The sequence below is a fragment of the Falco biarmicus genome, chromosome 7, assembly GCF_023638135.1.
Source record: "Falco biarmicus isolate bFalBia1 chromosome 7, bFalBia1.pri, whole genome shotgun sequence".
Taxonomy (NCBI): Eukaryota; Metazoa; Chordata; class Aves; order Falconiformes; family Falconidae; genus Falco; species Falco biarmicus.
Window position 1 is genome coordinate 40,584,876 of NC_079294.1, and position 123,443 is coordinate 40,708,318.

A 123,443-nucleotide genomic window follows, 5' to 3' on the forward strand; every position below is an offset into this window, starting at 1 on the left:
GTTGAGGATGCAGTAATTATACTGAATTGGGATTTTTTTTAAATTGGAGATTAGGTATCTTGTTTGCAAAAGCAAGAAAAAATAAAGCACCCTCTTGGCAGTCTTTGTGGTGTTCTCCTGCCTTCTAAACCTTCACAGTTTTTCTAAAAACGATAGATGTTATTTCAAGCTTAGTTAGGAGGTTAAAAAAATACAATTACAGTTACAGAATCAAACACTGTTAAAAAGAACAGGGCTGTAAGAGAATTTAAGATTCTCCCCCCACCTCCTGCAGTGGATACAAAGAACTGTCAGATTTCTGGCAGACTTTAGTATTTTTGTGTTAGCACGTATCTATCTGGAAGCTGGAAAAAAGGTGAAACATTTGCATGCAAGGACGTAAGGTAAGACAAGGTTCATTTCCCTACTTGTTCTAGTTTTACTTTCTTTCCATAAAGTATACCTGCTCTGTATATACTAATGAGTTTTTATTTTCTCTCTAATGTGTTATTTTAGCAATACCCAGTTAAATCTCCACTTGTTTCTGGGTCCTCTGTCAGATGGCTTGTGTCTGAGAAGCCTTCTCTCGCTTAATCAGTTTGAACTGATCAGGCAGGAGAAGCAAAGCAAAGGTGTCAGAACAGGAAGAACAAGCCATTATTTCAACAGAGATTAAACACATTTACAGTAGTAATTATCAGTGAAAGGAAAGCATAACAAGGACAAGTAAAAGTGTTTTTCGTGAAGTGTAATGTATCTGGCCTTCATGAGGAGCAACGAAGACCCTGAAGGACAGCAGTGAAAGAGAAAAGGTGATAAAATCACTTCTTCGCTGTTTGCTGTATTTTGCACAGGTTCCAATTGAATCTAATTTTTTTTTTAAAGGTGCAGTTATTGGAATAATCCAGGCAGACATTTTTAAAATGGATACGTATTCTCATTTTACATGTAGGGAGGCACATGGTAATGGCTACCAAAATGACCCAGGATAGCTTTGAGGGGGTGCTGGAGAGAAGAATCTGGATCTTGGGATTGTCAACTCCTGTGTCTCGATCTGACTATCCACTCTTGGGAGCACCTTCTCTCTCCAGCTAGGTTTGTCAACCAGATGGAATTTCATATTGGAAAAAAAAAAAAAAAAAGATTTCTTATTAAATGTTCATCTTTTCCCCATTAAAAATATTCTTGGATAGCTGAGGCAGCCAAATGGGTTTTTTGGGCAGCAGTTACTGGAATTCTTTTACAGCACTAAGTCCAAGAAATGCTGTTGTTTTCTTTTTAAGAAAAGAGCACGTTTGGTTTGATCGCTTGAAACAAATCTGGCAGATGAGCTAGAAGACAGATTTACAAGCTGAAACAAAAGATGAATGTGTTAACAGAAGTATGTGGAGCTGTTTACTTCCCTGTGTCCTTCTGTTCTGCAGACACTGCGCTAAAATCTTGGTTGTTTTTCCTTCTCCTTGGGAGAAGGAAATAATAATAAATAATTAATAAATTAATTAATATAACGAATAATTAATAATAATGAATAAAATCCTTGGGATTTTATTATTTGCTGCCATGTGCAGGACAAAGGCTACCTCTGGAGAGGTAAGGAACATTAAATAAAGCAGTGGAACCAAGGGGGATGTTGCCAGAGACTGGCTCACTGTAATTCCAGGGCTTAGGAAAAACACATTTTATAATTAGCTCACACTATTTATCAAGCTATTGCCCTCAAATTTTGAGAAAAATCTGTCATTCTACCATGTTATCGTCTACCAAACAGGATGATTTTTTTGAAGAAGTCTCTGCGAAAGTAGAAAAATATTTACCTTTATTAGTTACCACTAAGTAGCTGGTATTTATTGTGGGGTTTTTGTTTCTTTTGGAAATCTTGAGTTCACAAAATTCCACAAGCATTTATTAGTTTCATCTGTTGCTTTGAAGGAATATGTAAATTCAGTTTTTTGTGTTACAGTGTTACTGGTCTGAATATGTGCTGGTTTAATGCAGTTGAGTGGTGGATTTTGTGACTCCTCACAGCCCAGTGACAAATACTCGCTGCAGTGTCATTTAAATACTGAAAAGATAAGGCAATCCTAATTGTGAAAGCAGACTTTTTCATACTTTCTAAGAACAGGACTTTCCTGGCTTCCTCTTTGTTTTGGATTATCTCAACGCTATGTTGCTGTTGCTGCTTATTCCCCTTTTCAGAGAAATCCTACTTTCTGTTTTAGAGCAGGGCTGTGCTGGTTGGTTCTCCTTCAGGTCTGCGATTACCTGCTATTCATGTTAGTACCTTTAAGCTGCTGCTTGTCCTATACCAATAGTTTTCAAAGCTTAAAGAGTGTCTCTTTGGTTTATGATGCTTGGCTTTAATTCACCAGTACAGCTCATTCAAAAAAAAAAAAAAAAAAAAACAAAAAAAAAACCAAAAAACACACACAACCATTGCAATGCTTACTTTGTCTGTTTCATTGCCTGCCAGCAGAGAACATCGGCTCTAGAGCTCCCTCCCAGCTGTGAAAACCTGCAGGTTGTTTATCAGTGGTGTGTTTGCTTAACTGGCTCTGAGCCTTGCTGGTGGGGACTGGGTAGGTGCTCCTGGCGACGGCTCTCCCTGCTCTTCAGGGTAACCCAACACTGTTTCCATTACAGCCCTGTCAGCGTCTTCAGCTCTTTCTAAACTATTCCTTTTATAATCCTCATCTGGGTACAGCTTGACCCAATTTGCCAGGATCCTGCCAGCTATGCCAGTTATGTAAGGAGGGGTAAGAGGTGGGATTTGTAGGAAATACTTTGCATTATATTGCACAAGAGTTGTTTGGGTGTTTTTTTTAACAAGCCACTTGTCTATTGCCATGCACAGCATAAAGCTGTATCTCTTGATGTCCATTCATTTCGTGAAAATGGCTTGCCTTAATAATGGGTAAGGTTTAGATGTATTTTAAAAGAGGAAGAAAAAAAAATTGATTCCTTCTGCGTACACCCCGCTGCAAATGACTACCGTCTGCCACCCCAGCAGCGTCTCCACAGGCTGCTGCTGCTTCTCCTCCAGTCCCCGATGGCCCGCGTCGGGTCGGCTCTCCCGCAATCGTTCTTTCCTGCGCTCCGTAGCCTTTTTTCCTTCTCGTTTCGGTTTCGGGCCCTGTGGCGGCGCAGGCTCCACCCGGGCACCTCCCGCCCCTCGGCCCTGCGCGCCCCTCGGCAGGCAGCACTTGGGGCCGCCGGCGGGTATTCCCCTCCCCCCCCGAACTGCAGGGCCCTCGCCCCCCGCCACGGCCCGGGGCGCCCACGGCGGCTCGCGGGGTGCCCACGCCTGCGGGGCGAGTCACGGGGGGTGCCCGCCGCCCGCACGGCCCCAGCCGCCCCTCAGCCTCCGCGGCCCCGGCCCGGGCGGCGCTTCCAGGGGGAAGGGCGGAGCGCGGCGGCCGCCCGGGACGCGCTGCAGAACCCGCCGCCACCGCGCTGCTACGGGGGGCGGCGGCGGGGAGGGGGAAGGGGGCAGCGGGCGGTGCCCGCCCTCAGCGGCCGTTCCAGGCCGGGCCGCCGGAGGGGCCGGGACACCCCGCCGCGTCCGGCAGAGCCGGTGGGCCCCGGGGTCAGGAGGCGGCGGGGCTGGAGTCCCACAGCTCCTCTCCTCAGGCCTTGCCGCCCTCCCCGGGGGTCCGTGTCTCCCGCGGGCCACCGAGGCGCTCTCCCCCGCAGGCCCGGGCAGGCGGCGCCGCAGGAGGCTGGAGCGGGCCCGGTGCGGGGGCTCGGCCGCCCCTGCCCTCAGCCGGGCTGGCACAGCGCTCCGGGCTGGCACAGCGCTCCGGGCTGGGCCCGGCGGCCGCAGCGCACGGAGATGCGCTGTACTGGGCACCGCGAGGGGAGAGGGTCCCGGCGCCATCTCCCAGGAACGGCAGGATCTGTAACACACAGAAATAGCCACCAACTGGATTTCTGCTTGGATTCTTTGAAATGTAGGCAAGCTCCCCTTCACGTCACATAAACAAATGGTGATGTGTCAAGTATATTGCCTCAAATATTTACACAGCAAGCCCAGCTCTCACAGCAGGCCTCTCACTTTCCCTCAGATTAAGGAAAGCAAGTTCCAGAATAAAAAAATTTTACCAGCCACAGTCCATTCAAGCACTGTGTAAAGTGTAGGCATTTTTTTAAAGAGTGATTTAGGGTCTTTCATATGTCTTGCAGCTACATCTGTTTCTGTGCATGAGAAATCCTGGGAAAACAGATGACCATCATTTTACAGGCCTCAACTACTACAGCTTGAATGTTGAATGCTCCCTGTTGTGTTTACAGAAAGAACCTAACACCAAAACACTAAGGAGCATGAAGTTAAGATAAAACACGTTAAAAAAAATATTTAGCAGAACTGTAACTTCAATTAGAGTTCTCTTAATGCTGTCTTTTTGAAAATCAAGGTGCAAGCAGGATGCAAGTTCAGCTGTCACAAGCTCTAATTGCTTTTACAGCTTTTCCAAGTTTGGGCCAGACTTGTTCAAGAAATTTTGGAGCTGAGCTTAATGGACTTTCCAAGATTTGAACTCAAGTCCTCAAATGCTGTGTGCTGACTCCCTAACCTAGCCAACAGAAAATGCTGAAGCAAGAGCTGTTGCTTAAACTCCAGTTCTCAGAGCTAGATATTTTTAAAATACAGAGGAATGCCCCCTTGCACTGAAGCCACAGCCACCATCTATCTCTGAGCATTAGGTATTTAATCCACACCTTCTTAAAGATGGAGGGCAAGGAAAGGACGCAATTGCAAACAGAGAACTCAGTAGCTGAAGTTCTTGGTGGGAGGTTATAGAAATTAGGACTTCGCTCCTCTATTATAATCTTCCAGATGATTGATCTGATCATTCTGCCAGTACACTGATGTACGAGGCATTCTGCAACAAGACTCTCATTTGACCCTTCCTGTTGGAATTGCTGTGTGGGCCAAGTAGTAATTGCATGCTTTTCCAGCCTTTTGGTTCAGACACCCATTTCAGAAGGAAGGATCTGTGTTCCTTCCTCTGCTGCAACAAACATCACCTCCAAATGAGCGTCTGTTTACTAGCTCAGTTTCACCAAGCCAGTTTTTGGCAGGCCGCACCTCCTGTCGCTTTCTCTCCCCTCCTGCCTCCACTCTGGCTCACTTTTGCCACAGCTTTCTTGGTACTCCTCCCTCAACAGCACTCAAGTTTTTCACCCTTTGCTTCTCCTTCCATCAGAATTGGTTCCGTTCCTGCACCTAATATGCCTCAAAGTGATTCACCTACTCTCCACACACCTTACCTTAAATGTTGTTGCCTTTCAGTTAGGATCTAGAGACTAAGCTGTATTCTCATTTTTATTCCAATTTTGGCTGTGCATTTCACTATGTTTCAAGCAAACTTGAAGCTATTCAAGAGGAGGGATGGAGAACATTCCAGATTAAGCTATGTCATAGAGGTTTGAATACTCCGCTGGGAGAGAAAACACTCAGCCTGGCCTGCCTTTGTAGACATTCCTAGCCTTTACATCCATCCAGGCACTGCAGAGATACAGATTCTTGCATTTACAGTTAATATTTTTGAGGACTGGGTGCTGGGAGACCTTGCTCCAAGGAAGGAAAGACCAGCTCCAACACTTTGACAATACAAGCAAGAAAACAAGCATGAGGAGGCACTGAAACACTTTGTCTTGTGAACCATTCTCAACCCACGAGTCCTGTCAACAAAGTCTTACGGAGTACAATTTTCTAGGTAACATCAGGACGTGCTAACTCATCAAGGAAACAAAGGGAAGTCAAAGCTCAGCAAAGCAAGTTAACCTTTTAAGAAAGTTTTCACTGTTGCTTTCTGCATGACCTGGACGCTTTAGTTAAACAGATGCATTTTACTCGCAAGCTAAAATGTATTTTTATCATCTTTCTTCAATCACTCACCTGGATTGAAGGATGTGGAAAGATCGCAACATTTTTTGAGTGAAATGGAGCTAGGACTAAACCAGTTATCCAAAAGAGCAAGCTGGTGACTCCATCCTTACCTGCATCTTTGTGCCGTAACATTGCGACTTATTTTCTACTCTAGCTTTGAAATAGTCATAATCAACAGGCACATCCATTAAGCAAACAACAGTCACTATAAGCACACTGCTCCTGTGGAAGTCAAGTTTTTGTCTGGCCAGCTTCATATCAGGGTAGCAGCTATCAACCCAATGCTCATACCTCCATGACACTTTTCACCCCATCTACCTGTTTAGTCAGCATGGGGAGAGGCAGGGGGATGTGCCATCTAATTAGATGTTAAGAATATATGTGTCCCCTGGATAATAGTGGGTTAAGGCAGCTTTAAAACTGCAGTGAAAGGCAACTGGTGCACCTGAAAGTGAGTAATTTATTAACTAAGTCCCTCTAACACTTGCTTAACCTTTTGTACAGTAGATCTGTCTTAACATTTAAACATCTTCCTACCCCCAAATCCCCAAACACTGAAACATGGGGGAAAACTGTAACTTTTTTTTTTTTTTAACCCCCTTCACTTTAGCCCAAAGGAGCTTTACCCAGAAGACATGAACATTTTCTAATCCTGTCACTTAAACTCTTCGGTCACTTTTCTGAGTACCTGTTCTCTTTGCACACTAAGACACAAGGGAAAATGGGATCATTTCAATCATGCATTACTTTCAAACATTTAACAAAAAGACTGCTTTAAAGAAAGCCTTAAGTCTTCACTACGGATATATTATTTCTAATTGGCCATAATGTCTGTGGCCTAATTACAGCAATCTGGACATTATTGGTCCGGTTATTCCTTTGAAAAAACCAGGACATTGGAGACTTATTACCTTATTTGGGCTCTTTTTTAGCCTTTACTATTTTAGCTCGCTCTTAACCATCTCCAAGGTAACAAGGCATGGGCTATGTAGGAAAGGGCTGTGATATGGCTAGCACAAAGCACATGTAAATGACACTGTAGGAACACACTTGTTTCTTCCACCTTTGAAAGGCATACAAACAGATTTCTGTGGAGAGCTGGGGCAACTTTAAACAGCAGCAAAGACATTAGTATCCAGTGCAAGTGGGAGGTGTACAGTACTGCGGTCAGGGCCTAGAAATCCACAGCCTGGATAGCAGAGAGTTTGAGTAGCAGAGAAAGAAAACAAAAAAGCAAGGCAGGAAATCATTCTTTCAAACTGCTCCTGGAAATAAAAGCTACAGAGAAGGAAACAACAACAAAAAAACCCATGTGTACAGGCTTCCTGCCATTTCTGTTCCTTATTGTTGCCTTTCTACTCAACAGCAGACCTGGCAGCTGACATGAAACAGCTTTGTTTCAGTCTTCACGGCTTGAAATCTAAAAATCAATACGGTAATCCTGATGTTCAGTTCTTTTTGTTACTGTATTTTATTAGTTTGAACTAAAGGAAAGTGTGCCTATTAGCTATCATTCCGCTGTACTAACAAGCTGGCTGCAGGATTTCAGCTACCAAGATCCTTTCAAAGGACTGGTGTTTTTTCTAAACCACAACATCAGAGCAGGTAGTTTCCATGCACTTCTCTCTGTACTCCATCAGCAGCAAAAAAGATATTTTTTTGTGCATACTGTATACTTTCTGTTGGCATTCACACAACTAAAGAAGAAAACTGCCAGCCAGCTTAGTGCTCAGAGTGCACCGTGCTGGCATCATGCAAGGAAGCTGGGTTTGGAGAACCCCGAGGGAGACAAGGCGTGCATAGCAGTTGCCTTGAGCACAAGTGCTGCTAATGACACACTCACATCCTTTGTAAATGACCTGGTGAGGCACAAGGCAAACACAACCTAGGGATAAACTGGCAGCACATCCCTGCCTACCTGCACTCATTAGTTACAGCAGTTGCCTGCCATTTATAACTACCCTTGGCTTGATGCTCTAATCATCGCCATCCAGCATTCTAGGAGTCAGAGTGATCATGAGGCTCTGTGAAGGCAGCTCAACACAAGTTCTTCCCAAATTAAAAGAAATAATATATTCACAAATCCCCAGCTGCTGAAACGAAGTCACTAATTCTGTTAACTCTCAGCAACTTAAAGCAGCAATGAATGCACAAAACTCTGTAGTAGCTAAGGACTGAGACCACAGCAAACAAAACACTGCTCTCAAGCGCTGTCCTAAAAATGCAGCTTTGGAAAGAACATACGTACAAGTATACAGTTCCCATTTATTTCACTTGAATTAAATAAAAAAACAGTGTATTTCCCATATTACACTTTTTTCATCTGAACCAACCCTAGCAGACAGGAAGTATAACACTCCCACCACCCCTGAAATTTAAACATACCGGTCTGTGGGCCCTGGAAAAGTTTGTATCAATACTACTCCACTGCAGAGTGAAAAGGACCTCAGAAACAGACTCCATTGCCAGTCCACCATGATTAACTTCTTGTTTAACCCTTCATGGTTTCCACTGTCTGAACGGCATCTAGAACTTTCTTCAGAGTTGCTGGACATACATCCTGACAGTAAGAAAATCCAAATTGTGTTCTTGCCCAACGAACACTGGCACTGCTTGTAAAGTCTGAACAGAGTGCTCTTGTCTAACGAGGTTGGCTAAGCAGTCCTGCTTTAGCTGCCAGAGCTTCATTCTGCTGAATATGGTACTCCTGAAATCTCATGGAGATCCTTTGTGTCATTTTTAAATACTTCTGTAGGCAGTGGTCTGCGCAGGTCATCTAGAGGAAGAGGGAAACAAGGCTTTAAACAGTAATTAAAACACTTCCCCAGACAGGACCCAAAATATACTCATATACAAGGGTAACTTATTAGGTGACTACATCTCACATTCTGTGTTAAGCCTCAGGATGAGGGCCTAAATGTGCACAGCCTCTCTATGCAGCGGAAATCGTGACGTTTAGGTTTTGTGGGAGTCTGAATCTTCAAATGTTTGCTCTCATGTGAAAGTCTTCATGGAAAGCATTTCAGGTCCAGAAGATATTACCATTTCATTCTTGGGGTACTCTTGTTAAATTAAAGTATATAAAGCATTTTATTTTGCAATAAATACTAGATCTATTGAATTAGTATCCTTTTTTTAATTCTGTTTACAAACACATACTATTTTTGACAACCAAATATGGTCTACTCTGTGCTAGCTCAGTTTAACCTTTTTTTGACCTTCTTTCTATTAGCTCTTATCAGTCTGCTTGTACCTGCTTGCTTAACCTTCACAAAAGCAACCAGAGCACCCTCTGAAGTTCTATCAGTCAGCTGGACAAAGAAATAAATACCAGGGCCTACTCCACCATCATATTATTTTTTTAAACTTAGAGGGTGTTTTTTTTCCTTTCTTTAAGAGTAGAGAAAGAGTTACGAGATTATTTCTGAGCAACAGTTCTACCAACAAGATATTGTCTATCATGGTTCTAAATCTTGCTATCACTGTAAAAGTTAAAAAATTTAGATGGAAAGATGACTGCTCTGCATGATTACTAGAAAACCAGAAATTGCTTTGATTTTGCTCAGTATAAAGGGATGTAAAAAGCAGAAGGGCTGAAAGTGAACAAGACAAAAAAACCCACGGCAGCTATGCACACTACCCACCCTTCTCTCTCCTCAACCTGGCATCAGCTACAGCAAAACCTGTTAAGCAGGAGTTAAGTCTCACTAGGAAACAAATTCTGGAACTACCCCAAGCTACTGCTCCCAGAAAGCTTGATATTTGTGATCTAGTTCCCAGGGAAGTCTAGACTTGCAGTAGGGAAAGAGGTCAGAAGCTGTTTCTTCAAATGCAGAATCTTAAAGGAAGTTCATGGAGGTATTAATCTTAGTTATTTAACAAGAAACTACAACTTTAAAGAGGAACATAAAAATTTCCATACCAGATCAGACCAGTGGTCCATCTAGACCAGTGTCCCGTTTCCAGCATGGGCCAGAACCAGATACTCTGGAAGAAACCCCGTAACGGATAATTACGGACAAAACTTCCCGTAAGAAAGTTTCTTCCTAGCCTTCATCGTTAACAGACGGCTCCTGTACTACCAGACATGGCCCCTTTGCAGGTCACAGATGCAAAAAACAGCAGATCAGAATCTAAGAATATTCTTCGGGTCTAAATAATCTTCAGTTCCTTTCCAATGAGCATTCTTCAGTTTTGAATCCCAGGTCTTTAATAAAAGACTACACAAACCATTACTTTTACAGAAATTCTAGTAACACTTTGGGAGGCAGAAGAAAGAAGTATAATCCTCTACTAATATAGTAGAGGATTATACTAATAATCAAGTATCATTCCAGAAAGGTAAAGAGATTGTGCTGCTAACATTTCTGTCAATTCTGTTAACTGGCACTCCTTGTATTGTTCAAGCAATTCAAAATGAGTTGGTAAAAGACAGTAACAAGACCTTACCCAGAATCATTCTGACCTCCTGTCATCAATAAAAATTCCACTAAAGCAGATGCAGAGAAGATCAGGGAAACAAGGAATCTGTCTTGGGAAGCTAAGAGAGCTTTGTTTAGCACAGCAGAACAGAAGCTGAAAGGAGACATGATTTTTTTGCCTGTGCTGAGGAGTTAAACTCCAAGGAGGCAGATAATGCTCAAAACCAATGGTTAGAACTTCAGGTTTTTTCCCCCTGCCAGCAGAGTCAAGCAAAGGTTATTAGACTCTTAACCAACAAAATTACAAGATTCTGAAACAGCCTCTCAACAGGAGAGGAGAGGCAAAACCTATGCAACTAATCTTACCAATAGCTTAATCTTTTTTTGCAGATAACTACGTGATGGAGCTCCCTGCAATGCTGAGAAGTGGATTTAACAGCCAGAGCTTTGGAGGCCGGTGTTTCCATGACTCACTACAATGCAGAGAACGTGGGTAGGTAAACAACTATTTCAGTAGGGTTCTGCCTTCAAAGAATGAGATGCAGACTGTAGGTGGGCAACTTTCATGTCCATAGAGATACCATCCATCAGAAGCCCATAGTTTGTCTGTAGCTGATGATGTAATACATCAGACAACACATCGTTGGTTAGTTGGCTGGTCAGTCTCCTTTTGTAAACAGACTGTTAGGATGCAAAGAAGTATTTGTCATCAGCTTTGGATGTATTTGGAGAAGCAGAACTACAGACAAGCTATTTCTTCCACTAACTGCTTCCTGTCTCACTTGGAAGCTACACGCCAGATACCTATACTCCACTAAAGACTGCTGCCTAGCTTGTTAGCTAGTTGAAAGATCAAAACGTAAGTTACTTCTGAAATTTGAATGCTACACAGCAATTTTACCAAAGAAAGGGTCATTAAAAGCATTTACCTACCTCCTCTGGTTTAACCTCTCTGCTAGTGAAATCCTTTATGCAATCCAGGAAGCAGTTTTCTGTAAGTTTATTATATGTTCCAAGAAACTCCTTGAACTATTAAATAAAAATTGGACAATGAGTATTAAAAAAGATTCTACATTAATTTTTCTTACACACAGCTGCATGGGACATCTGGTGACACTGTCATTTAAAGGACAAGTCACTAGAAAAATTTACTATCAGTCAGAAGATTTCAACACCAAATGCTGCTAGTACTTGAATCAAATGTTTAAATTTTGGTTGCTACAGAAGTAGTCTTAACTCAGGTGATAACTTAATTTTTTTTGTCCACCATGCCCTACACCTTTTACTCTATGTGACCAAGTAACAGAAGACCTTCAAAGCCACCACTCATGAATACAGCATCTTACCTGCTTGATCTGATCAGATTCTGATATTTGTCCAGCCATATTCTACCACTGGTGATTGAGTCACCTATTCTGAAGATAAAAGTTGAGTTTCACACAAAAAGCATACATATGAACTGCAACATTTTACAACAGAATGTAATTGTATACATCCTTGAAACGTGTTTAAATGCAGCTTTACTAGCAAACTTTCAAGCCATCCACTTCAAGGAAAATTATCTATTTGAAATGTATTAAGTCAAAAGAACATCTAAGATCAGTTCCATGAAACCTTCCCAGATCCACCTGTTAAATGCTGGCCGTTTAACACTTTTTAAGCATTTCAAACCATTAAAGTGACTTTTTTTAAAAAAAGAAAAAAAGTGTTTTAGAAATGCTTTCAAACTCACACAGTAGAACTAGGGCAGGAGTGGGGGGTGAAGCAAGCAATAACAATTTCTAGCCTTACAGTTTCAGTGCCTTTAGATATCATCTGCAAAAACAGTAAGGAAAAAAAGCAAGTGTAAAATGGTAGACACTCTGAATAGATGCAGCATAAGCCAGCATGCAGATGCCTTGTTTCTACATAGCTGCATTCTCATCAAACACTTAAACTAGAGCAAATGTTCTGGTCATTGAATATAGTGAATTAAATGCAAGAAAAGATAGAAGAATGAGAATGGCCTTAAAGGAAGCAAAACAGACAAAGAAAAAGGGAAGAATGAACAGCCATGAATCCAAGAATTTAAGCAGGCATCCTCAAGGAAGAGTCACATTCCTAATCCAACGGTAAACAAGTTAACGCTTGAAAGTATCCCTGCAGGTTTCCTACAAGACTACTGAAAGCTACTCTTTCCCCTTAATTTATGTATTACGTAAGACCTATCACAGACAATAATGCAAGCTAGTATTACACGTTGACAAGAACAAGATCCTTCAGTTTAATTCACATCAACTTATGGAAGAAAAACCAGCACTGAAGTGTAATTACTTTGTGAAAAAAGTTCATTTAGCGCTTTAGCAAGGGCTACTTCAAACTCATCTTGTATTACACTTTGCCAAATTTTGAAGACGACATTCATGTTTTAGAAGGCTTAAACTATTCCAGTCTTCTGGCAGGGGGAAGGGAGAGGGCAAGCAAGCCTTCTGAACAAGAACAAAAAGACATTAATAATTATTTCTACAACAGAACGAAAGCTAAGCAACTAAAAATAGCACTGTGCAGCTCTCACAAGCATGCACTCTCCCTACACTTCCTTCCCAGCTGCAAAGCTATTGTAACATCTGCCTCTTAACATTACACTTTATCACTGCACAGCAAGCCAATTCAGGGTTTGGAGGTGAAAAGCATGTACGACTCATGGATTTAAGACGCATACACCCCCCACCCCCTGACCAACAATTCCTCATGGGCAGACAGGTCACACAGGTTACTCTTACGGAGAACCTACAGAATATGGTTGCTCAGAAGAAATAAGGTGTTACTCAGGTTAATATAAACCTCTAGCTTGTTTTAAGAGAAGTGGACATGACTGTCTCCTGGGACAACAACTAGTGAAAATGAATGCCAACTCCACTCTCTCATTTCTCAGCCTGTCAGAAGAAAAATCAAACTGACTTTATAAATTGTCACTAAGTAGATTATTAACCAACGTTAGAAACTGCAGAGGACAGGAAAGGCTTTTGTCCTCTTCCCAAGCACAGAAAGCTAAAAGCTTCAACTGTCAGTGCCATTTTCTCACGCTCAGTATTTCTTCATTATGTCTTTATAACAAACCTGACCTTTTGTTCTTCTGCAACTAGTTTGGCAGCTTAAAATTACAGATTTACTGAACTGCAGTTCTACAAAGCTTTTACACTTGCATTTGGGAAATAGCTCTGATTTAAATCAGCATAATGGCACTATCTGATTTTAAGTGTCTGAAGCACTTGTCCCTCTACAGGTATTTTACACTTGCCACATAGCAGGCAGTGAAATTATATGGCTCTACTGCACCTGTTCAGCAGCTATAAATTACAGGCAGTTGCCTTAAAATCTAAAATGCACTACCTGAGCGTTCCCTGAAATGGGGATATCTGGTTTATTCCTAAAGTCTTTTAAGTGCTCCAGCCATACAGGCCAAGTTGCAGAAGGCAAAGGCAGGGACTGGGAGAATGAAGAACTGCCTGCTGTAGGAGAAAACCAGGTTCAAGAACATCTAAGTAACCTGGAGGTGCACAAGTCCATAGGACCTGATGAGATGCATTCACAGGTCACGAGGGAACTGGGGTGTGAAGTGGCGAAGCACAATCCATTATATTTGAAAAGTTGTGGCAGTCTGGTGAAGTTCCCACTGACTGGAAAAGGGGAAACGTAACCTCCCTTTTTAAAAAGGGAAATAAAGAAGACCTGGGGAACTATAGGCTGCTCAGTCCCACCTCAGTGCCCAGCAAGATCATGGAGCAGATCCTCCTGAAAACCGTACTAAGGCACGTGGAAAAAAATAGGTGATTGGTGACAACCAACATGGCTTCACTAAGGATAAACTGTGCTTGACAAATTTGGTGGCCTTCTACAATGGGGTTACAGCGTTGGTGGACGAGGGAAGAGGAACTGATGTCATATACCTGACCTGTACAGAGCATCTGACGCTGTCCCACATGTCATCCTTGTCTCTAAACTGGAGACATGGATTTGATAGATGGACCACCCAGTGGATAAGGAATTGGCTGGATGGTCACACTCAAAGAGCTGCACTCAATGTCTCAACGTCCAAGTGGAAACTAGTGACAAATATTCCTCGGAGGTCAGTATGGGGACTGGCACTGTTTAATGTCCTCGTCAACCACATGGATGCTGGGATCAAGTGCACCCTCAGCAAGTTTGCCAGCGACATGAAGCCAAGTGATGCAGTCAACATGCTGGAAGGCAGAGATGCAATCCAGAGGGACCTCAACAGCCCTGAGAGGTGGGCCCATGTGAGCCTTATGAAGTTCAACAAGGCCAAGTGCAAGGTCCTGCACATGGCTTGGGGCAATCCCAAGCACAGATACAGGCTGGGCAGAGAATGGATTGAGAGCAGCCCGAAGGAGGAGGACTTGGGGGTGCTGGTTGATGAGGAGCTCAGCATGGCCCAGCAATGTGTGCTTGCAGCCCAGAAAGCCAATCAAATCTAGAGCTGCAGCAGAGCAGCGTGGCCAGCAGGTCGAGGGATGGGATGCTCCCCCTCTACTCCACTCTGGTGAAGCACCTCTCCTGTGAAGACTGGATGAGAGAGTTGGGGCTGTTCAGCCTAGAGAAGAGAAGGCTCCAGAGGGACCTTATAGCAGCCTTCGAGTACCTAAAGGGGCTGACAAGAAAGCTGAGGGACTTTTTACAAGGGCAGGTAGTTATAGGACAAGGGGGAATGACTTTCAATTGAAAGAGGGTAGATTTAGATTAGATATTAGGAAGAAATTCTGAGGCACTGGAAGAGGTTGCCCAGAACAGCTGTGGCTGCCCCATCCCTGGAAGTGCTCAAGACCAGGTTGGACAGGGCTTGGAGGAACCTGGGCTAGTGGAAGGTGTCCCTGCTCATGGCAGAGGGGTTGGAACTAGGTGGTCTTTAAGGTCGTTTCCAACCCAAACCATTCTCTGATTCTGTGAAATACCTAATTTCAAGTTTTCTTGTTTGTCCCCTTTCCCTTCAGCCTGTGAAACAAGAAAAAAAAAACCAAACGGGGGATGGAGAAGCCCATTATGGGGCTGGGCACCTTGACTAACACAGCACAGATGTTACACTGCTGCTCGAACAACTCCACCATGCTTCAGGTTTAAGCCTATGGAGCCTGGATTTGTTTCCTCTGGGGTAAATGTAATTTGAAAATTCAGTATTGCACTTTTAAACATGTCACACTGAAGGAAGCAAGTATCTCTGAATAAACCTCTGCAACAAGGGTCACACGGTCTGGACATGCTGATTCACCAGGAAAGTAGCAACAGCTGGGAAATCTCCCTTCCTGAAGGGGCCTGGAGCTCTTCCAAATACATTTTGATGTTCTAAAGAGAATTCTTTTAAGATAAGCCTCTCTGAGCAAAATTAGCAGTTAAGGATAACTTAAGGTTTTAGATTTCTCATGGTTAGGCATAATGGATTTGCCATCCTCTTTCCAAAGATAATAAAGACTTACTCAAACCAATTCTCTGTGCAAGGTCCATTCCAGATCCCAGCCCTGTTTTAGAATGTGGAAAACACTTCTAATATTTGCTTCTGCTGCAGCTGCCACTCCCATTGCCACAGAAACATGAAATCACTACAGAATGACAGCTTTTTTTAAAAGGTGAAGCTACTTTATTAAATAAAAACAGTGATTAAGGTTAAGGGTTCCTAGCTAACCTGTGTCAATCACCTGCTTCCATGGCAGGAGGAAGAGGAGCCAGAATTAGGATGTCAGAACTCTTCTAAAACTTATCTGTGGGAATACAGCCTCCCCAGCTGGACCTCTGGACCTTCAGAGGCAGAGGGCTTGTGAATTCAACTCCTAAGCGCTAATAACTGGAATGGAGCTTTTGATTATTATAAATATATTGCCGGGTGGCTGAAAAACCTCCATCCACTGAACAGCCTGGAGCTATTACAGGTGAAGCATGCACTATAAAATGCAGTGAAGGTGGTTTTTTTCCACTGATGTAATCAACATCAGTGTCTATTACCTAACCTTGAGTCAACAGTATCCTTTCCCATGGAAACTAAACAAACCCTGTATTTTGGGTTTTTTTCAACATTTTTGTAAGGAGCTACATTTTACCGGGGGAGAAGGGCTAAGGAGAGACACCGTAAATCCTACACGCTTGTTATCCTGATTAACAAGTCTGAATTAGGTGTAGGTATGACTTATTCTATACATAGATGGCCATGATTCTTTTTAAGCCTTCCCTTCCAATTGTACACACAGAACACCACTCAAGTGTTTCTGCATGTGCATAAAAAGGAAAAGATAAACAAAAATATCAAGTCAAAGAAATGTGTCCAGATATTGTTGGAAATTACTAGGCTAGAACTTGACTGACGTCACATTTTAAAAACCTCACTGATTTAAAGGGCTCTTTTACTGAATCTAATCAAACTATGAACACCTATGAAACAAGCAGGCTGCTAAACTAATCACGTAAAATTCAGGGCAAGAGGCAATTTAACACTGAACGCCTGGTGCCACGTGCCTGAGTGGCCAACACTCTCATTCGGCACCAGCCCAGCAAGGTGGTAGCAGCAGCCCTGTCCTGCCGAGAAGGCAGAACCTGGGCTCTCCCTGCTCCTGGAGCTGCTTTCCTTTGGGCTGCTGCTTGCAACGCAGTTACAGAAAGGTTTCCTTCTTCCTCTGCACACTATGGTCAGCCTTCAGAGGCACATGGTGAGATACGAAAGGGGCTGGTCTGAAGGTGGCTGGATTGGAAGGCGTACCAGGTGCACAGGTTATTATAATGCATGATCTCATAGCTGTGAGCTAGACCCTGCTCTGAAAGAAAAAAAAAAAAAAAAAAGAAAGAAAAAAAAGGGCTCAATGGTAAAAGGCCTCCTAAGGCCAAAGATGAATTAACAATGTCTGAAATCAGACAGCCCAAGGGCCTCACTGTGCAGACTGAACACATGCAAGGGCATCTACCTTGGGAGAAAACATATTTTTCCAGAAGTGTGCTCCTATTTAAGTTAGGTTAGGCCTGGCTGATACTTTTGACCCAATAAAATCAACCCCTGTGCTGGAGTGGTTTGAGATAAAGGAATTTCACAGTAGTTCGGTTTTTGTTTCTTTTTTACCTACACCCTCCGCTCCTTACTTACAAGGGCACCTTGAGTTCCTTTGCCCAGGGAGAGCCGAGCCCAACCTCGGCCCGCAGACCCGGCGCCCGCCAGGCCGCTGGCGGTACCCGAGCGCGCCCCCTCCCCCCATCCGGGCCGAGGGAAAGGCCCCGGCACCAGGATGGCTCCCGGGAAGGGACGGACTCTCCGGCACCCGCGGCACCTTTATCGCCCTCCGGCCCTGCCTCCCCGCCGAGCGCGGCACAGCTCCGGCCCCACTAACAGCGCCCCCCGCCGCAGGGCCCGCCTGCCGTGAGGCGGCCCGGCCCGGCCCGGAGCGGCCCCGCAGCGGCGCTGCCGCCACCCGCGCGCGTACTCACCCGCACCGCCACGAGCCCGGACCGCGCAGGAGGGGCGGGGCGGCCCGCTACCACCCTACGGGCCCCGCCGATTCGCCACAGCGGCGAATCAGCGAGCGCGGACTCACCGACAGCTGGGCGCGCCGAGCCGCGGCGCAGCGCTGTTATCCGCCCCCCTCGCTGCACTACCGGCAGCGGGCGGGGCCCGGGCGCGGGTTTCCTTCGGGCACTATTGAGGAGCGGACTGTGCGCGGGCGTGAGGCGGCGCAGGCTGGCGCCGTTGCTCTGGCAGCGGGCGCTTCCGGTGCGGGCGGCGGGGAGCGGGCCGGGCCGCGGCGGTGTTCTCTGTCCGTGTGGCGTGCCCGGGACGCGGGGGGGGAAGCTATTCCCCGGAGCCTTCTGGCTGCTGTCTCTGCGCGGGGGCGGGCGGCGGGGCGGCTGAGGCTGCCGCTGCCGCCGTAGCGCCCGTCCCGCAGGGATTGCCGCTTTGTCAGGGGAGCGGTTTTGGCCTCCCTTCCAGAGCTGCGTGATGAGATCCTCATGGAAGCGGAAAGCCATTCCAGCTTCAGCCAGGACTCCCTGGCCAGCCTCACGGCGGGCGACGTACTCATTCACTCCACAGGCGTCCACAGGGAGAAGCCCATCGACGCTGTGACGGGAGCTGGTGGCCGTATGAAAAAAGTGACGATCGCTGTCAAGAAGCTGCGTGAGGTGGTTTCTCCCTGCCAGGCCGCCGGTGCCGCTCCGGCTGCAGGTGGGGCAGCCTGCGCTTCCCCGGGACGGGCGGCAGGCGGGGCTCCGTGCCCGGCAGCCCCCCGCAGCGCCCCCCGCAGCGCCCCCCGCAGCGCCCCCCGCAGCGCCCCCCGCAGCGCCCCCCGCAGCGCCCCCCGCAGCGCCCCCCGCAGCGCCCCCCGCAGCGCCCCCCGCAGCGCCCCGCCAGGTGGGTGACTTACCGTGCGCTGAGGTAACACCCCCGCGCCATGTTCCGAGTCACCTGGTAGCTTTATAATTAAGGCGTTCGGGTGTTCTGGTTCTGCAAATACGAGCACTCTCAAAAAGTTGTGTTTGTTTCCCCAAACCGTGTGTGCCGCGGGAAGAGGGCGTTGGGCAGGGTGAGCTGGTCAGCCGGAGCTCCCTTCGCAGGACAGCCCTGATTCCAGATTCTAACTCCTTAATTATTAGGCAGCTCTCCCCTTTATCAGAGGAGTCGTGACTCACCGTGGCGTTTCGCAAATGTCCTGCGCAGGAAGGTTTTAATGAAAAACCATGTGCCTACAGGGACCTAAATGAGAAAGTTAAGAAGGAAATGCCTTTCCAGTCTGTCAGGTTTTAATGCAGTTTGTAACTTACCATTTTAGACGCCGTATGTATCTCTTCAATTTCATGCCCGAAGTACAGTCAGCAAGCAAATCTGTGCCTAACAATATTGTTCCTGCCAACAGACAGCCCTGAGTAGTCCCAGTATTTGGGCTGTCTTTGTGTTTTCATAAAATTTTGTGAATTATTTTGTGGTTTTGTACTGGAAGACAGATCAGAAGTCTTTTAAACACTTCTCTTTAGCTGCTTCTTTCAAGATGTTTTCTGGAGAGTTTGAGCTGGTAGATGTTCAAGCTATAGCTGTACAAGCTTGCCTTTTTAAAGAAGTGGTTTTTTGATGCTTGGAAGGTAAAAAACGTTAAATGTTGGAAGTAGGCTTTCTAAGAAAGTCGTTCAGTTCTAGTCTTTTTTTTTTTAATTTGCAGAGTTTTTTCAGCTTTTATGGAGCAATACGATTTTCAGAGCTGGTCAGTTAGCTATTAAAAAAAATTAGGAAAAACCCCAAGTTTTCCTGCTTTCTACCATAAATTTAAATTTTACTTGTTAAGATTATGTTTCTTCCCTTGTGGTTTTGGAAAACAAACAAACCAGCCCTACCCCTCCTAAACCCGACCTGCTTGACACAAAAAGCATATACTGGTCAACTGCCAGTACCAATGAAGCTCACCCAGAAGAGTAAACAAAATGGAAAAAAAATAAATTGCATGCTTATATGGAACTTTTCTTTTAAACTATTTGTTGTAGTATTAAGGACATAATTTTATGTCTTTTTGTAATAGAATGGGACTGTAGCAATGTACCATGTACTTTTCAAATTCAAAACTGACACAATCTCAGTTACTTACCTATTCAGATATAATACTCATTTTGTTTCTTTAAAATACATATCAATTACAGTCTTTGGCATTTAGGAATTGTAGTCTTTTTGGGGTCAAGGTTCAAACAGCTTCCAAAGGTGTTCTTTTTACAGTGTTAGGAAGACAGTTTAGTCTGACATAACTAAAGTGTGTACTGTCCTCAGTATTATGTGTTATCATATAGTTACAGTTGTCTCTCTAGACAAGTACTTTCTATGTTTTATCATCTTTAGACTTGAATTTGAGCTAGACATTGTCGATTTTTTTAATGCTCTGTTTTTCAGAGACTTTTTCATGTATTATAAAACAAGTCTATAATCCAGGCTCACAGAATTAATTAATATTTGTAAGCTTCGGCTTGATGATGTGGTCATGTGTGTTATGAAAGTCATTACATTTAGATATTCAAAGATACAGGCAGAGGAAATGTTGACATTTGGGTTAGTCAAAGTATACTGAAAATGCATAACAAATCGTTATGACCACAGTAAAACTCTTTTTATTTTAGTAGTCCCGAGTACTGAAGGACATCCAGAACATCTGCTTTCAGTAGAAAATTCTACAGAGCCCATGGTTTTATCACCGATGGTAAGGAAAGTTACTGTTGCTTCCTGCAATCCTTAACTAAGAGAACAGGATTTTTTCTCAAAAAGTTGTAGCTTCTGTAAAAGCATAGCAAATATTTGTTTGGCTCAGCTTCTGCACAGTTACTGTGCAGCTCCTTTCTTCTCTGTTGCCACTAATGTGATATTAATGCTGAAGTTTTTAGAGGGGCTTTGTTTTTACTGTACTGCTACATGTTGCATAATTAATACCAAGGCTTGTTTTCAAATTTTAGTGTAATTCTTCCTTTGAAAAGGCGATTACAGATGGCACAATATTTGTTAAAAACCCTAAAACTTTTTGTAGCTTTTTCTCTTCATAAATAATGAAATGGAAATTAGTTTACATGGAACTCTTTAATACTTAAAAGGCTTATTTCCTTTTGATTTGTTTGTTATGCCTTACATAAAGTGGAATCTTGTCTCTAGGGCATCCATATAGGGTAAGAATGCAGGAGGATAAAATTAACCTGTACTGTGGAAGGATTGCAGCAGTGTCTCTGAATGGCTCAAAGTAGGGCTAGTGAGCTGAACAAAAATTTCAAAAGTATGGTGGTTAAGTAAGAGGGTTTTGTTTTCCTGACTTGCCTTTATGACTTAATTCTGTGTGTAGGGGTAATCCTGAATTGTTTGAGATTAGCACCTTGTATAAACTTAGACGTATGTAGTTTCACTACTACTTCTTTGGCCAGAAATGAGAATACACTTAATCAGCACTTACAATATATACTTTTAATTTGAATTTTGTTTCTAGGGTTTATTTTCCTAAAATGTCATGTGAGTTCTTGACTACAAAGTCCAGATTATTCTGCGGTAGAGATCTTAACATGTTTTGTTCCAAGACCTTGTGTTCGCATGTGGAGATGCTCACATTTGTATGTTCAGCAGTTTCATTCACTTCTAAAATTTTGGCCACTGATACCAGGGGCTTTGACATATGCTTTTCTGCTTTTCTTGTGAAGGATTATCCTAGAGAAGCTGCAGTACAAGAAGATCCTTCACTGCTACTGGAAGAGAGCAGAAGACCTAAAGGTGAGATGCATCAATGTACTGCTACAGCCTCTTTTGTGTAAGAAAACTGATTAGTTAGAGGAAAAGAGAGCTTTAATTTTATCTTAGATATTTTTCTTCAATATAGAAATTTTGAGTGAAAATATTCAAACGTTTCTTTGATAACATTTGATTGCCATTTACATTCTTAAATTCTGCAAATTTTACTTCGTTCTTGCTGGCATTACACTAGCTTAGGTAGCTCTTGTGATTGAGAGGGACTTCTACCAGTGCACCAGAATATTGAGATTCCTTTTGCTATTCAAACTAGTCGTGTCTCTGAATACAGAATTTGGGGGTGGGACCATGTTTGGATGCATTTTCCTGTTGTGAGTAATTGTACTACAAATATGTATTTTTCTGCAAGTAACCTACACCATAAAAAGTATATTTTTAATCCTTAAGAATCAAAGAAATCACATTGTCAATGCCTTTTCCTTTAACTTCTGAATCTGCCAGTCAGTTTGAGTCAGGTTTGGGGAAGTGAAGATTTTTTACAGAAAATACACATCTGCAAATTTATTGGGTATCTGTGGCTATGTAGAGGAAAGAAACACTAATCAATACCCCCATTTAAGGCCAAAAATCAATAATTCAGTTTCCTTTTTTTATGCTTACAGAGGCAGCAGCTAGCTGGCTTATCAGCATGTGTGTACTAGCTGTGTGTAATCAGCAGTAGACAAAAACTGAACCTGCTGCATCTTGGTTTGTTACTTCTGCCCAGCAAACAGTGGATGAAGGAAAGCCTGCAATCCTTTTAGCATAATTTAAAGCTATTTAGAAAATTTGTTGCAATTTATGATTACTGCAGGGAAATTATTTATATCAGAGTTGGGGTTTTTTAATTAAATTTTTTTCAAGTTAGAATTTGCAGGGTTTTGTTGAATGGGTTGTCTGGGCTCAAATCACCATTTATATGGTATTTCCCCCTCCCCATTTTATGAAGATAAGGTATTGTTTTCACATCATACCAAAAAGATTTTATTGATACCAACATTTAATAGTATATAAAATTGTGTTAAATCAAGCCTACTCTTAGTGTCCTCATGATTTAAGTCTGCTGCTTAGTGACAGGAGACAATTTATTATCTCAATAGATAATGTGGTTTGTGCAGGGAACAGATTCCACACAGCAAAATTGTATGTGTTGGAATAATGCTTTGTGTCTACATCTAAAATATACGTTTTGTGTCCGTTTTTTAAAAGTATGCTTTTATCTCCTTCCCCACAGATGATGTTCTTATTTCTCAGTATGCTACTGGCCAGAAAGAGGCACTGATGGCAGTATTAAAGCAAAAGTAAGTATGTATTGTTGTTAGTGTCTCAGCTGTTCTGTTTCTGTACAGATATACTACTATACTACTACTTCAATTTCTACCAAAATGCATAGTAAGGAAAAAGTATTCTTTATTGTTCTCTGTATTCTTTTTCTGTCTATGAAGGTGTTTTTATTTTATCACTCAGAGCTCACTGGAGTATCTTACTTTTTGTATATTTTAGGTAATGCCTTCAGACCTTTTTAATTTATGATTTCATGATAGAAGAGTCAGGCAAGATCTTCTCTGATAGAAAATTCATTTCATGCCAAAACCGTGTCCTTTTCTGTCTTTAAAAATATTATACATACTGTTCATCCATAGGCTGGAAATCTTGAAGATTGGAAATTTAGTTGGACTTTGCTACTAGTACACTGAACTTTGCAAAATACAACCTGTAAACATATTCTTTGTTGCGGTTGCAGTCAGCACAGGGATATGCCTTTTATATTAGAATATGTAACATAATTCTGAGAAATTTCTTCTGTCATGCTAAAAGATGAGAATAAAATTGTTTCTTAGGTTTCAAGCTATCCTTCAAGCTTCAGGAGAAAAGCTTATATAAGTAGTGATATCAATGCTATATGTGGGAAATCATTTGCTTGGAAGGGATATAGAGAAAACAATGCTATTTACAGGCACTTGTTTATTTTTATAGAACTCAAAATACTCCTGTACTTAAGGAGGTGAAGGTACAGTTCTTAGGAAATGCCTTTACAGAAAAAAAGGAAAGTGTTCATCATGACACCACATCAGCGCACAGAGAAGCTAATTCTGCAACCACCATCGCAGCAGCAACTGCTGCTGCAATTGCTACTACAGCTCCACTTCTTAAAGTAAGTGGCTTGTTGTAATACTAGTTATTTGTCCACTTAAAGTAGTAGATGTTCTAAGCAAGCCTGAAATTATCAGTACTGGAGTAAGAAACCAAATGTAGCTGCTTACTGTTTTCTGTGTGTTAGTAATCTTTGACTGACTGACTGACTGACCAATATATGAGAGAGAACTAATTTGGATTTGGCTAAATGGGCAAATGGACAAAGACCATTTGATTTATCTTTTAGAATAATTTCATATTAATGCTAAACCAGCAAACGTTAGGGTTAACTAGGATTTTATTTGTGTCTTCTGGGAAGGAAATCTTTCCATGATGATGGGAAGGAGGTTTTCTTTTCTTCATGCTTGCACCTCTTTTGCAGTAAGGTTTTTTCCCTTCCTTGTTTTTTGGGTGGGTTTGTTTTTCCCTTTCTTGCAGGTTCAAAATGATTTGGAAGCAAAAGTTAACTCGGTTTCAGCATTACTTCATAAACTACAGGAGACAGACAGACAACTGCAGTGTGTTGCTGAACAGCAAATAAATATGAAGACTCCAGATGAGAAGCACCACTGTCACGAAAGAGTCAGTGAGCTTGAAAAGCAAATGAATGCATTCATGGTGCAACGGATTCAGCATTTGGAAAAGTTACAGGAGCAACAAATGAATTTTCAGGTATCTGAGTAACAATGCAGAAGCTTTATAATTTCTTTTGTATTTCAATTTAATTTGGATTATGTCTTAGTATTAGAAAGAAAGATCCAGTGGCCAGTACAGAGCTTAGAGCTTTTTGTGAAAAGTTCTGGTTCTCATTATGTCCCATGTATCTGCTCTACTCCGCCCCATTTTCGTGTCTGTGAAAGTAAATGCAAAAATTGTGAAATGTTCTCATTCCCACTGAGAAATTGTTTAGACCTTTGTTAATTGAGGAAACTTTCATTTTAAAAGTAGCCAGTCATATTAAAAATCTAAGAACATTTATAGTTTCTTCTGAGAGTCCTGCATGCTTTTTGAAAGGCAGAACAGTGTCCAAGCATGTCTGTATTACAAGGTTGTTGTAGGCTACTTTTATCTCAAATATCATGTCCAAATCTGTTTAATATGATTATATGGCAAGTATTCATGCTTAGAGTTTTTCTTGGGGAAGCTAATGCATATATCAGAAATACTTTGTAATTTTGTCTCTTAGTCTCATCTCATCAGCTCTGCAGTCAACATGGGTGGCTTCCAGCAAATTCACGTACCTTCTTCCAGTCTCATGACAAAACAATTTGAGAAGCCAGAACAGCAATTGCTTACTAATGAAGTATCTTCGTGTCAGAGGGGTTTACTTCCTAGCAGTGGTGCACCAGCCCAAGGTGAAGACAAATCCTTAATACCTTACTTTCAGTACTAGTTTTGCATTAATTTTATATCCATTAATACTGGATTGTACATCCCATCAGTAATAAGTGGTAAACATTTCTTCTGTGTAATTGGTTTTTTTGCCTAATATGCTATGTAACATATACCACATATTCTGAAAATGTTCCAGTTTAATTTAAAGTGAAAGGTTTGTATTTACTAAGGGCTTAGTCTGCACCAGGAGAGGCCTAGAGTTAACCTAAAATAATCTTAACGAAAAATAAGATGTATGGAAGCTTGTGATGAACTAGTTCGTAATACGGCTGGAAGGGGTGTGTGTTTATCGCTTCATCCTACTTGCAAGTATGACATTTTCTTCCTGTTTACTTTTTAAACTAGTTCTGTAATGTTTTGCATTTCTGTGAAAAATTCATAATGTGGCCATGTTTTTTTTCTAGATTTCTTTTCCTATGGAGAAAATTGTTAACATTTAAATAACTTTACTTTTTTTTTTCCCTGAAGCGTATTCAAGCCAATTTCAATGTCATGGTGTTCATCCACAAAAAACTCTAGAGACACCGGTTCCTCGGAGGTCTGCTCCAGAACCTGTATCAAAATATGTGAAAATCTCAAAGAAAGAAAACTCTGTAACAGAAAAAAATATTTCCAAATCCCCAAGTGAAGGTATGGTGAGTAAGACACTCCTGTTCTCCACTGGCATGAATAGTATGGCTTGGGGTTTCCTTTGTGTGGTCTTCACTTACTTTGAGCTGTTCAGTTGCTTGCACTTAAATACGTATATTCTGAGTATTTGAAAGTACCTTTGAGAAGGGTTAGTTTTGTGAACAATCCACTTAATCTTAATTAACTAAAGACTTAGTGACTGCACTGATCTAACCTATAGTCTCTCAACGTGATTGCTCACTGAAATGTTTTCTTAGCTGAAAAAATGAAATGAGTGTTCATTGTCAGGTGTAGGGAAGGTTATTTAGAATAATGTAAAACTTGGGAGCTACTCAATAACTTTTTCATTATCATTGATGGAAAAAAAAAATTTCAATTCAAAAACATGGATCCACAGGGTCTCTGAGCTATTGTAATGAAAACAGCATTTGTAAAGCAAATGTAAAGTAATTTTCTTTTACTGCTTTTGATCACTTTAGTGACATGAAACTCAGTTTTAAACATTTCATCAAAAAATAAAGCATCTGGTTTTGGTTGGTTGCATTTAGAATTGTTTGAGGATCTAGGACTGAGGAAGAACGTTTGAAAGATCCAGCCATTGTACTCTAACGTCGGGGAAAAAATGCCTGTTTGTGTCTCTATCCAATCCTTCTCAGACTGTGCCTTCTACCCCTCTTCTACAAAGCTGTCATGTAGTCCTATTGTTCTGTGGGTCCAGGAATAAATGAAATGAGACAAAGGAAGAAGAAATCTGTGGCATTATGCACAGAATATTTCACTGTGACTCAGTTAATTGCCATCAGTTTCATTCATTTTTTTTCCTCACTTTGCTAATGTAAAACAATTGTAGTAAAGGTAGATTAGTGTAAGTGGTTTTATGTGACTTGCCTTATTTGAAATAAATCTGTATTTTAAAATTTAAAATTATTTTTACTGTCCTTGGTAAAGGAAAAGAAATTATTACATCTGTTAAACAAACTTAACTTTCTTTCTTCTGCCTTAGGTGAAGGGAGACTTCTTGAGCATATTCAGAATTCTCAAGAAATGCCAACAAGGCAAATTGAGTATTCCAAGAAGGCAGCATTAAACAGTAATCAAATGAGCTGGCATTTCGAGAGAGACAGGTAAATAAACATAACAGTCCAAAACTGGGGAAGACTTTTTTGTTTGTTTTAATTGGGAAAGGTGTATTAGGTATTGATGGTGTAACGGAGTCACTGGTATGGTCCCTGAGTCTGGCAAAGCTGTACTTGGAAGTAAAACACTGCAGCACTGGTACTTCTATGCTACTTTTGCATTTCTGTTGTACTGAAGGTAAATGAAGGCTTGTAGCTAAAGGTCGTTTGTAACACCCTTCTTGGAAGTCAATGGGTGTCACTTGGAGTGCTTTTCTGTCTTCTGAGTATATTTCTTCTATTGTAGCAGCTTGGAGAGTAGTGCCAGGAAGCCAGCTATACAGGCAGTATTAAAGTGGAATTGCCATTCAAGTTGCCTGCTTATGGGAGCTGTATGAGAACACTTTGTTGGGAACAAGCAGCATCTGCCTAACAATTTGTAAGCATTGGAGTGGGTGAGGGAATGTTCTTAGCCATCCAGTCTGAAACATATTTTCTTCAGGCAATAATTTGACGGCATAATTTCACTAATATAATGAGAAACAGCTACACATACATTGTCTTATTTATGAAAGTATAGACAAAAATGTTAATTGCTTCAAATGGAGAGGTATCCAGTTTGAGTGTTGCTCTATTAGATTTGAGTTTTAGATGTGGTTTCACTGTTGAAAAAAGAAGGATAAAGCTCAAGGCATTAAGTGGTAAGCAGAGAAAACCCAATAACCTGTCTGTAACCTCAGGTGAAAGAGAAAATTCCATTTTATATAAAGGTTTGGTATTCTTGTACTTTAAATTCATGCTTAGTTGCACAGTTGGCTACTTTTTTGGGTGACATAAGGAGCCATGAGACTTTTAATCAGGAGTGTTTCTCCCGTCAGGCATACTGCTTTATGTACAGATTCGTCCCCTGCTTTTGAAAACTCCTTTCAAAATTGCAGTTCAATTGAGAAAACAGTAAAAAAAGCGGGTGATTTACTTCAAGATCTTGACCGGTTGAGAAAAGAAATACAAGACATGCTACAGGTAAAGTCCCTGTTATCAGAATAACCAAGAGTTTGAATAATGGGAGTAAAAAACGTGGAGAAAAACTTAGAGGTCTGGTATCAGTAAAAGTGTTGCCCTTGCTTCTACCTCTGTAAAAAGACTGACATTTGTTTACAATTGCTTGAAATATTGCATCCTTTGTATGTGAAAGGGCTTTGAACCTGAATATGTCTCAATGAGTATGCAACAGACTAGGCTCTTGAAACCATTCAACCAAACATAAAACAGGTTAAAAAAGAAAAAAAAGTGGTTTATTTATTTGATTGGTTTTGGATATTTTCAGCGCATTTTCTGCTTGCTGTCTTGCTGTGATACTAGAACTGCAGAACTGATGTAACATTCCCATTTGGCAAAGAACAATGTTCTATTTATCTGCAGTCAACTGTAGGGATGACTTAAGTACTTAAGCTACTTCCTTTCTCATTTTGCAGTTTCTTTTTGTAGAGAGTACTGTTTCCAAAGAATTGCCTGGCATACATCTTTGTAGTGTTTCTTATGCTAGTGATTTTGTACCTTTTAGTGCTAGAATGGTTCTGTGCTGGCAACATGTAGCTTGTCTCTGGCTTTTGGCAGCTGAGGCTTTTATCTGTTCGTTAATCTGGTTCCATGTAGAAGCAAGGTATATATGTGATCATTTAGCCTGTCTACTGTGGTCCCCTCTGTTCTTGTAAAAGCACGTGGTGGAAAAGAAGAAAGCCTTGAAAATTCACAGATATGTGAATTGGCTTAGAACGTAAAAGCTTTGATTCTGTTGGTTCACTTCTTGGATTGAAGGTTTCAGCTGAATATTTCCCTAAAAATATTTTTGTATTACATGGCAGTTATTTGCTGCTGTACCTTTAGAAAACATGCTGTCTTATAGTACAGCTGGTGCATTGTTTCATAGCTTTTTTTAACATACTAGCGGACTGCACGTTTAACTGTTCTTAATAAAGAGAACAGGTGCCACGTGCCCCATTTATGTTGGAGATACTTGCTTACTACTATTGCTAAAAGCTTAATTGAGTAATGTGCTTTAGTATAGGCAGCAACAGGACGAGATGGGAGGTGGAATGGCAGATGAGAAAAACACAGTTGACATAAATAGTTTCAGATCTCTTCTTCCTTACGAAAAAGGTCAATAGGAAGACAGAGGTGATGACTTCAGCAAATGTGGAGTTGAATCAATTAGATATGTAGCTATTGACCTGTCATCATTGAGAGATTTGTAGAGTGAGAAAATAAGTGCTTGGGATAAATCACCACTAGCTTTGTCATATAAAAAAATTAAAGGTGTGAATTAGCTGAGACAGGGTGTGATGGAACAGAAGGTGGTGCTCTAATCGAAGTGTGCAGTAAGATTTAGTAGTTCACAAGGAATTTGTTGTGCCCATTTAAATTTATCAAATATCTCCTCTAGATTTTACCTTGATATCTGTCTTTAGGTAAGTTTCAATAGCTGCTCTCCTGTATTTTTAGGAAGCAAATTCATGGATATCAGGCATGGATGATCTTATTCAGGTATACCTTGAATTTTTATGCCTTAGGTTTTTTTTTTAAATACTGTAATACTGAAAACAGTTTTGAATGTGCTTGCAGTGAGATAACACCACAGTAGCTATTGAATACCTGTCTGAAAAGGTTGCTATTATGTACAGATTATATTACCCAAGATTTAGCTTGTTCTTTGATGTGTCTTATTCAGTCTTAGTGAGAGGGAATAATACAAATGTCAGGCAGAAAACTGCTGTCTCAAATGGGCATAGTGAGGACTGCAAATATAATTACCATTTCATGATCTAACTGGCAAGTCTACATCATTTTACAATTGCACATGTATCTGTATTTCTTACATTCACCTGTCCTGTTGAGCTAGTATTTGTCAAAATTTTAATTATAAAATGAAAACCTATATAAAATTGGTAAATAATTTGGTATGTTGTCCTTTTCTCACCAGGAAAAACCAAGATCATGGGATCAGTGTGTTGATTTCCATTTTGTTATGCCCATTATGCTTTGGTAGTATGCCTGTCAGAACATAACCTTCTTTTAATTTGGATTTGATAAAAGTAACCTTAAAGCCCAAACTGATTTGTGATCTGTGAGACTTTTTTTTTTTCTGTTCATTCAGTTGATGCTTTCAGAGTCTACTCAAGTTTGGGTATTTTGGTTTTGTTTTGAGGGTTTTTTTTTCTTTATATACATTTGTCGGGGGGGGTGGGGTGGGGTGGGTGGTTGTGTGGTTGCTGTCGTCCCCATCTGTCCCGTGTCATCCCCCCGCCACCTTCTGGAAAATGAAGCACTCTACCAGGGGACTTCTGGGTTTCCTCAGTGATGTGAGAATGAATGTGAGAACTATAGTGTATGGATCCTTGTTTCCTGTGTACTTGTGTCCCTTCCTTTTGTATTGAGCAGTTAATATATGCTCGGCCTTTATCTCTGTAAAAGGACTCTGCAAAGTAAAAGTCTAATAGTTGCTTCATTGTTTCTTTTGAAAAGTGAAAATCAGCAAAAGGGTGACAGGTTCATGGTGCTGTTGAGGGGTTTATTTTGTTGTTTTTAAAACTTACATCTTTTGCTTGGTGTTTCTTGGGGTAGATTGATGCCAAATTTAGTTCATGTTATTTAGAGGGCTTTGCTTTTTATTAGGCTTTTAATTATACTTAACTACTGTTATATGGAGAGATTTACATTTACATAATGTATCTAATTGACATCTTCTCACATGCTTATTAGCTTCATTGGCATTGCTTCTCGTACGTTATATCATTTCACATTTTAGAGCTTTCTTTCCATTTGCTTGGCTTTTAAGTATATTTGCAACATATTGAATGTTCTTGAGTAATTGAAGTTGAGGATAGTACACATGAACAGTATTTCATATGATGGGCATTGATGTGACAATAGATATTAGGAGTTCTGATCAGTGTGTCAAAAATTGAAATTACAATCTCTGATTAAAAACTAGAAGTTCTCTTTCCATTCTAGTCAAAAAAGCCTACTGTTGCATCTGATCTTCCTGGACATCATCTGCTCAATAAACCATCCATCCTTCAAAATGTTAAAGTGCCGAAATCTATACTGAGGGATGCTGAAAGGATTTTGAGAGGAGTTCAAAACCATAAAAAAATTCTTGAAGAAAATTTGGAAGCTGTTACTCGTGCAAAAGATGGAGATGCCATGTATACTGTTATTAATGCCTTGACTACAGACAGGTTAGACCCTATAATTTAATAATTTGTGTGACTGCTTATCGTATATGCTCACCTTTTATCACCTCTCTTTCAATTTTTTTAATTCCATGCATTGAAGAGCTAGTGCACTTCCCTGCCAAAAATAATTACTTACTCTTCTTAGCAATCATTAGATGATTTTCTTGGACTTCAAATGTTTTTTTGACCCTCCTGATGTGAATTGAATTTTTTGACAAGTACCTCTTGCTTCTCGGTAAATCTGAATTCTGAGACTATCATCTGCACAAACTGCTCTGCTTTCATGACAAGGGGTCATTTAGCTTTTTGTAGACAAACTTGCATGAATAGGAACTTTAAAGAGTAATTTCATCATTCAGAACAGAAGAGGCTTCATAAGCCCCTCAATGTTATAGAATTAGTCATCCTACAGTAGATCTTTGGCTTTTGAACTTCCGCTTTGTTAGTTGTGTAAAGGATTCCTGCTTGAATCATAATGAAAACTTTCCTATTAAAATACAACTTCATCTTGTGTTTTCCTGAGGAAGGTAACTATTTTCTTCATGTTTATATTTCAGGCATGTTGTCTGCTATCATTATCTTTTAGATCTTGTCATCTGCTTTTTGTCTTGTGACTTAGGATATTTTTATTGCCTTTTTTTCCCCAGTTTTTGATCCAAACGGGAACTAACACATGACTGTGACTTATTCATAGATGTTTGTAATAATGTTAGTATGTACTAGTGCAGGGTGGGATTTACAGGTGGTATTGTATAAGAACAGATTTAGGTTTAGGGGTACTAAGATCGGCTATGCTTAGTGCCTTTTGGAGACTGTACAGGTACATAATCTTACTGTCCGTGTTCTGGATTTCTCTTTTTGTAGTGTTTATAGGTCACTACTTCCCCAGGAACAAATCTGTGCAATTTAAGAAGCACTGACCTAAAATAATTCTTTCTTCTATTTCAGAGATGTATTGGAGGAGATTCGTATCAGAAAGACTGTGGATGAGTGGATTAAGGCAATCAGCGTAGAAATCCAGGTATGGGTGGAAAAAATGAGCTCAGGTTTTTGTGTTATGTTTTTCCACCTTACGTAGTTCTCTCATGTCGATAGTTAAACACGATTCACTCATAACTTGAAAACATGAGGAAACTGCTTATTATTATTAGCATGTAGTATGTTGTAATAAAATATTTACCTCTTTTAAAACTTCAGTTGCTTAATGAAAATCACTGGTCACAGTTGCTGGCTAACATGAAAAACAGGCCATTTCTCAGAACTTCAAAGTTATCCACAGACTCTTCTAATAGCCTTGAAGATAAAAATTTCCTTTTATTATGTTTATGTTTTATCCTTAGGCTGAAATGGCAAGAAATGATCCGGAACAAGTGAAATATGATCAAAAGGTCCCATGGATCAAGAGAGCCCAAAACGTCAAGGCTATGAAGACCAATAAAGAAATTAAAGGAAAAACGCAAAAAATCCAAGGATGCTCAACAAAGAAGCCTTTATCTGCAGCTAAGCCATTGCAGAAGCAAGCAGAAGATAACACAAGCAAACAGAGGTTTAAAACTTCCTTTTCTTCTGAAAGTTTGCACAGGAAAGGAAAAAGGGCAGATGTGAGTTGCCAAGTAATTGGTTTCTTTTTTAGTAATGACTGCTATGCTTTAGATAGCAGTATTCACGTGAAAAATTGTTTGTATGTACAACTAATAATGAAAGTGAAATGATTTGTCCTTGTTTTCATGTGCTGTAGAAGCCTAAGTGAAGTGTGTATAACAGTGTAAAATTTATTGTTGTCTTACGAATTTGTCTAACTCAGTACCTGCTATTTTATTCAGCTGTTGGTGAGCTTCTTGTATGTCTTCTGTATGCATAAATTCTCTTGTGTGCTTGCAATTTACACTGCTGCAGAACTTCTTACTTTTTTTCCTCTAGACTTTACAACACTACTGATGTGTTCAAAATTTTGTACATCAATTGTAAACTTTTTTTTTTCTGTGTGTCAGGGACCTGTGAATGAAAGTGCAGTGGTACAGAGTGAAGACTATCTGTGTCAAGTTTATGGGAAACCAGTTTACCAGGGCCATCGTAGCACACTTAAAAAAGCACCGTATCTGAGATTCAACTCTCCTTCTCCCAAATCTAAACTTCAAAGACCCAAGGTGATAGAGCGTGTTAGAGGTAAGTAATTCTTTGATGTGAACAAGGTGTTCCTTCCCAGTTTTTCTATCAGGAATTCTTTGTATAAATGAAACTATTTAATCGTAGTTTATCTGCTCTTCTATTTAAAGCTTAAGCAACTGCAGTAGACTTCCTAGAGAGGTGGTTGATGCCTCATGCTTGCTAGTGTTTTAAGAGGCATTTGGAAAATGCCTTTAATACCATGCTTTAACTTCTTTGGTTAGCCCTGAACTGGTTAGGCAGTTGGACTAGATGATAATTCTGGGTCCCTTCCAACTGAAATATTCTGTTCTATTCTAAGAGATACTCATCACAAAACTAAACAATATCAGTAGGTTTTCGGATTTGGTTAGTGTGTATCTTACGTATTTTAGATTGTCAAATTAATACTTCCTTCTAAATTTAATAATCATATTAATATTTATTTATTGTTGCCCAGGCTGAATTGCTAGAAGTAATGACATAAGCACATGAAAGCTGAGTGTGTGGAAATACTAACTCAGCTTTTGATAAAGGTTACTGAGAGATGTAGTCTTCATGTCAGGTTTATCCAGGCATGTCATTTAAATGATTGATACATTCAGAGTTAAGAAATCTGTGGAGATTTGAAAAATTAAGGAAGCCTGATACTTCATTTCCTACTTCTAATACATTAATTGAAATATGAAAATTTAAATTTATGGGTGTGAAGGTGACATTTATTAACTTGAAAATATTGAAAGATGTTAATCAGAAGCATTGGTTAAGTTCATTAAAGGCAGGTAACTTGTTAGTCAATTCAGAGTTAAAAGCAGAGTATAACTATTTTGTACTAGCTTGTCAAGGTTATTGAATTGATTGATAAAAGTTATTGGTTGATTAATAATGAATTCCATTCATTAGTTTTGTAGGCAAAGTGTTAAAAGCACAAGATTTTAATTTTCAAACCTATTAAAAATGTGTAAAAACAATAAAAAAATTAAACAGTACAATATCTGACATAGGTAAATGTAGATAAACTTTCGTCTGAGTTAGAAAGTAATGTTTTAATTGCATCTGCTTTATTCCCTAGTTATTTTTTCAAAACTTAACTGATTCTTAATACAGAAACTAAGATTAATCTTGAACTGATATGTCAGAAAAACTAGTGTGTATCATCTCACTCTGCAGAAAAAGTGAGCTAATTACATGATAAAAGATGATGGAGAGAAAGAGTGTGTTGTGTGTAAGAAGCAGTTAAAGTGATAGTGGGCATAATCGTGTTAATAGGATGAACATCAATGGTAACATATTAGTTGGCTTCCCTCTATGCTTCTTGCACTTGCGCTGCAGTCTTAACTGTCATGTTTAAAAAATGTCAGACTTTTTATTATAACCATCAAAATACCGTGTTCTGTATGAAATACAAGAGATTAACATGAGAAGGTAGTAACTTGATGAGACTGTGTTTTTAGGCAGTTAAAATGTATGGTATAAAACATATATATGTCTTTGAAGACAAACACTGCTGGATTTAGTGGTTGGTTTTGTTGGGGTTTTTTTTTACGTTATGTTGTACATCCACAGTGGCAAATCCTCAAAATAGTACAAGAATCTATTATTAAGCTTAGCGTAGTCTTCATGCTGTTTCCTGACACTTTTCTTACCTGTGCTCTGGAGCCCAGTTGTGATCCAGGAAGAAGTTTTATTGGTAGAAAGTATTTGTAATTCTCATAACCCTCCTGGAAAATGTGGGTCATAGTCTTGGCAAAAATCTGGCAAAAAAGTCTTTCAAAACTTTTTTTTTAAAAAAGGTGAGAAAATTATCTGAAACTGCTAGTCTTGTTGCTTGTATATTTCATTCGACCTCTTGAAACACTTCATTTTTTTGTAAAAAACCACTGGTATATTCATTTGAAGGACCAGCATGATGTATCATTCTTTTTGACTACTGGCTGTGCTTCACACCTGTAATTTAGTTTATTTGTTCAGATCTTTTTTAATAAAATGTGTGCTAGTAAACACTTAGTGTAGCAATAACAGTGATACAGTAACTGCTAAGATTTGGAATGAGAACAGACACTTCTTTAAAAATAGTTAATCAGCAGTTCTCCTTTTGCTGAGTCCTAAATGACATTTTTCTTCTATATTTGTTGGGCTCTTGTCCTTTATAGACGGTCACAACCTTTCCAGGGAGGCCGATTTCATTATTCCAGAAACAATACCATGTAAAGAGGCAGAAAAAGTACCCCCTTCCCTCTCAATCTACTTATAATAAATAGGTCATTTGATCGTTTGATACTACCAGTTTTCTACCAATAATGTGTTTAATTCAGTAGTGTCAGTGAAATGCAGTTGTAATAAGCTGCTTTTGTGCTTTAGGTTGTTTTCTGTTGGGGGCAAATAGAAATTAAAAACTGTGTACTGGATCTATGCTGCTTTCAATCTTCCAGGACTCCTGCATGTGACAAGTAGAGTTTAAAAGCTATTTGCTTGAAAACAGAATGGACTCTGGATAGCCTTTACCCAAAGTGATTCTCTTCCAAGTCCTTAAGTCATGCTACAGCATTACAACAACATGTGTGTTTTGCAATAATAAAGCCACTGTAAAATTTGTTTCTCTATTTCACATCACACTGCAGTTACGGGAAATTACAGTTTTGTTTCTATCATGACAGTAAATAAAATAAGACATCCCCTTGTATTCTTACCTAAGGAAAGGAAGGAAGAATACAGAATTTTTTGCATGTCACTTGAAAGAGTAGCACTCCAATGATGAAGGTCCTATTTCTGATTTTTCTTATTTTAATGGCTTTAGACTGAGGTCAGCCTTTGTTCGATACTGGCATTACTTGTCTTTGACTCTTACAAGACAGTTGGTCAAGCTGCTTATTTTTGTGTTTTCCTGCATCTTGCCAATAAAATGGAAAAGTAATACTTCTGTGTTTCACATAGGTCTCATGAAGACAAAACAGTTAAGTGCTTTTGAGAGCTGCTATTCTGGAAGATGCTGTTATGTCAGGAAAGTAGTAATAATAAAATTAGAAACAGATCTGTAAAGAAAATGAAACAAAGTTGAATGAACACTTTAAAGCACCAGGTTCTTAAAAAAAAAAGAAAGAAATCTTGCTCACATTAGGCATGGTTCATTCTTTCCTTCAGAGATCTGCACCCACAGATTCCCTTCCTGGCCTTGATGTACCAGGTGATAAAGGCTTAAAAATTATTGGAAGTCATTGGCCTTGGGTTTGGTTGGCTGGAAAATCCAGACTTATTAAATTACTCTATTTTGGTAGAGCAGTTCACTGAGCTTGTTTTAAATTAGTGTTAGAATAAGGATGTTTATTTAAGACTGAAATGGCCATCTGGAGAGTCTCTTTTCAGTCATTTTATAACTCTCAACCATTTTCTTTGCAAATAAACTTTAGCGACTTATGCTTGGTTTCTTGTGGGAAGTTAGGGGAAAAAGCTAACTAACAGTTTTATGAGTAAGAGAGCATTTCTAAAAGAAGTTGGAGTTGTTTTCTTGCATAATTTGAACTGATAAATACATGTAAAACACTATGGTTTTGAAGCTAAGTTTAATTAAAAGTCTAGTTTCTGCCCAGTGCAAATAAACTTTTCAGGGGGAAATGAAAAGTTGAAAGCAATTAAAATGAGGTTCTGTGAGTATACAGCACTTAATCATTCTTACTGTGAGAACCTTGTTTTTACAAGTCCGTGGTATTACAGACTTCTTGCCAATTTCTGCTTTTGCTCAAAAGTTCAAGGCCAGGGGGACTATTAGATCATGTAGTATGACCTCTTCTAAATCAGAAGCCACTGAACTGTATCTATTTGTGTTACCGAGTCTAGTAATCTGTCTTTGACTAAAGAATAATCTTTCTGGCTAACCTGTGCTTTGCAGAAAGGCACATGCTCATCATTTGAAGACATCAGAAGTTCTGCCCTTAATTATTTCTTCTTATGGCTAGATACCTTATGGTTCACAAGTAAATGGGACGCTTCAAAATCAATACCTGATTTATAGTTTTTCGCATCAGTTTACAGCTACTTCAGTTTCCAGGTGTTTTTCCTTAAAAAATTAAAAAGACCTTTTAATGTCCAATCTATTTTAATATTAACAGAGATGCAGAACTAGTACTGCATGCGGTATTACCATATATGGAAGTCTTCTCCTGCTCCAACCTGCTGGCATCCTGTTGAGACATCTGAGGATTACGTTTGTCCCGTTGACCACAGCATTGTGTTGTGATTTATCATTGCATTGCTTATCCAACATGACCTTAAAGCCTTTTTCAGAGACACTTCTTCCTGACCTGTATTTTCTCGTTGAAGAGTTATGGCTTGCCATTCTTGTTTCTAGGCTTATTACCTGGAGTTTGTGTGCACAAAAATACCACTTCTTGAGGGAATTCCCTTACCCATTTGTCTGCATTTGTTAAAAGTCACGTTGTCAAACTTTATTCCCTACATTTTATACTCATTGACTTTTTTCATCAATTAATTAGGAAGCTATTAGATGTGAACAGAACTAAAAAGGGCATGTTGCCGTGTGTTAACTGGCCATTAATACAGGAAAGGTGATGATTAGAAACAACAGAGGAGTAAGAGGACATTTTTCTTGGCTGTAGTGAAGATACAGAGTTTGTTACCAATGTGGTTCTTTCCGGGTTCATTTTCCTAATGCCTACAAAACAGCAGTAGAAGCACTTCCATTTGATTCATGATTGTTGACTCCTTTGGGGGGGATGTTTCAGGCAGTTTTTATCCATTTAGATTAAGGATAATGATTTCCTTAGTAGTATCCACTGTTTGCAAAGCATATAGATTGAATAAGACCTTGCATGACTGTATGGTGAGAAATGCAGCAGTACATGTTCTCCCCTGCTACATGCATAGACATTGTTGCATACAAATTGCTTCTGGGTGCCTGTTTAACAATACATTTTCAAAACTGGGCCAAAAAATCAGTGCTTCCTTGATGTTGCAAGTCAAGACTTATGGGTATTAGTTATGGCTTTATTTTTGAGTAGCACTAAGTTGTTAAACCAGGAATTTGTCGATTATTACCTGTTCTTTTGAGTACCTGTCAATCTTGTCACTGGAGACAAATGTTTATAAAATTAAGGCAGTTATTCAGATGAAAACAAATGAAAGTTTGGCTATATTCTGTATCCTGTCTACTTTTTATGCTGAACCTTTATGCTCTTTTAATGCTGTATTTCAAACCTAAATCTGGGTTTCTTCTTAGCTGCTAAATCACGTGTTTCATTCCAACCTACTACCGTCCTTGTGTCCTTTTTTTCACATTTCTGTGCCTTTATTTGCTAGATTCAGATGCTGAAAAATTGTAATTTTAACTTCTTTCCTGTCAACACTGAGACTTCTAACCTGGCACTTTTAGATTCTACCCTTCTTGTCTCCCTCCCTTGTTCTCTCCATCTCACAGAAAAAATATATAGTTGTTTCAGTAGAAGGGCTTAAATTAGAGCGTGTGATTTTGCTGGGTTTGTACATGTGTTGATGACATGCAGTTTATATCTGCTCTTGTTTCAGGTGCAAAGGTAAAGTCAGCAAAGACACAGACTTGCTCTTGCACACAGAAGGTGGTAATCAGCCCTAGGAAACAGCGTTCTTTATACGCGCTTGCCCAAGAACATCAGTATCTTTTTAGTCCAAGTCGAGATGTGCCTGCTGTCTGCAGTCCACTTGAAGGTCACCTAATTCCTATGGCTATTCCACTAGGTAGGTGCAAATAACCTGTAGAAGGATGTGTGAAGGTTAGTTACTGCTACGTCATGTAAACACAATGTAAATCTTCTTAAGTCAGTTATTTGCCCTGGCCCATGATACTTGCAGCTGCCCTTCTTGTGAGAAATCTACGTGGGGGAACAGTGTAAAACGTTCTGGTTCTCCTCATTCTTTGTGCTGGATGTTTGGTGACACCCTGACAGAGCATTTGCTTAGCTGTACACACCTTCTTTGGTACACTTCACAGTTCTAGGGTTATTGTTCCGATTTTAGGTTTGGTATCCATGTAAGCAGGAACTGATTCACTGGTCCTTGCATTCAACATTTACAATGACTTTAGCCCAAGTTTCAGTAAGATTGTGCCAAACACACTAAATTCATTGTCGTATCTTCTGTATTTTTGGACCTTCAATAGAACCTTTATACAGCCTTTGTTTTGGGAACGGTTAGTATTATATTGGCATGTAAAGAAGATAACTATTAAAAAAAAAAAGGTGTCTCAAAAATTTGTGGGATGCTGTACTTGGTGTAATAGTATTTTGAATGAGATGAAGAAAATGTGAGGGGGGGTGAAGCATGGTATGTCATTTTTGAAATGCAAGTACAATGTAGTTATTCTCGTTTTCAGCAGTAGGTGTCACCGCAGTCAAGCAGAGTGAATAATTTTAAAAAAACAGCAGTGTTCAGTTTTTGCTGGGAAAGCCTTAAAATTACCTGGTGAAGCACTATGCTTTAGCTAGTTGTTAATAGGGGACTTTTTAATTAGTCTGTAGTTGCATGCAAGATCTCAGTCTGTCTCATGTGAAACACGGACACAGAGAATTTAATTTTAATTAGTTTATTAATTTACTGACTTTGGAGATTTATATAAATATTTAATTATGTTTAAACTGTCCTTAGGTCAAACCCAAATCAGTGACATCTCGCTGCAGCCTGCTGGAGTAGTTACAGGTAAACCGCACCCTGTTACAGTTACAACCTCTCTTCCTCAAGTGCCACCAAAACCACCGATTGAGATAAAAAAACCAAACATAGCTGTAATAGAGATGAGATCAGAGAAGAGGGATCCACCTCAACTGTCTGTGCAGGTACATGCTAAGAGTGATGATTATTTGTTTCTTTATTTTAATAAATGCTAACTAAAAGCAGTCTCATCCATCAGTAACTTACTTTGATCAGTAGGGGGTTTTCAGTAAGCATTAGAAACACATGGAACAGAGGGACCAAGATGTTGTCGTGCCATGCTAATATTTTTATTCATATTTTAACAATTATTATTTGACCAAAATAGAAAAATTTGTCTTCTGTGAGTCACCTATGCAGGGTGTTTGTAAACTAGTTCTATAGCATGAATTCTTTTTTTATTATTATTTTTAAATGAGATTTTTGAGCCAGAACAAATTTGGAATAAAAGAAGTGTTATGGTAAATGTCAGTTTTCTTGGATGACTGCTTTGGCCTTTAAGATTTCTGTTTCAAGCATGATGGTCAGCCCAAGGATTTCACTCCTGATTAATCAACCATTGCAGTCCTTACTTAGTGGTTTAGTTTTTATAATTTTTTACATGAGACTGTTGTCAAGGAAGTTAATGTTTCTTACGTGTTCATTTTTTTGGATTCAAATTGTTGAGAATATACACTCCTACACACACCTTTCAGGTACAAATGATTCATGGAATTCAAAGTTAAATACAGGTAAAGTAGTATGTGGTTTCTTCCCTTGCTATATTGCAGTATTCCGTCCACCAACATTTTGCTGTTATTTCACCCTGTTCTTGAAATGTTTAAGGTGATTTCCCTGTGCTCCCCTTCTGAAGAATTAAGGAAGCATTTAAATGTTTGTTCTTAATAAAAACACAACATGTTTTGATGCTGTAACAGACATGCCTTTATTACAGACTACACTGTAATACAGTTATGCCTTTATTTTACTATACCATATGTATGACAACATGAAACCAATAACCAGCCTACACAGTGACTTGTAGGCCAACGTAGTGTAAATGAATTGCCAGTCAAACACACATCTGCTATGTAGATATTTGTAGGTATATTCACCTTTTGTCGCATGCAAGGCAAAGGAATCAGGGAATTAGAGAACAGGAGAAACCAGGTACTGCAAGAAAACAGGTGAGTGTTTCTGGGATTAGCTTTTGTACTTTACAGTATTTTGTTTTTCAGAACCAAGCTGTTGTCAGATATAGGTATGAGAAAAGGAGGTCACTGGAGTTAGTGGCTCAGTAGCAGGTGGAAGAGAGACTCTAAAAAGTTCAATGACAGTAGCCAAACTAATACATAGATGTTCAGATTGGTGCTTTTTTTCCATCCTAGGTGTTACCAAATATAGATATTGACAGTATTTCAAGTGACAGCGTGACTGTAAACCATGTTCTTCCAGACTCTGAACCTGCACTTCTTCCTGTTGATGCTGTAATACAGGTATTGATTGATCTAAATGTCTGGGAATTCAATGTTCTTAAAACATGCTAAATTATTACAAAGTAATTTCATTGTCTTGTTTTAGTCAGAGAAATTAGACGGTTCCAGGAAAAATTGAGAAATTATTCTGAAGAATCTATAATGTGAGGTATTTATTTAAGAGAATGAAAAATTGCAGCAAGGCGCTGTTCTTGCAAGATTAAATAATCACCATAGCAAAACTCTTAAGAAAAAACATAATTCCTCTGTTTTGTTAAGAGTTATAATCCCTTATTGGCCCATTTCTGTCTTATTTATACTGGCTTCAGTGTTCTGGCATGAAGACTGAGGGTGTTCTTCATCCCTCCATCTGCTCCTTGGCTGTACTTGAGTGGTTAGTGGCATGTGTGCATAGGGTGTTCAGTGGTAACCTGGTGTGTGTGGAGCTGGCTGGTTTACTCTGCTTGCTTTCCATATAACTTTTTCAGAAGTGTTTTTAATCTCATCTAAGCAGTAATAAAGCTTTTTGTGCAATGGAAAGGTTAACTGTTGCACACTGAATTATAAGGTTACAAACTAGGGCACGCATTTACAGGATGGCGTATTGTTTCTCCCAGTGGACTTCTGTCTTCTGCATTGCAGACAGTGGACAGTGTGAAGGCACGGTGATGCTCTGATGATTTGTGTATAGTTACTTTACCTTCTGTTTTCCCTGAGTGTTAGCTGCTATTGTGACTTAGGTCCATCAAGGTCTTGTGTGAAGGTATTCACTGAATAAGACAGAAACTGGACTAAAATAGTGATTATTATTTAAAATTTATAATATTAAAAAACACTGTAGAAATGGCACATAAGTAAATTGCTTAAGATGGGTTGTGTGCAATGGTTTAAAATTTTTTGTCTTATTTTTTTTATAGTAAGAGTTACAGGTATTGCCCTAGAACTTTTGATGTTGAGATACTCCATGACATTTGGCAACAGCAAGTTTTAGTTGTTATCAGCATATAAGAAAAAGTTCTAACAATCATAGAATCATGGAATGGTTTGGGTTGAAAGGGACCTTAAAAACCATCTAGTTCCAACCCCCTGCCACGGGCAGGGACACCTCCCACCAGCCCAGGTTGCTCCCAGCCCCATCCAGCCTGGCCCTGAGCGCTCCCAGGGATGGGGCATCCACAGCTGCTCTGGGCAGCCTGTGCCAGCGCCTCGCCACCCCTGCTGGGTGGGCCCAGGTTGGTTTTGGTCTGATAAACGCGTGCATCCCCAGAGGTCGGCGCTCATCGGCATGTATTAACTCATGTATTAATCTCTCTTTACGCTATGCAAAGAAATTCCTCCTAAATTTTAAGGTGTGTAAAGCATTTTTTCTGGGTTCAGGCTATTGACAGTGAGTGGTGATTTAATTGCATTCTTGTTATGAAGTTTTTCTGCTAATACATTTTTTTCTCCCCTATACGAAATACCTATCAATTCCAACCTGTCTTTATAAGACTCCAGAAGATATACATAGTGAGGAGGAAGACAGAAAGCTTCCAGGAGTTGATTTCATTGATGTTACTGATGTCATGCAGGTAATTATATTGCAAAGGTGTCCTTTCAAATATTTTTGTATTTGTTTTATATTATTCTGTCATAATGAAAACACGATGTAGAAAATAAGTTTGCTTTACTAGCAACTTTAAAAATACACATTGCAAACAATACTGAAGTGTTTACAATGCTATAAACAGTATTAGAAATTATTGTATGTTGGTAAGTAAAGGACCTTTGAAGAATTACATTCAAAAACTAAAATTACCTTTTATTTGGATGTGTTAGAATCCACTAGAAATAAAAGTAGTCCTCTAAAATCAGCGGGGATTATAGTACTTACATTTCACAATTTCAGACTCTAAATGTAATGCATGTAAAAGATGCTCTTACAGATTTTAAGTAAGGTGACCTATATTTTAAAATATGAAAGTATTTTCTGAGGGTTCCCTTTTAGAAAACTTCCATGTAGAGCAATTTGCATATGCTTTTGAGGTCCTAAAATGATTTAGCATACTAACTCAGTCAAACATTATGTAACTTCGAAAAAAACCAAGACAAGCAGCGTATGTGAGTATCTGTGTACTACTCATCTCATGGATCTCATTAAAAGATTCCAAATTTTTGTTTTGCTGGATGCCTCATTAGTGCTGTGCATGTTTAACAACATTGGTTTTTTCTGGATTATGATAACATGGGTTTCCTTGAGATACTATTTTATGGTTTAATTCTCTTAGGTAGCAAGTCCTTTTTTTTTAGTTAGCTGACCTCTTGTCATTCACAGTGGAGGCAGAGAAACTCTCAGGCTTGGTGAACCAGCCTCTATTTCACTTCTCCAGATTAAGAGCAGAAGCAGAAACTCAATGGTAGCAGGTAAAGGCTGCCTCTGCAGGAAGCGCGGTCCTGCCACCCAGCTGTTGTGGAGTATCTCGCCTCTGTGGGAGATGGCAGCTTCCACCTCCTGCTGCATTTAGGACTCAGTAAATACCAGGAGCTTGGAATTGCTGTTGCTAGCTAGTATTTCTCTTGAAGTACTTTTTCCTCAAGTTTCTTCCCAGTGAGCTACACTTGCTGTGTGCATATCAAAATCTATCAAAAAATGTATTCTTTTTACCTGTTCTGTGTGCTTTTCATCCCAGGATTAGAGTGTACATCAAATACTAACTATAGCTTACAGGCTAGTATGGTAGATTTATTTTTAAATTGAATTATCATTTAACATTGTCAGTTAGTTACAAGTCTTAAAGTCTTAAAAAAAAATCTTAAAAAAAAAAAAAGTCTTAAAAAAAAATTTGACATTTACCTGTCAAAAGTGGGGAAATGCTTTGTTCATTTTTAGTTCCAAAATTACCTAAGTTGTTGGAGCGGAGGGGTTAAATCTATTTGGACAACTTTCTTCTGCTTGCACAAAAAGGGCTTTATTTTATAAAAATAAATAGGAAAGCTATTTAAGAAACTAGTTTATGAGCTAACCCCAAAAAAATTCTGCAACGTTAAATTTTTATATGTGAATAATAGTTATTAATTTTTTCTTTTTCCTTTTTTGTCCTGGATTGCTTTTATCTTTTATTTTTGGCAATGGGATATATTTTAACCACAATACCAAAAAACGTTCCAAGTGAAACATATGTTTGGCCTATGACCACACAGACAGTGTTCTTAAAAATGTGCAAGGCAAACACAATGTGGAAGCATAAAATCAACCTCTGGAGTGGCAGGGATATTTAAGACATTAAAAGAAAGCAAAATTATTGTTATAAAAGAAGCTTCAGATTCATGAAAAACGTGCATAAAATGGTATACAGGAAAATAGCTTACTGTTGTCTTTTCCCCACACTCCTTTTATTATGAAAACTTAATTCTGTTAAATACTTATCCTCTTCAGTTTTATGTGAAATACCCCCCTTTTTTTTTTTCTTCTGTTTTTTTTTTTTTTTCTTCCCTGGTAGATATTGCAAAAAGGCCTCAGGACCCCGTCCCAGGCATTTCCTTTTCCTAGGATTTGTTTCGCCTTTTCTGCTGGAAAATACTTATTTAAGAGATACTTAGGAGTTGAAAGGTTAGCACTGGTAATGCAATAATCGCAAGGCTGCTGCAGCTGCCTGCTCCCAGGCAGAGCGTATGTTGCCAAAACGTACACACCAGCACGCGTATGCCAATACACATATACACGTGTATACATGAGTGGCTGCACAGATCAGCACTCAAACAACACTCAACATGCTGATCCTGTTCCCCTCTCCGGCCGTTCAGGGTGGAGGTTTGGGATACACATGTGCTTGTGTGTGTTCATATATACGTGTGTGTATACGTGTATGTACACAGACCTAAACAGAGGCAGTGTGGATCCCTCTAGTATCCAGGCATTAGCCAGTCGCTGGCCCTGGGTCCTTGCCCTCCCCAGCTCTGGCACCTGGATCTGCAGCGCCTTGAAACCCCTTTTTGCTCGGGAAATGGCATTTAATGAGGAGACAGGGCAGACTGCGCTGGCAAGGCCAGGCAAGTGTGCTGACCAGCCACCTGTTTACATGCAGCCAGCCACTTTTGTCCCCTTATCCCTCTATTTTCCCACACCTGTACCTCTCCAAAACACCTTGGTCTTTCCCTTTCCACACCTCTGGTTCCCTCCCATAAATGGCACAGAAAGTGTTGTACCATCCCAAAACACTCTTCCGTGCATCCCACAAGTCATCATGCGATCACCTCGTCCAAATGCACCTGCCCAACTTTAAAAAAAGGTGCTATGGAGAGTTTTCCATGGGCTCATCCTGTTGGTTTTCACTCCTGGACATGGGAGCTGAGCCCTCACCTGTGATATCCCTGGGAGTAGCCATGTTGGAGTGCTCAGTTGTCCTATTAGAATCACAGAATTGTTTGGGTTGGAAGGGACCTTAAAGATCATCCAGTTCCAGCCCAACTGCCATGGGCAGGGACACCTTCCACTAGCCCAGGTCACTCAAAACCCCATCCAACCTGGTTGTTCTCCCACCTGTTGTCATTCCTCTGTGCTTCGTTGTGTGGGTGGAGACAAACCTTTTCTCACATAATCTAACTAATTTGTTTTAACAGTTTTGAGGACTAATGCAACATGCCCCAACTTGTAAAACTCAAACCCTGCCATGGGAAGAGGTGATGTGCCTTGTTCTCTTATTGCAACCATGTGTCTAGTGTTTAAAGGCCCAGAGCTCCATCTTCCAAAATAGTTGAATTGGGTGCCTTTATTTCACAATAAGAAAATCCACATGTATAAAGCACAAATAACTGTTACAGCTTTGACTTACACTTTTATTTTTGATCAATGGTCACACCTACAATCAGGTAGGTTTAGGCTTTCTGCACAGAAGAGGTTTTGTAAGGCCAGCCCTTGCATGGACCCTGCCTTATTCCAGAGTGAGAAATTAGCTTAGCTATCATGAGCCCAGAACAAACTCTCAGGTTTGTTGAGTCTACTCTCCAAGTCTTATGAGCAGCCACATCCTGTAGTTTCTTTAGCAAACTTACTAGGATTTAAGATAGAGGCAGTTTTTGCTTTTTCTGAACATGCCCTAATTGCAAGGTGGGCACTTGCTTCTCAGAATTTTTGCTTCCATTTTGAATACGACTGCAAAACATATAACCTGCAGGATCAAAGTAAATGTATTTTCCTTAACCCTGCTTCCCATAGATGCCCTTGGGGACAGTGATTTTTTTACAGGTGTAATTCTTCAGACAAAAGATCACAGGTGGCACCTGCAATGCAGCCCTGAACCTTGCTTGTGGAAATTTCTTTAGAAATCTTTCGAGAAGAAATCCATGGATAAGTTTTGGATGGCTTTAATAAAAGACTATGCATATACATGTTTGGTAATGGAACAAAATTAATCTATACCACCTATTAATTTTTTTTTTTTTTTAAATTATCTGAATGTAATTTGGGAAATAGAATTTGGGCTTGATACTTAACGATAAAGTACAGTGATTAATATTCCAATCATACCTGAAAGACTTTCTAATTTATGTTGTATTTTGATTGGGAGTCATGATAGGTATTTTCAATGGTCTCAAGGGAGGCAAAATGCAGAACTGAGTGCAGATTACTCAGGATTGGTCTACAAGGTGATATGTATCAAAGTTCAACCTGTATAATTAAATACTGACTAATATATTATTTTTTCATTTCAGCAGCGATATCACCTCAAAATGAATATAATTTTATTTTGGACTTGTGCAGTATTCATGTAAAATTTTGTTACACGTAGTTTAGAAATGCAGGAGAACGGCAAAAGTTTGTCAGAAGTTACTAAGTATGTGTAAGATCTATTGTATGTACTTGATTTATTTAATCCAGATGTTTGTATTTTGCATACTTTCAGAAGTATTAAATAGGCAACATAAAAGAAAATTTATGGAGTAATGCAGTCAGCAGAAAATGCATAATGAAACACTGGTCAAAGACATCTTTACATTTGCTGTCAGAATGAATTATGGTTGTGCATATATATATCCCAACAGAATGAGCTGCTTATCAGCTTGCAGGGCATTCAGTGCCGTTCTGAGTTTAACTTTACGGTCTTATTTCTGTGCCTAGAATGGTTTAGAGATCTTTGTTTGTCACCCAAATATACATACTCTGGTTTTGCCACTTTTTAAGTTGCCAAATGTACAGCATTTCTTTGAAGAATTATTATTACTTAAAGATCCACAAAGATCCAACTCCCCAGTAGCTATTTGTTGTAATACCCATCATGGCCCTATCTGACTTCTCAGTTTTAAAGTATATTAAGGTAGGAAAGAAGTATTAATACTAATACTGGGTTGGGGAAGGAGACAGGAAAATGTTGCTATCTTTTTTTTTCTTCCGTTTTTTTTTCTGTTTTCAGTGATTTGTTGTTTTATTGGTAGAAAATATATAGCGCTTTTGTTTTATGGGTTGAAATTAAATTTATGTAAGGGAAAAGTCTTCCTTTTTTCCTATTCCCCTTTCACTCTGTTGGGAGATTAATTTTAGTAAATACAGATTTACAATGAGCCCTTTTATGCAACATCACATACTTCTCACTTGTAATTTAGGGCTCAGCTCTTCATCTTTATTGGGCATGGTAGATTTTATTCTTAGAGAATCATATTACTATTAGAGACATTTGTTTTTAATATTGTGAGTGAAGGATGCAGGTTCTTAACCATCATGAGACATTTCTAAAGCGTTATATTACGATATGATGGGTTAGTGACTGCTTTTTGGGATTTAATGCCATGTATGTGCTCGGGTGGGAAAAGGAGGGTGGTGTGTTTGGGAACAGTCAAACATTATAACACATATGTGTTATGGAGTAACTTCTGTAACTTTTTAGAAGTAGGACATTAAGGTTAAATTCAAAGTGTCTGTGAGGGTCTTGTGAATTGATTACCCAGAAATAAGTTTCAACTTTCAGCAGCTGAAGTTAATGAAAGTGCAAACATACGTGTAACGTATGTGTAAATTATTAATATCTAGTCTTCAGGCAGCTTTATTCGAGTTTTGACTAACTACATGCTCATTAACTTTTGGGAATGTATCTTTTCAGACAGGAGACTTTAAAGTAAAAGTTCAGTTTCTAAAAGAAACCCCAAAACCAAACAAAACCAAAAAAACCTAACAGGTAACTATAGAAAGTTTCCTAAACCTTTTTGTTTAAAGGAGGAGCATTTCTGGAGTATATATTAAAGAAACTTGACTTATGTCGTAAGTAAATTTTTCAAGTATTAGCATTACCATTGGCTCCCTGCCCTGTGCAGCACAGGCAGGAAATATGAGCCAAATCATGTTTTACTTAGCAGTTCCTATAGCTTTATACCTCTCTATATTTATGATTTGTTAAGCTTAGAATTGTATCAATTAACTACAACATACTGAGAAGGCAGAGTGTGGTTTGTGTGCTGTGACACATCTACAGATGTTTCTTAAAGAAAAAAATCTGATAGTTACCTCAATGACATTGCCTTCCAGAAACACACCATAACTTAATTTACTACTTACTTATTAGGAGCAGGAAGAGGAGAAGGATGAAATTCCAGAATTTTTTGAGCCTCTTCTGGAGCTTAATGGACAGTTTAAAGTTTCCTCGCCAAAATACAATGGTCCTTTGTTTCCTCCAGTGGCTCCTGCTCCTCAGCAGTCTTCTGATGTTTTGGATGAACTCATTCAAAGGAGAGAAACTATAGAAAACAGATTGATAAATTGGTGAGTTGCACCATAATGAAGCGGTGAGAGAATATATACGGAAGGAGGAATGACTCCATAAGAATACCTTCCCTTCTTTTTCCTTTGAGCTGCCTTACATTTTATGTCAAGAATGCTCTTTTGTATACTTTTAAATGTCTTGGTGTTTGCTGATAGTTAAATGGGGTTTATTCCGCTAGGGTGGAACAAGAAATAATGGCAAAAGTTATCAGTGGGATGTACCCAGGTGAGAAAGAAACAGTGCCCAGTGCTAGCACCTCAGAGAGTGAAGGCAGTGAGGCTGTAACTTCTGACATTGGTAAGTAGGAATTATAGTTCTCAGCAGATGGATTAGCTCAATTTTTGGGTAATTTTAACAAGCTGTGTAGGTAGCTGTTGCCTGAGCCTAAGAGTGGAAAATGCTGAACCAATGAAACTATAAAATGCAAAAATCGCATACTTAAATCTATGTTGAGGCAGAGTGTTATGTGGCCATGAAATAAATTATCTAAAGGGAGAAAACACATAAAACACACCACTGTACAAATCAACTTCTGTTATTTGCCATCTAAATCAGCTTTGGCATTTTGCTAAGCCTGTAGTGTTTGTTTGCCTTTATTTTGTTAATAGATACGTAAAAAATTACCTCTCTTATAAATGTGTGATAAAGGGAGACAAATGCATTTCTCCTGTGATGTCACCATCCTTCATTGCTGCCTTATTTTATGATCCTGAACTGCTTCTCTACTATTGTTTTTTTATCTATAAAATAATTAAAAAAACACTTTTTGCAAAGGAATGTTTAAAAGTTTCTGGAGAGTAAAATGAGTGGCTGCAATACAGTGCATGCATTTGAAGAAGTGAGACCTGGATGTGTGCTTTGTTTCTTCATTTTCAGTTGAAGTTGCAGGTGGTAGAGGATTTCAACTCTTTATCAATGCTGGCGTGCCTGTGGACTCAGAAATGATAAGTCATTTTGTAAATGAAGCTCTCAGTGAAATAATTGCGGCCGTGCTGGGTAACAAGCAGACTCAGAAGGCAGCTCCTGCTACAAACGTTCTTCCAAGTACAATGATTATGATGGTAAGAACTCCTTTTATTTCAGCTTTCCTACTGAAGTTCTAAGGGATAATATCTTTGTAGCATGGTGGTTCAACTATGTGCAAAACAAAAGATGATGGAAAAAACCCCGATGAACCGAATGTGCATAATTTGCATTTTTTGATTATTCCTTATTATACCCCAGCAAGCAACAGGTTTAAACCTATTTGACTTAAAAAAAAAATAAAAAGAAGAAAAAATTAATTCCTTTGTACTGCATGCAACATGCTATATTTATTTATTTACTTTAAGACTGAGCATGGAACTGATTTCTAAAGGGAAAGACTTGTTACGTAATTCCATGTTGTGAAAAGATAGGGGTTTTTTCAACCAAAAATAGCTATGCTACTTTCTTGTGAAGAAATAAAATTAGTTTCTTCAGATAATACTGCTGTCAGCTTCTATTTCTTCTTATTTTTGGTCTTATGAGCTTGCAACCAGTCTTTAATATCTCTAAAAATTAGTATTAATTCTAAGTTTTTAGTTCAGTAGTCTTCAGTAAATGCATAAATGATTAGTAGAGCTTCCTGTAATGCATGATAATTTTCTCTGTTCCCTTTGATAATCAAATGACAGCTGCTCTTGTTTCAATAACGACATGGCTGTGCTACAATCTGGTGTTGTATAATGTCTTTGGGATGAATGTGGAGATTGCTGCACTTTTAGAAATCTAACTATTCAAAGCTTTGTTGAAAGTGAGATCAGTTATTCTATTCTGCTACAGCGCATATAGACAGAAATAGCACTTAGTGTGCCTTCTGGAAGTGAGCAACAGATTATTGGTTAGAAGTAGTCATTTCACTTTGGTAGGCTTAAATGCAGCATCCTGCATCTAAAGAGCTCTTCCCCACTCCAGTACAGATTAAAGAGGGTATGATGTCAAAGAGGAGTCTTTGTACCTTGTTCTTCTGATAATTAGAAACCTCTTCTAATAAGCATTATACATTTACTAACGGCCCTCTTAAGCCTTGTTGTTTCAGCTTAAACTGAAATGTCTTTAGGCTGAAATAATTGTTTTCTCCTTACTATATATATTGATTTGCAAACTTCAGGAGATTAGTTTTGACCTTTTTGGCCTTTGTTTGATTAGGCTAAATAAAGCAATCATCTGTATGTGTACTTTTTTTTTAATTCTTGCTGATGGGCAGCACTTTTATGTTTTCCAGTTTAGACTGATCTTGACCATGGGTAACACTAATATGCTAACAGACATTTATTTTTAGTAATATAGTATGCAAGATGGGGTTTCTGCAGTGCCTTGCGCTACAGTAGCGATACTCTCCTGCCTTTATTGGAATTTCAGGTAGCTAATTATGGTTTTTTTAGTGTCTTTCCACATTTGTGGATAATTGTTATCCTGCGGATAACTTGTACATTCATAAGGTTTTTTTCTTCTCCTTTTTTCATTTCTGCTCAGCTTATAGCAGAAGTTTTTCAATATGTAGTTTATGTGTTCTTGATCTGCCCCTTCTTGCTGTGAGGTTTCCTGTCTAGAGGTTCAGCTGCCCGGTTACCAGGTTTTTTGGTGTTCACCATGTCACACAGGTGTGTGTGAACTTCCCAATGTGTTAGTATGTTCCACTTCCCATAAGAGGTTTTTATAAAATCATCAGTCTGAGGATTTATTCTTTAGAAAGTAGCCTGGAAGCCTCCCTTTAGTCCCATTATCTTGTTTTCTTTAAGAAGTGTCAGCAAACAGGGCTGGAGAAAACTTGGAAAGGTCTGTCATATTCCTCCGTAGCAGGCTAAAAGACAGCTATCGTACTTGCTTATCAGATTTATATCCATAGCTGTCATTTTGTAGGGAACACCACAACTATGTGTTTATTTTAGTGCTTTACTGTCTTGGCTATTGCTTCATTTGTAATCTTCTCTTTAGCCGATTCTCTTACCATAAAATTATCATACTAGCTCAATTTTATCTATGCCATGAAGTATTTTATTGCTTAGTATTGTAATAAATGCTTTATTAAAATTCATGTAATCATATAATTCATATTTAGACTGGCCATTAGGAAGCACTTCTTTACTGAGAGGGTGGTCAAACACTGAACAGGCTTCCTAGAGAGGTGGTTGATGCCCCAAGCCTGTCGGTGGTTGAGGCATTTGGACAATGCCCTTAACATGCTTCAACTCTTGGTCAGCCCTGAACTGGTCAAGCAGTTGGACTACATGATCATTGTAGGCCCCTTCCAACTGAAATAGTCTATTCTATACATAATTATTTATGCATAGTTTACTGGGTTTTAGTTTATTTTGTCCAAGCATAACATTTAGCGTTCTGCAACTTTACGTTTAGATGGAGGAGTTAGACCTGTGAAGCACCAATCTAAGCTGTTCCTATTCTGTGATAACCTGCCCTTCTCTCTCTTCCTCAGCTGTCTCTGGGGATACTTGGAAGACAGGAATTTTGCATTGAGGTAATAACTATGGTTACAATTTTTTTCCCCCTCAGGAGTCTGTTGTCCCTACTCCGTTGCCAACACCCCAGGCCACACCACCACAAACACCACCTTCAGAAAAAGAATTGCCTCCAGTCAAAACTCCAGAGTCTTCTCTATCTCTTACAGGAATGAGTGAGGATATTCATGAACATGAAAAAATTAAAGAAACAGGTAGTGAAAATAATAATTGAAGTTTAGAAATAGCAAATATGCTTTAATCTGCTAGCTTTAATTTTCTTCTTCAAAGACACTTTATCTCTCAGGGTAAATATTCTTGAGGCTATAATTCAAGTGGGAGCTCATGTATTACAAAAATTATGGGCTAATTCATATAAAAAGCAAACATATTTTATTTGGTAACAGTTCTATTTTCAAACTTTTTTTATACTCTCTGTGATTTCCACCCCTCCCAGCCCCTCCACACTTTTTCACATCAGAAAAATAGGTCTTCTGCTCCTTCCTGTGTTTCAAATGTAATTAAGTCAAATTTATGCTCTCCAAGTAAAGCACTCAGTTTTTAAAATGCAGAACGATCTCTTTTATTAAAGGAAGTAAGCAAGTGAGGTTTTATTCTAGCTCCTTCAAAAGCCAACACTGTATTTAAAAGAAACTAGGCTTTATCTAGTCTTGTCCCTGTAACTATCAAAAGGTATCACAAAAAGTACAAGTGCTTAGTAGAACTGACTAGCTCTCTGTCCAAGATTTACTGCCTGCTTTCCTTTCTGATCTGAAATTTGACTTCACATATGCAGGAGTTGAGATTCCAGCTGCCACTAGTCAGATTGGCACCCCTGTGGTTACCCCTGTCAATACACCTCCTAGAACAATCACACCAAGCCCTTCTGCCTCAGAATGGGTCTCCGGAGCCGCAAAAATGGAAAGTCCAAAGCCTCCAAACCCATGGGATGATGCAGAACTTCCTCTGGAAGAAGAGAAACCCAGCCCTTTAATTGAAGAACCATTCTGTCCCAAGGCTGTGTGAGTTGAACAGGCTGCACAGTTTTCTCATATTTTAATTTTTTATTATTTGAATTTATTTAAAATTAAATTTTAAAATTAAATATTAAAATTAAATTTTAAAACATTCTTTCTACATATACCCTCTTTCAGTAGAAAGAAATGCTTAACGTATATGTCAGGAGACACTGAGGTAATCCAGGATTCCTTTTTTGAATTGCTCAACTTAATATTTTGGGGGAAAAATGTGAAATCGGGAGCTTTCTCAGGATTTTTTTAGTCCTTATTTATCGTCCTGCTGAATGTTATACTCGGTAAACTTGTGTTTTTACACCTGCCAGTAATAAATGTAGTGATGATGAAATATTGTATTATTAGAATTTTATTTTTCTATTACCTCAGTGAGAATACACATGGTAATTTTTTGTTACAACAGAAATGGATTAATAATGTTATTTAACCATGTTGATTCTCAGGCTATTCTGTAAAACACTGTGCTTTCATTTGAAAAAAATACTTGTAAATTAATTTCTTTTCAATATGGATTTAAGTCTTTATACTGTGCAAGGCATTTTGGTGTATTCATAATGCATATCCTTATTTTATAGTGAGATGTCAGTGGCTAATGATGAGGAACCAGAAGACTTGATTTTACCTTCTCAGCAGTCATCAGTGAGGCCCTTTGAATTGCTTCCCTGCAAGCCACAGGCTCCATCACCTGTGCCTACTATTAGTTCGGGGCAGTCCACACAGGAAAGCAGCCTTACTCTCACAGAAACAGAAACTGCAGACAGACATATCTCAGAAGGAGAGGTACTCTTCAGCTGTGGACAGATACTGGCTGCAGGAGGTAACTAACTAGGCACATTTGTGGAAATCAGAATTTGGATTAATTCTTTATCAACTTCTCTTCCAGTCTACTGAATTTACGTTTGATACATTTTCTGATAAAACTGCAAGCATTAATGTGGTCCTTAACATGGTTTTGGATTAAAGAGACCTCATTGCTCTTGTCTCTGTACAAAATGCTTCTGCTTATTAATGAAAAAAGATTAAATCAGCTCTTCTGTCATAAGACCAACTTGGAAAATAATTGGGACTGTCTTGCAGAAGTACCATGTGGTTCTAAGTACTAAGTTTTCATTGAAAGCAAAGCGTAAGAGTGATTTTTCTTGGAAGCTGAAAATATGTCTTTATAATACATGTCTGGCAGTAGGAATTTCCAACTTTACTAAAGCACTGTGTTGCAATTATTAAAGAATGTGGCCTTGGCTTTCTTTCATGTAACTTGCATGGGTTTTAGTATTTGTAACTTAAAATATTTTCCAGCTTTAGCAGAAAGAAGACTATCTCTTCGAAACCTCACTGAGAGCTTAACCAGTACTTTACAAGATGCCAATGAAATGGTAAGGAAATGGAGTTAGTGTCGTGTTCTGCCTTGAGCATCTTGATAAATTGGATGTGCTTTAAGCATTTTCACTTACAAACTTTTTAAATTTATGCTTTTAAACTGTACACTTACAAAGAATGTTAGAATTTCAGAGCTCCAAAGAAAAAACCCACATTATACAAGCTAATATATATTTTAAAAAAACTGTTAATATATTAAATAAAAAGATATTAAATTAAAAAACTCAAATTATTTATATACTTCTGTAGGTGAGAGCTAATACACATTTTCATTTCTTCATTGCTTTTAATTTTAAGACATCTTAAACAGAACATTGTTGTTCTCTGAGCTGTTTCAGCTTTAAGCCATCTTTTAATTGGTTGGTTGCTTAAATTATTAAAGTAGGGTAGCTGAGGCTGGAGTTAGTTGAAGCTGCTTAAAACTTCAGTATAGTTTCTTATCTGACATCTGCTTTACTCCTTTGTCCTGGAAGCTCCTCAAGTCAAGGTATACTCTGTTCCCTTTCTCTTTTAACACTCCCTCAAATGCCTGGACATTCCCTCTCTGACTTTGTATAATGCCTCTTGGTAGGACATAGCTGTTGTATAAATGATAGTATCAGGTAGACTAATACTACGCTTAAAACAAACTGTTTACTTTATGAAAGAATAAAAAAAATGATAGTGAAATTGTAATAGTATTGGTTGGAAGGGAACTCCAGAAGGATTTCTAAAAACTTTGTGGACTGCCTCCACAATGCTCTGTGGCTTTTCTGTCATCCACATAGTTGAAGTCTGCCATGAGGATGAAGACCTGCAGTCATCAGATCCCTGTTAATGTTTCATAGAAAGCCTTCTCTTGCTTCCTGTTGGTCAGGTGTTCTGGAGCAGGCCCTGTGCACATCCCTAGTGTTCCTTTCGCCTCTGATCCTGACTCAGACCATCAGTAGGCACGTGGAGGTCTGTGAATTCAAGGAATGATTTGACCTGGGACTGAAAATTGGCTGAGCTACTGGACTTAAAGGGTTGCCATCAGTGTCAGAAGTCCAGCTGGAGGCCAGTCACTAGTGGTGTATGCCAGGCGTCAATAGTAGCATCAGTGCTGTTTAACATGTTCAGTAGTGACTTAGATGGTGGAACACACTGTGTCATCAGCAAGTTTTTGGATGATACAAAACTGTTTGATACACCAGGGGGGTTTGCCACCATTCAGAGGAACCTCACCAGGCTAGTGAAATGGGATCATAGGAATCTCATTAAGTTCAAGAAGGAGAAATGCCATGTCCTGCACCTGAGGAGGAGCAACATCATGCACCAGTACATGCTGGGGCCTGACCGACTGGAAAGCAGCTTTGCAGGAAAGAACTTGGGGATCTTGGTGGACAAGTTGAACATGGGCTGGCAGTGTGCCCTTGTGGCAAAGAAGGCCACTGTCATCCTTTGCTATACTGGGAAGAGCATTGCCAGCATGTCAAGGGAGGTGGTCCTTCCTCTTTACTCTGTACTGGTGAGACAGCATTGAGAGTATTGTGTCCAGTTATGGGCTTTCCAGTACAAGAAAGATAAGCGTTTACTGGATTGAGTCCAGCAAAGGACTACAAAAATGATTAAAGGACTGGGTCATCTCTCATACTGAGAGAGCCTGGATTGTTTCATCTGGAGAAGAGAAAGCCCTGGGGGAATCTTAGAAAAGTGTATGAATACCTGGTGTATGGAAGTAAGTAAGGAAGTCTGAGCCAGACTCTTCTAAGTGAAAGACAGGAGGCAGTGGACACAGACTGAAATTCAGGAAATTCCTTTTAAACATAAGTAATGTTTTTACTATGGAGGTAGCCAAACACTGGAAGAGGTGCTGCCTTGAGCAGTCAGGTTGACTAGACAATCTCCAGAGGTCCCTTCCAACCTCAATAATGCAAAGTTTGAATGTCCTGGAGCAGGAGCCCACTTTTCTTCTCACTGCCTATGCTTCCTAAACATTTCTACCCATACATGGCCATGCTTGACCTGTGCATACTTTCCCATCTAATATCCATAATTTGATTCATGTCATTGTTGTGAGACTCTGCCCTGAACTTGCCGATCTTTCTGTCTGTTGTCCAGACTTTGCCATGGGAGTGTATAGGCATCTGAGGAGAATGCCTTCCCTCGTGATCAAGGTTGTAGAAGTTCCTTTTGTGGGCTTCTTTTTAGATGCCTCCTGTCTGCCACAGTTCCTCTCTTAAACTCTGGGCTTAAGACTCTGTTATCAGGTGAACCTAAATTAAAGTTTTCTTCATCAGGTTAGAAAGCTTAATTGCCAAGATGGTCTTCCTTGTCTTTATCAGCTGAATCGTAACTCCTTCCACTGGTCCTCCATCCTCAAACAAGGCTCTGTGGATGAAGAAGCTAAATCCTTGCTTGTGAGAGCAGCTCTGCAGCCAGATTGTTGCTAGCAGTCAGTGTGAGGATTTAACTGTTTCCCTGAACTCTGGAGGCCTGAAGGACTGTGTTCTTCTTTAAGCGTTGCAGTCTTACGTATCAAATGAAGACTGTGAATGTCTGTAGATATAAGGAGAAAGCAGTGTCATCGGTTTGCTTATTTTTAAATGCCTAGATCTTCATGACACAAGTTCTTGCTGTGGAAACTGTAAGAACTTACTATAAAAGAAAAAAGCTGAATTGTCAACTAAAGCAAGAATGATTCAAGTTCCTACAAAAATTGGGTTTGGATCATGTATCATGTGAAATTTGTTTCTTTGTTTTAGGATTATGATCCTCCCAGTGAAGGACAAGTGGTGAGAACACTGGATAAAGGCTATCACAGGGACCCTGTTGAGACTCTTTTAGCCAAATTAAATCAAGCACCTGTTGCTGCACAAGAAGGAATGTACTGTTTGGAGGTAACTCACAGTGCTTTTTCTTCCAATACAGTAAGTTTAAAGTGATACTTTCCTACTGAGAGGTAGATGAAATATTTCAAGCTTATCCTTTCTATTGGCTACAGAACAGGTTCATACACTTCATTCCCTGCTGGAAGTGATCCCACTTCTGTTGGCTATGTTCTCTTGTAAAAATTCTTAAGAACACTGTTGTTACAAACGTTAGGTGTACATAGTATCACATGTACCTAGTTTTCAAGGCATGTGTGTGGCCATTCCAGTAGATTTGTCCTGTCATTTTGATTACCAGGGAAGTTTTCTGTCACTTCAGCAATACAGGTGGTATGTTTAACAGTACAAGTTCAGTGCACTTAATAGCCATGTGAGTATTTTAGGGAAGTATGAAGAATAACTCAGCAAATGTTTACATGCACTTTTGCACATGCTGTCGGTACTGATCTTGGAACAAAACATCAAAATACTCATATCTAGTTGGCAGAAAAAAACAGACTAACAGAAAAATCTGTATCACAAAGGACAAAAGTCATCTTGTACACATCTAAGTATTTTCTATGTGGAAAACAGCAGTTTGGATTGGGCATCTGTTCTAACTGCCACAGCTGGAGGAACATTTAAAGGAAATGAACTCTGAATACTGCAATATGGTTCATGAACACCTTTATATACGACAGATCTTGCTTTTTGTGATTTTTATTGCTGCAAATGCAGTTTCTTCTTTCTGTCTTGGTCAGTTTAGTCTAAATAATTACTAACTTCACTCACCTCCTTAACTGTTCCTTTGTCTGTCTTTATTTGGCTTAATGAGCATTGGTGGATGGACTTAGTGAAAAGCTTTCTATAGTGTAGGCTCTGAGTCTGACTAATTGTAGTGACATTTTCTCATCAGCACTGCCAATTACAAATGCATCTCTAATTTGCTTTTTCCCTTTCCCATAGTCATGGACTGCTCAGTCTGTCCATACAAGACACTAATAAACTCCCCCTAGATTCTGGCAAGGCATGTGCAAGCATACCTTCTCATTTTTAAGAGAAAGAATATTCTGCTACATAGTAGTACTCTTTCCTTAGAATGATACTGTGCACATGTGTATGTCTGTTCAACCTGTTTTCCTGCATAGAAGCATACTATTTTTCATCTGCAACTCTGAAAGTCAGATTTCAGAGAGCCATCATCCCTATTTTAAGTGCCATCCAAACCTACTTAAAAAATAGAACTTTTTATCTGACATGCATTGACAGATGGTCAATAGCTTTTAGGTGCTTCCAGTGTTACAAGGTCAGGCAGTCAACAATGGCCAAATCTGTAACATTAAAGACTTCATGTGCTATAAATGTAACTTAGATTCTGATCATGTTGGGATACCACTAAGAAAATAAGTGATGCTGTTTGGCTGTAAGTGATTCTTTTCTGTCCAGTACTGATGAATGTAGATCTTATTTTCAAACCCCATTAGATGATACCTCCTCAATTTCAGTTTTCTTTTTTCAATGCTAATAGTATAGACTTAGGTTTATGAATGTTTTAACAGTTAATGTAATCAGATAACATTGCCTAGTTTTGGAAGAAATACATTGGTGGTTTTGGTATACCTGCTGTTCTGATGTTGCTGTTCTATGTAGGATTCTGATGGTAGTGTTGGGGAGCTCAGTGAAGGTCAAAGACCAAGGCTGACCAGAGCAGCAGAGAGAATCCTAATGGGACATTCAGTTTATATGAACCATCCAACTGCTCAGACTTCTGAGAACAGATCACGCTGGGGTTGCCCATCGCCAGGGCAGCTTGCCCAAATTGAAGGTACAATTAGACTGTTATTTCTTCTCTATGATATTTATGTGGATTCTGAGGATTTTCTATAACAGAATCTGAAATAATTTCAGAGGTTATGTTCAAAATCCAAAATTAAAAATTTAAAGGCAGTTGCTGCAATGAAATTGTTAGTGTTCCTGTTCTGAGAACTGGATGTAATTCAAGCCTCGTTTTCACTCCTCTTTGTAATATTCTACAGTTTTTTAAAAAATCATGGCAAGTACCCACTTGCCTATACAAATGCTGACTTGTTAAGTATCCTTTTAAGTCAAATGCAGTTCTCAAACACAGTTTAACCATTCTTGAGGTCGGTTTCCATAAGAGAGGTATTAACACCAGCAGTTCAAGCTATTTCTTTTTGTCCTCTTACACAGGCACTCCCCCTTACTGTTTTATCACTCCATCAAGGTGATACTGCAGTGTCTCATAATCAGTAATATATTTTAGTTTCATATATTCCTGTAGCAATATAGGAATCCTTTTTTTCTGAGATGGGTAGCTGAGGCCCACACATAATGGCTTGTACAAAGTAGTGCAGAGATAATTTGATGTGGTATTTAATTTATTTATTTCCAGTTGAAACTACAGCTGTAACCTATGGCCCATCCTTCCTCTCCCTTATTTTTTATCCCAGTTTCTCTATTATTATCTGAAAATGTACTTCTATACTTAAATTGCTGCAAGCATGTAGAAACTCTTCATTTGTTGACTGTGGTTTTAAATATGATTTAAACTAAACTGAAGTAATTATTACGCTGTTACAACACAAATGTGATTGCACTGATTCATCAAAAGTTGTGTAAAGTGATCAAACAGCTGGTTTTCCATCCTCTTAATGTTCACATTTATGAATTGACAAGAGAAGCGTATCTCATGTTCATCAACCCTTGACCAGTAGGAAGTGGATTGAAATTGAAAGTGTTCAACATGTGGCAAAAACAATTTCAGAGCAATAAGAGTATTTGCTTATTTTTGAACTGATTTACATTTGAACTGGTAACATGGAGAGTAAGCTTTTTAAGCTAGTTGTTACCTAATGTTTTGGACCAGCTACACCACCATCAGCCTTGAAAATAAATTCTAGTACATTATGTGTTATCAGACTTTTACTTAAAAGTAGTTTGTTGAATGTTGTTTGGAGATCGGTTACATTAGGCTTCCTGGCATAAGCCATTTCTCCAAGTCACTTGTTAACACTGCGTTGTTAAAGGACAGTCAGCGTTAAGAGCACCGTGATGTAGAGTGAATTAGTGATCTAGATCAATCTGCAGTGTCTTAACAGTGCTCAGAAGGATACAGGGAGTTAGGAGGTGCATGTTAATGGGAGAACCTGGCTACTAGGGATATTTCCTTCTTATCCAGACTGTCGGTAGCTGTATGTGGCATGACATGTTTGTATCTCCTCTATATCTATTTTTAAAATGTATTTAATTTAATTTAGGATGCCTTTTGTCTATCCTGTAAATACCTAACACTTCTGAAAAGCAACTCCTGCATGTGATGATAATCTAAAATCAGTGTGTTTCTCCAGGAAATTTTTATGCTTATCTCTAAATCTTATAGTAGTGTTTCTGTTGTAGTATATTTTTGAGAGGCAGCAAGTGCTCTGGACTAACTACCATAGGGTGCTTTTATATAATCTGTAATAATCCCAGATTGAGTTCTGTTGGTTTCTTATGATTTTTAACTTATGTTCCCTCCCTCCCCATCTCTGAACACACAGCACAGTATTCATTGACATTGCTAAGGAAACAACATGGTATAAAATATGGGATCTACTTTCAAGGCAAGAGTGTTTTCATATCAGGGAAGAACAGAAAATATTGTTTCCAAGTCCTTTTAATAGTGAAGTCAACACTGAATAGGAAACAATCTGTTCTTGGGGGGTGGGGGACTGGGGTGGAGAGGGGAAGGAATGATCTGTGATTGTTTCCACTTCTCTTCCAAATCTTTTTTATCTGTCCACTAGTACATGAGGTTGCATGTCCTTCAGTCTATTGCAAGTCAGAACTAAGAGCTGTTTCCTGATAGCTACCACAGTTACAATGCAGGTCCATCATTTTATCTGATCATTATTTTTAGGAGTAAAGTTAAATAATTGATACAGCAATGCCTGTCAAAGTTCACCTTTTTCAGGGTGTATATCTCTGTACATAAAACCTTGCAGAGGATGCTCAGTTTCTCTGTCAGAATGAGTCACTCACAGATATATACTTGTAAGAATTCTGGGGATTGTGTGTCTATGTGTATCTTCAGCTTTGTGACCAGTTTTTATTTGTGTTATGGAAACATGATGTCTGTTTGTAGGATGGAGCAGGTGTTGCTTAGGTAGGTATAGAACAGCATCTTGATGATCCGTCTTTCATTTATAAATCCTTGTTTTCAGTGCTTAAAGTCATGGATATAAAAACCAATATGCAAATGAAATGTGTAGTCTTAAAGTGAACAATAATTACAGTTAATTAAGCAATGATTATAGTTAATTAAGCTTAAAATTCATTCCTTGTCTCTGTATGATAGCAGAAGGCTAAAGTTAGTTCATGAGCTGTCAGTACATTTTTGATAAAGATGCTTTACACACTTGCAGGCTGCAAAAGCATGATAAATGCTGGATTATATAGCAAATTATCCCTTTAAAAAAGGCTATGTGCAGGTTTCTTTTCGTTCACACAACAGTGAAACATTTTCATGAAGAAGCCTTTCCAATCTCTTTCCAATATGTGTGATAAAGCTCATTAAGCATATAATGGTATGATGAACTATATACAGCTTTGAAGCTATCATAAATGCTTGCCATGTTAGAAATCTGCAGATGATAAAACTGATTTATTTTTTTCAATTTCCACAGATATGTATTTCTTACTGCTTTCTTCCCCACAAGAATACTTCAAGGGATATACAGTGAGCTGTGTAAGGGAGAAATAATTCTCTTTAACATTGCATGTCCCATTGTTGAATCTTGAAAGGCTCCACATCCTGCCGCATCAGTTGACTGGGAGATTATTGCTCCAGCACATCAAGGAGTTTTTTTCTCTTTATTTTTCTCTCTCAGCAGGAATTTTTGGAGATGCAGTTATAAGTTGTGGTCCAATGGTTATGGCTGAACTGGAATCGCAGCCAGTTTTAAATCCTGTTCTGCAAGCAGCCCGACCAAGCTGCAGAGTGACATCTCTCTCGGAGGATCTGTCCCAGGTAAACTCAAAGGATCTTTTCTGTGACTATTCAGAAAGCACAAACTGAAACCTAGGAAAATAAATTTTCCTGTTTCACTGTGGTGACTGACATCACAGAACTGGTGACACATTCAGTTGCAAAACTGAAGTCAAAGGTAGATGGGTGTAATAAAAATGAATGTGTTTGCTGTGACCGAATCTTACGATATGCTTTCTGTTAGGCTCAGACCTTCCTTTTTACCTTTTCTGCACTTCCTCAGAGCTTCACTGGTCTCATAGGATCTAATACTTACTCTACATAGTCAGTTCAGATGGGGCATTCCAATGTTTTAGTGGCACAGTGCTTCAAATACAGAAGAATAACATGATGGATATACAGGAGAGGAAGCAACAGTAGAGGTTTGGCCTCACAGATTGTAACCCACTGATTCAGCATTTCAGGCGCTTCATTTGTCCTAGTAGGGGCAGGGTTGGAAAGGCAGTAATGATGTACCTCAAAATACTTGAACCTATTGATCTCTGCTTGAAACCTTTAGACTTAATCTGTTGCTACTTTATTAGTATGTGCTGTTACCTAGAGATGATGGTTTACTTGCTGACTAAAGATAAATTCAAATAGCAAGTTGCAAAAGGTAAAAATTAAAGTAAGAGACTGCTCTTTAATATGTTAAACTTCACAGTGTGTTTGAAAGTGATAATGTACTTGCCATGGTTGCTGTGTTTGTTGATGCATTCTATCCTTCCCTGATGTTCTATATTAAAAATAACCTATAGTATCTTATATTGACATGTCTTGGTTTTCCATTTTTGAGCCTTGGTGTGTATCATGCCATTGGTGCCTGAGCAGTTCTTAAATATGTCATCTGAAGTGATGTGTTGCACCTTCAAAGCGGGTTTTAAATGTTATACCTCTTTCACTTTGAGATCACCAAACATATTATTTCTTGGAAAGGTTGTTCACAGGCAAGACTGGATTCTGTTAAACCGCTGAGTTTGTTGGGGTGAAGCTCACATCCAGTTATCATTTCACTAGCTAAAAGTAAAAGGGGCAGAAAGGGTAAATATTTTTCCTTGGTTTAGCACCACAAGCTGTGATAAAGAAGACAGTGATACTGGCATCTCATGTGCTGGAGAATTAGCTGATGGGATTAGGATTGACTTTTGTCTGCCTGGGTACAGGCAACTGATCATGTATCATGTAATATTACCCATGTGCATAGTCTTACCTATGCAAGAAATGTAAGGTGATCTGACATCGTGTCTTTCATAGAAAATATACAGATAGTTATATATTGTCTTTAGAAACTTTATCTTGCATCTGAACCATTAGCGTGGGGGTTTTTGCCTGCTGATATATAAAACTCACCCTCCCTCCAAACCAAACCAGCAAACCCCCAAACTTTGTGTGTCTGGTTTTGTTTGTTCTGTTTTTTTCCCCAAAACAAAATAATCTTTTCTTGTATGTAGGTGTTCCTGATATAAGACTAAATGCCTGTTTCTCATGGGCTAACTTTTTAGCTTTTCTGTGACATGACCACACCTATAAGTGATAACCACAGTAAACTTCTGTCCTGGATGGGGCAAAGCTATGCTCCACAAGATCCGCTACTAGACCTGTACATCCTTCTCTGGAAAAAAACCCCTGTACCAAATGATTTGAAAGCTTCTTCTGGCAAGCATCTGCCACATAATAATGATGAACCTTTCCCTTAGTTTCAGTTAGGGATGGCATCTGTATTCAGACCTACGGCTGGATCTGCTTTGTCACCTGCCTGTAGGAAACAGATTTGCTGGTAACCTTAAATCAGCTAAGAGAGCAGGAGATACTCAGGCTTTCAGAAAGATTCATTCCATGCAATGTGTAAGGTGATAATCACTTTAAATTTCTTAAAAGATTTCCTCCCAAGTTAGTCACTCTCACATCAATTGTTTCACTTCTTGGTTTTCATCTCTAGGCATTTGCCTTCATTGAAATGAAACTGCCAGCGATGTACAAAGCCAGAAGATTAATCTATTTAGGAGCACAACTAAGCTTTTCACAATGTATGCTGAGAGACCTGGGAAAATACATTGTATTTCAGATGGTGTCCAGCTGGGCCTTGAGTTTGGTAGAATTTCCTTCTGATTAACCTGGAAACGATCCTCCTGTATGTTGGGGTTTGTTATGGCAAAGTTTGGGTGGTTCCTGTAGTCTGTCTGAACAGGATCATCATTTCAGCGAGGTTGTGGGCAGCAATGTGGAACTGCCATATATGTAGCACTTGTTTGCTTCCTGGCACTGGTGTGTAGGTCAGATTTTGACCAACAGAAGGAGCGTTGTCTTTTCATGTAGGGCAGGACCAAATGTCTTTTAGCCATAAAGAGTGAAGTCTGTGTAGTCACTCACTCCAAAACAAATGGCTTAAGACATACAGGAATTTTCTTACCTACACAAATTCCTTGGCTGCTCCTCCATTTCTGGTATTGGATTGTTTTTGAGATTTATATGTGCTTTTAGCCACGGTTAGACAGAATGCCAGACTAAATGCATCTTCATTTTGACCCCTTCTGTCCATTCTTGTGCAATAATATAGGAATTGACTGTTTGTGGCCACTTTGCCCCTGTGCTCTTAGCTTTAAGCAGCAAGAGAATGACTAGGAGGAAGCTGGGCTTTTCCTATTCTAAATAAATCATTTTGATCATGGGAGGGACATGAACATGGAAGTCATATTTATGTGGCTAAATCTTTCAAAGATAATAAATCTAAATCATTTGAAGTCCCAAATGCATGGTTAAGATCTTAGAAAACCAGTTAGCTGCAAAATATTTTCATAAAGTTCTTATATAAGTATGAATGTTTTTATACAATCAACATTTTTTAAGTGGGATTGTCATTTTGGTATTCTCATTAGCTTTCATTTTTAGCATTTCATAAGATTTTTTTTTTGCTCTTCAGAAAAGTGTAATTGTAGGTTATGAATCTATGCGTTTATCTCTCAGCCTCTGTTACCTCAGTTCAGTTTAAACTGTTTTTTGGTTTGTCGTGTTAAAAATCCAAAACAAAAAACCACTTCACATGAACTTGTGCCTATACTGTTATGCTGCTTACATTTAATGATTTGTCACATTGATGGCCTTCTATCACATTTCCACAATCCTTCCTGCTTTCAGAAGATCTCAGCTCTTTCTTATTTTGTCAGCTTTAAATGATGAAAAGAGTTGGTCAATGTTGTGGTCTGTGGAGGTGTCCAACTTAGTGCCAGTCCTAACAGAGTGCCTTGTGGAGATGCTAGCTTGATCTCAGGTACATGCATATTCTTTTTCAGCTTATGTGCATCACTGTGCTATTGAGGTGCTGGTGCTTGTTAGAGATGACATGCTATCTACTAGTGTAGCCCTCTCCACTTTCTTTACTGGGGAGTATAAAAAAATCCATGCAGCCATTGAGGAAGAGGCAGTGACTGAATGGCTTGTCTTTTTGTTCCTTCTCATTTTTTCCACACTGGCTTAAATGATCATTAAGTACATGAAAAGCAATATTATCACTGTGAGATTCCTGTTATCATAGCTGAAAGAAATGGGAAGCCTTAATTGCATAGTTGTCACCATGCTTATTGTTTGCTAGACATAACATTTTTCTGCTTTTCATTTATATTTTTGCCTGTTTGTTTCACTTGTGGCCTCCTGGAGGGTTTCTCTTGACAGAACTTTTCTATCCTTTTAGCTTTTGGGGAGCAAAATACCACCGGTACTTTGTCATTAGGTCTTCAAGAGAAAACCTGTGCCATTGCTTCTCAGGGCATATAATTTTCCCAGAAGTCATAGAGAAATTGTATCTGTAGGGTCCAAATGCTGTGTGATACACAAACATTTATGATCTTACTCATGTTCCTCCTCCTTTCAGAATCTTCATTTAAAAACTTATATTAATCTATGGAATCAACAGAATAACTAATGAAATCAAATTTGTCTGCCTTGAAGAATGCTGAAGTCTTCTAGGACTCCATGAGTCGGTTTTGCACTGCTTATGTTTCCTGTCCACATGTAGTGGAATGTCCTTGGGCCACAATTCCTGTTCCATTTAACACATAAGATAATAAACTTACTTAACAAATGTGCTGTCTCCCTTTCTAACATGCAGAGCATTTGTTGTTTCTAAGAAAATCTTTATAGGCATTGCTGCAGAACTGGGTCCCGAAGAGCATTTCAGGAAAAGTGGAAAATGTTTTTTAAAAACATGGTCAAGGAAATAAAATTTATACTTGGCAAAGTTTTTCAGCCTGTGTGCTGACATTTTTCTTTTTGTTTTCCCTTTCAACTTCCTCTTTTTACTGAGAAGGATAATACTTGCAGAGGAGTTTTGGGTATTGAAGAAAGACAGGGAAATCTTATGTTCTTTCTGCCACATGCTTTGAGTAAAAATTGAGGGGTCTCCTGTGTCTTCAGGTCTAAATGGCGCTTTGCCATACCTACTGCTCCCAGGATGTTTGTCTAGAGGAAGTAGCACTGAACTACGCTAATTCAGATCCGAATTCTTTTGAAGTCGAAAGGAAGGAGAACAAGTGCATATCCTTTTATGAATCTTTAAAAACCTCTTTGGATGTTTCTTGAAGCGACACATAATTTTGCTGTGCTTTTACATCAAAAGTCAGATTTGTAATGTGATTTTAATGTATGATATACAGGAGGAAAGCCGAGGGGCTGCACAAGTTGAGACTGTGAGACCTCGAGTTATTCATGTGAGAGGGAAGCCTGAAGAGATGCAGCAAGAAGGTAAATCAGTGTCGATAAGCATACGTAGTTCTTTCAGTTTGGCACATCACTTTTAAGTGTTGTATACTGATGTATAATAACGTTCTGATTTTTTTAAACTTGGTTTTCATTACTACCAGATTCCCAAAATTTCCAAACAGTTACATATAGTGTGTATAAATCTGTGTGCATAGTTACAGTATTGTTGGGGTGCACTGAAAGGATTAGAAATGTTATCTGTATGTAAGATTCATCAGAATCATTCCAGTTAAGTATCTATTTAAATTTTTATTTGCCAAGAGCATTATAATGTGCATATTGTGTAGTCAACTGAATTTTAATTGCTTTATAGAATGCTATTCAGCAAACAAAATATTCATAATGTTGTGATAAGGTGGCAGTGGTTCATATGCATGAGAAAATGCAGGAGTACTAGAGGAGAACTGAAAGATAAAACAAAGTTAAGATCATGCAAATCTGGGGAAAACCATGATTTTCAATGTCAAAATGGACTGGTTTGAGATGGGCTTAATATATTGGCTTGAGATAGTGGTTTTCTTTTGTGAAGGTTACTACGTATTATCTGTGCATAACCATGCTATATTTGGAGATTACTTAACGTTGTTAAGTAATTAAAATCAACAGTTTGTTAGAAGTGTTAAGGATGTTACATGAGAGGGGGTGAGTATTGTGTTTATTGTAGTTCAAGTCAGTGTTGGAATGACATAAGTTGTGCATATTACTGCCATATTTGTTTTGGCAGATAATAAGGAATCTAAAACCTGCATGTCTACAATATATGGAATTATAATTGCTCCACCCTAGCATAGACAAATTCTTCCTTCAAGCCCTTTTAAAAATAACTCTGAACTTCTTCCATTTATTTTTTTTAAAACACCTAATCAAATTATAATTCTGATGTTATTATTTTGCTTCAGATATTTATAAGGGGTAAGAAAAGCCCTAGGCCAATGTTACTGGCCATGGGACAGGGAACCTAATTTCAAAACCACGGTTCACATATGAAGAAAGTTATGAATAATGTAAAACTTGGCTTACATGGACAATTAGTGGAAGAGCTTACAGAACTGAAGTGTGGCACACCATAGTGTGTGTGTGTGTGTGTTGTTGTAGGGACATTTATCTATATGTTTTTAATATGGGTAAATGAAGACTTAATTTATTAAAAAATTAGGTTTAACTCTTTTATTTAATATTAGCAGGAAATGTTGCAATGACTTTTAATAATAGGAAGAATTGTATTTGCCCCCTTGTGTTCAGGAAAATCCAAACTGCCTAATTTCATCCTCTAGTAAGTTGAACATGACCTCTAAATTGCCCAAAAGGAAATTGTGGCAGGTCTGCCTTGCACAATTGACCCATTCCCAACTTTAAAAGCAGTTTTCCTTAACAGTGGTTATAGGAATCTTCCTTTTCGATTTTCTTCCCAACTCTTGCTATTAAGCATCAGGGAGAAGGAGGAAAGGGGAACTAGTCTTCCTAGTGCTGTACTTCATGCTTTTACACCTCAGCTTTGTCTCAAGTGTTAACAAGACAACACTTCCAGCCTGTATCATTGAATAGGGTGTTAACAAGGGGTGGAAATGGAGTAAAATGTTTTTTATCGAATCTGTTGCTTTCTGGAATATTTATCTTAAATAATATACCTGTGCTGTAACACAAAGTATTTGGGCACAGTCCAACTGTCTGTGTGTCGGATGAAAATGTGTGACCACGAGATGGCAGTAGTCAATTTTCTGTGAGAGAAATAAAAAGAAAATATTATTTATATACCAGGATAATTTAAATCTCATTCAAAGTATACATATTTAATGATCCAATAAAAATCTAGAGGATTTGCAAATGGAAGCAACTGTCTGTCAGTTCTAACTAGAAGGTCTTGTCTCTGTAAGCTTCACCACAGCGAACTTAATCAGGCAAAAAGTTGAAGGTAAAAATTAATAAGAATCATTTGAAAGAAAAAGGAAAACTTGCAATATGATAAGTGTATGTGGGTTTAAGTAAATAAAACATCTTAAAATTAAGTACATCTGTTACTGTAAGTTCAAAGCACCCTGTTTATAAAAACATCATGTCAAATGGTTGCCTTTACTGAGGTAGCAAGGGACAATGAGTACTTGCCTGAAAATGGAGTAGCATTTCAGAGGCAGGACCATTTAGGTATTTTTTTCAGAGTTGAAAGGGTAAGTGGTTGTATTAGTATTAAAGCTTAGAAAATCTAGACCTCTGAAATGGAGCGTGAATTCAGGGTGTGGGGAGAAAAGGGAAGTTGTTTGGACTTAAGAGTTGGATGTAAAAAAAGCCTTTTTTTAAAATTGATAAAATACATGACAAGATTTGCTTCATCTTTTGTCTGCAGTCATAGATATACATATACACATGATAGAGCTTTCTTTTGTTGTTGAAAAAATTTTTGTGGTCTACAGTGAACATGTGTTTTTACTGAAAGAAAGTTGATTGATATCTTCTAATGAAAGTTGAAGTTCAGTAGGACTGTTAGACTATCATGCCTGAAAGGGTAATGTCTCCTCAAAGTTACAACTGAAAATAAAGCCTGAACGTATTATTAATTGAAATGTGTGCCTTCTCTAGACATAGTGGAGACAGTGGTTTGAAAACATATATTTGTAGTATATAATATACATGCATGTATATTTTTGGCTTTATAATACCCTTTAATCTTTGTACCATTCTTTCATATATCTTCATAAATTTAATATGATAATAATTATTGCGGTTGGTGAATGCACATATTTCCAGAATACAAGCATTTTCAGGCTTACATCAACATGATTCAGAATTTTTAAATTAAAATGAAAGAACAGGTGGCAATGCTTGACTGCAGAGCATTTTTGAACTTTAATATGAGCAGCTCAGAACCAAGAGGTAGATGTATCTTCACTTAATTATTTTTCTGTAGCGCAGACTTTCAGAATGTGACCTAGAGAGCACAACTTCATTATAGTAATTCCGTTTTATCTCCAGCTAGTGAGTTATATTCAGGCAGCCAGAAGTACATTGGAAAGTAATACTGGGACACTAAGCAATTGGCTTTGTTGCCACAGAGAGATTGCACAATTGCTTGTGGGAGGAGGTGATCTGTGCAATAAATTAATAAAAGGGCAAGAAGCCCTTAAAACAATCTGTTTAAAAAAGAAAGCTTCCAGAATCCCTGTTCGGTGTTGAAATTGGGCTCCTTATGTGTTAACATTGACATTATGCTGTACTGAGAATCGTAATACTGAAAATATGGTTATAACTAAATTCTTCTTTGCCTCTCTTCTTCAGCCAGGAATTGCTCTGAGTTAATTGTTGGGTTATTTTGTCTTTAAACTATTGGGCATGAGGCAAATCTCGTAACAGATGCTTCAAGAAAGGAAGGTGAGGATAAAGCTAAAGGTTTGTTTTTTTTCTTGGAACTGGAACTGTTTTGGTCAAACTCGTAACACCTATTCTACAGAAAGTTTACTTTCTCCTTAACATCGTGCTGTTTAAAGGCTTTTGCTAAAGGCTGTCCATACCACCCTGAAAACAGCAGCTAGTGAAGCAAAATGGAGTTATTTTTTTCACACTGTAGAGAGTGCCATCACAACCTGAGAGGTAGGAATTACTTTGCATAGCCTACATTGCTCCCTGAATTTGACTGATTTCTGAGAGGAGATAATGGAAATTAAAATAATGAAGTCACTTATCTATAATTATAGCATTTTTTCAAGCAAATGTTCTGTTAGAGGCTTGTGTAAGTTTATCAGTGCTTCAGAGCTCTTGCTTCTGATCTATTTTGACTCTGGTTTTCCTATACAGTTACCTCCCCGTGCTATCAGATGCCTCACTGACATAATTCAGTTAATATATTTTACATTCGGGCAAGTCAGGAAATGCAAAGCTGCATTTCCCGCAGAAACTCTCTTTTCTGTGAGTAGTCATTAGCTTTTAGGTGCTCCAAGTGGTTTAGAACATCAGTTCTCAAAGAGTTTTCATTTGCTTTTTCTGCATGTGTTGATGGCAGTTCCATGGTAGCCCATGCATTAGAAAATATGCATCTGAGTAATAAGTATGCATTTTGCATAATATTCCCACTTAAAATCCTCAATAGCCACACTTGAGGGTTTCTAGTTTGAATTACTGTAAGTCAATATTTAGATGTATTACAGTACATTTGGAACGGGAGTTTTGAATTTCTTGGCTTTTGTAAATACTATTTATCTGTTAAGTGCCATTTATATCTATGGTCACTTCTTTTCTCACTGACTTCAGTTATTTTTCAGACAAAAATACTAAAACAGAAGTTTGATTTCTCATAGCTTAAGGCAAAGTCTTGTATAGAATTGTTACTGTAGACAATGATGTCCATCTGCTGTGGGTGTGTTCTGCTGCTTCAAGTTAGGGTCCTGAGAAACCAGGCACCAGGAACTACTGTGGATTTCATGGCACTGTGCACATCGTCGCACCCATTCCCATAAGATCTCTTTCTGGGAAATGAATCTCCTAGATCTGTCATTTCTTCCCTCGCTTCCCCAAAAGTCCTGGACAGTAGGAACTACTAACAGATGAAGCATGAATCTCCCGGTATGTTTTTAGACTCCTAGAATGTCGATTTATTTTTTTGAGGCATCTAAATTAAATGAAATCCAAGTAATCAGATGGAGAAATGACAAACCACAAAACCCCCAATTTATACTTACAGAAAACTGTACCAAGCAGGCTCATAGAGCTTTGCAGTCTGAGGATTTCCTACTGACCGGCATGCTTGGGAAGTCGTTGTTCTCCTTTGGAGTCCAGTTCCACACTACAAATCACCTGGCCCTTTTCTTATGGATCTACATACGGATCTATGTGCATTAGGTTTTTGTTCACCTGGTAATTGTCTTCAACTTCTAAGAGGTTGAGAGTTAGTTCTCCTTTTACTGCTTGCCTCCTTAAATGGCACAGAGGGATGCAGCACCTCTCACTGCTGCAGTATTGTCAAGACATATCTCTGACCTTGTGCTGAGGCTTTTGCTGTGGAAGGTATGTGCAAAGGCAGAAGACTTCCCCTTTTAGTCTTCCCTTGGTGCCTATACAGAGGATGTTTTACACCCGTTATGAAATCTGCAGTTTTGTGGATCTTCAAGTTTCCCTTATACGGTCTGCATGAGAATGAACTTTTGTGCAGTGCTGGATGTGTGTATGGTTAATCTTTGGAGGGAAGGTATTTTGCACTTTTGATACAGTAAAAAGAATAAAGCAGGAAATTGTCCAGTGTAGGCTTAAGGAATGTCCCTGGTCAGAAGTTTTAAGTTCAGGAGGTGAGGCTGATACCTATAGCCCCATTGCTTGAGCAGGTAAAAGCAGTTCACAGTTGCTTCTTTCTCCATTTTGGTCTTATATTCGTCTTTAAAGTACACTTTGCTGAGGTTCATGGTGTATCCCTGTACCAAGTCCCTCCTATGATCTGTACACAGCAACAGGGATTTTCATGGAAATTCCAGCACCAGTTGGGTTTTTTCTGCAGAAAGAGAAAGAAAAACTTACTCAAACTGACGTGATCACTACTTAAAGGATTACTTCCTATGGAGACTGTCAAGTACTTTGATTTTTCACTTGTCTTTTTTCAGATTTACTGGGGCTCAAGGTAAATAACCAGAAAACTGATATGATTCCTTCTTCAAGCCTAGATTTTAAAGGATTGCAGGTGATCTAATCCAGTCAGTGACCTGTGGCATCCCTCAAAGTGCATTTTATATATCATAAACTAAAGTTCAGGGCAGTGACAAAATTGTAAGTTGAAAACCTGTGGTACTGTTGCATAAAGCATCCAATGTACATTCTGGATTTTGTACGTCCTTTTTCCCTCAGAATATCATGTGGTACCTGGTATGGGTGCCCGCTGAGCATCAGCCTTCTGTATCAGATTGCGCAGACACCAGAGGGTTTTGAGGATCTTCTGTTCTTAAATGTAACTTAACAATGTAAAGAATGTTACTTCCAAATTTATTAGAATTTCTAAAAAAAAAAAATTGATTCATAATTGTATTTGCTTTTCAGACACTTGTGACTACCTGCTGGAACCAAAGCAGTCCAGACTGCTTTGTCTAGTTCTGCTAAGCACCACCACCTCATCCCTGCAATGCAGATTTTTCCATATTTTCCCTTTTTTTCCGCCTTCTTGCCAGTTTGGTGGGGGTTTTTTTGATGGATGGTTGGTTGGTTTGTGATTTTTTGTTTGGTTTAGTGTTTTTGGTAGCTTGTGTCTCTAGGGGCCAGGCATATTCTAGGCAGAATTCTCATTAAGAGGAGAGTGCCTCTTCCTGCTGCATATCCACACTGAAGAGTTGGAATGTACCACCTGAGAGCCCTAAATTGCCATTTCCACTTTGGCAGTCTACCTTTGATCTTTCACCAGTTCCAGTTTCCAGTTGTATAGATCCACCTATTGTCAGCCCATATGGGGACCAAGCCAGAATGTGGTACTTTTTCTTTTGTGTAAGATTCTCATGTGGTGAATCTGCTGAGTCGCGTGCATTGCAAGCAGGATATGGTCTTGATAGCAAGTATTATTAAATACAGTCTCGGACCTCTTGGACACTAACACACTCCTCACCAGTCTATTGAAATTGTTGTGCCAGAACAGTCTTTCTCACAGCCTGTGTAGGATTTGTAAACATGCTAGGATCTGGCTGAAGCAGCTTTGTATTGTGTATTATGATTTGTATGCACTTTTACAAACTTACAGTAATTGCTGTTGCCTTCATTGTAAAGAGGAAAAAATAAACACACACAATAAACCCTCTTAATGGGCACTGATCCCACTGGCGCTGGCCTTGAGTAACTGAATAAAAGCAGATGGTAGCAAGCTGACTAGGCTGACCTGCTTTCCCCTTTCATGCAAACATCGCTTATATAAGTGGGGGGGACACACAAAAAATTAATGGGCTTGGGCAAGCCACCTAAGGACAGAGACTCCCCATGTACTTAATGCTTACATCAGCCCGAGGGCTCTTTCCAGTTAGCTCTTCTCTGGAGGGAGGTTTCTCACAAATTAGTGGTTCCACAGCTATGGGCCCATGGTTTAATAAGAAAGAACTGATGTGCATCTAGAAAGTAAGCCTGCTTAGCTGTTCTGTGGCCTCTGTGTTGTGGTAGGTCATGGAAAATGATCGGAATAGTCTCTCCTGAACTTGCTACTCGTTTACATGCATATAATTGAGTCTGAAATCCCTTTATACATCATCTTCTGTCACAGTGTTGTAAAGAGGCATTCAATTTTGATGCTCTTGTACTACTTTAATTCACATGCTTATTTGTTAGCAGTGATAGCAAAAGAATTTAAATTGAGATTCCAAGGTATTCTAAAAGATGTGCCTCAGTATGTCACTGCAACAAGCTATGTTATAAGAAATAGCATTGTCTTTTTCTTATTCAGCGGAGTATTTGGTTGGAGTTACTACCTCCACGAGTATACTACAGCCTATGCCAGAGATTACAGCTTGCAAAGGCAGTTTCCCGAATAAGATACTTTTACACTCCTCAGTCACTAGCTTTTCCAGCCTGGTGCATCAGTGCCAGCTAAGGCTGGAGTCAGGAACCATTCCAGCTGTCTCAGGTAGACCTGCTGCCGACTCTGGGTTAATTCAGTCAGCAGATGCACTGTAGAATCTTCTAGGGTGACCATCCTTACTGGGCTTAACAGTCATCTAAGTAGGCCTCTTATCTCACATTTCTTTTTTAGTGTGAAAGTTGTGTTTCTTTTATGAAAGACATCAGTGTCAGACGGGGAAGTCTTGATGCCTTTGGGTGCTGGCAACACATTGCATGGATACTGAATGCTGACAAGTGAAGACAGGGAGTATTACAAACACATATTTCAACTTGGAGAAACATATATAGTACTGTGATAGGAGAAATATAGGTTTTCTGTCTTCAGTATGTGCCGAGTTTGTTTTATTTTTATGTTTGGCAGGGAAGGCAGATGTTGCCCTTTATCATTCAGTGGCTTGTGCATGTCTGAGAGCAATGCAGCAGAAGGGACAGCTTCTGCTTTCCCTGCTGCGTTGGTTTTGGTGATCCTTGGGCAGAGGCAGCTGGACTCCCTTCAGCTTTACCTGTTGTTAAAGAGCTCTCAATTCATCTTTTTTAAGCACTATATAAAAACGGGAAGGAGCCAGCTGTTTGTCTGGGGAGTGAGAAGAGAAATTACTAGAAGGAGAGTGTATACGCCAGATGGGGAGGTAGCTTAATGTGAGTGATGAATAACCCAGAGATTCTGACTGTCTGCCCCCAAACCTTTTTATAAAAGAGATGGGGAATTTACAAAAGCTGTCATTCTCAGCTGTTAAACATTTTTCTTTTTCTTTTTTAATGCTTTGCAAAGTTTTGCACTGCTAGCAGAGGCGAAGCATAGCTGTAAAGTTATTAATAAAACCTAACTGGCCAATAAAGATGGATATTTAGATGATTGGTGTCCACAGTCAAATTGTGATGTTATTTTTTTAATTTTACTGCTTATTATATTGTGAAATGGCTTGACTTACAGGCAGTTTTCACACTCGTGAACTGTGTCATTACTAGGTACTTTATTTGCTTATTTTTCTAGATACTTTAGGAATAAACAGACCTTCTACTTCATGCAGTGAAGAGAGGCCAGGTTTTTCCAGCACCACCTTCTCAATACAGTAATACAAAGACTGCCTATAATTAAATATAGATATATGTTTCCAGTGCCCCTGTGATTCGTTTCTTAAGACTAGGAGCCCAGGAAACTTTCAAATAAGGTGACGGCATAGAGTGAATGTTACCTAGGATGTCTTCCAAATGAAGAATACTATATAAATACTGGTAACGCTGCTCTTTGATAACATGCTGATTTTGAGAAATGCAGTCTGCCAAAGTAGCTTGTTTCTTAAAAACAGGGTATGGACTGGTAAGTGAAGATTAAAATTGTCATGCGTGACCTGTTCCTCACTGCTGATGTTGCATATGGGACTGCATTTTGTAATAGCGTTGAATAACATGCAAATGTAAAACTTTGTTAACATTTTCATCTTCTGTAAAACTAATTTTGAAAGTAAAATACAACAAATTCTCGTCTCTGAAATGTGCAAATGTGCTTTTGGTGACTGTGTTTGCAAGGAACAGTAGTAAATGATGGAGATGGGTTACGTTTTGTCTGTGGACTACTGTGTTCTGTTTTTTATCACAAATGCTGTCATTCAGGATAAAAACCCCTACATCTAGAAAAACTTACTTTAGATTTAGAACCTTTGTATCTGTGTTGTCATTCTCTAATCTAAAACATGGTTTGCTTTTAAAGAAGGAAGAACTGTTTTTAAGCACAGTTCTAAACAACCTGAGTGAAAGTTGTTGAGTGTGACACAAAATATGTAGCAGTTCTGTAAAAAGCGTCCATTCCCCCCCAGTGCTGCTTTGGTGGTGGGGAGGTCAGTGTTTCTTTTTGTGTATGGCATGACTTTGACTTTCTATAACTCTTTTAATACCAGATAGGCATGTCATTTTACTACAAAATAGTACATCAACCATATGCGAACAGTGAAAATGTGTATCTCATATTTGCTGAATCTGGTAGAATTGTATTTATGTTTTGGCTCAGAATTATGCAATCAAAGCAAGTTAGACTTAATATGGGATGATCTGCTGACCCTCATCCTAACTCAGGTTGTTACAGTAAAGTAATAATCTCAGGTTTCATATTGTGGCCTTGTTTTGTGCACTGTACATATTGCAAGAGTTAGGCAGAGCTGTGTGTGTTTGAGGACAATATAACAGCTGCAGTTTCTGTCCTTGTCAGGCCATTGTATCTTCAGTAGAAGTAAAAAGCATGGAATTTGCTGGCAGTTGCTTAAAGATTTCTGGGGGTTTGGGTGGTGTTTTTTTTTGTTGGTGTTCTTTTTTATTTTGTTTTTATAATCCTAAAATCATAATTACAGATCTTGAGAAAATTGTTTTATTTACTTAACAGCTGCCATTGTGCCCTGTTACATAAGTCAAAATTATAAATGGGAAATATTTACTAGTTTGAGTTACAGTGTAAATACACGATTAACTTCTTACAGTGCATGTTGCTTATTTCAATAATTGGACCCACTCCTAGAGACAGGCAAGCAGGGAGATTACACAGGGAGTGCTGAAGATGAAGCTTCCTTCCTGATTAAAAAAAGAAAGAGAGAGAGAAAAAAACCGAAAGGGGGGAGCAGTTTCCTGTTGGAGCCCTCACTTTAAGGGAGGCTGGGCACCCTGCCTCCTCCTGCTCCAGCTGGCCTTTACATGCTGTCCTTTGTGGAGGCGTTCGCTGACGAATGATGTCCAAAACCATATTTACAAGAGCAGTTGGAGTTTGTCTGTACAGGCAGACCTGAGATTTAAAGAGGTTTTTGCTCCTTTCTCATCTGCTTTTAAATGCAAGGCCACAATAGCCCGTATCTCTGATGTTAAGGCTTGATAAAGGCTGTTCTGTTTCTAAGGTGCCTAATCTTGTAGAAACAGCCTAATGAAAAGATTCAAACCAAAATTTCAGCTCTATGTAAAAAAATGTTTTCTGACCTCAATATATATGATGTGAAAAAAGAATAATAGCAGCACTGCAGGCAAAATTTCTGCCACGATGTGACAACCTACTCCTTCATCAGAGGTTTCAAGAATTTGGCTGCGCTTTTGGAAATAAGCCTCATGATTCTGCCAGAGAGATGTTTTAGCTCAGACAGCATGCAGCACACAACGGCTTTGTTGGAGTGTTGGCTCTGTGCTCATGGCAGGAAACTGAAGTAAAACCTTACTTTTCTACCTACGATATGTGGTGGTTGTTTTGAATTCAGCAGACTGTATTTTAGTCTTTTTTTTCTTTTTCTTTTTTGAAGTAAAACCATGCTCACAGGCTTGAGAACCACTGCAGCTAAAAGCTAGAACCACTTAGGATGACAATTAGAGCCTGACTCTATACTTCATTAATTCAGTATGGTTTTTTTGCTTTCTTTAGGGACAAACTCCCTTGCTCCGTCTGACCAGTGTGGGCTCTTAAATGAGAACCATACGTTCAGTTCTTTAACCCAGCTGCTTTTTGCCAGTCTGCATGGAAAGTGAAGCAGTTGCAGAGAAGAGTAGACTTAATGTGTATCCATCATAGGTCTGGGATGATATGTTCAGGAGATGTTTACATCGTGCAACACTGCTAGCTCAGATGAACTAGCCATCAAGCAGCCTCCAGAAGGAGTGAAGCTCAGGGGATATGTGGTGGTGTGCTAAAACTGACAGGTCCCAGGACAATGTGATTTCAGAAGGCATCCAGGACATCTGCATGTCACTGCACTTTGTAGACATACTTGCTTGGGTATCCAAGTATGTGACTGTCTTTCAGAGTGTGCCATCCAACCATTCACACTCGTGTAGAGCACTGCAGTGCAGAGCCTGCCAGAGGGAGTATTTTGAAATATATGAAAAGAAAGTTCAGATGTTTTTAGTCTGTGAGTGAAATTGCAGAAGGCCCTTAGAGGTCTGACTTATTGTGCAATCTCTGTAAGTAATTTGTAATCAAAATACCTTTGCACATGTCACTTTCATATTTCCTGTAATAAAACAGCAAGAGCAATTAAGATTTTGGACCATAATCTTCTACAAGCTTCTAAAATGAATGGGTTGGGGATTTCTTGAGTTATGCTTAAATAGCCAATTTTAAAATTTTAGATTGCTTAAAAATAAGTTTGGTAATAGGTATTTTAATAGATTTTTAACTGTAGCCTAACAATCAAAACTCTTACGTGGTGACCCAATTGATCGGCGGTTTACTTATGAAAAAAATGAAGTAAAACAACAGAAGAACTTTCCACAAAACTGGAAGACGTCTGTACTTTGGTAACCCAGCATGTGACCTACTGGGCTTTATGCATTTCAAATCAAAAAGAATCAGTACATATACTGCCATATGCATGCAAATGTGTCTAATGACATACTGTGTGCTCTGTATCTGTGATGTTGTTCTGGCAAGGTTCAGAAAGTTGTCTGTGGTCTTGGCATTCTTCAGGAAACATTAGATTAATATAGCTGCCGGTGTCATACAGGTTTTTTTCTTGTTTAAGTAGGTGTGTGAAGGCTGGTGCTACATAAATTAATTATACGGAAGACTTTGGAGGAAGAAGGGGCTTGTAAACGAGACTGAAATTAATGAATATAAGAATTAGAAATCAAAACTTTATGTTTAGTCTGAGGAGAAACAATTCCTTAAACCATAACCACATGGCTGTTTCTTGTTTGCATCAACTCTGGTTGACTGTTATTGTCTTCTGTTAATTCTCTGGGGCAGTGGCCTGACTTTGTTGAATGAGCCAATTGTTTTCCTTTGTGTTGCCCATCAAGTAAGTCCCCATCTGGTTTGTATCAGACTGTTTTCACAGCCAACAACTGCTGCCTTTTCTATATCCTGACACTTAAGGGCCCCATGCTATCAAAGCATTGCTGTGATAGCCTGTCTGGCTGGGCCCATACAGCTGTGCCTTGCAGCTTGAAACTATTACCCAAGTAATGGTAACTTAGAACTTGAACTGGCTCTTATTCCCATTGGTGTCGTGTGTACAGTGAACAGAATGCATTTTTGTTGAACTCGGTGTTCAACAAAAAATTCTTTAAAACTCTCAGTTTATATGATTGGTTAGTTTTTATTTTTCTGCAGCTTCCTGTATTTAGAGGCAGTTTTGTGTTCTGAAACATTAATGAGTACAAGACAAGCAATATTTGTTTAAGGCACTATTGTTATTACTTACTTTTATGGTACATTAAAGCTCAATAAGTGAAAATTAAACAAGCAAATGATTCTTAATGAGCATTTTTCTTATCAGATTTAGAATACGTTTCCAGGAAACTTTCTGTGCATGATAAACATAGACTGTGTAAATAATGCTACACCTTGGCTACTACACTACTCACTTTCCAAGTGGCTGTCTTAAAAATACACAGCCATGGACAACAAGTCTGTGTTATCCTGTTCATTTCTCCTCTGAAGGAATAGGGAAGGATTGGATAACTCTGTAACCTGGGCAATAAAACTGTGTTACAGTTTGCATTACAGAATCACTGAGAGTCCTCAGGCATGGTCCAGGCCCCTTTCTGCCAGGCTTCCTACATGGGTAGGAGACAGTCCTGTTCTGAGAGACCTTGCAACGTGTACATTCCCTCCCTCCAAGATCTAAAAAACCCCAGCATTGCATCAAGTAACAGTGACATTCAAATGTTGTCTTGTGTAAAGAAAGACAATCTTTAAGCATTTGTTCTCTTCTGCTCTTGTTTAGGCCACGGAACTCTCAGTGACAGAGTAATGATGAGGGGAAACATATTCCCCAACTTGTATGTGTGTTGAATTTTAAGTGTATTCTGGACTCAGTTCTTTTACGATATTTGAGAGAGGTAGAGAAAGAAAATAATGGATAATATTTTTTATATTTCTGGTCTTAATGTGAGCGTGTGCAAGAAACTGCTAGAAAGCAGATTGATTTATCTAATACTTGCAGAGTACGTGTTCTTGGACTTGAGAGTGCATGTGTATGTATGTAATGTGAATGAATTTGCTTCAGGTAAAATACTGGGGAGCCAGTAAATTCCATGACACACATGAGATAAGATTTTTCTTTTGCCTTTTTGCTTTTCCTACTGATACACACAGAAGTCATTGCAGCAGATTAGGATTGTGCTAAATAATTGGGTTTATGACGTTGTCGGGTATATAGGGAGGGTTTGTAAAAGCTGCTTTCTTAAGGAGCTTTCCATAATTGCTCTTCCTATGAACCTCATACAGCTCCTAAATTCAGGAGTTGCAGGGTGTGCTTAAGAGTGTTGAACAGACCCAGCCGTCTGTGCCATTCACCTGCAGAAGTCGTGTCCCATCAACACGCAGTAGCCCACACCTCTGCAAGGACGCCGCTCCCACATACGCTGACTGGATTTCCAGACACTCTCCTTTGCAGTACAGATTTCCCTGTACTTTGGCCAGGAATATTTAAACCCAGACAACTGATAGATGATTTACATTCAGGCTGCTTACAAGCGTATATTAATAATACTTGTGGCCCAAAGCAATGAAGGAAGCTATTGATGAACTGAGTGCAAACCAGGCCTGGCACCAACAGATTGAACTGGGAAGAGTGAATGTCAGAGAGCTGCAATGCTTTCTAAAATAAGTTGGCGGTAGATACTAGGAGTAGTCACCATCGGTTCATACAGCCAGTGTTCAAAATTTCAGCTTGTGTATGTGTCTGTGCGCACGGCTTCAGAGGCAAAGAACATCTGCCCAAATGAGAACCTAACATAAACGAGTAATGTTCAGTGTCTTGGAAGGCACTGCTTGACTGCTGCTCAAAGATTCGTGCAGAGCAGCTCTTGGGTTGATAACAACAGGTGTTGGTTTCACTGTTGCTGCTGTGGAAGTGTTGGTTGTTGCTGGGAGCGGTGTACGGTGTTTTCCCTGCTTCTTATAGCAATTAGCAGAGATAGAGCTGTGCATCATATTAAAATCAGTAGCGATGTGCTCGAGGGAGAGTTAAGAAGGTGATGTAGTGCGCTGAATATGTAGCATAGATGTAATGCAGAGCAGTAAGTTTCTGCAGTTCATTTATTCTGCTGATTTAGAGCTCAGATTCACCCAAGTATTGCAAAGGAATTTCGTTTTTACTCTTCCTCCTGTAACAGGCCAAGGTTCTTGGATTGTTTATTGTTTGGGTTTTTTTACAAGGAGGAATGCATATCTCTATTGCACAAAGTTTAAACATTTAAGTTTTTAACAAATTTTAAAAATGCACAGGATAAAAACATATCTTTACTCAGGCATTTCCATGTTTCTATTCCAGACGTGAAATTGTAGAGGCAGTGTTACTTGTCATCACACTGGACACTCATTTCAAGAGAATGCTTAGACATTCTTTGGCAGGATAGGGTCTGAATGCTTACCTAACAGCGGTCTCCCAGTAGATCTTCCAGTAAAGACATTTAATATTTTCCTTATTTGAACATATACTTACTTATGTAAATTACTACAGTATTCCTTCTGAACTAATAGAAAAATTGCTTGCCTCTCTGAACTTCCTAGAATTGCTTATTCCTAATATATTTTTCAAAGTTAGTTGATATGCACAAATGGTAAGATCTTTAGTGGCCATCCTCTGCTGTTAAACAAATGGCTCTAAAGGAGGTATTTTTAACAGGTTTGTGGGCATATGTGCTAGAAATGTGTGTAGGGACATCCTAGCATGCATTAGAATGCATCACTTGAAAATGCTAACTGTATATGGCTGGGTTTGTTCTGTCTTGTTTTGTTTTTTCCTGGGGAAAACATTCATCATGTCCTTTTTAAAAGGTGTAATTACAAAAATTGAGTAATTGTGCTGTACGTATAAGCATTTTAATATGCCAGGTCTTTGTAATGATAGTACAGTAATAGGAGTCTTGGCAAACTGTTTCCATACGGAGAATCCTATGACTTTGTGGGTGAAAATCATCAAAACAAATGCGTAAGGTCATGTGAATATTCTAAGTTTTCAGAGTAGAGAAGTACAGCTATTTTGTTCGTGGCCATCCAGAAAAAACTTGTTATTTGAACAGGGGGGTTTATGCTAATTATATCTTATTTCATTTTTACTATAAGAATGCATTTAATGACTCCATTATGTGAGAAGAGTGAGTTTGCAATGAGAAAATTCTACCCTGCAGCAGTGCCCTTTAGTCAGTGCAGTACAGAGAATTTTCTGTTTGCTTCCTGATGCCCGTCCCCTAGCTTTCATTCAGATCTGGATGCAGGTTGCTGCCATGGCTGCAGGGGATGTAACCTCCTTGCCCAGGAAATCCTCTGGTCTGTTGGAGGGAGGGCTCATCAAGGTCTCCCCTCACGCTTAAGTGATAGAAAGTAGCTTTTCACTTCTTACACCGGTTCACTGAACATTGTGCTCTTACATTCCTAACAATTTTTTTCGTAGTCATGTAGCTGAGGAGTTAATATGGCTGGATAGTGTGCAGGGCTTGGTAAGCATATGCAGTGCAAGCATCGCTGTAGATAACACGCTCGGTCTTGACTTGCAACATACTGAACCTGTCTGATAAGTAAAGGTTGTCATATGTCCATCCCGAGTGATATGGACAGCCATGCATCACAGACTGCATAAGGGCAGCATGTTGGAGTAACTGTTGTTGGTAATTAACTGCCTGGGCCAAATCGATCTAAAGGCAGGAGGAGACTCCAGAGTAACCCAGTATGTGTCCCGTCCAGTACGCTAATTTACAAAAGAATATCATTTGCTCAGGGGATCCCCTCATTGGGACACCCATCGTCATTTTAAGCGTGAACTGGAAAGATGTGCATTTTCAAACTCACTGCAACCCTAATTTATGATAAAATATCATTGAATTTGACTGTTCAACTATAATTACTTGTGTAAATTATTTTTTAATTATTTTAAAATAAAAACAGGCCATGTAAGTTTTAAAAATTAAGAAGACGCTTTGATTTATTTTTTTTTTAGTACTTGCCACTCCCCGTGTAGGCTATGAGTGCTATTATGTCTAGCACTGTGGTACTATGTAGATAAGCTGGAGGCAGTATTGCTGCAATTAATACTTTTAAGATTATGAGGTCTCAGTGGAGCCAGTCCTACTGCTAGGATTGTCGTGAACGATTCTGCATCCTGAGGGAAGTCTGCATAACTTTATCTTAGAATTTAGTGTGAATTCCCACTATCAGTCATTCAAGTTCTTTTTTTTTTGGTTGGGTTTTTTTTTTTTGGGGGGGGGGGGGGGTTGGACCTTTTTTATTTTGCTTCAGATACTGGCAAAAAAAAAAAAAAAGTCTTTTGGATCCCCAAACCTGAAGGTGTGAATAGCAGACCTGAATATATTATACAAGCGTACTTTTAAAATTACCTTCCTGTCCACTTGCCTGTTAGATTTTGCAGAAAATGAGAAAAAGTTTGCTATGTAGGTGATATTTAGTTTTACTGAATAAATAAAACATTAATTACACGATTAGATGGCAGTTTTTTAATTATCGCTTGTCAGATTCTCCTGATTCCACCAGCTGTTTACCTGGGTTGTCTCTTGTGGATTTAAAGATTACTTCTCCCCCCAGCCTTTGCACAAGATACACGTTTTCCTGGTGCTTTTCAAAGACACTGGACCAGTAATGAACCAACTCCTCCTCCTTTTTTGCTTTGAAATAGAAGCCGCTGCTTCAAGGTTTACTGCAGACTTCTCACTTCAGTTCTCCTGAAGAAAATGGTTGCAGTCAAGAAATGGCAGTGCTTAAAAGTTAAGAAAAGAATGTTTGTTTCTAGCCAATTCAATTGCACATCCAAAAATCACAGGCATCTGTATGGCAAAATCAAATTGACTTTTAATACTTCCTCTTAGTATAAATAATTGTTGTAGTTATTTGGAAAGATCATTACACATCTTTTGGAAGTGATTTGCTGGGAAACAACAGCAGGAGTTGTAGCCAAGAAATGTACTTGTTAAGCAATGATATATTCTACAGAGCAAAATATGCCAGATCTGAAGGAGCAGAGTAGATTTCAGGCACCAAAAGGGAATATTTATTTAGTAAACTCTGCAATCTCATTCCTAGATGTTTTTAGAGCTGCTTTCTCTCTGCCCTTCCCTATTGGTCTCTGTGTTAGGACTTTGAAAAATCTGGTTCTAGTTTATTTTATGTATTTCTAGTTTTTGTTCTGTTTAGTGTTGCTATTGGTGGGAATATAGCATATTTTGGAAAACCACTGAACCTTGAACTCAAACTTGAGAGGAGGAAAGATAATTTTCAAATATTCTCCTTTGAAAAATTTGTTAGCATGCTTAGCCTGTGTCCCACCCTCCTTTACTGACTCCCGATCTGAATTTATTTTCTTTTTGGAAATATTTCTAGCTAGGATATACATTAGGGTTTAAACAAAAAAAGAAAAGCCTGTGTGTGTGTATGCATGTTTATTTTCTGTGTGCTTGTATGCACAGTTTCTGTAAGTACATTACACCATGGGAGGGTGGAATTTGCCAAGTTTAGGTCAAAACTTGAGCTGAACTCATACGATATAGTTTTCTGTCTCCACTGGTGTCTGTGGTCCACTTACGGAGGTTTATGAGTTGGCTGAAGCCTTTGAGAATGAAACTGTGTTTTTTCAACTCAAGCAGTAGACTCATGCTTTTAAATCCAGACATTTTTGGCTGAAGTCCTACAGATGTCAGTCCGTTTCTGTAAAACAACTGAAGTGTTTTAATTGTGAATCTGGCCCTTTCATGTAACTCAGCCCTAGAAATCTGGCCTAAGTTTGCCTAGAGTCGTTTCTGTTTGTAGTGAAGTTAGGGGCAGTCTAGTTTTGAGTTACAAAACCAGAACAGCATACATTTGCCGAGCATCGTGTTCTTGCTTTCTGTATTTCTAGACTAGTGGAAGGCAGCAGTCTGACCTGCAGCCAGGGGCCCTGTGCTTAGGAAAACATTTACACAATGGGAAGAGAGTCCCTACTCTAAAAAACACACATGCTTAAGCATTTTTGCTTTGTTTCTGGCAGAGCAGAGAAAGGACACCTTCTCCACAATACCATAAATACGCCTATGGATTCAGGGTGGCCAGGGCTAGAAGAATGTGGAGGAGCTATAATTTCTAATGAATGGAGAATAATTTTGTCCAGATGACTGGGTTATTTGATAAACTGTTGATGGTCCTGCTTATTCCTGAGAGTGTTGTATTCTTTACCATCTCAAGGGCATGTGTGACTAGTGCCTTACTATACCCACTTTCAATTGTATAAGCCATTAAATTCCAGAAGCGTTGAACTGTGTAGCCGATATACCATGGTATAGCTAGACGTGAATCTGAACTGGAAATACTGTATGTAAGTATAATTAGTACCATGACATTGCTGTGTATTTTCTCCTTGCAGTGTAGCCTTCAGAATTGGTTACATCAAAATACGGATGTTTCCTATCAATATATGTCAGCCCAGCAAGTCTGGAATAATTTTGGTTTTGCCAAAAATGCTGCTGCTTGGGTTGCTCTCCTTGGTAACTTACCTGTACAACCATCTATGAAAATGACTGAGTTTTTCTTTGCTACTGTACAGATGTCCATGAAGACATGGATCGGACACACATTGGGACAAATACGTATCTCACATCTTTACTTACAGGTAAGAGGCACAGGTAAAATGTTTGTACTGATAGCGATGCTGCTACCTTTGGACTTGCAGGTATTCTACTTTATAGTCATTACTGTAAAGAATTTCTGACAACTCTGTTTCCCAGCTAATGATCTTTGTAACTCCATCCCAGATACAAATCTTTTTTTGTAGGGAAAAAGCAAAATGAGGGAATGACACAGGGAGGGGAAAAAAAAGGCACATTCATTGAAGACTAAGATGCTGAGTTACAGATCTGCAGGTGCTGTGCTGTCCCTAGTGCTGTGAACACTTGAGATAATGCCATCTGGAGGAAGTTATTTGTTGGGGCAGGACAGTGTTTTAAACTTTGAAGTCAGTAATAAACAAAGTGAAGCAGCTGGAATCTGGCAGAAGAAGAAACAAGCCATTCATATCAACTCATGCTATTAAAAGAAAGAGAGCACTGCACTGGAGTTGTTTTTACATATGCTTGGAAGTTTATTCTTGCTCTGTAAGTTAGCTGCTCCGGTTGTTACATTAGAGAGTAGAGGGAGGATTGCTGGGGTGGTGATGTTGTTTGTAAATTTTAGGAAGTAATATGTAGGTAATTACAGTAATTACAGTTCTGGTTTTATGCTGAAACAATAACTTAGGTCCTGATCCCTCAAACCCCTCCCTATTTGTTATCTTGAAGATAGCTTCTTTAACTTGCAAGATACAGGTCTGGTTAACCTCCGGATAGATTGGAAATAGAAGTTTTATTTCATGTATGAACACTGACTTGAAGGAGTTAAAGCACATGCTTTTTATTTGGCTTAAAAGTCAGACTTGTTTAGTCTTTTTATTTTGCCAAACAGAAAAATGTAAAAAGAAAGATTTAAACATTTTTCTTTGTTCTTATTGTTGCCATATGGTATTAGTAACCAAACCTCCCTTCAGTGTGTTTAATTCCTTTTCCATTTGGCATACTTTCATGATACACTTGTATGTAGCATACCCTCTGTGTGACGGTACCTCTTAGAGAAAAACTCCCTTCACAGGTCACCGGATGGTTGACACACCATTAATTTTTATGTTTCTGTTAAACAAAGATCTGGAAATTTAGTACTGTACATGAATTTGTTATAGATTGCCAAGAACAGGAAAAATCTCTAATCTGAAATCTGACCTTTTCCATCAGTGGGTCACCAAGATGTTTTCAGTCACTGTTCGGTTTCCACCAGTCAAGGACCCTTACACATTTAGTAAGAGTATCGGTTTTCACAGTTTATATGAATGTATTCTATTAGACGGTGACAATGAATCTGGAAAACTGGAGGTCACCTGAGGTCACACGTTCCGTTTATTGGATTTTAACAAGGAAATTTTTTATAAATACATCTAAGTACATGATTACAAAATCGTACTGAGTACTTCCAGAGCCTCTAAAGAGGGAAGTAAAATGTGTGAAGATTACCTGCCTTCCTACCCTGCACTGCTTTGTAAATGGAGGAATTTTCCATTCCATTTTTATGGCATATCGAAAGATTATAAGCACCATTGTAATTTGCATATTTGTGGTAGTGAAGAGCTCAGTGTTTAAGAGGAAACCACCTTAGTATTAGTTATGAATTGTTCTCTGATGGGGGGAAGAAATAAAATGGAATATTGCATTGTTAAAGAAGGAGCTGGCCAGGGACTATACAAGCACTATCCCTGATGTACAGCAAAAGGCAGATACAGACATCAGAAAATAACATATATGTGAGCAGGAATACAAGCAGTTAAACCTGTGTGCTTGTATTTGTGTATTTATTCACATACTCATCCCTATATGTATATATGGATGTATTTTATGCACTGTGCATACACGAGGTTAGATTAAGCAAAATGTAATAATGATAAAGCACATGTGAGAGTAATATAGTAATTGTATCTTTCAGCCAATGTAGAGTTTCAGGACTAGCAGATTTCTATACTGGAAAGTTAGTCAAGTAGAAGAATCTCCCATGTAGCTGAAATAGGATATCTGTCTTTTTTTTTACAGCTAAAGTGCTGAAAATCTAGGTTCTGTATTTTCTGTGTGCATTTAACAAAGTCAAAGACTTCAGATTTCTGCCTTTTAAAAAAGGGAAATGATTACTTTGGGTATTTTTGAGCTTATCTTTAAGGATATTTGGATAACTCAGGACCTGGTAACTTTTCTGTTGAGCAAGCAGGTGGAATTATTCTTCTAATTTTTCTGTTCTTTTAGCATTTTATATCTATCATAAAATTGAACTATAGTATGTCTGTAAAATATATTAAAGTATGTGTTAGGAAGAATGTAGACTAATACGATACTTTCTTTCAGCACCCCAGAATCAAACATTTGGGAAGTTACTACAGAGCCTTGGGATGAGGGAATATTCTCCCTGCACACACAAACTGCCTTTTTTTTTTTTTTTTTGCTTTTTTTTTTTTTTTTTAAACAAACCTGAGAACAGCTGTTGAAACAGTGACATCATGGAATGTGACATGACTGTGGAAATTATTAACAAAGTCAAGCTTTGAAAGCATCAAACTACATGTAGTGTTGGAGAGTTGCTTTAATGTCTAGGATGATTTACAAAGTTTTCTTGGGCATGACACATTCATGCCTTTACTGTTTGTCAGCTTCACATCTACCCAAATAAACGCTTTGCTTTTGTTCGGTTCCCCTTCTGAATAACCAGGTTTTTATCATGCAAAAATGGCTACAGACTAAACTCATAGAAGTGCTCCTGGAAAAACAAAACACGTATGTTGCTCGCCCATCTTTTTGGTGTTACCATAAATGTGCTTTTGAATCATGTTCAGAAGATGTAGGATTTCTCACGTCATCTTACCGCTTGTGTGTTAGGTTTGCTCAGGCCCATGCTAACCCAAGCATTGGCAGCTGTGCTTTGTAGAGGAATTTGGGCTGGGGGTGATGAAGGCTGTCCAGCTAGTGAGGATAGTCTAGTGAAACTGTGGACAGTGCTAGCAAAGTGCATAAGCAGCTGTGGTGAGTGGGTGGTGCATTGATTCCCTGGGGACAGAAAAAGCGCTCTTGCCCTGCCTTCCTGAACAGCAAGAGGCTTGGCTGGCGCAGGTTGCTCCATGTACTGGCTTTACCATCTTTGGCCTCGTTCATGTTTGACTTCCTAGGCTGTTGGCTGCTGTTCTAGCATAAAAAACACTAGATGAATTTTTATTTTAGCAGTGGATTTTTGTTGTTTTAATTAGCCATTTGAAGCGTGCTTTGCTACAAGTCAGATGAAAGCAGATTACTACTACAGTGACGTAGTAGATAATTAACTGGGGTGAAATAAAGCCTAACTTCTTGGGTTTATTACAAAAATAGTGTTTTAATTACCTAGTCTATTACAGAGGAAGGGAGAATTGTTGTAGTTTACTGGAATAAGAACAAGCTCCAAGAGAGCCTTTGTTGTTGTGCACAGACTCATATATGTTTGTTGTGCTTGTAGCTGCTGCCCTTAAAGTAAATGTCCCAAGGACAGCTGAAATCTCAAAATGCTCTTGCTGTAGTTGGGTGAATGTTGTATCATTCATGCAATGCATTTCTCCTGTCCTCCTTCATTCTGTGCCTGTAGCCTGATTCATGTCTTGCTCCTCATGCTCCATAAATTGATTCATCTCACCTCCTTCCTCTGGCTAAATAAAGTAACTTTTGTCCATGATCTTTCTCCCTCCCCATCTTTGATATCAGTCTGACTACAGGTTGTTTTCTGCCCCTCCAGTGGTTCCCAGACAGGAGGACTTTTCAGCACTGCAGTGATCTTTCCCAGCTGCTAGCAGCCAGCGCTGCTGCAAGCTCTGTGGGACATGGCCCCCTCCCTCGAGGGGCTGCTGGCATGGTGGTGGCTGAGCTGTGCGGGGACTTGTCCCTCTCCTAGGTTGTCCCACTTTTTGCAGGGTCAGATCACAAGAATGGGAAGTGGCAAGGTGCCATCTCAGGCTTGCTGGAAGATAAACGTTGCTTGTAAAGTCCTGCAAGCCACATTTCCAGGGGGGAGGCTGTGTAAGTTTTCTCTTGAGTCTGTCAAGATTAAAAAAAAAAAAGAGATACACCACAAAGAAGTAGCAAGAAGGACCTTTAATTTAGAGTCAGGGAAATGGGTTAGAGATAGGGAAGAGCTAAAACTTCTCACTTGTGTTTTGGGCAGCTGAAGCACTGATAGGGTGTTTTTCTCTGTAGGACTTGTAGCTTTTTATGCTTGCTTTGCTTTTTATGATTGTATATAGATATGTGGTCTTGAACAACCTGAATGTTTTCTAAGGGTTTGAATCAGACAGGCGTATGCATATAGATGGAATTCAGAAGTACTGTTAGTATCTACAGATGTCAGTTCATTTCTGTGGAAAACAGCAGTATACATGTTTGAAATTGTTCTGGGCCTACTGCGGGTTATATATATATGTGTGTGTATGTGTGTTCAGTATCTCTGTATGTAAATACAACCCAGTCTATATACGCACAGAAATTCATCCCTTTGTTACCTGATAAACAGAACTATGATGGCTAAAACAGCACTCTCCAAAATGCCTCAAAGCTGTGGACAGTAAGGGTGCCTGTGTCTTTGTATTTCCATGGAGTGATGCAATATGGAGATGACTTCAATACAGTTTGCTTGTCACAGACAGCAAATAATGTGTTTTGTTCTGCTGTTTTTATTTTTTTAGGAGAGGATGCTGCCCCACATTTAAATTCATGTGTTTCTGCGGCAAAGTTGTCAGTGAAGCTGCCTTCCATGAACACAGATAAAGAAACACAGAGCGTGAGCAGTATACATGGCAATTCAGCTTCTTCAGGGACAGATACGTTTTAAAGCTTACAGCTTTTTATGACACTGTCTGAAGATTTTGTCATGGGTACATTTGTCTGCCTAGTGTGATAGTCTGGGCATTTCATCAAAATACCACTCTTTCAGTACTTTTTATTTGCTACTACTTTTCTTAGAACTTTGTTATGATTATAAATTTAGGCAATGATTCTATTTGTGACTATGTCAAATATTTTCAAGAAAATAAAATGCAATTTTTTCAGAATTGGTTAAGTCAGTAAAGGCCATTTAAATATTTGTTGTGTGTGCAGGTGAATGTGGAGGTGATTGGTATTAAAATTCATGGCAAAAGTCTGTCTCACTGATGGAAAAAAATGCTTGGCTCAATGTAATGTCAGTAGTGTTAAAATGTTGAACCAAAGGGAAATATATTTGAAACCAAAGTTTGTAAAGAAATTGTGTTTCTAGGTGTATTCAGAGCTTGTTCATCCTTAGAAGACTGCTATGACAAGGCAGTAATTCAAAATTGTACATACAGGAGACCACTAGAATTTGTATTCTTATTATGAGGAATTTCTTTTTTTAGAATGACAAGAATTTTTCAGCATTTTTATGCTTATTTCCCTGAAGAATTTTTTTCCCATCTTGAAACATGTCTGAATGAGAGATTGTCTGGGTAAGGTTATTTGTTTACATTTTTTAATGTAAATTTCTCCCCCTCATGAGACAGAGCTAGTTGCTGCAGTCTCAGCCCTTCAGGAGCCTGATAATCCCCGGTCAGAAATACCACAATAATGATTAACAGCCAAAGCGTTTGAACCTATTGCCACCCTCCCAGGGACTACTCCATTTTTTATTGCCTCAATCAGGACAACATGGTCAATCCAGCAGCAAGTGAGGAGGAAGGTAGGATCGTCTGCCCCAAGCAGCACCCAAGCGAAATAAGAGAAGAGAAATTCAGACATGTTTGGGTAGGAAGACGGGGAAACAAGCTCTTCTCCAAGCAGGGCAAGCACAAATTTTTCTTTGGTCCTCATCCAGTCTGAGCTTTTCATGGGATATCTATGGAAAAGAGGAGATACTGTGCTGCTTTCAAAGATATGGGGCATGAAGGCGTCTCTCGAAAGCTAGGAAAAAAACCACTCCTTTGGATGACTTGTACCTTTTTGTGACACTGGAGCATGTAACTTCATCTGCACAGCTACAGCTTCACTGCATCACTTAATGAGAGGCACTTTGTAGTTGCAGATACTCATAACCGTGAACAGTTCCCAATACTCTTATTTTATGGAGCTTGCACTGATTTCAGCTCTCCGTAACAGAGATTAGAAGCACCTTTTGGTTTTATTTTGATCTCATTGACCACAGCGTTCAGTTGATTTGCTGCAGAATCTGCAAGGGTAAATGCAAAAAAGAAGAGCTGGAAGAGAGCTTCAGCTGTCCGAGGTCAGTAATATCCAGAGGATTCAACTGTAAAGGGTGTTTCTTTAGCACCTTATAGACTTGTGCTCTTACCTGTCTTGACAGACATGTAAATAGCAGATTTGTGGCGGGGGGTAAAAGTTGTGAGTTTCGTGCAAAATATGATGTCACTCTAAAAAGAGTGAAAGTCCAAACGAGGTGGCATTACTGGGAGCTGGTTTTCAGCATGTGATGCCCTGACTGTTGTCTGCAGCAGTAAAGCTGCTTCTAGATGTTCTTACACTGTGACAAGCCACCAGGAGCAGAGGAGAGTATCTGCAGGGTTGTGCTGATTGCTGCCGTCTGTGAAACTGCACCTTAAATCAGACTATTGACACCATCAATGCTTTAAAAAACAGCAGCTTTTTGGGGGATGGCGGAGATGTTCTTCTACCCTGCAGCAAGTAGCTACAGCAAGTCACAGACCAGCTGAGAGGGTAACAAAATGCAGTGGGGAGGGCAAGAGCTTCTTAAACCAGCTTTCCTGCAAGAGAAAACCTTCATGGAATTATGTACAAACTCACTGTCAATCTAGTAGGTTTTTTAGGATGTTAATGTATAATTTAGGTCCCCTTTGTTGCAGTGTAAATGGCAAATGAGCTGTACTGTTCTTGCACCCAGAGCTGCAGGCCTGGATCAGGACTGCATTTTGCTAAACAAAGTACAGTAATTGAATGGAGAACATACGGAGAGCTGGCAAACTGGGGATGAGATGGGAGACAGGTGGGTACACAGGCAAGGAGAGTGCACAGGAAAGGATGAGACAGCCCTGGCCGGTGGCAGAGGAGTTGTCTCATCATAGCAGGAAGATAACTGTGACAGATTTCACTGTTTGCAGTGCTAAGCGTCTTGCATTTTGCTCTAATTCTGTTCTTTTTCTCTTGGGAACAAATGTGTTTAAGTCAAAGGTGTTATTGTCATTGAATTCTGAAGAAATGAGTTGTGTTTTTAGGAAAATATGTTAGAAAATGCCCAGTGAGGACCACTTCCAATCAGTTTTAAAATTCCCCATAGAGTTACATTCTCTCCCAACTTGACGTGACTGATAGATCTTTTTGGAAGCTTCTGGGTTCCTGGCACTGTGCTTCACAAATCTGCTGCTGGTGGGGATTACACTGTGGCAGTGGGATCTGCTAATTGCTCATCCCCACTGCAGCATCCGCTGTTCCCACTCAAAGACCATTTTGGAGAGGTAAAGAAAGTGCAAACTATTTGTTTTTCCTTCCTCAAAGCTTCCCCAAAACAAAGTATCCTGCCACATAAACATAAGGGGACCTCTGTAAATCTGGCACCCTGCTCATAGATCGTGTTACAAGCATTTATATTCCTAGGAAAAGCTGAAGGCGGTGGGGGGAGGGGCGTGCGCGCGCTTTGGTTTTAATCAGTCTCCATTTTTCCTTTGAAATGAAAAAAGCCAAAATGTATCTTCTAGAAATTTATCTATTCTTACTTGTGGATTCAGTCTTGTATTTCAGATTCCTGTAAATAGTTTTCCGGAGTTTGAAATGGTAAGCACATGTTCTGTGAACACAGCCAAGCCGTGATAAGGAATTCGTCTGTCTGTGTCTCCAAGTTCCATTTTGTTTCTACAGCTTTTATGATTGAAAATGCACATTTCTCATGGGTGCTCACAGAACTGAAACAGCATGATTTGCAAGCTTGCTAAATGGATTTCTTCCAAGCAAGTCATTGGGGTATGTCATCAAAGCTTAACAGCATCAAATAGAATTCCATCCGGGAAAAGTATTAAAACCCCACCTCTATACAGCTATATTTTTCAGTTAATTCTCAGCAGCAGAGAGGTCGGGGGGTAGGGGGGTGTTATTGGATTTCAGGATTGTAGTGTGGAAACCAAAACTCTGGCTTTATTTTTTAGTTGGACTGAATTCCTGGTGAAGCTTGCTCCTGTCTTACATTAGGAAAGCACTAGAATGAGGGTATTTGTTCATGCATTGGACTTGCAGTACAGGAAGGTGCAAAACTGAAATGTCAGAAGAGTTTCTGTTTGCAGAGCATCTTTTACTGACTTTGATAAGTAAAATCTGGCAGTTTGGAAGTGAGGTGCTCAAAATCCAGGGCTTTTTTCCTCTCCTTTGCCCTTCCCTGAAGAAAAAATGAGAGATGCTGCATGGTAAGGGTGGTAGCAATAAAGAGAATGGGTAGATCTACAGGGATGTCATGCAGTTCCTGGTGGTGGAGATCCCCGCTGCCAGGCCAGCACAGGCTCTTGGGACAGGACTCCAGCCATAAGCTGGTAGGTAGTTTGCCTGATGCCAGTGTCCCTGTTTAGCTTGGTTTTCAGCATAGGAAGTGGAAAATTTCATGGGCACACTTAATCTTATCTGAATTGTGGGAAATAAAGTGAGCTTTTTATTATTCCTGTTTACCTTCGTAGCTCAGAGGTGGAAGTTGTCAAAATTAGCTACTAAAAACACATGCTAACCTTCCAAGATGCTTTATAAATTGCTGCAGGGTAATGTTTCTGTCCTGAATGGGTAAAGATACATGTGCCAACCTCCTTCCTGTGAATTAAGTACTCAGATGTTTAAAATTACACATGTGCAAAAATTCGCTGGATCCCGGTCTGAAACATAGCCATTTAAGAGCTGGAACCCTGCAGCTGTTTAACAGCTCACTGTTAACACTCGACACAAGCGTTTTAAGAAAGGCAAGAGGATTGCATCCTGAATTGGTACAACATGAGAAGTTCATGCTTTCTATAGGTGTCCAGCAGTGTTCTGTGTGTGGGACTGAAAGCTATTGTATAAGCGTTGTGGTATTTGTACTGGTTGGCAAGTGTGTTCCTATGGAGCGCTCTTTCTTTTATTTTTTTTCCCCTCTCTCCCCTTCTGCTGCTGCGCTTTTGATTAAGATACATATTTTTCATAAGTTGTCTCCAAAATATTCATTATTATGATTGTGTGTTGATGATCCCCCAACCTTTCAGGGCTGGGATGTGATTTTGCTTCTTTGGTCCTGCAAATATGGCCAGATCATTTATCCATGACTTGATGTTGTGGTGTCTTTGAGCCAGGCGAGGGAACTGCAATAGAAGCTTTTTCCAGAAACTTAAAAAAAAAAAAAAAAATTAATCAAAATCTCACTATGGTGATGTGGCCAGCTGAGGGGAGGCCGTAATAATGCCCTGGGCCCTGCACCCGTGATGGCAATAATACAAACCCACAATCCTGTGTCCAACTCTAGAGCTTTTGTTATATTTTGGGTAGAAGGTAAGACCTACTTTTGCCCTTTGGTTTCATCCTTTGCCTGGAGAGGTGAGTACTGAAAGTTCTTATAGTTCAGGAGTTATTTTATTTCCTTATACATTGCTTCATATTTAAACTAGAAATCAGAAGACGAGAGAAAAGTCAAATCAGGAATGGAATCAGAAGCTTGTGAGGTGCCTTGTTCATGGATGAGGTCATTCCCCTGTATTTCCAACCCAAGAAAGGGATGTTTTGTCAAGAGGTGCTTTTTCACCTCTCCGTAGAGCGAGCTTGGGGCAGAAAAGCATCGTTGCTCTGATCAGACTTCATCCCAAAGGCCCATAGGTCTTCCAGGCCTGTCAGGTCCTGCACTGAAGGTGGTGTGTTCCTTGAAGTGGTATGTGGAGGCCCTAAGATGGCTTGAACTAAAAGCCAGTGGGGTTCTTGCTGGTGTAGCTGCCATTGCAGGTCTAGGGCAGTTCTCAGTAAAATAATTGGGGAAAAAGAAAGATGCAAAAATCAGTCATCTGAAGAGTCGAGTGGGTGCTGAGGAAAGAACTTCACTAAAACTCAAAAAAACTAAACCCAACTGGAAAGTAGCAGTCCTGCTACTGCTGTCCTCTTTGCCAACGAGCTGGAAGCCTGGGCAGCTGCTGGGAGGGAGGTTCAGGAGGAAGGCAGCGACTGCAGGGCACTCCCAGCAGCGTGGTCTTCTGCCGAGAGCAGGCAAGGCAGCGGCTCTCACTCCTCGGGCTCTCTCCCAGCTCTGTCTTTTCCTGGCAGGAGTGCCCAGCCCTGCAAATTGCAGTTGCTAACATTTCATTTTGCCTCGGACCAGCTGCAGGCAAGAGGCCCCTGTGCAGGCACATGCTGCGGTCATATCGGTGGGGTTGTTGCCTGCTCTGCCATCTCAGCATGCCAATTTCTTACTGTCAGCTGAAAAATTCTCTCCTGGTTGGTGCCTGTTCCTTAATATTTGTACAGTTGTACGTAGCCTGCAGCCTGTTATCACCTGGATAGCTGACCGTTTGATCACCATGTAAAAATCTTCCCACTGAAACGATTTAGAGCTTATTTTTAATAGGTTCTGTGAGATGCTTCTTGCAGTGACTGGGGATTTTGCTGGGTGAGTGGCATCCTGTCATTCCCACCCACCCCCCTTTCTTTTGATTCTGACAGTCTTGGAAATTGTGTTCTTCCTGCGTGATGTGCCCTTGGAGAAGGGCATTCAGCATCCTGCATCTGTCACGTAAATAGCATCTTCCCTTTCCGTGCTTCAGTCTCGCAGCTGCTTCCCTGCTGTGTTTCCTTAATCAGCACCTATGGCAAAGCAGCGGGCACCAAGCCATGGATCAAATGTGGTACTTGCTGTGAAAACCCAGCATCTGCTTAAATAGCACTTATGTCTGTTAATGCCGATAGTGTAACACAGCTTTCTAGGCAGTATGGTGCCAGGTGCTGTAGAGTAAGGGATTCCTCTGGCCCATAAGCTTTGCAGCTCAGGACTGAGGAGGATTTCTCGTTCTGTGCTCGGGCTGCTGTGCTGTCGCCTCTTTCGATGCCAAACTTTGAACAGCTGATTTTGGTTTGCTTTGTTTTGTTTCCCCAGATCAGTTAGCTAAAGCCATCTGTGCAGTATTTTCTTTTTAAAAGCAGTTGCGTTCTTGACTCCTCAAATTCTGATAAGGATATTTTCCAGAGCAGGGAATACCAGTGGTTTTGTTTAGGTTCTTGTAGACCTTCATAGTGACAATAGTGGCTGGTTTCTGCAAGTCCTGCTGAAACCAGGAGGGTGCAGAGGCATGAGATGGGGACCACACCGCAAAGAGGTATCCTTATGGACAACAAAGCAGGAGTGTGAGTCAGAGCGCAACAGATCCCTCTTTGGTGCTTGTAGCAAGAATTCAGCATCTTCTTGCTGTTTGATAGGTAAAGATCCTCTAGGGAGGAACTCTTCTTTTTTGTCTCTGTACGGGGCCAGTAAATAACAGCAAAGGACTGTTCATCCCTGCCAACCTGGACTGTTTTTGTTGTTATCTTAATTGCTTAATTCTCACAACCCACACTCAATCTTTTCAGAAAATGAGAGCCTTGAACTTCATTCCAGAATCTTGAGGAAATCTCACATCTCCCTGCCACTTCCCAGCATCTCTCACCTATAAGAACAAACCCTGTCTCTCCCTGCCTGATGTACTCTGCATTTCCTCAGTGATTATCTAAACAGAACCCACGTGATCCATTTCTCTCGACCCCTCTACAAATGGGAGAGCATAAATCATGGGTCCCTACAAATAAACACAACTGGCAAGATGTTATTTTTCTCTGTCTGAAGTAACACCAGTTCTTTAATCTGCCGCCTCCTGGAAGCATGTCTGTTAGAGAAAGTACAGCCATTACAATGTATACACAATGTTCTTGTGCCACTTGCAAGCTATAGTGGCAACCCTATGCCAGAAACATTGAAAGAAATGCAGCCAAGTAAATACCTCTTACTGTTTTTGCTTCTCTTCTTCAACTTGGCTTTGAAACCAGAAAGCATTCCTGCTTGTAAGGAAAGGAATGGCCAGCTAGGAAAGGGAAAATCCTGACCGTGAAATCCCACTGCAGCTTAATTTTCAGACTTTCGTTCAAGTGTCGTGTTATAGTTGGGAGGGTGTTGGGACATCATTAATTCTGAAAATATTCATTGTAAACTGAAGAAAGAGTAAGTTCTTGCCGTAACAAAAACAACTCTGAGCTGAACACTTAAAAATGTTACAAAAACTAGAGATGTTTTTACATCTAAACCTCGTCTGGAGTTCATTTAAAATAATCATGTTTACATGGAAGTGAATTAGTGCGCTGAGCTCTGCCAATGCCTCGCTGTAGTTAAAAGTACACAGCCAAGAATTATAACCCTGGTAATTCAGTCCCTGGGTGCTGCACTCCCAGGTATGTGCAAGGACCCAGAGGCAGAAAGGCCAGTCGTGGGGGGTGGGGCGTGGGGAGCCAGAATCACTTTAATCAGTGATGAACCTTTTAGGAATATTCCAGAGGGAGTAAGTGCTGGGTCAGTGCTTTGTCTTTCATTACAAAACAACTGTTTGTGTGCAAAAGGTAAGCCTATACTGAGGTCCTATTGCCGTGTCCCTGCTGAGAGTGGGATTCAGTTTGCTGGGCAATGAAGATGTCCGCATCTCTGCTAGTCCTCTGCAGCTCCTTATGGTTTTTGGACCAGGCCCTCTACAATGCAAGTAATCTCTGGCTCTTGGAGACACCTCCTATAGGGTAAGACAAGTCTTTCCCTTCAGCGTCAGGATGGCAGGATCAGAGGGTGGTAGAGATCAGCCCACCCCAAGGGTATTTTTCCAATAGCACCATTAGCCTGAGACCCTGCAATAGAGCAGACCTCATCCTCTAGCCTTTCTTTGAGGAGCGTTGGCTACTAAATGTGTATTTGGAGTTAGCGGTGACCTGGATGGGTCCCTGCAGCCGTTTCACAGTTCCACTCCCACCCTTCTGTTCAGCTACTATTTTAAGACCTGTCTGCTTGAGAGTAAAACACACTTATGGAAAGAGTTTTGCATCTGATGTATAATACCTGGGAATTTCTCTGGCACATCTGTGCTGTGTGGTCCTTCCAGGAGCCTGAGAACCCATTTCTCTCACTAAAATTTTGAGTTGCAGGATTACTTCCCAACTAAGGTCTGCGAGCAGTTGCAGAGAAGCAAAGCTTTTCGGTTTTGCTTTGATGGTCAAAAAAGCAGTTGCCTTGAGTGTTGGCTGATATGAGAGGGAGCTTTATTTCAGACAGCCTCTGCTGTTTTCAGTTAATTGGAGCTTGTAGTTGTTGTTGCAAGCCCTCTCCTGACCCTCAGCTCGTCTCCTATCTCCATCTGCCGCTATTGAGCTGTTACCGGAGAAGCTGTTCCTGCCTGGGCTCTCAGCCTGCTCCTGGAGATACTGTTCCTGCTCAGCCTGGTCCTGGCAGACTGGACCTGTCCTTGCCAGGCTGTGTGTCAGCAGGGACACGTGGTCTGGCAGCTGCTCCATGCTGGAAACTCAGTTGTCACCATCTTCCTTGTTACTGCACCCTGTGCTGGCCAGGAAACGTCAGCCACAGGGCTGCCAGCTTGGGCTTTGCTCAACTGCCCGTGTTGTATGTGTGTACCTCGAAGAGAAAGGGAGATTTAGGGAAAAAGGAAGACAACAAGAAACAGGGTTACAAATCTTACCGAGGAAGGTGTAGAGCAGATAACAATGAGTAGGGGGGCGGTGCTGGCAGCAGACAGGCTCTGGTCTGGGTGCTCACTCGTTCTGGTCTGGAGCTGTATGACCATAAGATCAATCTCTCTGAGTGGAACTAGACTGGAGGAATCTCGATGAGATCAAAGGGAGATAATTTTATTACAGCAGCCTGCAAGTTCCTTTTTTTGTGGGTATTATTGCTGCTTAATGTAGGGGATCAGATTCTTACCCGATATAAATCTGCGTGTAGCTCCATTGACTTTTATGGCCATTTACTACAGCCATTTACTGCATCTTGTGATTTACTGGGTCTGCGTTAGCGCCCTGCACGGACACTTCCAGAGCTGGTGTCTGCAAACGACTGGAGTCACAACCAGGGGTACGTGGCCCTCACTTGGGTGTTTGCAATCTTCTCCAGAGCATCTTCTGTTAAAGACCTAATAATTAGACTGCCTCGTGCTCCACAATAAATTTTGTGTGTTGACAGCACTCTGTGGTCCAAAAGCTAAGGACTCCACAGCTCTAAACACTCCTCACTAATTCTTTAGCTTTTAATTTGTGTAAATATTCTCATTAATTTTATTTTTTTTTTTCCCCACTTGTGGGGCTGGGGAATCTCTTCGCCAGCAGCTTTGCACAGAGATTTGTTTCTTCAGATAATGTATCATGGGACCAGCAGCTGAACCAGGACATGCTGCCATTTTAATGGACTGTGAATTTAGAGCATCTTAGCATACTTGGAAAAAGTATAAATTGTAGGTTACTCCCGATTTTTTTTTTTTCCATTTCAAAAGCAAACAAGTAGCCAACCATTAGGTTCCTTTCAATGGTGACAGGCTAATTGTTTCAAAATGGGGCCATGTAATACATTGAGTGCTGCGATGCAGGATCAGCTGGAACATCTGTTCCTGAAGAATGCCATGTAGGAACATCACTTCTAAACAGAGATAAGCCGGTTTGAACAGGATATGAGGGAACCTCGCAAAGCTGAGAAAATTACTGTCATGACAGCTGTAAAACCAAAACCCTCTTGGAAATGCAGCCTGGGAATGCTGCTTTTAAACAGAAGCAGAGAAAAACTGATCTGGGCACTGCGTCACAGGGAAACACAGTCCTGCAGAGCCTTTACTGGCTTTAAAATGTTCCTTCCTGGTTCGTCTGCAAGAGCTCGCATAAGCTGCAAGATGGTTTAGAAGGCCAGCTCTCAAATGAGGTAACTAGCTGGAAATTCAGATAATTTTCAGCAAATGTGAGATAGTTGTCACTATCACAGATTTGATTTTTCCTGTGCCGTGGGCATCTGGTGGCCACCCCCAGAAGCACAACACAAAATGAGATGGATGCAGGACAGTCGTTATGCTTCATCTGTTATTTTTACAGCTATTTCTGTATCTTTGTTAGGGAAAAGATTGATTTTGTGGGTTCTTTTTCAAAAGGTGCTTGATGTAATGGGGATTTTTAGCTGTGATACTTAACATTTGCGTGGCAAATGAAACCTCTGAAGAAAACAGTGCTCAGAAATCGGGTAGTTTAAGGGGTGCGAAGCTGAACTCTTACAGCAAGGGATAAATAAGAGGAAAGGTAATGCATACATTTCTAATGCAGCCCAAGTACCTGATCAAATGCTGTTTTTCTGTGACTTTGTCCCTGGGAGTATTTGAATTGTTGCTGCTGCTAGTAAAACTGACACAGCATCCACACAAAATGAAAAATTTTAATCAGCAAAGGTTTTGAGCAACGTGAAAGAAACTCTGGAAGGAGCAGGGCTAGGGACAAGCTTAGAAATGTGAAAGTATTTTGGATTACGGCACCCCAACCTCAATTTCACAAGATATTTAAAACACATGCCTCCATTTAAGCATATGAATACTTGTACAGGCTTCAATGAGACCCTTCTCTTGGGTAATTTTAAGCATAGGCTCAGATGTCTCACTGAATGAGAAATGTAGAAGGACTCGGCGTACTTCCTCCTCAGAGCCCGAATAGTGACAACTGCGAGTAAATCCCAGTTGAGTACCTAAAGCAGATGAGTGCAAAAACCACTGTGATAAATCCTCTACCAGTTCTTAAATCTTGCTGATCTTTAATCTGATAACTCTTCCTCCTTTGGACAAACTGATGGGTGTAGTATTTCAGCTCTCGGACCGCATGCCGCGATGCGTAGATGTATTGCGTGCTGTGTCTCGGGGCAGCGAGTGTATGCCGGAATTAGGAATTCGGGTTGTTCAGTTAGAAATAGACAGTTTTTAAGCTGTCTTTCTTGAAGTCTGTTATTTGACAGCTTTCTTGCTCAGCCAGGAAATGCTTCTTTAGAGGTGCTGGTGCTGCAACGCCAGTTTACACACTGATTCCTGATGCTTGTGGCAGAGATGAAACAAAATTGTTTCTCCTGCTGCTCCCTGTCCTCTGATGCTGTCCCAGCCAAGGGATTTGTTCCAGATGGCGGTGGTGGGTAGGAGTGCTCTGTGCTAGGGGATGAGGAGAGAGGTGTGCTCCATTCCCTGTGCGTCCCTCACTGGCGATGTCCAGAGGGTGAACGTGCCAAAGCCCCGCCACCATCCGCTCCAGCCGAGCAGGGAAATGGCTGCAAAAGGACCTTCTGCTCCTGTCTCTCTGCCAGCATCGTCTGGTCCTTCGGGCTTCAGGAAGCATCCTTTAGGCTTCACCGGAGGTAATGGGGAATGGTTGAACCCCCCTGGGTTTGTGCTTTGTCAGAGGATGGGGCAAGCCATCCTATTTCTTGCCCAGTTCACCCATGGCTCCCCAGGCTGTGCGGGTCCGTGCTGCTGCATATCGCCCTGCACGGCAGGGCTGCTCACCAGCCCCGCTGAGTCCCAGTGAAGAGTATCCTTCTCCATTTGGAAACAACTTTTTAAAATAGTATTTTAAATTTCAGAGCTCCTGATCAAAGATATTGGAGATGTGATGGATCAGGTTGTCGGAGCAGCTCCTGGATGAGCCAGCGGCATCCCATCGAGAGGTTCTGCAGCTCTGGGAGCTGATGGTATCTGGGGATGACGCCAGCTCTCGGCTGGGGTGTGGCCCAGAGTTTCCAAAAGTAAGAGGAAGGTTGAAAAGCAAAGCCGCTCCATTGATTTCATCCAGGAGAGGCCAGAGACAAGCAGGCGGCTGCCGGCACTCGCAGCCTGGCAGAACCAGCGTGGGAAAAGCGAGGCAGCCACGAGGCCCTGCTCCTTTCCCTGCTGCAGGTGAGAGGGAAACAGGCTGTGAAAACCGAGGGGACTGTTAGGAGAGCCTTAAATAGAGCAGGTCTGAAGATGTGAAAATTTCCCCACTGGCTGGAGAATTGGGGGTCTCCTGCAGGCTGTGCTTTATTGAGAGCTGGTGCCAGTGCTGTGTCGCCATTACCTGCTGGCCTGGATACCTGTGGAGCGATAAATATTGGCTCTTGTAAGGCCACGGTTAGGTGACCAGCTCAGCCCATTTGACTGCCACTCGCCATCGCTTCTGCACTCTTGTGCTGGTGCTCCCTGGGCACTTTGTCCAGCATTGGGGTGCTCAGAGTGGCCGAGCCTTCCTTTGTGCTGCCTCAGGGTTTCATGCTCAGGAGGGAAGACATCCCTCCATCAGGAGCGAGAGCTACTGGCACAAACCCCTCTGTTCCTGCTTTTGTGTATGTCTTTTGTGGGATATTACAATGCACTCTCTGCTCTCTGCCATGCATCAAGTTCACCAAGTACCATGGTCATTTGGGTGCTTTGTTGGGTTCCTCCTCACACAATGGGGAGATAAGACCAGCCTTGATTCCAGCCCTGTTTTCTGGCCATGTGTTCTAAGTGCTGCTTTTGACCCAGGCATTTCCCAAGCTCTCACTAACTGGCTGGGCTCACATATCCCTATCAATCCACTCACATGTCCAGCTGAGTTCATTTGGCTGCTCTGGCTATTTCGTCGATCCCCACATGAATCTGCCTGCAGACTCCTCTTCCAGCCACTTTGCAGCTTCTCAGCAGCTTTTCCTGGAGCAGGAATGTATTTTTCATCTTTCTGCTGAGTTTACACGAGGTGAATTTAGAAAGCTGCCAATGCCTGTGAGTTTCCTAGGCTGCAGCAGAGGCGTTGCTACCTTCAAGTGAAAACCCAGGTTTCCTGATTTCACTAATTGGCTCGGTGCTATGGTTGGTATTTATTGCTTTTGTGCTGGTTCTTGGTTTCTAAGTCTCTCTGCCATGTTATGCTGCCCCCATGAAACATGGGAATATCACGCTGTCCTTGGGATATGCCAGCAACTCAGGAAGGGGGCAAGTGTAACCAAACAAGATTTCCCACTTTCACAAGCAGGGAAACAGCTGAACTGTTGCCTGGCTTCTGTTAAGCATGTGAACTGCTGTATAAATTGTATTTATTATGTTTATTTCTCCAAAGAAAGACTTCTGCCTCCATCATGCTGTAGATTCAGGCACTTTGCTTGATTCACAGGGAGTCATTTGAAAGGGGTTGTCCTCACCTTGTCCTCTACCAATCCACTCCTCACTTCTGAACAAAGAAAAAGACTCCTGCTCCTCCAAAAGAATGGTTTCTAAGTGGTTATAAGGCTATAAAAAAAAAGAAAAGAGAAACATTGGGGAAAATTTTGCAGAACCTCCAATGACACATCTGTGACCAGCGATGGTAAAATGCCCTTGGGCTGCTCTTCTGAAGCTTTTGCCAGTGGTTAACTTCTGGCAAACCTTCGATCAGGCTGGTATCAGTGGCAGTGCAGTCATACCTGTACAGAGGTCCCTGACCCCTCCCAGATCCTTTGCAGAATGGGAACAATTTCTGTTATTTTTCTTTGTAACTCTGCAATTTGCTCTTGGCTAACACGGGCTGGCAAGAGAGAGGGAAGCTGTTGGGTACAGAACTGGAGATGATGGCACGACTGATCATGTGCCTGCATCTGTTGCTGAATGAAACCTTTTGAAGCCATCTTTGAGTGGAAGTCAAGGTGGAGCAGATCTTTTGCAGGATGGAAGGTGGGGGCTGCATGGCTGTGGTGAAGCCACAGTGGGGGTTTTTGGGTGAGCGAAGGCAAGAGTGATGGAGCTGAGCTGCTGTTTTGGCATTTCCCCCAGGTTCAGCTGCCCTGAGTTCATCAGGAGAGCACTGGGGAAGCCATCACCTTTCTTACCCGCTTGATTCCTCCTCATGCTTTAAAGCAAGGGATTTTTCCTCAAGGCACAGCTGTAAAAAGTATAGTTTAACAGCAGCCTCTTTAAAACTTTTAATGCAGCCACATTCTAATTAAAAAACAAAACTCGTCAGAAATTGCTTTCCAAGGGACCTAGCCCAAGTGGGAATTGAGGGCATTTGACGTACAGCAGCCAGAGCTTTTTAAAATGTTTCTTTTAATATTAAACAAGTACAAAATTCCCCTTTAGCTTAAGGACTCAGTGGATGGTCATGCTGGGAAAGTGAAGCATCAGTGGGGAATGTTGCTTCTTGATGCTCTGGTCAGATGTTGGCATTTTGGAGACTTAGCCATCCAGCAGAATTCATCCCCTGTGCTCAGTCTCCATCCTGGTGGATCCCAAAGACATTATAACTCCTACTCTTTGGTGGCCTTCCAGGTCTCAAATACCACAAAGCAAGCAAAAAATGGGATATCACCCCAGAAATAACAACTGAATAAAATATGTAAGGCCAGGATAAGAAAATCCCTATGTGAGGATGGGATTGCTTGTGCTTCGCGTTTGTTTCTGGCATTGCAGGTCTAGGATGTGTGTACTTCCAGTGTTTTTCATCCCACAATCGTGAGAGCCAAAGACTTGCTTTGTCTCGTTAGTGGGAGCTGGTGTGATGTGATCAGAGATGGGCAGGCAATGCTTTAGAGCTGTACTAAATACAGTGACTAAGTACTGTCACATTGTTGATGGCACCAAGTGTACTCAGGATGTTCTTTGTGGCCAGTGGCTGGTGGGATATGGTGACAATACGGTCCTGGGTCAGGGTACTTCATTAAGGGCATGGTGAACACCTAAGGCACTTAGTTTTGAAGGGTTTTGTGAATGTCCTGAGCCCTTTATTCCAATGTTATCCTAGATTTTAACATTTTCAAATATTGGGTTTTAGCGTGGTGCAGTGTCTAAGCTTTTTCTCAGCTTAACTCACCCATGCGCATCCATGGCAGGACTTCCCCATTCCTAGGACAGAGATGCTGGACTCCAATTTTGCTACTATTCATAAAGTCATGTCAAAACTCCCATGCTCCAGGTCAGGCCTCTTCCCAGACCCTGCCGGTTCATACATAGGTTGCCACATTGTTTGCTGTAAAACACTTGTACCAAGATCCTGCATTGGGATGAGCGGGGCGTGCAAGCACTGGGGTTGCAGTGCCGCAGCAGAGACCCCTCTCCCAGCAGCCAGGGACGTCTTTCAAGGCGGTGGAGAATTTTAAGACCTTAAATCTGATCTTGAAATGACTTCCAAATCAGGGCAAGAGAGAGAGAATTTTGAGGTGGGGGATGTGGGACTGTGCCCTTGTGTATTCATGTCTTAGGGAGTTTCAGGGCACCACCTATATATAGATATACATAATGTATATGTGTTATACATTGCTGTCAGTCCGTCCGCAAGGCCGCTGCTGACATGGGCAGTCCATTTGTCCCCTGGGAGGGAAAAACGAGCCAGACTGCTGAGAAAAGAGAGAAGGATACTGAAGTCAACTAAGAAAATTAAGGAGAAAAAAAAAAAAAAAATCTGCAGTTGGAGATGTTGGGGCATACATTTTCTTTCTCCTTGTTTTTCTTCTGTTTGCCCAGTTGCCTGTCTGTCTGGCCAACCTCTTGCCCATTCTTGCTGCCAGCCTGCTTTCCTGCAGCCTGTTGCACTTCTCCAGTGCCCGGGAAGCTCCTGCCAAGCCTCTGTGTGGCCACCGTGAGTCTGAGGGTGCTGCTGGCAGCTGGCTGCCTGTGAAGCAGCACCATCGCGAGAGAGCCGGCCATGGCAAAAAACGCAGTTGCAGATTTTTCTTGAGCCCCAAAGCCCTCCCTCTCCTCTCTCCCACAACTGTTCACATAAATCTCACCTCCTGCTCACAGAGAGTGCCTGTCTGCTCCCGCTGCCCCCTCCCATGCTCTCCAGTTGGCCTGGAAAGGGAGATGGCCATCAGCTGGCTGCAGCTCTCGCTGTTCTGGGGTGCAACATCACACAGTAAGTTTTGATGCAATTGACTCAAAAAAAGCCCGGAGAGCTGCAGAACTGAGCTGCAACGATGGAGCTGAGGTTGCCTGTAATAACTAGAATAAAGTTGTGAGCAGCTGTAACCCCCTCTGCCCCGTCCTTTGGCAAAGGGCCCCGGCAGAGGTGCTGGGTGCTGGAAAGCTTCCTCTGGGCAGGCTTGGGGCCACGGAAAAAGGCTCCAAAGGCGTTTAAAACTGGAACCTGCTTCCTGCATGGGTTAGAAACAAGTAGTTTGGTAATTTTTTTTTTTTTTCTTAGAAGCTATTTCCCTGCATTGCCGTTCCGTGTGCCTGCTCTCCCCAGCCAGACGAGGGGCATGGATGAGTGCGAGGGCTGGCAGCCAGCACAGCGGCCACAAGGCTGTGTGCTGTGTGCCTCCTGAAATGGGGCAGGGAGAGGTATCACCCCCCAGCCCAGGCTGTCAGCTCAGAGCTCCCTCACCACAGGCTTAAACTATTTTTATTTTTTATTTAGAACTCTTGTGTTTTCCTTGCAATGGAAGCTTTTTTTGCTTTTTTAAAAAAAGGATTATAGCTGTAAACTGCCTTTTATTTTCCACTCCCCCCCCTAGAAAAAGTTAGAGAAATCTCATTTTGAAAATGAAATTGTGGGGAAATGATGGGTCTAAACAATACATACGTGCGTTTAAACCTCTGAGGGTTCATCACAACCAGCACCTCAAGAATGCTGCCCCATTCGTAAGGAGGAGTCCTGTCCATGTTCTAAGTGGCTGCCTTGAGGTTGCCCCAGCAGTTAAGGCCAAACCCTGGGGAAAAACTTTCCCTTTTTTTAATCCTCATCCATACTTTGAAGAAGGCAGAATTTCTGCTGCTGAGTTTGTTTCCAAAACAGGTCCAGGCAGGGGCACAGCTGAGTTACTGGGTTATGTCATCCTACTGTAAGATTTTTCATTTTCTTTCATAACTATTCATTATCTTCCTTTTTTTTTCAGGGCATTTTCTCCCTGTGCTGTTGGCTCAGCATCATCAGGCCTGTCCATAAGACTGAAGCCACATTTTTCTTCTGGTCACCGAAATTTAATCTTGGGCTCAGACGGAGCATTAACAACCACCTGTGCGTGGGGGACACATGCCGCTTGTTTTATTGTGGTACGGAGGGAAATGTCTCATGTGCTGCTGGGTTACATGGTTCACCCATCAGATCTATTATTAAAGATACTCCTGCCACTGAGCTCATTAAGCAATATGTTTGTTCCTCAGTTCCTTCTCACTCAGCCCTGCCTCTTTTAAAGTTGAACCTTTTAATTTGAATGAATCTTTAATTTGATTCTGTCTTCTTTCATGCTTTCCCTATAAAGAGTTATTCCCCAGATTCCTTGGGATGAGGAGTTATTTGAACAGGTTTAAATACAGCTGTATAGCCGTGGAATTGATCTAATTTTGTTGGTGTGGCTGCAGGATTTTATTGTTGGCTTGTAGTGGAGATGTGTAACCCTAAAAAAGCGAGAGAGCGGGAAGTCCTGAGGTTTCTCGGGCTGCAGTGCTCATCTCCAATGGATTTAGCGCATGGGACAGTAAAGGGAAGGGCTCACTACTGGGTTCGTTTCCTTGTTTTCTCAGAGGGATGCTCCATTTTCAGCTGTGCATTTTTTTGTGCTAGGGCTCTCCATGCAACAGGACACTGGGGGGGGGGGGGGGGGGGGGAGGGGACAGGGGAAGAGCATTTAGCAACAAAAATCCATCCATGGGGACTTTTTGGAGGGGCGTTACTGGATACTTTTAGGTCCTGATCCTATTTATGTGGAGTAAAAGGCCACAGGGCTCGAGCCTTTTGTCTCCAGAGGAATGAACCGAGTTGGGGAGCAGAGCCAAGCTGGAGTGCCGTGAGAGGCCCTGTATTTGTGGGCTTTGGGGTTTGACTACAGGTTCGATATCCAGCTGGTGAGCATGTTGGGTAACCCGCACAGCGGTGGTGTCACTGCAATTAAATGCACGTGGCTGCACGCCTGATGCGGGTAAAGCATGTCCGATCCAGGCACACCATCCACGGGGCCTGATGTGCACGGTGTGGTGAGATAGGGATGAAATCCCTTTCCTGCCCAGACCGCAGGGCCTCCTGCAAACTCTTTCTTGTCTGACAGAGGAGATGGAGGAGGTGATTGCAGCTGATGAATGGGAAATCCTGCATGTTCTCTTCCTTCTTCTCGCAGGGCTTTCCTAGACATCTCTTAACCACAGTGCTGTGCTCGTCCGGCCCATGTTCAGAAAAGCATCCTCCCTGCTTCTCATCACCTCTGGACAAACAGCACGTCCTTGCTCTGCTCCTGCACCCCAGCAAACGGCTGTAGATCACTCCTGATTTGCACCACTGGAGGTGAGATCTGGGCCCTGACCACACTTACCCCAAGTGCTTTCATTCCAAAATTACAAGTCATCTCAGCTCCAGGCTCCTGCCCTGGGCTGAGTTGGTGCCCCTGCAGAACCCCTGCCCCACTCCAGTTCCCAAAATGCTGAAGACTTTCCTGAAAACCTCCTCCACTGGTCGTTTTCCCCAAGGAGCCCTGCCTGGGTGTGAGTCCCTGGGGATGGGGCCAGTAATGAGATGCCTGTGCACAGTCCCCAGGCCGATGGGCGCTGACTTTAATGCTCCGTGATGATTTCTCCATCCTTCCCAGCTGCCAGCTGCCACCCTCTCCCTGCTCCCTCCCTGCCAGATGGTGCAATGGGGTTGGCAGGAGCAAGCCCTTTTTGGGGAACAGTGTAGCCCAGTTGCATCAGGTCTCTCTCCCCCAGGACACCAACACTTTGTCCCCCTGCGCTGGCACAGCTGGGATGTGGGGGCTGCTGCAGATCAGCTGTGCCACTGCAGCTTGGTCTTGGGGGGCTCTGGCTTGTGGCAGAGCTGGTGTCACTTGGTTTATGTCACTGCTTGCTGCTGCAAGGTCTGCACCACGTGAGCCCGCGTCCCTCACCAGCCAGAACGGCTCCTGCAGACAATGGCTGTGCTGGCCTGTGTGTACAGGCTTCGTGTACTGCCCATTCAGGTACTAAACCACCCTGAAAACTCCCTTTAACTGGTATCAGAGCATGTTATGGATGGGATAAACCACCATAAACACCCTCAACCTAGTGGCTGGGTAAGGGGATGGACTTCCCAGTAGATGGCTGTGACTGTACCCCAGAGGGTACAGTCCTCACCCAAGAGGGGTGCACCCAAAACAAGCCCCTGGGCTCCAGAAAAGATCCTGGGTGCTCCCTGCATACCCATGCTCCTTGAGGAGAAGAGTGACCAAGCTGTGGGGCTTTGCCTTCGATTCCCCCAGCTCCCCAGGAGCAGCATCAGGACACAAAGAGGTCACAGCTGCCTGAGCCCCCCACTTGCCAGGGCTAGCAGCATTTGCACCCTGCTTGGGGAGGACACAGCAGGATTGCTCCCAAGGGACGTGGACCATGCTGCTTTGGGAGACTTAAACTAGCCCTAAACCCCCGGCCTGGCTTTATGCATGATTCTTGTCAAAACCCTCATCTGCTGAAGAGCTTATTTCCCATCCAGGGTAGATGGACAGCACAGTGGAAAAAAATGCAGCTTTTGTGCTGCCAGATCCAAATCACCATCTGCGTTAAAGAGCTTGGCTACTATAAACGTGGCTGGTGAAACCTGGTTAACCCGTGGTTGGGGTCTCTGGGAGCACTGGCAGCCGAAACGTGCACATGGTTGTTCTGGTCCAGGCTCTGGGGTGGGAAGATGGAGGTGCTCTGACTTCTTTATGTTTAGGTGCCATCAATACAGATAAAACCAGACTTTGCAGTGGATTTAGATGAAATTTGACCAGCAACACCATTCCTAGCCTGATTTTATATGTCCTTTCCTCTCCCCCAGTACTCCCCCCTTCAAATGTTTTATGGATTACTCAGCTCCTGCCAAAGGATTTGAGTTTGAAACCATACTATATTTTGGCCTGTAAAGATGTTGAATGAACGATTTAAAACTTTGAGTCATTAAAACTGTCCAGGAGAACCTAATGAATGTTATTTACTGTGCTTCCCAGCTCAGCTAAAATCCAGATTTTTCTTCTGCTTTCTATACTTTTCTTCTTAAAACAGCAGCCAAAATTGTCTGGAAAGCATTCCTTGCTAGAGACAAGCTGGATCTGTAAGTGGAAATGTCAGTTTTTAAGAATCTCTGCCACTACTTTGAAGTAACTTCATTTTTCTGTTTGATTGCTCTAATTCAAAAGCTTTATCTTCTAGGCCATCTCTTCAAAAAGGAAATCTAGTGGCTGCAGCTAGCATTAAAAAAAAAAAGAAAAAACAAACACCAAACCAAAACCCTGTCAAATCACAGAATCACAAATCCTCATCTTTTGATGGTAGTCTCTTCAGAAGGCTGCCTAGGTGGGCTGGCTCCCACCCCCACCCCCACCCCCCGGCTGGGCAGCACTGCTGAGCTGAATGCAGTTACTCCCCGTTCCTGTGATGCTGGAGAGGTCAGAATAGGCCCCCCCTTCTTTAATTTCTATTTGTGTTGCTGAGCTTAGCCTTGGAAATGGAAATCTGACTTGAAAAGAAACTACTTGCGATTAGAGGCTGTGGAAAAAAAAATAATCTAATGAGTTGCTGCTTTTAATTCCACATCTGAAAGGCAATCTATTACTGTCTTTTATCACTTCTGTCTCCTATTAGAGAAGCAATCTCATGCTGGGACTCTTTCAACACCCAGGCAGTTAATATACATTATAATTATTGCCTAATGCATGAATAGCCTGGTGTGCCCAAGTTCTCTGTTCCTTTTTTACTCGGCTCCTGGAAAGCTTGTGCACTACATAAGCAGGGCTGGAGTAAGGATCTCATGAGGCTGATGAAGGTTTTATTTTAAATTATTTATTTTTTGCATTGCACTATCATCTCAGAGTCTCTGTCTGAGAACAAATGCAGAATACTCAAGCAGGAAGAGACAATTCCTGCCCCAGAGAGGTTACAGAGAGATGGGTAGAGGAAGGAAAGGAAGGAGAGAAGTCTCAAGAGATCAGCAGGGCATGGTACTGAGGACATCCGCTGGCTGTGAGCTTGGGTCTTGGGTTTATGGTGGACTTCCCAGTGCTGTTAAAAAGAAAAAGGAAAAAAAAAAAAAGAAAAAAGGATGAAACTTTTAAAAGAAAAACATTCCCAGAATTTAATTTCAAATTTTTTTTGTCCTTGATTTATAAATTTATGTTCATTTTCAGGTTATGTAGCAGGTTTTAAAGGAAAAGGTAGAAGCAAAAAGGCTAGTATTTTCAAAGCAACGTGCTCTGCATGCAGGCTGTCAAAGTGAAACCTTCTTCTCCACACTCACAGAGGGGTTTGATTTCGCCCTGGGTCCCCCAGCTGCGGTCTTGCCGCCGAATGGCACTCAGGACCAGCACGGGGTTGCTGCTCGGTGCCCTGACTGATGAGTGACACAGCCATTAAGCCCCAACCCCTCTGTGACCCGGCACGTGGGTTTTCAGACAAGCCAGAAGCTCACAGCAGGTTGTGAAAATCCTTTATTCCTCACCACATGTTGGGGACAGCTTGATGTAATGACGTACTTGTAGTGCAGCAATGAGTACCGAGCAGCATGGCACAGCTTTATCCCTTGAGCCTTCACTTGAACCTTCCCTCGAGGCTATTTGCAAACTCCTGCTTCTCTCTTTTCCCCATGACAGCTTCCCTGAGGACCATCCACACCCAAGGATGATGTGAACCCCAGGCCTGGTCTACAAACTGCCCTGTGAACCACCATTGCTGAGGGACCAAGGTCTGGGCTGTTCCTTCCACCCCGCAGAGAGCTCAGTTCATCTCTGCCAGGAGCCTACATAGGTCACAACAGCAGGGCCAGCTGGAGCAGCCCAAACCCACAGGGTAACTTATTTGCCCCTACCTAAAACTCTTAGAGTGTAGTTAATTATTTACAAACCTTAACACTTGTGGCCACGCGGACCCAAGGATAGAAGGGCATTAAAATTCCACTTGATGCTCACCAGACCTGACTAATAAAATAATGTCCAACAAGGACATCAATTACCCGCCGATTCGCTAACGTTTTGCGAGGCTAATGACAGCTGGAGCGAGGAATTTGAAACCCGAGTCATTGCTCCAGCCTCCACCAGGGTGCCAAGGATAAAAGGTTAGTCATGTGTACCAAATGCAGTGTGAGCTCCTCCATTATTTATGTGTGTCACACAGACAAGGAGTGTTTCAATGCCTGCAGTCACTCTATGGTAATTTGTATTACATAAACAGATATAATCTGGTCATTAATACGCATAATTCTGAGCGAGCTGACAGTAATTAATCTGGAGTAAATTATTTCATTGACTTGTTCCCTTCCTAAATAACAGTCCGTATTAATAAGAACTGATACCCTGTAGCCAGCAGCACCCAGGACCATGGTGGGGTTCATGGTGGACTCATGGTATATAGCTTTGCTCTTTGCTTCTTGTCCTAAAGTTTTCGGCCAGCCCCTAGCTACACACTGACCGGATTCGGACTCCTCTTTCACCAGCCCGGGTCTCTTGTGTTTGCTGGCTCAGTACTGCTCACATTGCATCAATCACTGCTTAGCACTGCACACCCCACATCTCTGGCTCTGGTAAGCTGGGCTGGGCTCATCAGTTTTCCTGTTCCTTCCCACCTCTCGGGATAATGCTTTCATTAATAGTTAATAACCGAGGGGTTTTTTTTGGTAGTGGTGTAACAGGCATTTTCTGGGAAAGCAGAGGTGGGTGTGTATGGATGTCGTTTAGAGACTTGTCTTACCATGGCTGTACAAATACAGCAGATCTGTGCCACTCTCTGTAGATCTGCTTCTTTCTTAAGGCACTCGAAGTTGAAGGTGCCAACTGGTACATCCCTCTGCATGCGTACCGTGAGCGGGGTGGCTCAGCTACTGACTGTTGAGCCAACAGTGGCCCACGGGATACATTTACACAGGCTGATTTCCATGCAGCTGCAGTGGAAATGGGGACAGGTTTGTGCATCAATAGCAGGATGGCCACCAGCATGCAGCCGTGCCATGAAGCATCAGTCCCCTTGAAAAGAGGATTTGCTTACCCGCATGGGAAGGTGGTTAGCATGGGCTCGGTCAGGGAGATGGAGAGCAGAGCGGTGCCTTGCTCTGGAAGCAAGCCCGACCATGTGTTCATTGAGCTGCCCTGGGCTCATCCTTCCTCTGGATCTGTCTCCATCAGTAAAAGGTTTCAGTGACTAATTCTGCATTTCCAGCAACTCTGAGGATGTTTTGGGAGCTCCCTGGAGAGCTGCAGCTCTGTTAAATAGCAGGGAAGAGGCTGAGGGTTATTTATATGGAGTTTGCAATAAACAATCTCCGTTAACAAACCCAGATGAAGTGGGTTTGGGAGTGTCCAGCTGGAAAGGCAAACACTTGATCCCACAGTGAGTCCCAAGCCCAGGAGCTGTAGGGGAGTGTCAGCAAGATCCTGTCCCACCCAGTGCCCTGATTCTTCTTGCTGCTCTGAGGGCAGCTTTCAGCAAGAACAGCATGGGCTCCTCATGAGATTTAATCTCAGATCCAGGAGGCAAGCCCCACTGCTCGTTATAAGGACAGGAAAGATCCGTTTGCTAATGGTACAACTGGCTCATGTCTACCAGTGGAGATCTATCTTAAGGCTACTCCCAGTGTTTTAGGTGTTGTGTTACCCATTCTTACCTAACATACTTTTTGGCCATGCCTCTGCACAGAAACTCCCAGCATTGCTCATGTCAACAAAGCAGGAATGGGAAATTTCGGGGTGAAAGCCCAGCATAGACAGTTCTGCCTAGCTGCAGGCTGCACAAACCCATATATTTAAAAGTATCTAGCCTCTGTCTAATGATCACCCAGTTACCAATGGAGTGAAAAGTATGTCATCAGCCCCTGATGTAACCTTGCCATCTGGCTGTTTTCAAAGGACACCTGCCAAAAATGTTGCTTTTACATCACTGCCTTTTCTGCAGGGTTATTGCGCCCTGCATGGAAAACAAGAAGTTAACCTGTACTTTAAAAAAACTGTTGCAGTTGCCCTAATTCTGTTGGCTGTCTCCTGCCCTGTTGTTTCCCGTATGGATGATCTATAGATCCTACCTTCGGATTTGTGCTCACTTCCTTTGGCTCCCCTGCTCCCCGTTTGTTTCATAAAGGATATTTGTATTCCTCTCTTGGTGAAGAAGGGGTTCTTGTTTTAACCACTGTAATAGTCTCTTGGTTTTTAGGTTGTGGTTTTTGGTCAGTATAGAGAAATGTTTTCCAACATTACCCAGTTATCATTCCTGGGGTTTCAGTTTGGTTTTTTTAGTTTGGTTGGTTGGTTGGTTTGGTTTGTTGTTTTTGTTTTGGTTTTGGGTTGTTTTTTTTTTTTCTGTTTAAATACTTTCTCCGAACTGATTTGGCTCATGACTGTTTTCAGGTTTGTAACAGCAGCCTGGAAGAGCAGCAAGGCAATATCTTACTGGGGTTGATTTTGTTCTGTCTGCACAAAACAAATGTTTTCAAGTGGCAATCAGTTCATGGCTAAACTAATGTGCATTTTTAGTCCTGTGATCAAATTCTATGTATCTGCCAAGAAAAGAGATTTAATATACAATTCTCCCCTGTTGGATGTGTGAGGGTTTTTTAGATAGGAAATAATCACCATCATCATTACAAATACGGAGGCTGTTTCAGTGCTGGAGGCAGCTTTCCTGCAGAATTTGCTCCATTTGAAGTTTTGCCGTGACAGTCTGGCCCTTTTCCCCTCCCTGCCTTTGGCAGCTGCTCAGGGAGATGTTCAGATGGTTCGCAGGTTTGATTTTGTGCTCCACTGCAGATACTGGTTGGTCTATTTTGTGCTTTCTGCTTTAGATGATTGAGCCATCAATTTTCAGATTAGTTTACTACTGAGTCCAATGATCTGGATGCTCATGATCCTATTTCTAACAGTTCTCTATATATCCTCACTTCAGCCTTCCTAAAAGCCATGATTTTAACATTCCAATCATCTTCCCACTATGTTTCCATCTTTCCAGCTAGGCCAAACTTTTGCCCGTACAACAGTGATTCCTGTTTATTAGCCAGGACCTACCTTTGGTGGATAGGTGATGAAAGAATTTCTCTCCACTTCCTTCTTTGCTTTGATTAATTTTGGTCTCAGAACCTTCATTATGTGCTAAACGAGTTTCCATTTGTTCCCTCTTTGCACCTTTCCCTTTTGTTGTTGGTCTAACACCTCCTTGCCTAAGGCAGCCTGTCTCTGCCTCAGAAAATTGGTTTCCAATTTGGGAAGGAAGCTACCAAAATCCTCCAAACCCTCTCATGGTGAGGCGAGATAAGTGCTGTGTAAATGACACCCATCTTGCCACTTCCATGGTCAGCTTTCCCATTGAATGCCTTCTGTTTTTCTTCTTCTGCAGGAGACGAGGAGTTTCTGAAAGCTCCTTTAGGCACCTTTTCAGCATCCTTTCAAGTGGTGTGGCCTAGAAAACATGACAGAGGCTGTGATTTAGGGACATTGGTGCCGGTATCGAGCTGCAGCTGGGCTCTTGGTTTCCTGTGACAGTGGTGTAACTGCTGGAGCCATCACAAGGTAGCTATGGCTTTCTTTTGGGAATGGATCTGACCCCTTGGAAACCTGGTTTGGTTTGTTAAAATAGCACAAAACTAATCTGGGGGGGCAGGGAATAATAAAAAGATTGTGCTCAGCTAGGTTAGGGAGTGGATGAGACTGCAGTCAAGAGAGGGACAGAGGAAAAAAATGAATGATGTTTCTCCTGCCGCTTGGTCATTGCAGAAAGCCCAGCTCCAGTCCTTCCAGTGACTAGCCTTCTTGCAGGACCCAGACATCCTGGGACAGCCAAAAACCTCTTTGTAGGCAGGCTGGATTTACTTAGTTTTGATTTCAAGTTGAGATGTGATTAATTTCACTGTATTTGTGCCATCACTTCTGTCCTGGCTGTGCTCTGTGCGTAGGGCATGAGTCCTGCCGGGCCCTCCACTGTGCTTCGTCACCTGCAAGTGCAAGGAGAGTTTTTGTTGTTTTCACACTAAGACCTTAAAGACAGCAGGGAACTCCTCATGACACTAAGCTCCTCGTTGTCTTTTTTTTTCCTCTGGAAAGTAATTTCCTCTCTTCTGGACAGAAATGATAACATAGGATGATCATTGATTTTGACTGCCATTTGGAAAAATGCTTCCTCTCCCTCCCAGACCATTAAGCATCTGTAAGCATCCTACTCATCAACAAACACTCGCAGATGCAAAGCATCCCTTGGAAACCACGGTGAGAGCTGCACACATGCTTAGGTGCTCTGCTGAACTGGGGCCTCTCTAAACAAGAAGAGACCATTAGTTTTGGCTCATTAGCTTAACTGAGATGACTATTAAATCCCACTCCTCCTGCCACTTTCTGTAAAATAAACTTAGAAATGAGCCATCTTTGCAGCTGTGACTGGTAATAAATCCAATTAATTTCCATGTCTTTACTGTTAATATATGCATTAGACGTGTCAGCTCTGCTTTTTTGTTTCCTTCATGGAAAAGACTGTCTCAGAGGTTCCCTTCTAATTGGAATGGGAATTTGCTCTTTTGTGGATATATTCCTCCAGGAAGCCACTTACTGAGATGCAACACCTTCAGTCCCAGGGAATGGTGTTACTGTTTGGGTTTTGTCTGTTGTTTGTTTGGGGTTTTTTTTTAATGCATGTGACAATTAGTATCACAACAAATTCATACTTCCCCTGCTAATTTAAGGGTTAAGGAAAAAACCTCCTCGTTGTCCCATGAAGAGGTCACCAAACAAAGCAGAAACCAAAGGCACAGATGTATTTCTCTTTGAAATCTGCATAGTAATTACTGTTTACCTCCTTCCTCCTTCAATGAATCCCTCCTTCATGGAGTCCTTCCTCCTTCATTGACGACTCCAATACAAAGGGTACAGTAAACAGCTGTGTGGGATTCATGGTCAGATCCATTAACAGAATCAAGTATTTCAGCTGAGTGTAAGTCTCACGCCAGTTGTTTAAGACTGGATAACAAGCTGAGAGGAAAACCACACAGATCACGGCTCTGTAGCAAAGTCTTTTAGAAAGTATTGCTGGTAGTGCTCTTGATTACAGGGAGATCAGAGCCCCAGCACAGATGGAGGGGCAAAGTGCACAGGCTCCAGTGAAGCCTTTGAAAGTTTATCAGCCCTTGTACTCCAAACACTGCCCATAGGTGCCTTGCTTCTGTGTGTCAAAGAGCGTAGCCCACTCAAAACAGGAGTCTGAGACTACTGGTGTAGTCCTCAAGGTACCATGTGCTCTGTAGACGGAAGAAGCTGTAACTTGTCATGGGCAGAAGCAACTTTTAGTTGTATCACATCCAAAAGAAAATCAACCCAGAAGCCAAATTTACATGAACTCTGCTACCAACCTCCTTTCCTCCTCCTGCTGCCCCATGACTAACCTTTCTTTTCTACCCTTACAAATAATGCAAACTCCCAGCTTCGTTTTCTGAGATTTCCCAGAGCACTGCAGATGCTTTTCTTTCTGCCTATCTCTCATGTTACATCCAGGAATGGCTATTTCTCCTTGCAAAGGTTATCTATGTTTGAAGCCTCCTCCCCACAGACAGAATCATAAGGTCTCTGATGAGGAACAGCAGGTCTTTGTTCATTCTCAATGCATGGGGCTGTAAATCCTCTGAGGGTGACCAGGGAAACCAAGGCCTTGCTGCCCTCATAAATCTCCCAGGGTGGCTGCTGCAGCCATTGCGTGCGCTCCGAGGGCTGCAGGTTTCCGATGGTCACTGCAATTGTAGGGTAGAAAATAAGCCAGTGTACATGCTAAGGGACAAGAAAAGAAGATGGTTTTTGGTCACTTGAGCTAAAAGGTCGCCTGGATGGGTGGGTGGGAGAGACAAGAGAGTGTAACAGCCTTTAGAGCTTTTCTCCTGCTTCTTGGCAAAGCCAGTGTTGATCATATGGGCTTTGTGCGTTAAGCTGGAAGTGCTGGCAAAACCCCAGCTGTGGCAAACCTGGGGCTGCACCCACACTTAGGATTGGTGCACCCACTTGGAAACGACCTGTTATCTGGGGAGTGGTGGGGAAGGTCTGAGCAGACCAGCACAATCCAGCCAGCACCCTACGGCCTGGATGCGGCTCTCGGGCTGGGTCCATCCTCTCCCCACGTTTTATCTTGCTCTGACTTCAGAGCAGGACGAGGGAGGACAGGGAATGGCCTTCAGGGCAGTGAGTGACACCCTGGAGCCAAACCCTTGTTATTGCACCAACACTTGCCGCCCAGTCCTTCCCAGCACTGTGGCCCTCTCAAATATGCTGTGGTTAGTGCCTTCTTACGCCTGTCCATGAGAGATAAAGGTCTTGCCTCATCACAACAGTGCAGGGTACTGTTTATCTCTTGCAATGCAGTGGGGTAATTTTGAGAGCTCATTGCACCAGGATGCCATCCATTTGCAAAGGCTGGGAAATCATCTGCCAAACCAGTGCACCTGGACATTGCCACCACAAATGCAGGGAGGTGGCTGACAGCACCAGTTCCCGGTGAGGCAGCTGAGCCCAGCTGAGTGCGACAGGCTCTCAAAGCGATGCTGGGCTGCCAGTTGTTGATTTTTAGGGTTTTTGTTCCTTCAAGTTTTCCAAGTCTGATCTTTCCCAGGAGAAATCTCTGTTTAACTGTGTCACCCAGCGGCGTGAAAGAGTCTGATCTTGTGGCAGTAGTACCAGATGGTGACTCGTAAGATTTGTGTGCATGTGCCAGCTCCGTTCTCATCTCTGTGTCTTAGCTCAGTCAGGTCTCCCCACCTCTGCTTCCCGCTCAGTGAGATGGGACATTTACTGCAGCCTCTTTGTCTGCCACCCAAACGAAGGATGCTCCATGTCTCCAGCCCACGTGTTTTGTTCAGAACAGGGAACCCAATTAACGGCAGGTTTATAGCAGGTATTGCCCACAGGGCAGTTGTCACGCCTGCCTCTCCTCATTACCAGTCTTCTGTTTAGTCTTTGTGCCAGACTCCCCTCGAGTCTAGCTGCCTGGGATAGGACAAGAGCTGTTCCTTTGGATGTCTATCCATCCCCAGCAGTGGTAGAGGGAAGCTTGAGTGAACAAGTCCCTCCAGATGCTCTGACTTTCCTGGTGTTCTCACTGCTGACACCAGCAAGCAAGGGCCTGCTGGTGCCCTGGGCCTTTTGTTGCTCAGCCTGCCTCCTTATGGACCCTGTAGCCCTTGGCTGGATGCTCCTTCCTCTTCTTGTCCTTCTGGCAACCATTTAATAAGCAAACCCTCCAGTGATGCTTTTCCTGGCAGGCCCACGACGCAGCTATTTGAATTCTGCCTTTTCTTTTTAACCAGGTTCATTTGCTTCCTCCTCCAGGCAACTGGTAATGCTTATGGGAGGGCTCTCACCTCCTCCTGCTGCCTTAGATGCCTGAGTACCACTTCCCCAGCTCGCCCAGGCAAGTGGCAGTCTTATTTGTTTTCAGTCTCCCTGGAACAAGCCTGGCCTTTTATTTCATAGCTTTATTCTGCCCTCCAGCAGCCCTGGAGCTCCCTTGCCAAAGCAAGAGAGGAGAAGAGTTGAGCTCCATGTGCTGAGATGTGACTGGCACTGGTGTGAAATGGTAAGCGGGCTCAGATTTGGCTACGTGGCCCAGATGTTTTTATTTTGATTTCTTTGTTTGTTTGCTACTTTTCCTGATGCCTGCTGCTTTGCTCTGGAGAATCTCAGCTTTTGTTACAAACAAATCAAAATATGAAAAGGAAAAAAAAGGGAAAAGGAAGGTGTTGCAGGAAGCAGTGACATTTGGAAATGTGTGCAAAGCAATGCAGTGATGTTTGCTTGCTGAAAGCTTGAAAGAACAGCTTGGAGGCAGATTGAGGATGCCCCTCTTGGCTCTCAGTCCCGTTCCTCGGCTGCATCCCCGGCAGGCTCATAGCCCACCGGGCTCACTCTCTTTGCACTTTCCCTCTGCAACCGCTAAGTGAATGCTAGATGGCATTTTAATAACACCCAAAGTCTGAGGATTTCATGTGGTTCTGGGAGTTGGGCTACAGAGTTGGGCTGTGGTGGGTTTAAATTTTTGAAAGAGCAGCCAAATTGGAAGAGCTCTGCAAATCCTGCACACGCCTAGGCTGAGCATCACTATACACTGACGTGGTACCTCAGTTTTGCATCTCAGTTAGGTTGAGTTGGGGAATGTATCATCAATTTAAACCTTTCACAGAAATATGGTTTAACAGCTCCCCGCCTGCAGTTCAATGTCTCTAATGAACATAAGCATAGATCAGAGTGAGGCACAAGCTGAAAAATTCAGATCCCAATCCAAAATATGAATGTGCCAGCATTTGGGTGTATAGGTCTGGAGCTGGATTCTGACTCACTTGCAAATAGGGACCCTTTGCAAAACACAAATCAAGGTTCAAATTCCTGTCCCCCCTCCAAAATTAAATAAAGATTGCAGAAATTCTGAGAACTCTGAGTTTTGGTTCTGGGCCATCTAAGAGGGGTGAAGTATGTGCTTAAGTGCTTTGTTGAATAGGAAGAGACTTGAGCATGTGCTTAATGTTATTAAGTGCTTAGCTGTTTTTGTTGAATCAGGGCCCCTGGCTTTTAAAGTCAATACTAACCCCTTAGGCTGCATCTGAAAGGATTTGGAAAAGAAGTGGCATCCAGATACTGCTGGATGTTTGACTGCTGAGCTCTGCATTCCTGCTTTGAAGGCTTGTTCCTCTAAATCTGCTCTCATTGCTATTCCAAACCATCTAAATGACTTGTCCCTGGCCACCAGGTGATTATGAAGAGAGCACAGGGAGTTATGGACTTTTAACACATGCCCTGGCACAATTCCTGGAGAAGTTCAGCTGTCCTTCAGTTTCCATCAGTGATGTCTAAGGGTGATGCTGTTTTGCTGGCCCAGCTGAAGAGGCACCCTGCAGGCCTTCTGATGGCTTCTTTTGGTGGCTGCTGCGCTGCTCCTTGTAACCAGTTTCTCCTTGTTCTGAGAGGCCCTGAAATCAGTTTGGTTAAAAAGAGTGGGTGAGCATGAGCTAAGCGGGCTGCCTGTGGATGACATGGGTTAGGGAGTCATCACAGGACCACAGCTGGCTGATCCGTCACCAGCAGCAGGGAACAGTAGCTGCAGGCAGTGAACTGTTCAGCCCGTGTAGATGCTGCTGGAAAGGAGGTGTCCCCCAAAGCCTGCAACAAGAGGATGGAGATGAACATCATCCCCTGAAACAGTGTTCTGGTGGCACAAAAGCTGGGACTGCCGAATAGTGTTTCAGAAAAATGAGGCTCCAGAAATAGTGGGGGAAAGGGCAACTTTTCTTGCTTTACAGGTAAAAGAGTGTCTGAGACCAGGGTGGAAATAGACGGAAAACTAATGCACAGATGAAAGGCTTGAAATGAAATACATTATGCATGAGACTAACAGTTGGAATCTGAGAGCCACTTGGAGGTAATCATCTGAAAAGTGGGAACAGTTCTGGGCAACAATTTCAGCCTATTGCAGAGGCACCAAAATGGTTACCAGAAACTAGGTTTCCTTTTAAAGGAAAGACAAAGTTAAAATTGCAGGACTGGGCCTTCTCCAGACAAGCCAGATGCAGCCCTTCCTCCCCTGTGTCCTCTCCCAGGTCTGGAGGGACAGACAAGCTGGCTGCTGAGTCACTCCCAGGACAGGGTTGGCGGTGCTGTCCCAAGACCAGCAGTGCCATATGAGAGAGAGAGGCTTTGGTCTGCAATGCCAACATCTTTTGGGGAAAAAAAAAATAATCTGCAGTGCTGTCTTGCAGTTGCAGGTTATTTTTGTAAAAAAATGTTCCTGTCTGCACATCTGATGCTAATACAGGAAATGGTAATGCAAGGATGCAGCGTGCCCTGAATCAACAGTTCAGCTGTGACATTCAGATTAAAGTTTTGGGCCAATAATTTCTGGAAATTGAAATGCCA

The 123,443-nt window shown here is 40.9% G+C and overlaps 2 protein-coding genes across 9 annotated transcripts; one reads left to right on the plus strand and one right to left on the minus strand.

Moving 5' to 3' along the window:
• Nucleotides 1-8,111: 8,111 nt before the first annotated feature.
• On the minus strand, nt 8,112-17,900 carry TIMM9 (translocase of inner mitochondrial membrane 9). Of its 2 annotated transcripts, none has more exons than XM_056345510.1 (4): nt 17,746-17,900; nt 11,634-11,702; nt 11,221-11,316; nt 8,112-8,642 (listed from the first exon to the last, which is right to left on the minus strand). In XM_056345510.1, the coding sequence occupies exons 2-4, from the start codon at nt 11,670-11,672 to the stop codon at nt 8,508-8,510; spliced, it is 270 nt and encodes an 89-aa protein (XP_056201485.1). In that variant the 5' UTR covers nt 11,673-11,702; nt 17,746-17,900; the 3' UTR covers nt 8,112-8,507. The 2 variants fall into 2 exon arrangements, with proteins under 2 accessions (XP_056201485.1, XP_056201487.1); XM_056345512.1 differs by lacking the exon at nt 17,746-17,900 and adding an exon at nt 12,020-17,643.
• Nucleotides 17,901-18,612: 712 nt separating this feature from the next.
• On the plus strand, nt 18,613-91,758 carry KIAA0586 (KIAA0586 ortholog). 7 transcript variants are annotated; one of them, XM_056345507.1, is made up of 32 exons: nt 18,613-18,664; nt 20,407-20,486; nt 21,463-21,532; nt 22,782-22,848; nt 23,525-23,702; nt 24,122-24,355; nt 24,870-25,038; nt 25,547-25,708; nt 26,712-26,832; nt 27,702-27,846; nt 29,326-29,367; nt 30,835-31,061; nt 32,007-32,079; nt 32,399-32,659; nt 33,050-33,224; nt 38,742-38,930; nt 39,837-40,024; nt 41,267-41,374; nt 42,844-42,924; nt 48,886-49,082; nt 49,262-49,380; nt 49,960-50,144; nt 52,618-52,777; nt 53,359-53,584; nt 54,172-54,413; nt 54,893-54,969; nt 57,697-57,831; nt 59,452-59,626; nt 62,694-62,830; nt 67,477-67,564; nt 86,644-86,709; nt 91,363-91,758. In XM_056345507.1, exons 2-32 carry the CDS (start codon nt 20,469-20,471, stop codon nt 91,506-91,508), a joined length of 4,461 nt encoding a protein of 1,486 aa, XP_056201482.1. In that variant the 5' UTR covers nt 18,613-18,664; nt 20,407-20,468; the 3' UTR covers nt 91,509-91,758. The 7 variants fall into 7 exon arrangements, 5 of the variants coding, with proteins under 5 accessions (XP_056201482.1, XP_056201481.1, XP_056201484.1 ...); XM_056345506.1 differs by having other exon boundaries at nt 48,889-49,082; nt 62,691-62,830; XM_056345509.1 differs by having other exon boundaries at nt 24,182-24,355; nt 62,691-62,830.
• The last annotated feature ends 31,685 nt before the right edge of the window (nt 91,759-123,443 follow it).

Coding starts and splice junctions, on each gene's coding strand:
- TIMM9 (XM_056345510.1), bottom strand. CDS start 11,672: ATGGCTGGACAAATATCAGAATCTGATCAGATCAAGCAG. Junction 11,317..11,633: donor AATCTGATCAGATCAAGCAG/GTAAGATGCTGT, acceptor TTTATTTAATAG/TTCAAGGAGTTTCTTGGAAC. Junction 8,643..11,220: donor GAGAGGTTAAACCAGAGGAG/GTAGGTAAATGC, acceptor CTCTTCCTCTAG/ATGACCTGCGCAGACCACTG.
- KIAA0586 (XM_056345505.1), top strand. Junction 40,025..41,266: donor CACCTCAACTGTCTGTGCAG/GTACATGCTAAG, acceptor TTTCCATCCTAG/GTGTTACCAAATATAGATAT. Junction 53,585..54,171: donor CCATTCTGTCCCAAGGCTGT/GTGAGTTGAACA, acceptor CTTATTTTATAG/TGAGATGTCAGTGGCTAATG.